The sequence below is a fragment of the Misgurnus anguillicaudatus genome, chromosome 1, assembly GCF_027580225.2.
Source record: "Misgurnus anguillicaudatus chromosome 1, ASM2758022v2, whole genome shotgun sequence".
NCBI classification, from domain to species: Eukaryota; Metazoa; Chordata; class Actinopteri; order Cypriniformes; family Cobitidae; genus Misgurnus; species Misgurnus anguillicaudatus.
Window position 1 is genome coordinate 25042589 of NC_073337.2, and position 144179 is coordinate 25186767.

Sequence of the window (144179 nt, forward strand, 5' to 3'; positions counted from 1 at the left end):
GTGTCCATGCCTGATGTACTCATCCTCCGCAACACTTTTTGAGAACAGTTTAAGCACACATACAGAATTTTAATAAAGTTTGATTTTGAGTGACCAAGCACATGGACCAGTTACTTCAAGATGGCTACCAGGTAAGATCATTTTTTTACAGTTAATTTGAAATATTGTCTTGTCAGAATGCTTACACGACATTTTGATTATCATTACCGCAACAGATGCTTATTAAATGTTAATTTAATTAATAGAAGCATAATACTTTGATTTTAAATGCATGTGCAGAATCTCCAAATTATGTTCTGTCATTTTGAAAATATGTCAGTGTTGAGGTTTTCTGACTGTTGTGGTAATGAGATTTTTTAGGACTCATTTTTTAATTTATGTTACAAAAAGTGTTAAATGATAAGTAAAAGTTTTTAAATTAATGTTCCCATTTACTCCAGACTTTGTTTTTCAATGTCTGGTGGGAAAAAAAGTAAATTTTAGCAATTTTTACATTTTCATGCTTGACATTTTTAAAACCAAGTTTTCGTGAGAATCACCCGCATATGCGTCTGTGTACACGTACAAGTCAAATAAACCATACTTTGCAAGGCGTTCGACCGTTCACGTACACGTAAAAAACTATACTATGAAAAAAACTATTTCTTGGCAAAAAAATGGTCCCAAGCTACTTAAAAAAGTCCTAATATGTACCATTTGGGTAGCGATATGTATAGATTTGGTACCGATATGTATTTCTGAGATACTAATATGACCTCTTTTGGTGCTAAAGTGTACTTTTTTGTAAGAGTACCACCCCAGTGACTGCTGGGGAGAATTCTTCGACTATTTTTCCTGACAGTGTATGTCACTTATTAAAACAAAACATTTGTAATGACCTTGTTGACTCCATTGTAGAAATGGCTTCAGTTGAAGCACACAGGATGTTCATTGGACTACTGGACCCCGCTGTATATATTTTACTTGTGTGTTTGTGTGTCTGCACATTCCTGAGATTTGACTCACGACGTTGGACATCATTTATCTGAGGCCTGGGATTCCTCTGAGCTGAAATTAGATTCACGTTATGTAAAATCTAATTAGCCTGCAGCTTTTATTACTTTCGTAAGTTTTAAGGTCGCCACATGTGAACTACTGTTGACTTCATTCAAGACTTTTCTGGCCTGACCCACTTTAGTGAATCACAACAAACTTTACTCTCACGTTTTGCTGTCCCCACACACACATTGGCCGCTGGAGATGTTGGTTTGACCTCAAATATGATCAGATCAGCTGTTATCTTTTTTGATGTGTCTCTATACGGTGACTTGAAACTCAGTGACACGAAAACCCTCATTGTCAGGTCTCTCGCTGTACTTTTGAACTGTGTGTGCCTTGTGTAATAAATGGGTCGAAGACAAAGTTTTATAGTTTTGGGGGATGAGAGAGTCTTGCAGAAGTGTTGCCATTATTTAACCTTGTTCCTTTGATCGATCTGTCCGTCTGTAATACTGTCGTTGAATCATTCCTGTCTGTCTTTGTTGTCGTTGAATTATTCCTGTCTGTCTGTCTATCTGTCTATTTTTATGTTGTGCTGCTGGTGAATCTGTCCGTCTCTGTCCTTTTATCTGTATGTTATACAGTTGTTGAATCATTCCTGTCTGTCTATCTTTGTTGTCGTTGAATTATTCCTATCTGTCTGTCTATCTGTCTATTTTTATGTTGTACAGCTGTTGAATCATTCTTGTCAGTCTGTCTCAGTCTATTTTCTGTCTGTCTATTTCCTGTCTGTCTGTTAGTCTCAGTATATTTCCTGTCTGTTTGTCTGTCTCCGTCTTTTCCTGTCTGTCTGTCTGTCTGTCTATCTATCTGTCTTAGTCTATTTCCTGTCTGTCTATCTGTCTCAGTCTATTTCCTGTCTGTCTCTCTGTCTGTCTGTCTTAATGTTGTACTGTCAGTGAATCTGTCTGTCTGTCTATCTCAGTCTATTTCCTGTCTGTCTGTCTGTCTGTATGTTTGTCTGTTTGTCTGTCTGTCTGTCTCAGTCTTTTCCTGTCTTTATGTTATACTGTCGGTGAATCTGTCTGTCTCTTTCCTGTCTGTCTATCTTTATGTTATAACGTCTGTTACTCTGCCTGCCTGTCTGTCTGTCTGTTTATCTCAGTCTTTTTCCTGTCTGTCTGTCTGTCTGTCTGTCTGTCTGTTTCGCCTGTCTGTCTGTCTGTCTGTCTGTCTGTCTGTCTGTCTGTCTGTCTGTCTGTCTGTCTGTCTCAGTCTTTATGTCTATCTGTCTTTATGTTTTAATGCTGTACTCTCTGTGAATCTGTCTGTCTGTCTGCCTGCCTGCCTGTCTTTATGTTATAATGTCTGTAAATCTGCCTGCCTGTCTGTTTATCTCAGTCTATTTCCTGTCTGTCTGTCTGTCTGTCTGTCTGTTTCCTGTCTGTCTGTCTGTTTATCTCAGTCTATTTTCTGTCTGTCTATCTGTCTGTTTCCTGTCTGTCTATCTTTATGTTGTACTTTCAGTGAACCTGCCTGCGGTTTCATTCTATTCTATTTCTAGTTCTTGTCTTTCTGTCTATCTCAGTCTTTGTCTGACTGTCTGTCTTTATGTTTTAATTTTGTAATTGTCAGTGAATCTGTCTGTCTGCCTGTCAGTCTATCTAATTCCATCTCAGTCTTTCCCTGTCTGTCTGTCTTTAAATTGTACTGTCAGTGCCTGTCCGCCTGTCTGTCTGTCTGTCTGTCTGTCTATCTATCTCAGTCTTTCTGTCTGTCTTTATGTTGTACTGTCAATAAATCTGTCTGTCTGTCTTTATATCCATCTATATCAGCCTATTTCCTGTCTGTCTGTCTGTCTATCTATCTATCTATCTATCTATCTATCTATCTATCTATCTATCTATCTATCTATCTATCTATGTATCTATCTATCTATCTATCTATCTATCTATCTATCTATCTATCTATCTATCTATCTATCTATCTATCTATCTATCTATCTATCTATCTATCTATCTATCTATCTATCTATCTCAATCTATCTCAATCTATCTCAGTCTTTCCCTGTATGCATGTCTGTCTGTCTTTATGTTGTACTGTCTGTTTATCTGTCTGTCTGTCTTTCTGCCTGCCTGTCTGTCTTTATATCCATCTATATCAGTCTATTTCCCATCTGTCTGTCTGTCTGTCTGTCTATATATCTAAATCTGTGATGCAATGTTATACATTTTTATGTGTAAGCAAACTGCTTTTCGACAGATCTTTTTACACAAACATTAACAAATGGCCAGTTTTACTACTTCCCACTGCTGTCTGACCAGCACTCCTAATAGCTTTCTTGTGTAATTGATGATCATTAATGAGTATGTTCCTGGAGCACCCATGAGTTATGATATCTCCATCCAGCGCTTTTAAAAGTCTTAGTCGATCAGTCACTCCTTTACGCCACCTGAACAAACTCCACTCGGTGCAATCAGGGTGTTTGCGATGTCTTTGTGATCACAAGATGTTTATCTTCGTACAGTAAATGTGCGTGGCTGTTGTATGAGTCTCTGTCCAGACTCTGTCTGAGAAAGTGAGTTTGCGATTCAAGTGGATGCTTAAAGGCATTGCTCATCTTTGAACTAAAATCACTCCACATAGGACTTTCCATCACTCTCCACCCCTTTCTCTGGTTGTAACCTTTTCACCGCAAGCCACCCAAAGAGAGACGCTCACCTTTGAAGAAAAGATCAGACCGTCTCTCTCAAACAAACAGACGGACACTCACACTATCACAGAGAGTTCAGACAGTCTGAAAGCACTTCTGACACGCAAATCAGTCATAGTACTATAGGCACATGTATGCGTCACAGTTTCTGTTGTTGACTTGCTATATTTTGACTTAACTTCTTTTTTCAGACCTCAAATAATTGCTTGCTGTTGTGCGCGTTGCATTTACTGTGCATAAAATTCAGGTTAAAGATTGTTAGACAGTTTAATGGATCCTGATGGGAATAGGGGCTAGCATTTTTCTGATGCTCACTGCAGCTTGGAGATGATGAAATCTAACCATTAGCATTAAAATAAACAGCTCACCATTAGCGCATTATAATTTGCTTCATTACATCGGTTACATTTATTTTTAATTTATAGCCTCTTACTCTTTGCTTAGTCCTGTGTTTAGCTCTGAACCGAGGCATTGACTTTCATGATCGATGGTGGCAGTAACATTACCTTCTTCGTATCCGGTCAGCAGGTGGAAGTCCAGAGGAGCACTTCGGTACGGTCTCAGTTTTCCTTTTGCTTTCTTTCACACGCATTAGCCACTTTTCTCTGTAACACATACACACGTTTTCTTTCATGGATATGCATGCTATCCATTTCATTCAGCTGTTACCTAAGCACCTACTGCCAGTCCTGAAACCAGCTTCCAACTTCCCCTATTATTGCACCCGTGGGAATTTTCCCAGTCCGGTCGGACAGGAAGCTGGCCAGCAGATGCGACATGTCGGGTGGGGTTGAAAGCGAGAAGCAGGCCTCTCGGTAGGAGATAAAGCTTCACCTGCTTGCCCTGGCTTGTGTCTTTCTCTTTTCTTTGGGTGTGGTGGGCGTGCCAGACAGATACATGCCTGACATACCAATGAGGTGTTAAAAAAAATTGAGGTCAAGGGGGGGGGGATCTTTAGTGATTCCAGAATGGTTGACTTGGTCTTCTGCAATGATGATGTGATTATAATAGATCTCAGTGAGGTTTACTTACATTGCAACTTTTAATAAATGCAACATTTTTAAGAAAAAATACAGATGATATCAAAATCACTCAAAATTTTGAGTTAATTAAACTTAAAGGAAAACACCACATTTTTTCAAAATTTTACTATGTTCTTACCTCAACTTAGATGAATTAATACATACCTATTTTTTTCAATACGTGCACTTAATCTTTGTACAGAGCGTCGTGAATTTGTTAGCATTTAGCCTAGCCCCATTCATTCCTTAGGATCCAAACAGGGATGAATTAAGAGGCCACCAAACACTTCCATGTTTTCTTTATTTAAAGACTGTTACATGAGTAGTTACAAGAGTAAGTATGGTTGCACAAAATAAAATGTGATGATTTTTAAGCAGATAAAAATGAGAACTATATTGTATGGCGGAAGAGCACTTCGTTTACAGCACTTCGACCTCAGGCGCAGTTTCATTGACAGATGTTTGAGCGAGAGATGAAGTAGTTATCATTATTAAAATCACCCCAGACAGGAAACAGACAGATAGGAAGTGTTTGGTTGCTTCTAAATTCATCTCTGTTTGGATCCTAAGGAATGAATGGGGCTAGGCTAAATGCTAACACATTTATGACATGCTGTACAAAGATTAAGTGCACTCATTTAATAAAGATAGGTATGTATTAATTTGTCTTAGACAAGGTAAGAACATAATAAAATATTGAAAAGGGTAGTGTTTTCCTTTAAAAATAAGAACTTTTTTTACAAAAGCTGAATAAGCTTTCCACTGGTGTATGGTTTGTTTGGAAAGGACAATATTATCCTAAGTTAAAACTATTTGAAAATCTGGAATCTGAGGGTGCAAAAAAGGAAATATTGAGAAAATGCCCCTTTAAAGTTGTCCCAAATGAAGGCTTTAGCAACTGCATCCACTCACAAAAATATAGTTTTGTTATATTTACAGTAGGAAATATACAAAATATCTTCATGTAAAATAATCTTAATATCCTGATTTTGGGCATAAAATAAAATTGATAATTTTGACACATACAATGATTTGTTGGCTATTGCTACAAATATACCCGTGTGACTTGGTTATAACTGGTTGGTCCAAGGTCACATTTTACGTCAAACATGATTGATTTTATAGCCATAATGGCCAGATCATTCCCAGTAGTATTAGTTCCACATCTCACCAAAATTAGCTAGACTTTCCCCCGAACATACATTCCTATCAAAGGGTCTCACTTTTGATCTAACCTGCCCTTTTGACGTCATTCTGACCGTGTATTGGGCATATGGGAGGGCCCGAATCTCATAGTTCATTAAACCTAAACACAGACCCAATTAAAGCTCAGTCGTGCTCGAATTCTCCATGACATGGTTGCTTTGAATGAAGCCCTTCATTGCCTCTAATGAGGGGAACACCCTGAATGTGACCTTGAATTCTCCTCTGAGACATGAATATAGATGCTATCAGTCCTTCACGTGAGGCTTTGGGATAAAGAAAAACCTGCACAGCTCAAAATATTCTCAGGTATTTTGAGAAATGTGTTCCTAAAGCTCAGTTGGTGAGCATTGCATTGGCAGAGCAAAAGGTCACGGGTTCGATCCCCAGGGACGCACACACTGACAAAACATGTTTAAATCAAATGCACCGTAGGTCACTTTGGATATAAGTGTGTGCCAAATGCTTAAATTTAAATCTAAAAATATTTCAAGTGTCCTTGAATATTTAAACAGTTTTAGGGTTGCCAAGTCTGTGGTTTTCCCAAAGAACTGGGTTACTTTAATACTTTTGCTATGGACTGATTTTCATGTCCACGCGTTGAAGCAACTCCAATAATGTTATACTGTATTTAGCCCCAGGAATGCAAATTTTAGCTGATGAATCCTGCCAAAAACACAGATTATACCCCATTTTTACTGGAGAACATCCGCCCTCAAACGCAATCTGGCTAGTTTGGAGTAGCAACTGGGAGGGTTTTGCTGTGAAACCTGGCAAACCTGTTTATTATCCTTTCTATATTTAGTTAAGCCAGACTTCCTTTTTACTTCCTGTAGTGAAGATCCTGACGTAACTCCTTTAAAATTCAGAAAATGGTATTTATAGGGCAATTACAAGAACTCTGACCTCAGTGCATAGCTGGAAAATTAAAAATGCATTGAGCCGAAATGGAGAACTTTGGTGTGTGTGTGTGTGTGTGTGTGTGTTTGCATTGGAAGTGATTACAGCTTTTTAAAATACCATGTGGTATTAGTTGCTTTTGTTTTGGTTATGATGCACTGTATGGTAACTTTACTATATGGGGAATCAAATAATTATGCCCTACAGAACAACTGCATGAATGGTTAACAAATGCATGCACTGATCTGGATCTATTGAAGCACTATCATTAACTAAAACTAACTAAACTGTACCTTTCTGTCGCTGGGGTAATACCCTAAAGCAATGTTTTGTACCTTTACAGGTACACTAAACATAATACAATTTTGTACTTTTTGGGGTACATTACTGTACCTTAAATGGACAGTCCACTTTTTTTTGAAAATATGCTCATTTTCCAGCTTCCATAGAGTTAAACATTTAATTTTTACCGCTTTGGAATCCATTCAGCCGATCTCTGGGTCTGGTGGTACCACTTTTAGCATAGCTTAGCATAATCTATTGAATCTGATTAGACCATTAGCATTGCGCAAAAAATAACTAAAGAGTTTTGATATTTTTCCTATTTAAAACTTGCCTCTTCTGTAATTACATCGTGTATTAAGACTGACAGAAAATTAAAAGTTTTCTAGGCAGATATAGCTAAGAACTATTCTTTCATTCCGGCGTAATAATCCAGGACTTTGCTGCCGTAACATGGCTGCAGGAGGTGTACTGTAATGATATTACGCAGTGGCCAAAAATAGTCCCCTGCTATTGAAAGTAACCAAGGGGGCGTTTTAGGGCAGGGCAATGTCATTTTTTCAACATTTTCTTTTGACAGTGAACTGTAGGTCAACATTTTTTATGTCTACAGTTGGCACATTAATTAGCCGTTATGCAAAAATGTGTAAATGCCTAAACTTTATGCCAGCTCATACAGTACACATACCAACAAAGAGGCAAAGTCCAAACTTTCGTTGTCACGCCACACGTTTCTCAGAAAACACTTTCAAGCACCACAAGGTTTTGTAGATATTAAAGGGCACCTATTTCATTGCTAAAAAACAACGTTATTTTGTGTATTTGGTGTAATACAATGTGTTTGTGTGGTTTATGGTTAAAAACACATTATTTTCCACATACCGTACATTTTTGTAGCTCCAGATATCCCTGTCTTCCTAAAACCACTGATTTTGTACAAAACTTGAAAAGCGCTGTCCCTGATTGGCCAGCTAATCTGTACCTTGTGATTGGCCTGACATCGCTGGAAATGTGACACTCCTTACCATGTTTGAAAGATTCGCTCGCAATGCAATGCTAACAGGAGTTAACTTACAGGCTATGAGTTATGATAATGTCGGTCTCGTCCACGTCAACAGGCCCAGGAAGTAATCTGTTGCCTACAATCCGTGTGTTTGTTGTAGTCCAAGAAAAGAGATTTACGTCGGAGACGATAACTCACGTCATCATTTAATTTGGGGTTTGAACCTTTTGCATATAGTTAACATGTACTAATACACACCTACACACCAAAGGAAATTGTGTATAGGACCATAGGTGCTCTTTAAGCATCACAGAAAATGCACATGGACGAAAGAAGGAAGTTTCTTGGCCGTTCGCACGCAAACACACACACACGATTCACCTTCTTTCTCTCTCTCCACGCCACACAATTAATCTTTATTACACAAGACCAGGTGGCAAACTGCTCACGTTCCAAAAACATTTCACTTCATTACTAACCAAAACAAACAGTTCGTTCTCTGCGCTTTTCGCCTCAAACTCCTGTTTTCATAATCATTTATTTTGCTAGAAATGGGACCTCATGGGTTCTGCGTTTCATCGAAGGTCCCCTGACTCGTCCTGCATAAACATCAACCTGCCAATAGAGGGCACCTGTGTATATTTGATGACCTAATTGTGCAAACTTTCCCATGCACATGCCTGGTTTGTAGAAGACCTGTGTATTACTATAAGAATAGACACGATGTTTAATAGTGTCTTACAAATGAAAACACATTCTTGTTTGTCTCTGGTTGAGACAAACTTTTGCATTTTTCTTTCCAAAACCTCTCACTACGTCTATCTTCTAATGACAAATCACATGAGATCATAGGTAAACTACAAGACATACTTGGTCATGGCTTGTTTTGCCTTAAAGAGCAATAACTCATTATCAATGATGGAACGGCCTAAATGGACCATTTACATGCGAACATACGCCATAATGCTTATCCAAATGTTAACCCAGACTGACGCTCATAACTCATAAGTCTAATCGTATTCTTGCTGAAACATTTAGCACTTTCTGTCCCCCATTTCCTGACACTTATGCATTCGGGGTAAAAGCCTAAAGTTTAATGCTTAGGGGCTTACTATGGTGAGTCTAACCTAAGCAAAGTCTGCCAATACTACTAGATTGGAGTTCGAAATGAGTCAATGAAATTTGTCAGGCTATCATAGCTTAAATATTCATTGTGTCGTACAGCTAAAACCTAATTCATACGGTGCAATAATAACATATTAGCTGATGAATGGTCGTACTGTTATATTCCGACAATATTTGTATTCAGTGCTGCTTTTGTTATATAATTGCCGAATACTTCAAACAAACAGAGCGCTTTGATAGTGAAAGAACTCATTATTTTCTTTTAAACTGTTGAAGTATTTATATTAACGTGACACGGTATGCATCCATTTGGCCAAGTTCTCGGTGATGGTCTGACAGCGTTGGCAGGCATTGCTGGACTCGGGGCGTTTGTGTGCAAAACAGTTATTTAGCTTTTCCTTTAATGGCTAAGTCAGTGGGCACACAGACTGTGGAAGTGTTAGCATAATAGGGGAATAAAAATAGCACAACCGCATACCAAAGCTTTGACTTTCGCCCTGTCAGTGGAATTGTGGTTATGCAGGCACGATGGTCAGAAGATAAAGCCGGTGATAAAAAGAAACGGGAGACGAATGTGCAGTCGAGAAGACGTCTGGATCGTTTGTTTTCCATTTTAATCTAGGCAGGTTCCCATGATTGCACCCGTATCCTTCCTGATTTCTGGAAAATTTTGGATCTGTTTGGGAAGTGTGAACTTATATAGAGCTGATTAGGAAATCACATGATGTTACTGGATAACATTTGACTAGCACTGTGTTTTCACAACATTCATGGCCTAATGGTTATGAGAGTTGGTAACCCGAATGTCACCGGTTTGACATGAGATGCCCTTGAACACGGCACGTTTCTCCAATTGCTCTCCAGGCGCTGCAGTGATAACTGCCCACATTTCCGTGTGTATTCACAACTTGTAGTGCACGTGATCAAATGTGGGTTATATGCAGAGGTCAAGTATGGGCTACTATACTGCCCCACAAAGGCTAAGTGCAGTAACTACACAAACACTAAAACTGAGAAAAATGCCCTTAAAGTTTTTTTACACCAGCCATTCAGACATGTAACTGCAATTTTGGCACACACGTTTCTCTGAAATGGGACAAAATTGAAATTGTCACAAGACACAACAGATCTCACAAAGCCCATTTCTCAAATTTGCCCAAATGCGTAGTTACTGTGTTTTGGCTTTGTAGGGCAGTATACTTGACAATCATTTCATTTTACTTGTGCAAACCATCAGATAAGTAATGCTTAAAAAGGCCCCACGGACAGCAGACGACTCCAGGCCGGAACTGCACCGGATCCGGCCCGGAGCTGCTGACTTCGGCACGGATCCGGCCCAGAGTCATAGATACTAATATGCACCTTTAGGCACAGATATGTACACATTTTGTACCGGTATGTACTTTTGGGGTACAAATATGGACTCTTTAGGTACAAATGTGTATTTCTACCTGTCAACACCATATTTAAATTTTTTAGGTGTTGTATGCATTCTGTGCACACTATGTAAGATATATGCATTTTTTACAACCCAAATGAATTTATAATTCAAAATAAGCAATTTTGTTTGCATTTACGTTATCAAAACGGAATAAAAGTTGTAGACACGGAAACACAAAATATAAATAACACTACAGTTTGTATAGTTCTGTCTGAATTCGAAAACGAGCAGATACACTTCAAAAAATGTTTTTCTAGAAAAAAATCTTAGTATTTTTGTCTTTTCAGTAAAAATATCTAAAAATTCTTAAATTAAGATGCTTTTTCTTTATGAGCAAAACGACAAAAGAATAAAAGTCTAGTTTTTAGACCAAAAATATCAAATTTAAGGGATTTTGTGCATAAAACAATCAAAAAAAAAAATATCTGCCAATGGGGTAAGCAAAAAGTCTTGAAAATTTTTCTTAAACACTAAATTTGAGGAAAATTCAAGAAAAATTTGCTTAACCCATTGGCTGATTTTTTTAGCTTGTTTTATGCACAAAATCACTTACATTTTTTGGTCTAAATACTAGACTTACTTTCTCAAGTTGTTTTGCTCATTCAGAAAAAGCATCTTAATTTAAGAATTTTTAGATATTTCTACTGAAAACAAGACAAAAATACGAAAAAGATTTTTTCTTGAAAATCATTTTTTGCAGTGTATGTATGGCTGCCCAGTAGAGAGATGTCTTCCTGTAGATGTAGACGCTCCTTTCATCCTGACCGATCGTCCGGAAGCAAACAGCTTTTTAATAGAGCCAGATTAAGAACTGAAGAGACAAGAATAGATTCCTTAGGAGCAATTTTCTTTATCCTCCGATGCGTCTTGCTGGGTTCAGGCACTAGACTGACCTGCTGATTGCTCACAGAGGAATGCCAGGAATGTGCCTTCTGTCTGATCGCCGCAGGGCAATATATTGGCTTGGGAATCTTAAGTCAACTCCCATACATCCTGAGCTATCTTTGAGCATCTCGGAATTTAACCCCCTCCTCAAACCTGCTCGGAATTCTAAGCTTTTCTTTCCTGTTCGGGATCCGTGCCCATACGGAGACGTGTGCGCTTTATAACTGTCGACCCACTGTTGCTTTTGGCTGACATTTGAGCAAATATTCATCAGTACACATTAGGCATGGCACAAATCGGAGCACACCAACAAAGTGTTGGTGAACATGAGACAAAACAGGGGAGAAAGGGTGTAGTAATATTTAACATTTTGGGTAGGGTCATTGAGTGAGATTTTCCTTTCACGATTGCTTGTTTTGGCAAACACAGTGCTATGAAAGAAAGCGGTGTGCTGGTGACCAAAAGATTGAAGACAGTTAATTTCCTTAATAGTGCATACTTGATGTACATTCATTGCTTCAGGCTTATTATGCACCTAGATTAGAAATATACAGAGGAAACAAAAGGGAAGGTAAAATTAATTAAAAATGCTGTATGTACCAAGAGATATGTATACATTTGTAACCATATGTTATAATAACTTTAGGTGCAAATGTGAACTTTTTTAAAGGGTACCGCCCCAGTGACAGCTGGGGTACATATTTTAACCATTTTTCTGTCATTTTATGGATGACATCATTGATTTGCCACTGTAATTATGCAATAGATGTAAACATATCTTGTTTGTTTACCATTACTAAACATTACATATAGATATTTAGCAAACACTTTTATCTAAAGTGACTTAAAAACGTGAGGGGAAAGTATTAAATAATTGGTTGTTATCCAAAGTCTCTTTTTGAATTTTTAAGTTTTGGAAAACTTCACATACCCATAATACCATTTGTTTGTATTTTATTTATTTATTTTATTTGCTTTAAATAAAAATAAAATTATTCTGGCTCTAATCAATGATTTAATCTATTATAACGTTTTTGGTTTTAATGAAAAATATTAAGTGGTTTTAGGCATATCACGTTTTAAATCAACGTATGTGAAAATGACTCATTTAAGTTGGGACTACATGCATAATTTGTGTTGTATTAAAGGGACACTCCACTTTTTTTGTAAATATGCTCATTTTCCAGCTCCCCTGGAGTTGAACATTTGATTCTTGCTGGTTGAAGTCCATTTAGCTGATCTCCGGGTCTGGGGGTACCGCTTTTGGCATGGCTTAGCGTAGTCCATTGAATCTGAGTGGACCATTGGCATCGCGCTAAAAAATAACCAAAGAGTTGCGATATTTTTCCTATTTAAAACTTTAATCTTCTGTAGTAACACTTCATTTTCTGTCAGTCTTAGTACACGATGTAACTACAGAAAAGTTTTAAATAGGAAAAATATTGTAACTCTTTGGTTAATTTTTAGCGTGATGCTAATGGTCTAATCAGATTCAATGGATTATGCTAAGCTATGCTAAAAGTGGTAACCCCAGACCCGGAGATCAGCTGAATGGATTCCAAAACGGTAAAAAACAAATGTTTAACTCTAGCGGAGCTATTTTCAAAAAAGACCATTTGCTTAGGATGAGAACAGTCTCATTGACCGATTTGAGGTGCAATATGTACCACACAGCTTTGGTAAAATTAACCCAATTAGTAATCCCATAGCTTTCTTGGTAGAGCATCGAAAAGTTCAAAAAAGCCATGGGCTCAATCCAGATGAACTGTTATTAATCTTAATTTTTTCAAATATGTTTAGATATAAAGAGCTTAGATGCAAAAGCCGCTAAACGCTACCTCAGACAAAAATGAGATAATGAAATAGACCAAATGCTTTCTCGGCATGTATACGTTCATCAAATTATTTTTGGAAGAATTGAATCAGCGAGTTTTTACCCTGTTAAAGGAGGTTTAATGAATATATTATGATATTGAATGAATTTTAGAGCCTTTACCTTTATTCAGAAAGGACAGTGAAGAGTGACTAGATATTGATGCACTTAGAGGGTTTTGCAGTGAAAGTCAAATTTGTGTGAATGAAGTGACATTTGTTGTTATTTCACTTCTCTCTAAAAAGTGTATTTTACCTAGCATGCACATACAGTATATTACACAAACATCCTGTCTCACTTTGTGTTATGGATTGACCATGCCACACGGGGTGATTGTATGTTTGTGTATGCGCTTTGAGATAAGATTGTGAGAGAGTACAATGTGTACAACCTACACCTACCATATAGGAAGATTTGCAGCAGCCAAAACAACTAAACAGCAAAGATTAGGACCTTAGATATCAGTACTACTGATAATACTTCCCAGTTCTCGGAAATGAATGTTCAGGGAATTTGCCAGTGTCTGTCATCCCTGCTTTACGTATTTAAGATGAGTGTAGCTGAGGTGAATTGACACCAGATTTTCTTTCCTTTCACCAGGGAAAACATCTACAGAATGTTAGGAGAAAGACAAAACAGCAGTAACTCAAGAATGAGAGGAACTTGAAGAAAAATATTTGGAGTGCTTTGAAATTAGTGCGGGAGCAGACACGGGAGAGGGGGATTATGGGATAGCAGAGAGGATGGGAGCACTTATTCGGTCTCCCGCGGTTCATCTCACCTAAGAGGGCATGCTTCATGAATTTCAAGATAAAAGGCCGGGTGTCTGTAAATGTCAGCTGACCTGAGAACAGTTGGAACAGTCTTGCTGTTCCACGATTTAGGTTTATGTTAGAAGAGTAAGCTGATCCTAATTCAGCATCTATCTTTGATCTTGTTGCTTTTCCTTGAGAACAAAAGGGGGTTGTTTTCAATGAAGACCAGATGGGTTGAGCACTCTTTGGAGTTTTTTTTCTCGTTTTGTTGTTTTTCGATCCTCTGAGTTCATTCTGGAAGAGAAAGCTATCCCCTTACACATCCTATTCGGATTTAGACGTTCTGTTTGGTCGGACCACACGCAAACTTAAACATCAACAAAGTTTCACAAAAGGGAAAGAAAAAGCACAGCAGTGAAAGCGTGAATCAATTTCTCTTCTCCCCCTGGCCTTTTTTTTGGTAGCCGTGGTTTTGGTGAGGTCAGGATTCAAAATGAGGTTTTGACATCGGCTGTCTGACTAAAAGCGCTCTCACCTATTATGTCCCTCCAGCTCTCTTTTTCATTCCTTTTTACTTATTTCTGTGGCTTTGTAGTGGTCGATGCGCGGAGGCCAGACATTCCTACGGGTCGAGTCGCCCTAGACTTCCAGTGGAGTTCATGCATACATGCAAACTGTGGGCAGACGTTGAGCTAAAATTAGTTGAGATTTATGGGACGGGCGTTTGTGTGTAGAGGCGGCGCAGACACGGAAGATTTTTCACACATTCTTGCACATGTCCATAAACATAAACATCACCACACCGACTTAGTCACATGCAGAATGCGTGAAGATGTAAATAATGAGTTTCACACTATGCATTAGGCTAAGTGACAACTAAAACAAGCATACTGGACATGCACATAAACACACAAACTCTGCTCTGCTTTGGACGATGTGATTATTTTTCCTGCCATATGAAAAGACAGCCCTGTGTTTCTTCTGCCTGGCTGTGCTTTTACCAAACCGTGTGCTTGTAAAAACTCTTTACAAACTATTAGATAAACCCATTTGAAATACTTTTATTAAGAGGCGTATATTTAATCCATGGAATTAGGATAAGATATTTTGTTAATGATGGAAATCTGAGGTTAGAGCTTGACGTCAGTCTGATGTTGCGTTTTGGCGTCAATCTGAAGTTAGAGCTTGACGTCTAACGTAGCGTTTTGACATCAATCTGAAGTTAGAGCTTGACATCAGTCTGATGTTGCGTTTTGACGTCAGTCTGACTTTGCGTTTTGACATCAGTCTGACGTTACGTTTTGACGTCAGTCTGACTTTGCGTTTTGACATCAGTCTGACGTTGCGTTTTGACAGCAATCCGACGTTAGAGCTTGACTTCAGTTTGACATTGCGTTTTGACGTCAGTCTGACATCGCGTTTTGACAGCAATCCGACGTTAGAGCTTGACTTCAGTCTGACATTGCGTTTTGACGTCAGTCTGACATCGCATTTTGACGTCAGTCTGACATCAGTTTGATGTTTGGTTTTGATGTCAATTCAACGTTAGAACTTGACATCAATCTTAAGTTGCGTTTTGGCGTCAAACCGAAGTTAGAGCTTGACGTCAGTCTGACGTTACGTTTAGACGTCAGTCTGACTTTGCGTTTTGACATCAGTCTGACATTGCGTATTGACGTCAGTCTGACATCGCATTTGACAGCAATCCAACGTTAGAGCTTGACTTCAGTCTGACATTGCGTTTTGATGTCAGTCTGACGTTGCGTTTTGACATCAGTCTGACGTTGCGTTTTGACGTCAGTCTGACGTTGTGTTTTGACATCAATTTGACATCGCATTTTGACGTCAGTCTGACATCAGTTTGATGTTTGGTTTTGATGTCAATTCAGTGTTAGAACTTGACATCAATCTTAAGTTCTGTTTGGCGTCAATTCGAAGTTAGAGCTTAACCTCAGTCTGACATTGCGTTTTGGCGTCCATGCAACGTTAGACCTTGACGTCAGTCTGACATTGCATTTTGTCAGTCTGATGTTGCGTTTTGGCGTCAATCCTAAGTTAGAGCTTGACGTCAGTCTGACGTTGCGTTTTGGCGTCAATCCGAAGTTAGAGCTTGATGTCAGTCTGACGTTACTTTTTGACGTCAGTCTGACTTTGCGTTTTGACATCAGTCTGACATTGCGTATTGACATCAGTCTGACATCGCATTTGACAGCAATCTGACGTTAGAGCTTGACTTCAGTCTGACATTGCGTTTTGATGTCAGTCTGACGTTGCGTTTCGACATCAGTCTGACGTTGCGTTTTGACGTCAGTTTGACATCGCATTTTGACGTCAGTCTGACATCAGTTTGATGTTTGGTTTTGATGTCAATTCAATGTTAGAACTTGACATCAATCTTAAGTTCTGTTTGGCGTCAATCCGAAGTTAGAGCTTAACCTCAGTCTGACGTTGCATTTTGGCGTCCATGCAACGTTAGAGCTTGACGTCAGTCTGACGTTGCATTTTGAAATCAATCTGAAGTTAGAGCTTAACATCAGTTTGATGTTGGGTTTTGACATCAATCCAATGTTAGAGTTTGACGTCTGATGTGCGTTTTGACGTCAATTCGAAGTTAGAGTTTGACGTCAATCTGACGATGTGTTTTGGCGTCAATCTGAAGTTAGAGCTTAACGTCAGTCCATTCTTAGACCTTCATATCAGTCTGACATTATTGGGTTTAGGCTTTAATCTGTCGTTAAACCTTCGAATCAAGCCAACATTATTGGGGTTTGATGTCAATCTGGCGTTAGAGTTTGACGTCAGTCCATCATTAGACCTTTATATCAGTCTGACATTATTAGGTTTTGTTTTCAATCTGACGTTAGTGCTTGACGTCAGTCCATTGTTAGACCTTCATATCAGTCTGACATTATTGGGTTTAGGCTTTAATCTGTCGTTAGACCTTCGAATCAAGCCGACATTATTGGGGTTTGATGTCAATCTGGCGTTAGAGTTTGACGTCAGTCCATCATTAGACCTTTATATCATTCTGACATTATTAGGTTTTGTTTTCAATCTGACGTTAGTGCTTGACGTCAGTCCATTGTTAGACCTTCATGTCAGTCCGACATTATTGGGTTTTGGTGTCAATCTTACGTCAAGCTCTAACATCAGATTGACGTCAAAACACGAAATCAAAACTATACCTGTATTTAAAACTGCTGTTTTTTGTCTTTAAGTATCCTGCTGTTTTGGAAAAACTTACATGAGAAATACCCTTGTGTTGTGATCATGCGGGCCGAGCAACATGGAACCACAGACGTGCGTAGCTAGGTCAGCCCACACCAATGTGCATGGTCTCAACATTACAGCCTCCAGTCATAATAGATCCTAAAACTGATCTTAAATCAGGATTCTTCTGGAGAAAGTCACTCAGATATGGCTTTTACACTATACTTGTACACTCTCAGAAAGAAAGGTACAAAAGCTGTTACTGGGACAGTACCCTTTTTTAAAAAGTACCCTTTTGTACAAAAATTGTGCATATTAGTACCTTAAAGGTACCTGCTGATACCAATGTATACATATATGTACCTTAATGGTACATATTAGGACCTTTTAAATGGGACTGTCCCAGTGACGGCTTCTGTAGCCTACTATTTGTTCTGAGAGTGTACTGATCCAGGAACAGCTGGTTTGTTAAAGCTGTGACTTTTATTTTGATACTTTTATGTTGATACTTTTATGAGCACTTTGTGTTCTGCATTTAATGGATTGAGTGGAGATACAAACATGTGGTATTTAGATCAAGACATTTATTGGATCGCTGCATATTGTACTGAGCAGAGACAATGGAGGGCTTCATACACCACCTAACAATGCTCTTAACAAATGATACAGAAAAACAATTCTGATACCTATTGAGATTCTTACACAATACTGAAAATCATTTACACAGATAATAACATTATTAGACAATCTCACATTAATAAAGGCACAAAGCAAGACAATCATTAAGTCAAAGTTTAAAAAATAACATACAGAATAACAAATAGCCATATTGTACAGTATATTATACAAGACATATTAAATAACAACATTTAAATATGCAGTAATATCCAGTCAAGTTTTCTCAATGGCCTATAACGGAAATCCTATAGGACAAACACACTCTTTTTCCAGTTAATTTATATATACTGTATATATTAATGGGTACATACTGTAGCACTGAACTGCAATATTGATGCTAAATCTGACAGAAACTTACTTATCATTACAGATTTAAAGCACATTTAGGCTACACTATTAATGCTTAACCTTCTGTCTTGAAATTAATCTGTTAATAATTACCGAAATTTAAACAAACACAATGCAACAGAAAACAAACTCATGGTGTATTCAGTTTATCGCATCATGCCAATTTGCATAAAAAAGTGTACACGAATATTTGATTCACTTCGATGACAACCCAGCCTGATCTCACGAGAATTCGTACGTATTTTACGAGTTGAAATTATTTGTACACTGTAAAAATTCCTTTTTGCACTTCAATTTATAAGTTTAAATCAGTTTTTTCAAATAACTTAAGGTGATTCAACTTTATTTTTCACTAGTCAAGAAAGTTGTAAATTCAAGTTGATTAAACTTAAAAATGTAAGTGCAACAAGGAATTTTTTAGAGTTTATGAATTTGTACAAAAACAATCAACATAAACCTTATCCCGAAACGTCATAGGGTGAAGGCAAATCACTCAGTCGTACAAATGTACGAATTAGCCAGCTCGTAAAATACGTACGAATTGCCATGAGATGTTTTTCCCCCCAATTATTTATTAAACCTAAATACACGTTTTATTCATTTTTGTTTTAATAATCTATTGTCTTCAGAACATGTGACTTTTAACACCCAACCTATTAAAAAGAATAATTTGGCATCTAATATGGTATGTTGTTGAAACATGGGTCATTTCTGGAGCAGAATAACACCGTAGGTTAAAGCTCGTCTTTCCACACTTTTATGCTTCAGTGAGCTCATATAATTGCCCGTCTGCACGTTGCATTGTGTGGGTTTATGCATGCTTGTGAGAGATGAAAATTTACGGTGTCATAACACTGATTCAGTCTTTTCACTTTTTATTTGCTATGAGGGCCTCTGGTTACCTAGCGCGTAATAGAGACAACATGGATTAGCATTTGCATTGTTTTTGGTCTCTGTAACATTCACTCTTGGTATCTCTAGGAGATATTTTTACTTTTCTCAATATTATAAAAAAGAAAATAGTAGGAAAACTACCCTTAAAAATGCTGGGTTATGTTCAAAAGGAACAAACCCAACCTGCTGCATTGTAATTAACCTATGCTTGGTTGTTTCAGCCCAAAATTCTGGGTTGTTTCAGCCCAAAATGCTGGGTTGTTTCAGCCCAAAATGCTGGGTTGTTTCAGCCCAAAATGCTGGGTTGTTTCAGCCCAAAATGCTGGGTTGTTTCAGCCCAAAATGCTGGGTTGTTTTAACCCATTGTTGGATCAGATATAAACATTGTCTGGGTTAATTTAACCCAGTGACTGGGTTTGTCCCTTTTTAATTTTTTTTTAAAAAGCAATGCTGTTTTTTATCCTGAACTTAAATACTTCAATTTTTTAGATCTTAAAGGAAAATTTTACCCACACAAAGTTTCGTTGTAAGGAAAAGAGCATTCAATTTATCCTTTGTCCCTCAATGGACAAAATGTATTTTTTTTAACCCAGCGTTTGGTCAAAAACGGACAAACCCAACCTACTGGGTTGTAATTTAACCTATGCTGGGTTGTTTCAGCCCAAAATGCTGGGTTGTTTTAACCCATTGTTGGATCAGATATAAACATTGTCTGGGTTTATTTAAACCAGTGACTGGGTTTGTCCCTTTTTTTGATATTTTTTAAATAACCCAGCATTTTTTAGAGCAATGCTGTTTTTTTATCCTGAACTTAAATACTTCAATTTTTTTAGATCTTAAAGGAAAATTTTACCCACACAAAGTTTCGTTGTAGGGAAAATAGGAGCATTACATTTATACTTTGTCGCTCTATGGACAAAATGTAAAAAAAATGTAACCCAGCGTTGGGCCAAAAAGGGACGAACGCAACCCATTGGGTAGTAATTTAACCTATGCTGGGTTGTTTTAACCCATTGTTAATATGATCAAATATAAACATTTTCTGTGTTTAATCTAACCCATCAGATGGGTTTATCTCTTTTTGACCCAATATTGGGTTGAAAATGACCCAGCACTTTTAAAAGTGTGGGATTGGATCGATATAATGACCTTTATTTTTTGGTTTGAACCGTTGCTGTTGGACTATTGTGGATGCACGTCACTGAAAGCACTGGTGTTATACAGCAATGGCTGTTTACTATTGTATTGCCTTTATCTGACTATCCCAAGAAAGATTACAAAATGGCCTTGATACTGATCAATCAGTCAAAGTGTAAATGAACAATAAATAACTTAAATAACACATTCCCAGCTGTCATTTACATCTGGTGCTGGATTACGGAGAACAGACGCTTTAAAGTGCTTCCGTTGTTCCCCATTATTGTCGAGTTAAAAACAAATCATTTTGTTCACCAAGCAAGTTGATGAATAGAGATTTGAAATGTCCCGCCTCTCGACCTGTAAACATTACCCAGCAGCACTGCAGCAGTGATGGGAGATCATGCTGAGATCAATCACACTTCCAGTCTTTCTCCAAAGTGAAACAATGCCTTCCATGTGTGTTTCTAGAAATCAAATAATTGTCTATTCATCGTTTCAGCCTTCAGACCAAGTCTAGCTCAGCTTGCTGCTGATGTCCAGGGCTTTCTGGTACACCTGGGTGACATCATCCATATCACCCAGCAAGGAGAAACTGCCGTTGTCTCCTGGTGAACCGGGAGGACTGCGAGTGCCTTTTCCGCCATGAAGGGGCACGACGGTCTGAAGCCCCCTGAATCCGGACATCTGCAGTAAGTCTTCGGCTGACAGAGAGCCCCGAATGTTGGGTTTTGGAGAGGTGGGTGGCCAGTCCAATCCCATGCTGGAGAGACCCGTCTCTTCATAAACAATGCTGGAGGGTCGGCTTTGGCTCCGTGGGAGATTTGAGTCTACCGTCACCTCCCCTTGGACTCCGGCATTGTGAGCAGAATACTTTCCGTTTCGCTTCAATATACCTTTTCTTCCTACAGACCGTTTTGTTGGCGAGCTGTTCGGGGGTTGCACAGTGGCGCCCCCTAAGAGTTCAGAGGACTCGCTGCGTTCCGGAGAGGAGTAATATCCAGATTCTCGCTCTTGACTGTTTTTCAAAATGCCTTTTTTGGGTAACATTGAGACAATTTTTGCTGGCGAGCCACCGAGAGTGTCTTCTCGCTCCGGGCTTGAGTCAGCGCTAGAGTTAGCGTCCTGGTAACAAATGGACCTCCTAAGCTCTACCTCGCACAGGCTCTGGGACCGCTGGTCTCCACTGGTGGCACGAGTCTTCAGGATGCCCTTAGGTCTCTTGAGACCCGGTTTCTCTTCCGCAACACCCCACATGCCACCATCGTTCTCCTTCATGCATTTTCTTAGTCGTCGGGCTGGAGTCAAGCTCGTATTCGTAACATTAGTGACATTAGCAGGCTCCGGGTGCTGAGCCTTGCCTGGTCGGACGTCAGTGCGGTTTTGCCAGTCAATAAAGCGGGCTAGCATGGGTGAGCTGTTTTCCCTTTTGGTTTGGCAGTCACAGACACTGGTCTTCCATCCCCAGTTCACCCACCAGTGATTCGCGATGTCCTCTATTGTAGCCCGCCGTTCTGGATTAACCATCAACATCCAACGTATCAAACCTCGAGCATCTAAGTGGGATGAAGCCATATAAGGCAGTCAGACATATGAACCTATGTATTTTTATTTTAGTGAAGGGGTATTTAAGCATATGTGTTTGCTTTGTCCAAAACACATACCTGATGACTGGGGAGGCTCCCTGTAATCGCCACTGCTGATTTGTCGAATGAGTCTGTGGTGATCACCTCCATCGAATGGCATTGTTCCATACACAAGTGTGTAGAGCAATACACCCAGCGCCCAACTGTCAACCTGTAAAAACAACACCACATTGTAAAATCGCTTCATATTGGGCATCTCATACCAATATAAAATGGTTTATAGGAAGATTACTAGTTATAGGATGGATTGTCAAATATTTAATATGTAATACAGTACATCAGTGGTTCTCAAACTTTTTCGGCATGCACCCCCCTTGTGTATGGTGCATCCCTTCATGCTCACCCCCAAAGAAAATGTATGACATAAAACAATCTAAAACTAAATTTTTTTTTAGGTTAAATTACACAGCATTTTTTTTATAAATTAATGTATTTTATAAAATGTCATCAAACTGGGGCCCCTTGGAACTATCTCAGGGCCCATAGTTTGAGAACCACTGTCTTATATTATAGCTATAATAGAGACATTAATTTGCTAACTGTAAAAAATGTTTACTAACAACTTTATTTTCTGACATAAATATGCATTTCTGTAAAGCAGCTTTGAGGAAATATGCACCGTGGGAAGCCCTATACAAATAAATTTGAATTGAAAAGTTTTAGGGAAAATAAAACGTTGCATGTCAGGACCAGTTACAATATATTTTCACATCAACAGTGTACTATAGACGGTTTCAGCAGTAACAACATAAACAAGCGGCTTTCGTGGTCGACACGTAACTTCCGGTAAACTCCACTAAGAATGAATAATAACAAAGTACTTTAAACGTAGTTTATTTATATAACCAGCATAATAAACAACACGTAGAATACATAGGAAACCAAAACATTTGTTATTTTCAATTAGGTATGTGTCGAGTTCAGTTTAGCAACTAGTCAGACCATTAAAAACAAACTGAAACCGGAAGTAAAGTTCAGACCAGACCACCGCATGTGCGTCCAATGAAACGTTTATACTAGTCAACATTTAAGTGGATAAAAACCATTCATTTTTATACAATACCCCTTCTTGTCTTCGAACTTTGATGACTTTTTTTGGAATGTTAACTTTTGTAAAACATAACAGTTTTTATCCTTTTTATTTTTGCGTACAGATGACGATCAGTTTTTAAAACGATCCACGTTCACACAAATCAGCGAAAACAACAAAATATGCTGCATTTTGCATTCCAGGTCAGTAGTTCGCAATTTCACAAAATGTTTGAACATGTAATACATGTGCACGTGACCTCACCGTTTTCACAATTTGCGATTTTGTAGTTTATAGCTACCGGTATTTTTTAAAATCTGTTTTCAAAAGTCAGCATTTTCAAGCCCCCAAAACGCTGTCATTGTGTAAATAAAGGTCCAAAAACACGTAAAAAGTTTTTAGTTTTTGTGTCGCATAAAACGTTAATTTTTAAACGTTAGTCCTAAATACCTCAAATATAACTTTTACACAAAATAAATACATACTCAAGTAAATAATAATAATTTAATTTATAATTAAAATAAAATTCTTTGGCTTTCCAGAAAGTTTGAATATCAATGCAGTGCTGCCTTCATACTCTACTTGCCAAACACGTGCCGGCTAGACCAGTGGTCAACATTCGCCAATGGATTTAAAGGTTGTGTTGTTTTATTTTCCTATCTGAGCCATAAAATGAACATCGCCTATTTTATCAACTCTTTTTTACACATAAAATGTATGAGAACAATAGTTAACCTAAACATATCTGCTTGTTATCTACAATCGTAAATCCTGCATGTTATTGTATCATTTCTCATGCTTGACCTTGTCTGATCCCCGTTGCACCTCCAATGCACAGGAATGAGGAGGTATCAAGGGAAACAATGGCTGATTAGAGAACAGGAAGTGTCCACTCCCCTAACACCAGACCTGCTTGACCCTAATGAGATGTGAGGAGCTCTGTGATTGTTGGCCCCGGTCCACTGATCTCTGACCAGTGAGAAGGAGGCCGCTGCCTTTCCCATGGACCGGTGGGGTTTGCAGTTATGTAAGTATGATTGAGAGACCAGAGAGATCATGATTGAATGTCCAGAGGCTTTCAGAGACCGGAAAATATATGGGAATTTAAATATATTCCTGCGGTCCAGACAGGCTAAATGTTTGGCTAACCATTGACAGAATATAAGGAATTGTATGCTTAATATTCCGGAAATAGCTCGGAAAGCATTCCTCATTCCAATCTTTGTTTCTCATTGAATTATAGAGGATGTTGGGTACTGTAAAAAAATTCTTGGGTAGGAAGTGACTGAGTTTGGAGTCACTTTTGGGATATGAAATAAAGGGCGGTCTCCCGTAAATGTGAGATAAAATTGCTTTCTCTTTCGTTATCTGTTGTTGGCTTGTTTTGTTGTTTGTTATCTTCTCTAGGACACAGGATGTCTGTGATTGTGTTTGCAGGCTTTTATTTTTTCAAAGGTGAAAAATGCAGATATTTTGAGAGCTCTTTAAATGGCTAAATATTGAGTGAGGTTGCATAACTGCTGAATATTAGCTATTTACCTCTGGACCTCGATATGGTCTTCCATTTACGATCTCCGGGGAAGCGTACAGTGGGCTGCCACAAAACGTCTGAAGAAGTTTGTCTTTGTGATAGAGGTTAGACAAACCAAAATCTGCAATCTGGAAGAAAGACACAATGAGAGTTTGCCAGAAAAGCCAAGGGTACCGCCTAAAGTCACGAAAGGAAAGTACTTACTTTAATGTTGCCGTTTTCGTCCAGGAGAATGTTTTCCAGCTTTAGATCTCGGTGTACAACTCCGTTCTGTAAGACATTATATCAGGATCATTGGTTAGATCTTTCTATGTTAGCCACTAAAGAACCACCCATTTTTTGATTTACTGAAATGATGCATGTATAACTTGGGTAAAACATTGTAGCTGGTTTCTTGCTAGTTCATTATAAAATATGGACAAACCCAACCTTTGGTTTAAATTAACCTAGAAAATGTCCATATTTGACCCAACCATAGGTTGAAACAACCCAGCAGAACAAGCAGTTGGCTTTATCCATATTTTACCCAACCATGGGTTGATAACCAGCCATCATGTTACAAAAACCCATTTCACCACTGTAAGGTACCTTTCAGAATAACAGAAAATGAAAGTGACTAACATAATGGGCTTCCATTAACACCATTTCCCTTCATCCTATTTCAAACCCAGTTGTTATATGGCCTGATCCATGTATTCCCGCCCTTGTTTCCGTAACGACCTCCTGGCCTGCCCTGATCCAACAGGCCGGGTTGGAATCCCCCAGCTGAGATGATGACATCATCCGCCCAGCTGTATAGAAACAAAGGCCAAGCCCACCCTAAATTCCCCCGGCACTTCTGCTTTACAGCTGACGCAGCTCTGGGTACAAGCTGACCTTTTGTACTGATCTAGGAATGGCGTCTCCTGCTCTATTTTATCTTGCATTCAATCGCTATACAGTAAAAAACATTCGAATGGCCAGAAATGATCTAAAACGTGAAATTAAAGAGAAAGTTATGACAGGAATGTGGGTTGGATCAGTGTATTGTGTTCGGAAAGTGAAAAAATGATGAGGAGTGGTTTGGCACCAACCGAGAAGAACACAGCTGTTTAAAAACTTTCATATCAAGACATTTTTGGAAGTTTATCATGTCAAGTCCTTGGTTCACAAATCATTTTATTTAATAATATACATTTCCAAAGATTTGATATTTGTTGGCTCCTCCCCTCACCTTATGGCAGTAATGCACAGCAGAGACGATCTGTCTGAAGAAGTGTCTCGTCTCTCTCTCTGTGAGCTTGCGACGTTCGCTAATGTAATCGTACAGCTCGCCCTTGCTGGCGTATTCCATCACGATCACGATCTTATCCTTGTTCTCAAACACTGTAAATAGGAGAAAGATACATAAATGAGAGAGAGGCACGATTCGATTTCTCAAAATTATTGCATTCTTTGCTGTCAGGTCTCTTGTGCACAATATGCTGTACGTGTACGTGAAAGAGAAAACAGCCCGGCTTGGCTAGCTAAATCTCTCTGACTCTTAACTGTTTCATTTAGGTTTTTATTGGGTGGTTGCCAACATGTCAGAGACAGAATCGAGTCTGGCTTCAGTCAGGGTCATGCCGATTAAGAGCTGTCTTTGCTAGCGGGACCCACAACTTTTAACAGGTGTTAAGTGGAGGGAGGCCGAGAGGGTTTGTGTGTGTTTGTGTGAGAGTGTAGAGATGGTGGCATAAACAATCCTGTTCCAAGAAAAGGTAAGTGTTTTAGGAAACAAACAACACGGTCTGGTATTCCTAGTAACAACACTAGTAGCTATCATTTCAGCCAATCAGTGAAGTGTTTATCTGGTGAATATCTGAAACTGGGACATCAGCAACTTCTTGTTTTGTTTTCAGCACTGTTGCTCCATTTAGTTGTCCTCGGATGCCAGTATGATCTCATGGCATGTTGTATGTATTTTACGAGGTGCCCAGGTGGCCAGTGTACTTGGGCCGATTCTGAGACGTCATTCATCCCAGATTTGGCCGTTGTCTGGCAGCCGGGACTGGGACGTGTTTTTTCCTGGCCTGCCGGATTTGGGCCATTATTTGGCCAAACTGTTTTGGCTACCTGGGTGGTTATTTAGTATGAATTTGTTTGATCAATTCCGTTTTTGTACGATCTGCTTTTGCCCCAGTGATGTTGGGTATAGGGGATGGGTTTGGGGTGAGGATTCACAAAGTCTTTTTCCTCATAATCAACCGTTTGTGTATGATCTGCTTTCGCCCCAGTGATGTTGGTTATAGGGGAGGGGTTTGGGGTGAGGATTCACAAAGTCTTTTTCTCATAATCAACCATTTTTGTATGATCTGCTTTTGCCCCAGTGATGTTGGGTTAAGGGCGGGGTTTGGGGTGAGGATTCACTAACGTCTTTTTCTGGCAATCCACTGTTTTTGTACGGTCTGCTTTCGCCCCAGTGATGTTGGGTTAAGGGGCGGGGTTTAGGGTGAGGATTCAATATCGTCTTATTCTCATAATCAACTGTTTGTGTACGATCTGCTTTCACACCAGTAATGTTGGGTTAAGAGGCGGGGTTTGGGGTGAGGATTCACTAACGTCTTTTTCTGGCAATCCACTGTTTTTGTACGGTCTGCTTTCGCCACAGTGATGTTGAGTATAGGGGCTTTGGGGTGAGGATTCACTAACATCTTTTTCTGATTCACTTTGAACGAGTTCATACAAAACATTGTGAATTTTTGTATGAATTCCCGTGAAATCAGGTTGCCAATCTTCCACCTTTGCTGGCACTATTGTGATCCTTCTGGTTTACCACCCTTAGGCTGGTTGTCATGGTGACAATCTCTGAAGCAAGCAGACAATGAAGGCGGGTTTCCTACAACTCCCTTGGTGTCACGTTCAACAACATGTCTGTTCAAACACCTTTAGGATCTCTTGTTGACTGTCTAGGTCTTAACTAACCAAGCTGTTGATTTTTCCCATCTCTTAAAATGGCCCTCGAAAACGGGTGAAGTTCACATTCAAGACATTGAACCTGCTTCCAGACCTGCTGCTCTGAGTAATTACCTCTCTCGGCTAATCCGTATTAGACACGGGAGACCAAGCGTACTTTGTTTTGGCACCGGCACTCAGGCTGATCCAGGGTCAGTAATAATGACCCCTGGCTGAGAGCACGATGTGAGTCCACAGCCATGGTGTCTCCCGCCGCCAGTATGGAGATAAAGCAGCTTGTCAGAGATTTGTTTTGAGTATCTGGCTCATGCTAGCAGCGCTCTGGGCCTAATTTGATGCGTTCTTGATTTATGTTCCAACAAGCTCAGCAACATGCATGGGATATTTTAAACATGCTGATTGCTGCACGATGCTAATGGCTTTTATTTTAGCGTACGCTTTATCTCCATTAGAGAGTTTATGTACCCAACAAGATTGTTTGCCTGATCAACATCCTGTAGAGATTGCATAAATAAAGCGTGAGGTTAACCGATCTGTGGGCGGGGCCCCACACAGATGATTGACAGTTGGGGTAAACAACCCAGTTTTTACAATCCGAGAATCAAAATGAAGAGGTTCAGTCAACCTACAGTCTAAAAAGTGGTGGGTTATTTTCAACCCAGCGTTGGGTCAGAAAGGGACAAACACAGCCGTTGGGTTAAATTAACCCAGAAAATGTTTAGATTTCACCCAACAATGAGTTAAAACATCCCCACGTAGGTTAAATTATACCCCAACAAGTTGGGTCTGTCCCTTTTTGACCCAATTCTGGGTTGAAAATGACTGCACTTGGGTTTCTAAACATTGGATAGTGATTCTGATAAACTCAACCCAGTACATACTGGCCTACCTTCGTATATAGAGATGATATGCGGATGACGAAGAGCAGACATAATCTCGATCTCTCTTCGGATGTGCACCATGTCCTGCTCGTCTTTAATCTTCTCCTTTCGGATGGATTTAATCGCCACCTGAGAACCGACATGCAAAAATGCACTTAGTTTGTATCCCATTTGTACCATGCATGATGCAAACAAGGTATAGCATGATAACGCTTACTGCAGAGTAAACCTAATGGGTGCTTTATTAATGTTTATTGGAATGACCCCAAAATATTGATGGATGCCTGGTTCAGTGGCTCAGTTTGTCAAGATGATTGAGCGGTATTGAAGAAGACATGGGTCAAAGGTTAAAAAGCTCTGATTAATGATATTTGTTTTTCAATGGTGTCCGGTCTCTGGGGTCATAGGTCAGGGAAACAGATCAACCTACACCCTGTCATGGTGTCATGAACAACTCACGGATTAAGTAATTCCTGTCGGAAGGGGTCAGGTGGCCCACAGGTTTGCTTAAGTACTGTAGTCATAAATTATGAAATAACTATGTAGTCACATCCTGTCCATCATATAACATTTTCATTTCTTTGAAAGCATCAATATATTTTTTAGAAATATGTGGAAGCTGTAGAGAGCCAAAAAGGATGATGGTCTAGATTTTCAGCAGTTGCCTATAACTTTAAGCAAAAATGGGTTTCTGTGAAGGTGAATGCTTTCTCAAGAGAAGGGACAGGAGTTATTTTTAAACGTCCCATTTTTAAAGTCTGAAAAGGGCTTCATCACATAGCTGTAGTTGCACTGATAAGCTTTTCTATTTTCAAAAATATTCAGTGTTACCTAGTTTGGTACTGAGAAAAAGGTCAAAATATGTACTTCAGCAGTCACTTGGGCTGTACCCAGTTGATTCAACTTAAATGTAACGGCAATAAGGATTTTTTACAGTGTACGTATTTTACGAGTTAGCTAATTCATATGAATTCGTACAAAGTGAATCGTACAATACGTACGATAATTATAAAAAAATCCAATAATGAAACCCCGCCCCTAACCCCATCATCACAGGGATAAGAGCAAATTGTACAAAAACGTATAAATGTGGTCGTATGAATTTATACGAATTGACCATCTTATAAAATATGTACGAAATTCTGTGAGATTGTGTTGGGTGAACCCTTTCAAAAGTTACATATTGGTATCTTATGTGTACCTCAAAGATACATATTGGTACCTAGGGTTGGGTATCGTAAGAAATTTTACCCGTTTTAATTCCAAGTGTTACACTTTGCTTCATCGTTCTACCTTTGAAAATGATTTCACACTTTTTGACTTTATTTTACACATGTTTAACACTAAGTATACAAAGCGTACCTCAATAGCGCAAGTGTTTTCTGTGGTTAGATGCGTTAATTTGGCTGTGTAAATGTAAACAGTGGCTCAACGTAATTAATATGCATGAGGTAAGACATGGCTATTTAAAATGGCTTTCACATTAAAACTGCTTTTAGAACCGAAACTTAAGAATTCCGTTTGGTTCCGGTTCCTGCTCTCGGTTCCCAACCCTATTGGTACTAAATGTGACAAATCTGTACTTTATGGTACATATAAGGACGTTTTTAAAGGGTACTGCTGCCCCATTGACATCTGCGGTACACATTTCTCTAACAGTGTACTTAGTCTTAAGTCAACTTATCGTGTATAGTATGCTATGTTTTTAAGTCTTTGCCCAGTAGGGGGTTTGCTGGATCCAGTTATGAGGAGTGATCAGGGTTACAGGAAGTGTTGCGGTTGTTCCTTCACCGACTCATAAAGCACTCAGTAGGGGAAGTGGTGCTGACAGCTTGACTTCCTGTCCACCCAGTGTTGTTCCAGACTCCGGTTTGCCACCCCAAGCCATTTAAGGCCAAAATGACCACATCTAACCGGGTTGCATACAATGTATTGTTTAGGGACGATGTCTGAACATTCTGTAACGTTCAAGCTTCATGCAGTGCGTGCATGTGTTAGTCATTACAACCATTATCGGTGACTTACGTAACCCTCTCGATACCACCGTACTTAGAGACAGCAGAAGTGTTTCATTCACCACGTGGATGTGATAACTGTACAATCTGGATTTTGTCACTAGCGTGATATGGTTTTAAAGAGATTGTAAAGACAGAGCCAGAAAGAGTTTGAGAGAGAATGGATTGAATTTACTAAACAGTTCCACTTATGTTTGTTATTTCACCACAATATCCAGCGTCTTATTAACTATTTGCAATCCAGTTCAATATGGTGCTAAATGTGCTAAAATAGCTCAGATGTAAAATCATCTAAGTGCCTCTCTATGAGGCTCTTATGTTTAGATTCAGTAATTTACTTTAATGGCAATGAAAATGTTATTAATCTGTAATTTAAATGTCCCTTTAGTCATCACATTGATATAAAGCAAATTTAGCTCTCTTTCGCTGCAAAACCCCCTAAGTGCATGCAAATAGGCTCAAAAATTCAGTCAATATCCTAATATATTCAGTAAAAAAGCTGTTCCAATTCTCCAAGAAGTATTTGATAAACGTATAATACGTGCCGAGAGCATTCGGTTTATATCATTATCTCCTTTTTTGTCGGAGTTAGCGTTTAGCGGCTTTTGCAACTGATCTCTTTATGTCAACATATTTAGAAATATTTAGATTAAATATATTCAATCGGGATTGAACCCTTGACCTTTTTGACCTTTTTAATTTGGCCAATATACTAATATTTATTATGTAAACCTCTGTTAAGTGAGTAAAAAAACTCTTGCACCGTGACATACGCACGCCGCCGTTCATCCAGTTTTTCTTTCGTGCACTTAGAGGACTTTGTGAAAAAACGTTGTGGCGTTTAACGGATTCTGCCAACAAAGCTAAAACTAAATGGCCTAAGGACGGGATTAAGCAGATTTAATGCAAAACGTGCCGGGAGCATACGGTTAATATCATTATCTAATTTTTGATGTGGCGTATAGAGGCTTTTGCATCTGAGCAATTCATATAATAATTTCTAAGACATTTTAGTGACCTCAGCAGCAGACATTCATCAAATAATGTATAAAACTCTCAAAATCTAACTTCAGGTGTCCAGATTGTAATGATGGAGTGATGCTCTACAGTCCTAAAGTTATCCCAAAAGACAAAGGCTGCATCCGAAAAATCGTGTATTGTGACAGTAGGTAGTGAATGATGGAATGGCCTACTATATAGTATGGAAGTAGGTGATTTTGGACACAGCCAAAGTAGCTGCGTAGTAGTTGCATTATAAAATAAGTGTGCTAAAACAATGAAAACGAATAAAAATGCACAAGTCAGTGGGTATAAGGTTGGTAAATTGATCCTGTATGCATTTGTATGTGTTCCCATTGTGGTTAAGAGACACTTTAGGACATCAGTGCGGGACCATCCCTAATTACAGTGAAAGCATAAACTCATTAAAATTGTATTGCAGCAGAGTGGCACACATGTGATCCTTTGACCCCCGCCAAGGAGCCACATGGTACCCACAGTTCAGCTGTATTGTTACCCGAACGATAGCTACAGATCATTAAGCCAACCTGTGTTTGATGCCTGTGCCAGCTGGCTGCAGTCTTTGCTCTTCTCTAACCCCTGGCTAAACCGAAGCCGTCTCATTGTTTCACAGACATAGACCAGCTCATTGTCTGCGCCTCACACAACAGGTGTGCTGTTTTACCTCTATACCATTTGAGTGGAAAGAGAACACCTTTACCCAATAAGAAATCATGTGGAATAAACGCCTTAACATGCCATAGTACTAACATGGTTCTTACTGTAAGGGATTTTTGGAACCACATGTACTGTATTTGCATTTGTTGTCTCTTTTAGGGTTAGGGTTAGCATTTCCGTCTCACCGAACACAAGATTTAACCTTTATCCTAGCATTGAATGCATATGTTTCCTAGATTTTTCCCCAGGATGTATATAGTGTTTGTTTATATAACAACTATAATCTGTGCTGACAATGTGCTATGCTTTAGCAAAAGCAGTAAGCATTAGAAATAAGCTGTGTCTTAAAGAGGTAGCTTACCCAAAAATCAAAATGTCATAATTTTTTTTACCCTCAAACTTGTATACATTTCTTTGTTCTGCTGAACACAAAGGAACCCAGCCGGCATATGACTGACATTCAATGTTGAAATATGGTTGAAATAATGTCAGTTCTTGTTTCAATGTTAAAAAACATTGATACAACAGTTAATGCTAAACGGTTGCAAAAGGTTAAATCAATGTTGAAAGATGGTTGACATAATGTAAGTTCTTGTTTAAACGTTAAATCAACATTAATACGACAGTTAACGCTAAATGGTTGCAAAAGGTTAATAAAATGCTTAAAAATCAACGTTGAAATATGGTTGAAATAATGTCAGTTCTTGTTTCAACGTTAAAACAACGCTAATAAAACAGTTAATGCTAAACGATTGCAAAATGTTAATAAAATGCTTAAAAATCAAAGTTGAAATATGGTTGAAATAATGTCAGTTCTTGTTTCAATGTTAAAACAACATTGATACAACAGTTAATGCTAAACGGTTCCAAAAGGTTAAATCAATGTTGAAATATGGTTGAAATAATCTAAGTTCTTGTTTCAACGTTAAAGCAACATTAATACGACAGTTAATGCTAAATGGTTGCAAAAGGTTAATAAAATGCTTAAAAATCAACGTTGAAATATGGTTGAAATATGGTTGAAATAATGTCAGTTCTTGTTTCAACGTTAAAACAACGCTAATAAAACAGTTAATGCTAAACGATTGCAAAATGTTAATAAAATGCTTAAAAATCAACGTTGAAATTTGGTTGAAATAATGTCAGTTCTTGTTTCAACGTTAAAACAACATTAATACGACAGTTGACACTAAATGGTTGCAAAAGGTTAATAAAATGCTTAAAAATCAACGTTGAAATTAGGTTGAAATAATGTCAGTTGTTTGTTCAACGTTAATTCAATTTGCAAAATCAAAAGGTAATTTAACGTTGATTCAACATTTTCCTTGACTTTGATTCAACGGTTGTGAAGATATTTTAAGCAATTGTAACCAAACCGTTTTTGAGCACCATTGACTATCATAGTATTTTTCTTTGCTACTATGGAAGTCAATAATGCACCTTTTTCCTTTCCTTCCTTTGTGTTCGGCAAAACAAAAAAATTAATACAGGTTTGTAACAACTTGAGGGTGAGTAAATAATGACATCATGTTTATTTTTGGTGAACTATCCCGTTTAAATATTAAACTCAATCATGTGTTGCATTACATCTCTGTTTGTTGGTGTCCTGCCAAGAGTGTTGCATATTAAAGATGGCATGTCATGTTAAAAATAGTTTGTTTCATTTTACGCTGATCTGTTTAGCTGTTTCTGAACATACTGTAAGAGTTCATGTTGTGTAAACAACCCAAAGCAAACATGTCCAATGGAGGTCATAACCATCCTAAATATCCAGTGCTTCCTTAAAGGTATAGTTTACTCAAAAATGAAAATTCTGGCATGATTTACTCACTCTCATGCGGTTGCACACCTGAATAAATGTCTTTGATCCAACGAACACGAAGGAAGATATTTTGAGGAATGTTTGTAATCATGAGCCCCATTCACTTCTATAGTAGGAAAAAGAATACTATGGATGTGAATGGGGTTCACGAACATTCCTCAAAATATCTTCCTTTGGGTTCATCAAAATAAAGAAATGTATACAGGTTTTGAACCACATGAGAGTGAGTAAATGATAGCAAAATTTTCATTTTTGGGTGAACTATCCCTTTAAGACAGATTAGTCAACCAGGAATTCGAACTCACAAACTACTTGCATTTAAAAATAAGTTGTATGTGACCTGACCAAGCATAAGACCGCACAGCATTATTGTGAACCAGTTTAAGCCGTACTACTCCAGTTTAATCCCATCCACAATGTTGTGATTTCTTCCCCATTTCTACTAGTGTGAGTCATGCATTCTGAATTCAACCATTAGTCCATTGAGACAATGCAGTGTTTACTGAGAGAGTTACTGAGGCTCCTGTATTAGCCAGCTCTGCTTTATCATCTGTCCACAACGTCTACCAGTTTGTTTCTTCCCAGATTGTTTGGAGTATGCATAAGCGTGCCAAACAGCTGGCATATCTCAACGCCGCCACTTGAGTTTATCTGTACCCTACAGATTTAGCGTCGGCTATCGACACAGAAAACGCAGCCCAGTTAATTGTACATTGGTCTTTCCACACAACCACGCCGTCTAATGTGTCCGTGTGGATTCCTGCTGTTTGTTTACGTGCTAACAGTTCATTTCCCGGTTTATCAAGTTTTGGACAGACGTGAGTGCACATCCGAGCAGCTGTTGACATCAGGGCACAGATCTGACCCAACCGGCCCATTTAGGATGCAGGTCGTCTTGGGATTAGTGCACTGACCTAGTTTGGTGAAGGTCTATAGTTTCCCACTTATCTACAGATGTCATCATTTTAACAGGTAGTGCAGGGTCCATACAGATTGCACTTGCAACATAAACATACCGTTCGTGCTTTGAAACCTTTGACCTGCTTTGTACTACGTATAGATGACCTGAATTATCTGACCCCTGTTACGGGGGACGGAAGGCACCACTTGTCCTGTGAAATTGTCTGTGTAATGATGGTTATTATAAGCGCAGGTCCATGCTTCAAAGGAATGTTTAATATGGTAACTGATAGGGTGAAACCCACACATGAGATCTTTTTAACTCTTTAAACGCTTTAATTCTTCCTATATAAGAGAGTAATTAGATTGTAAAAGATTTTGTGCAAAAAAATTGCCAATATAATACAAATGTACAGTATGCAATAATGCACTATAAATCGTTTTCATGCTGGCTTAAACTCACCACTCGTCCAGTGTGTCTCTCTATGGCTTTCTTCACTTTCCCGTATGTCCCTTTCCCGAGTGTCTCCAGCAGCTCGTATCGGTGCTTCAGGTTGTGTTTGTGGTGATGCTTCTTTACGCTCGATCCTCTTCGCACCCCGAGAGAGGCCGGCATCTCTCCTCCGGGATAGTCCACCGGCAGAGGCTCACTTTGATCCTCTCCGTTACTCCCGGATAGTTCCGCGTGTGCGGAGGTCATCTCCATTCTTCGCGCGTCTCAGATGCTCAATAAACCTTACGATATATGTCGAATCGCTATACAAAGTCACAGATGTCGCTAGCTCGAGTCGTTATTTAGGATTATGAAGAGTATGAAAGTTTTAGGGGAATTACGCGCACTCGCCCCGCCGCATCAGTGGTCTCGTGTCGGGATGCGCGCTCGCTTCTGGCAGCTCAGAAATGCGCGCAGTGACTCCATGCTTTACACCGTCCGTCCCACCTCCGGCGTGCTGCTCACCCCTCCCTTTCCTTTTCTCCAAAAATGACACGAAAAAAAAGAATGCAGTCTGGATGAAGTTATGGGAGGAATCTCTCTCTCTCTCTCTCTCTCTCTCTCTCTCTCTCTCTCTCTCTCTCTCTCTCTCTCTCTCTCTCTGTGTATCCTAATGGAATAATGGAGTAATGGAGAACATTAAGTTTTAAGTTGCCAGTGTTTGTTTCCTTTAGTCTAGTGTGTTTAGTTATTCTTCAATAATTTATATAGCACATTTTAATGCAATTTCAATTGCCCAAAGTGCTTCACAGTATTACAAAGACATAACAAGCAATTTATATCAAACAGATTAATACAAAGAAAAATTAAAACACATAAGAAATCAAAATGAAATAATATACACAACAGCATCCATATATTATCTCTAGACATTGTCTATTCTTAACAAACGCTAAATTAAAATTATTGTAAAAAATTATTGTGCTTTATTGAATATTGACTCGCAAATAACTAAATGGGCGTTTTTGTATATATTCAGCTATTAAAAGTGTGGTGAACAAAATGTAAATATCTGTTTATTGTGTATAATAGTTTGTTCAGAGCAGTAATCTATAAAACAGTTAATTTTTTATAATTCCTTAAAGTAATAGTTCACCCCAAAAATCTAAAATATTGGGGGCACATTTTCATAATATCCTTTTTAAGCTTTTAATTCCAAAAGACTATCCGTCCTTTCAAAACTAATCCAGTTTAAAGGTGCAGTGTGTAAATTTTAGCGGCATCTAGTGGTGAGGTTGCGAATTGCAACCAACGGTTCAGTCCACTGCTCACCCCTTGCTATTGAAACACATAGAGAAGCTACGGTAGCCACCACCGAACAAACATCGTCGGAGACAACTTAGTAAAAAAACTTTGTCCGATAAGAGCTTCTGTAGAAACATGGCGGCACAAAATGGCGACTTCCATGTAAGGGGGTAGATAAAAACGTCTCATTGTAAGGTAATAAACACATCGGTTCATTATGAAAGGTCTTTATACACACCTGCTAATATAGTTTTGTATATGATTTTGCATTTCTGTCACAAGATCCTTCAAAAAATTACACACTGCACCTTTAATGTCTCAATGGGCTTTTAAAGGAAACATATATTTCAAACTTTATAAACCAGCCGGATGCGTTTTTACGAAAAAGTTGGATTTATGTAACAAAAATCACTGCTTCACCTTTGAATAGAGCCAGGATATTATTTAATACCCCAACTGTGAGTAATAATGGGTTAATTTTTTATTTGGGTTTAACTTTATCAATAGGCTGTTTTTTTTAGATTCTGCAAGGCTTCGTAGTATAGGCCTCAAGTATATAAATATTGAGTTAGACTAGTATATTTAGTTTAATTATTTCATATTAAGCCTGTAAAACATATCTTTATAACATAAATCTTTCTTATTATTTAATAAATAATTATTTCCTGTTTGGAATGATTGGTTTGTGCTTTCTATGAGTAAACGCCATGTTAATGGTTCAGGGTTTTTAGTAAAGAATCTGTGGTTTGTATCCGGTTTCATAACTCACGTCTGGTTTGTTTTTTTCAGCAGTTCTCTGTTTATTATTGCTTGTGTTGTGAACCTTTACTCTGGTTGTGTTCTCTGTACAAAAGCAAACATTATCCACAGTAAGCTGAATGTGGCTCAACAGCGCCCTCCAGCAATCCCTCATTATTACTGCATCAAACATACCTTTACACAGTGAGATCATTGAGATGCACTGCCATCCTGTGGAGGATTTTATGAAGTGCTGTACTCAACTGTATTCTATATACCCGGATCACATACTACATTTGCCATCCTACTGTATATTAGAAAAAATGTGGTCAACTTGATTTTAACATCCACAATTTTTAGTCAATATTTCATTAGACTATTCCAAGACATATTTTGCACTAAAGTGGATTAACAATGCAAAATTTGAGATTATACCACAACAATGTTACAAGCTACTGTTTGTGAGTTTATCAGTGCACAGTACAACGCATACACTTTTTGTGGTATAAAACATTAACTAGTGATGGGATTTATGGCTCTTTGAGGGGTCCGGATCTTTGCGATCCGTTCCTTTTAAAGAGCCGTTCAAAAGAACGGATCTTTTGCGCTTTTTAAATATTTAGTCAGTTTTAAGAAGCAAGCTTGGGGGCATCTCAGTTTATCCTGAAAATAATCACTGGGAGTAATGATGAGGTGAGATTTGTAGTCAAATAATTAAAACTCAGACATCACACACCAATATCTGATTTTGAATTATTCTGAAATATTGATTATTACCTCATTTGTCATGTGTAGACTATATTCCATATATATTCAAGTCTTAAATGAACAATAACATCTGTGCATCTGTGTGAAACACGCATAGGAAAAAAAGAACGACAGAAAGAACGGCTCCCCAACAACCGCGACTCGGCTCCCATCGTTCATGTTTATGAGCCGTTCAAAAGAATCGGTTCGTTCGCGAACGTCACAACTCTAAAATTAACGCATGGGGCAGTTTCCTGGACATGGCTTAAAACTAGTCCCAGACTAAAATGGATTTTTTAACTGTTTAACTAAAAACAACTTGCACTCACATATCTTAAAATATATCAGTGGAAATGTTGTGTCAAGATGCACACGAGTAATGTTTTTCGTAAGGTATGTTTGTAAAAACTACTTCAATGTAAATAAGACCTAGTCCTGGCTTAATCTAATTCTCATTTGGGATACCCCATAGTGTATATAGTGCAGAGTATGTACTGTAGGGCACATAGATTTTTAGTGAACACTCAACAACTGATTTGTCATTAGAGGGATCTGTGTGCCAAAGACGAGATGCTTATTATGAGCAAATTTGATTTGTGTCATTACAAACAAAAAATCTAATAATGTCTATCAGATTTGGTTCTGGTTAGTCACACTCGCTTTTTGACCTATGACAGAGTCAAAGTGACAGGTCGAGGCTTGCGTTGTCTGTCATCGCTGGAGTTGTTATGCAATGCACACGCACAGGCCTACAACGGTACCAGTTACACGTGCAGACACCCTCCAGCTATTTCGGGACTTCAGACAGACTACAGTATCCAAAACTTTTACGATAGATGACACAAGCATTCGCTTGAATTTGATGCAAGTGCACAGTCACCGCTTTACGCATGTTCCTCCTGTGCCACAAGGACCTGATGTAGTAATAACACGCATCACATCATGCTTACATCATCCGTAACATACGTCAGCAATCTTACCATAACGTCACAGTGAGAATAGCTAGGAGGGTACAGTGCAGTTTTTAAAGACTGTTGTCTTGAATCAAAGCTTTCTTTTTAACCTGAAAATGACAGGGCACCTGATTCAGTGATGCATGTTTTTGGTAAAATGGTAAAGTTCAGATGAAAGCTTTGGCTTTAGGCTGTGTGAACTTTAACTGGATGTTTTTATGTCCGGCTCTGTTAAGAGTAACTTGTCGTATCATGAAAGAGGGCAAGGCACGAGTCGTACAAAACTCTCATTCAGAATAGTATACAATGTTAGATTCAGTTATGTCATTAAATTGTTATTTTCCAAGGATATGTAATATTCACTCTGTTCAGATTAATCATGCATACATTTTTGTCCAGGTTTTTTATTGATGTGAAATAAGACGACAACTGAAATATTTCTGATTATTGAATCAGGTCAGTGGCAACCAGATACTTCTCTTCCAAGGGGCACGAATTCAATGTGTTTGGAGTGTCGCGTGTGTTGCTCGTCATGTCAAAATAAGTGTTCGTTGCATCATGTGAACCCATGTGCAATGCATCATGCGTCATGTCAAAATACGCGCCTGCTACACATGATAAAAGAGACGCTCACATTCACAAAATACTCGCAAGACACTCACTTAACACTAAACTCTGATTACACATGAGATTAAGCGAGTATCTGGCCAACGTAAGCATCTCTTTTATCATAAACCCTTTTGTAGCGTCTGCAGCAGGCGTGTATTTTTTATTCATACATGTTGTGCGCCCTCGAAAATGAATTCATTGGCCACCACTGATTCATACAGTGATACAAAACAGTTTTTTAAAGAAACACAAGTTTAGTATATAGGATAATGTGTTTATTAAAATGTGTATAATATTTAAGACATTTAAAGATGTGTGATGTGTAGTTCGTGATGTGTTGTGAGAAATGTGCTTGCAACACTTGCAAATTAAAGGGATAGTTCACCCAAAAATGAAAATTATGCCATTGTTTACTCATCCTCATGTTGGTGCAAACCTGCACTGTAAAAAAAGATTTGTTGCTTCAACTTAACTGGTTGCCTTAAAATTTTTAGCTCATTCTGTATGCAGACTGTGTTGTTGATATGTTCAATATTTTTATTTTTATTTACATTAATAGATGTATGAAAAGCATAGAAAAACGAGCATAGTAATAATGTAACGTATACAGTAAAGTAGTAAGTTAAGCCAAAAGTGGCGGACTCTCCAGGGGATGAAAAAAACCCCTAGGAGAAAAACCCTCCTGGCTAGTCCAGGGGGAAAACTCCTAGGAGGGAAAAAACCCTTGAATATGTATGTTGATTGTTGTGTAAATAAAAAACGAGAAAAAATTATAATTTTGAGTTAATTCAACTTAAAAATATTTGTTGACTTAATAAAAAGTGTAAAATTGTTCTAAATTTTTTGAGTACATTCGACATAAAAACATTAGTTGAAATTTATAAAATCGCACTAAAAAAATTGGTTTCATTCAACTTAAAAATATTAGTTGACATTCTTTTTAAAAAGTGTGTAAAATTCTACTAAAATTTTAATTTCATTCAACTTAAAAAATATTAGTTGACTTGAATTGAAAATTGTGTAAATTGTACTAATATTGTTAAGTTGAATTAACTTACATTTTTTTTGTACAATTTTACACATTTACACAAGTCAACTAATATTTCTTTTGAAGGCAACCAAGTAACTTACATTTTTTATGTTTAAACTACTTGGTTCTTGACTAGGAGTTGGTATAAAAAATAAAGCTGAATTTATGTTATTATAACTTTAACTTTTAACTAGTCAAAAAGTTAAAATGACTTAAAATGATTCAAGTTGTTTAAACATGTAAGTGCAACAAATTTTTACAGTGTATGAGTTTCTTTCTTCTGTTGAATACCAAAGAAGATATTTTGATAAATGATGCTAACCACACAGTTGACGGCATCCACCGACTATCATAGTGGAAAAAACAAATACTATGGAAGTCAATGGGTACCGTTCACTGCGTGGTTACTGTACCACCTTTTATCAAAATATCTTATTTTGTTAATAAATACTGAATAAATAATAAATACAAACATCACTTCTCTGCTGATGAATGTACAGTTTTATTACTATTTTTTTTCTAGGTTTGCTTTGCAAATGATATTGATAAAATTTAAAAATATAAAGAAAATGAATGAAAATTTGGCAAAACAATTGGTACATAAAAAATGCAGAATATGAGTGATGAATTGACTTTTCTAATGGCGAAACACAACTTTGCCCTGCATATTATCTTTCTTTTGATAATTAATTGATAGATGGTAAAGCATTAAAAACTGTATCCTATTGGATATGGCTTTCAAGTTTAATTGTAAGGATCTGACAGAGTCTTAACTGGCACAGAGTCAAACATAAGCTTGATAAGTGGAAACCGACAGTTGCTGTCCACTGCGCTGTCTGGATGAAAATTCTGTGTTTTCTGCTAACAGTCATGCTCAGTTACGATCCTGCATTTAAGGATCTTTAGATAATTCTGGACTTTATTAGAGTCACGACGAAAGCAATAGAGGAGCTCGTAGTCGCTCATAGCTTCTCCGCTGTCAGACACAGCAACCAAGGCTTCCTGTGATGATAGAGCTGGGACTGCATTACCCAGCATTCCTAGCACTCTCATCTGGTAGATAGGAGAGACAAAACATACATAACTATACCGACTATAACCGTACAATTTCCAAATTTAAAAAGTAATCTTTTTTGTATTAATTAATTAATTATTTTTATTATACATTTCTCCATTGTATTTGGCAGAATGCTGGTGCTTCCTTAAAGGGTACCCCAACTAAAAAACATAAAATAATAAGACATAAAACCTAATAGCGGCCTCCACAGCTTAAAATCAGTTTTACATGATGGGATTAATGTACTGTAAATATTTAATGTGTTTCTATTAATGGATTTTAACTCATTCCTCGACAGCCTTTTTTTTTGAAAAGTTGCCCGCCAGCATTTTTGTGATTTTCACAAAAGTTTCTCAAAATGCCTTAATTTTCATTAAAAAAAAAATAAAAAAAATTATATATATATATATATAAACATACAAATGTATCAAATGAAAGTACAGACCCTTTGCTTTCAAATAAACAATAAACAAAACGGGAAAAAAATTTATAGAATTTCATCCTATACTCTGCTTATAACTCTTAAAGATGGGTATTTTTCTTAAAAAAATAAAAATGTTTTGCATAAAGCTGAAATAATTGCATTTTTGTGAAGGAATTTTGTTAGAAATCAGATTCAGAACGATTATCAAAACATAAACGGAGTGTAAAATGAATAAGTAATTTTTTGCTTTTTTATAAATTTGATAAGATTATCCATCTAGTGGACAATCGTGGTATTGCAGATTACCATAAAAACTCTTCAGGAACACGTTTTTTTCATGCAAATGTTTTCTCTTAATTGACGTAATAACTTGGCAATGGCGGGGAATGAGTTAATCGTACAAGGCAAATACAAAGTATTGAAGTATACAAGTCTTCATAGTCGAGGTACAATTTAATTATCTTGTGTCACTCATCTATCACTTACTATATCTTTTATATAGACGATTTCATCGGACGCACGTGATACACGCCTGGATCCGAACCTTACTTCCGGTGTCGTTTTTTTAATGGTCTGACTATTTGCTAAACTGATCTCTTGAACAAATGCCTCGTCGAAAATAATAAATGTTTTGGTTTTTACTATGTAATCTATTTGTTGTTTTTTTGCTTGTTATATAAGTAAACTACGTTTAACGAACTTTGTTGTTATTTATTCTTAGCGGAGTTTACCAGAAGTTCATGCGGACCGCGACAGCCGCTTGTTTATATTGTTACTGCTGAAACGGTCTATACTAACGGCAAACTGAATAACCACAGTAATTTTAAGACTCAAAATGTTATTGTTGTTACAACACTAGTAAAAATGGCATACATGTTCTGTATTAATATTAATATTGCATAACAGTGTAAAATGTTTGATAGATGTCTGGACGCTTGGAAGCACCCAAAGTGAATCAAAATATTACTGCTCTAATATCTAACAGCATTAGATTGTTGTAATAGATAAGGTAACTAAATCGTTTCAAGCACCTTCTCAGCAATTTTCTCCACGCCTTTCCTCAGCTCGTGAGCCATGTCACCCATCTCCAGGGCTTTGTTGCTGCTGAAGCTGTTGAAATCTTGTTGGTGAGCCATGCTTTGGTGTAACTGGAACAAAGGGTCCCTCCAGGCCATCAGCAATTTCAGAATCACCTCCGTCAACTCTTCACGCTAAGACACGAGAGGTACGTGGCTTAAAAGATCCATGCATAAACAGTATCTGGGTATTTCTAATATGTAATGTATTTACATTTATGCAGACACGTTTATTAAAGTAACTTAAAAGTAAGCTACAGTATACATATTTACTATGTGTGTTCTCTCATGTCTAATGCAACACAGCAAATAGGCTTTGGGGTGCTGCTGGTTGCTTGGTTATTAAATTTAGCGGATATGACTGCTGTAATTGGCAGTAAACTTCCTCAGGGAAGTGCCTGGCTCAAGGGCACAAGTGATAAGACAACAGGGGCATCAGCGAACACGGTACATTAATAACAATAATGACAGACAAGGTGTGCACCGTGCAGGTACCTCAGAGACAAAACCGACTGTATGAACAAAAAAAGGTTGATATGTGAAACTCACTGCAAGTTTTTGTGCGTTTTCTTTTCCGTTCGGCGTCAGTATGTTAGCTGTGTGACATTTACGGTAAATCTTTCCTATATGGTTTTTGCTGGGCAGGAAATACTGTTCCTTTAAGAAAATAAAGAATACAGAAGATGATGAGATGTTAGCAATTTTTTTTTCCAAAAATATATTAGAGAACTAAGTGAGAAATCAATATTTATTATGTATTTTAGTGTAATGATTTTAAAATGTATGGTGGCAGAAAAGCAGAAATAAATCAAAACAAAAATAAAAAAAACAAAGAGAGATAAAAGCCAAATCAAAAAACACAAAGATGAATCCAACAACAACATAACAAATCATGAAACATAATAAAAAGTCAGGGAACAAAATAAAAAGTCAGAAAACAAAATAACAAGCCAGAAAACAAAATAAAAAGTCAGGAAACAAAATAACAAGTCAAAAAACAAAATAACAAGCCAGAAAACAAAATAACAAGCCAGAAAACAAAATAAAAAGTCAGGAAACAAAATAACAAGTCAAAAAACAAAATAACAAGCCAGAAAACAAAATAACAAGCCAGAAAACAAAATAAAAAGTCAGGAAACAAAATAACAAGTCAAAAAACAAAATAACAAGCCAGAAAACAAAATAATAAGTCAGAAAACACAATGACAAAACCAGAATAATGTCTAATAATTTAGTACAAACTTAAAATAGTAAAAAAAAAACAGGGGTTAAAATGTTCAGTGAGTCAAAACAAGAAGTTATTATAGTTATTATAATATCACTGTTGACTTAATTTGAGATATATTTATTATTATTTAATATATTTTATTGCAATATGTGACCCTGGTTGTGAAAACCCAGTTTATGTCATTTTTGTGATTTATTATTTTATTAAAAAAAATCATCCTGCATAATGTAAATAACAGTTTATAACAGTGGTCTCCAACATGGTGCCCGTGGGCACAAGTTTGCCCGCACGGAGTCTGTGAGTTGCCCGCCAAAGCACATTCTATATTAATAGCCTCAATTTTAATATTTATTTATGACATATTTTTATATTAACATTTTAAACAATGACGCAACACATCAACAAGTACAGTAAAAAAAAAAAACAAGTAAAGGAAAAAAGTTTTGAGTAAAACTATCAAATAAGTAGCCTTCCAGATTATTTTATCTGTTGTGGTAGCCCTCCATCACAAAAAGGTTAAAGATCCTTGGTCTATAGATATAACTTTGCTATGTCTAACTAAGATTAAAATAAGTCAAACTTTGATTTCATACCTAGACTATGAGATTTTAACCTGGATTTCACAGACAGGGTCACATGAATTATTTTAAGCAGAATGATTAAAAATGCACACTTGCATCTCAAGGTTTAGACATAATTCAGCCCCCCAGCATCTGCAACTCCCCAAACACATCCCAGCAACATCACTTTCAACTACATGTTACATTTACAATAGCATCACGCAGATGTGACTTACAAACTCTGAGTGCAGATCATTGGAGAGGCTGTGCATTCTGGCCGAGTGCTGAATGACCCTGTCGAAGAGATCTGCCAGAGACGGGACGTGACATCCTGTTGGCCCATGCATGCAGATGGGTGCGGAGAACCCCCCGTGCCCGTGAGGATCCAGGCATAGCAGTGCCACAAGTAGTGCGGCCACTGCCGTGAATCACAAACCCGGAGAGAAAAAGATGGAAGAGAAGAAGGTTAGAGAAATCTTGAGTTGTCCAAGCAAGCATAGAGATGAGTTTAACCGTCACATGAGCTGCTAGTCATCTTTAATCAGAAATACCTTGCTTCAGGCTCCTGGTCATTCTGAGAGGAAAAGAGAGGTTATGGTAAAAGCAGGGGGTCGGTTTGCTATTTAAAGTGTCCTGAGTTTAAGGCAAGAGGGGGTCGAGAGGTGCTGTTGGATGAATCTGCCCATTAAAGTGAAAGATGGCAAGAAAGGGGCGGGCTTGAAAGGTATGCGTGCACGATGGCGTTATTGTCAGAAGCCATTGCGTTTCTTCTTTCATTCAGATTGTGACTAATGCCTCTTCTATCCCAACTCCCTGCAGGCTTCCCGCTTCGGTTTTGCGTTATACATCCAACCCTCAGCATCTCTGTCATTTTGCCCATCAGAAAACGTGGGTGGCAGGCACTCTTGCCCTTCTGGCGTCCAGTGTCACCTGAACTATATGAGTTATTCTTAAAACAGATGATATGAGAAATAAACGGTTTTGATAAAAGATACACGATACACATTTTTTTGTGCCGACACCAATACTCAGTTACTTAGAATGGCCGATACCGATAGTTTTGTGACCCAATTCAAATAATCACATTGCATGAGTTCCCGTGCGTTTCTCTGCCCCTTTTGACTGCCAAAATATAATCACCAGCTGTTTTTGGTTTGTTGTTATCACTGCTGGTGTTTGTTAGGTTGACATCCATTGGTTATGGACGTATACTTTAACAATATGGCTGCTTAGGCTGCTAGTTTCAGAAATTTAGTCATAACTATTTTTTATATGTTAGCATTTCAATTGAGCTTGAATTCTTGCTGCATGTGCTGAGCTTTAGAGGTCACGTAACAAACCTCTTGACCTCAGACGTTTGCCATGTGCACACGTGTGCGTCTGAGTGCAATTGGACGTTCAGTATCGACCGCTGTGACGAGGACTGCACGCCAACCCGCCGTCAGGGCACGATATGTACGGCTAGATGACAGGCTGATGTTGGACTGGATGCAACCGTGACGTCAGCCGGCTGGATATATGGGTCAAACACAGACCAGAGGAGATTATTATTAGACCCAAAGTCTTGCAAACTGTCACAAAACTGCATGTTTTCCTCTCAAATGCTCAATGTTGAAAAAATGTGACAAGATGCCACCTTACATGATAAACTGGATGAAAGAAGATGACAGAGGTGACAGAGATCAAGTAACTGAAAGAAACCCTGAGGAACCATCTATCCGTCTGTCTGTCTGTCTGTCTGTCTGTCCGTCCGTCTGTCTATAAACTCTATCTATCGACTCTGTCTGTCTGTCTGTCTGTCTATCTATCTTCTTACCTGTCTATCTATTTGGCAATGTACTCTATCTATTGACTCTATCTATCTAGTTGTCTGTCTGTCTGTCTGTCTGTCTATAGACTGTATCTATTGACTCTCTCTGTTGTCTGTCTGTCTGTCTGTCTGTCTGTCTGTCTATTGACTCTATCTATCCATCTGTCTGGCTGTCTACCTACCTGTCTATCTAGCTGTCTGTCTATCGATCTATCTATCTATCTATCTATCTATCTATCTATCTATCTATCTATCTATCTATCTATCTATCTATCTATCTATCTATCTATCTATCTATCTATCTATCTATCTATCTTTCTATCTTTCTATCTATCTATCTATCTATCGATCTATCGATCTATCGATCTGTCTACCTACCTGTCTACCTACCTGTCTACCTACCTGTCTACCTACCTGTCTACCTACCTACCTGTCTACCTACCTGTCTACCTACTCTGTCTGTCTGTCTGTTTGTCTGTCTATAGACTCTATCTATCAACTCTCTCTGTTGTCTGTCTGTCTGTCTGTCTGTCTGTCTGTCTGTCTGTCTGTCTATTGACTATCTATCCATCTGTCTGGCTGTCTGGCTGTCTACCTACCTGTCCATCTAGCTGTCTATATACTCTGTCCGTCTATCTATCTATCTATCTATCTATCTATCTATCTATCTATCTATCTATCTATCTGTCTGTCTGTCTGTCTGTCTGTCTGTCTGTCTGTCTGTCTGTCTGTCTGTCTGTCTGTCTGTCTGTCTGTCTGTCTGTCTGTCTGTCTGTCTGTCTGTCTGTCTGTCGATAGATCTATCGATCTATTCTCCCCGTTTGTCTGTCTATCGACTCTATCTATTGATTCTGTCTATCGACTCTGTCGTCTGTCTGTCGTCTGTCTGTCGTCTGTCTGTCTGTCTGTCTACCTACCTATCTATCTGTCTGTCTGTCTGTCTGTCTGTCTGTCTGTCTGTCCTGTCTGTCTGTCCTGTCTGTCTGTCCTGTCTGTCTGTCCTGTCTGTCTTGTCTGTCTGTCCTGTCTGTCTGTCCTGTCTGTCTATCCTGTCTGTCTATCCTGTCTGTCTATCCTGCCTGTCTATCCTGCCTGTCTATCCTGCCTGTCTATCCTGTCTATCTATCCTGTCTGTCTGTCTGTCTATAGACTCTATCTATCGACTCTGTCTGTCTGTCTGTCTCTCTGTCTATCTATCTGTCTATCTTGGTCTGTTTGTCTATCTATTGACTCTGTCTGTTGTCTGTCTGTCTGTCTGTCTGTCTGTCTGTCTGTCTGCCTACCTACCTACCTACCTACCTGTCTATGTAGCTGTCTATATCTACTTTGTCCGTCCGTCCATCCATCCATCCATCCATCCATCCATCCATCCATCCATCCATCCATATTCTTATCTGTCTATCTATCTGTCTCTCTAGCTGTCTATCTACTGTCTGTCCGTCTGTCCATTCATCCATCCATCCATCCATCCATCCATCCATCTTCTTACCTGTCTATCTACTCTGTCTGTCTATCGACTCTATCTGCCTGTCTATCTGTTCCCTATGGCTTGATCTCATATTTGTGCAAAATTAGATTGTAGATTTAAAAGTATTTAATGGATTGCCATAAATTCCCTGCTTTCTGGACCATGACAGAGAGCTAAAACTCAAAGCAAATGACCTGTTTGTGGTGAGTAATGTTAAGTGCTATACCTGTTCCACATGGGTCTAACAACAAGGCAAACTTTACTTCTCAGCAAGTGTGAAGGTAATCTAATGCATTTAAGAGTTCACCTGAACACAACATTATGAATCATATCCTTTAACTTTTGAGTAAGCACTAAATGTACCAAAGCGGTGATTTCGATCATAAATAAACACGAAGATGCCCAAATGCATGTTCAAGTATACTTCATGTGCAGTCAATTTGTGTACAAATGTGAGCAACTATGGCTTTTTAAATTGGAGCACTTTCACATTTTTGGTATTCCCTGGTTGGTTTCTGAATCTTACACGCTTGCTGAAAGTCGTGGTACTTTTCGTTTTCAGACTTTATAATCGTGACAAACTTTGATTCATTTGTTTACTGAAAAGATGATGATCATCTTCTTCTAAATCTTCCATTTCTCAATAGACTGAAGATTGAGTTGAAATGCCTTCAAAGAATATATGCAATAATTGATCATAAATTGTGTAAAAAATATCATCATGCTAATTGCATCACCAAAAATATCTTCATAAATATATTTCACAACTATATTTGTGGAAACAGTGCCTTTTGGATACTCCAAGGTGAGGCCACTGTTGGTGGTCTGGATGTTCAGCTGTGAGTGGCCTGTGAAAGCTGATGGTGTTGAGATGGTATGTGTTTTTGGGTAGGGGCTAGCAAAAAAATGGGCTGTATTGATGAATGTGGTAAACAGGGTATAAGTTAGCAGGGTATTTATGCAGTGAATTATGCAGTTTAGCAATAATCGTCATGTTTGGCTGCATGCTCGTGTTTTACACCAACCTTCTGTCATTTATTTCTTTAATGTTTTTTAAAAAAGCAGTTCTTTAGGCTAATTCAGTATTTTATTTTATTTATTCTTTACTGTTTTCATGAGGCAATTCAGTATATAGTCAACACAAAAACAAACATACATTGCAATTAAAATTATTTTCAATTGAGGGGTCTTGGCTTAACAAAGTTAAGAACCATGCAGTGCATTTGTGAACCTGCTGTACCACCAAACCATAAGTAGAATGGGTATATTTGTAGCAATATCCAACAATACATTGTATGGGTCAAAATTATACATTTTTAATGCCAAAAATCTAGGATATTATGTAAAGATTATGATCATGTAGATATTTTGGAAATTCTGTATCGTAAATATATCAAACATTTATTTATCATTTGTATAACTTTAAAGGCGATTTTCTCAATATTTTGATGTTTTTGCACCCCTCAGATTCTAGATTTTCAAATAGTTGTATTTTGGCCAAAATTTGTCCTATAACAAACCATATATCAATGAAAAGGCTCCTTATTTAGCTTTCAGATAATATAAAAATCTAAATTTCAAATAAACCCCTTATGACTGGTTTATGGTCCAGGGTCACATTTTGCTATGCTATTATTACGTGTACATAATCTTCCCATGGCAACCTGAGGGTCTGAGTCTGTTTTGCCACTAGATGGCAGCATTGTATGCTGATTTAATCTCAAATGGTACAGTATATAAGACCCACATGAGCACATATACGTACCACACTAAGATACAGATTTAGAGGAATAGTTCACCCAAAAATGAAAATTCATAATTTGCTCGCCTTCACACCATCCCAGATGTGACATTCTCGCTTAAAGGAATAGTCCATTTTCTTAAAAGAAAAATCCAGATAATTTACTCACCACCATATCATCCAAAATGTTGATGTCTTTCTTTGTTCAGTCAAGAAGAAATTATGTTTTTTGAGGAAAACATTGCAGGATTTTTCTCATTTTAATGGACTTTAATAGACACCAACAATTAATGCTTAACTCAACACTTAACATTTTTTTTCAACGGAGTTTCAAAGGACCACAAACAATCCCAAACAAGGCATAAGGGTCTTATCTAGCGAAACAATTGTCATTTTTGACAATAAAAATAACAAATATACACTTTTAAAGCACAACTTCTCGTCTAGATCTCACAGCCTGTTAGTTGCATTTTATTTTGATTTTAAATTTTAAAAAATTCCTGCCGTATCAAAAGAGACCAGCAACCCATTTTTGGGTTGTGATTTGTTAGTCTGCACACACAGGTTTGGACTGAAACATCTCTATAACGTGTATAGACCACCCTGTGATATCAGCAATGTGCCTGAAATCCACCCTTTCCCATTATTACACTTGAGCTGAAGTGTTTTCGTGATGCACTTAAATCTGGAGTGTGTATTCTCTGGTGAAGTAGAGACTGCAAGGTGATTGTTTGGTTGAAAAGTGGGCTTAAAGAAACCTACAGTGGTCTACGGCGTATTGTGCAGATTTATATTAAAAAAAAAACATGACGATGAACCCGTGGAGCTCTCCACAGCTGGTATTTATAGTGTGCAAAAAAGAGAAACAAAAGTCTGGCTTTCACAGTTTATTTGGTTTACAATTTGTTTAATTTTTTTCCTTTCATATATTGTAATAGAGTGATTGTTTCGCATTTTAACTGGTTGTGAAACATGCTTGTCCCATCCTGTACTTGATGACAAGAATAATACTGATACATTGATTATTTGTGACCCTGGACCACAAAACCAGTCATAGGTCGCAATAGCAATAACCAACAATACATTATATGGGTCAATAAAGGAAAACACCACCGTTTTCAAAATTTTACTATGTTTTTACCTTAACTTAGATGAATGAATACATTCCTATCTTTATTCAATGCGTGCACTTAATCTTTGTACAGCGCGTCGTGAATGTGTTAGCATTTAGCCTAGCCCCATTCATTCCTTAGGATCCAAACAGGGATGAATTTAGATGCCATATTTTATTTTGTGTCACCATACTTATGTAACAGTCTTTAAATAGGGAAAACATGGAAGTGTTTGGTGGCTTCTAAATTCATCCCATTTCCTTCAAGCAAATATCTTTATTTAAACGAGATATTTAGTAAATTTCCTACCGTAAATATAAAAATGTATTTATCATTAGTAATACGTGTTATAGGCAATTTTCTCAATATGTTGATTTTTTTGCACCCTCAGATTCCAGATTTCATTCTCGATCTTATTTTTGTGGTTATTTGTATGTATGTGCATTATGTTAAGTGCAAATTATATAAATAGTCTCCTAAAAGTATTTGGGCACTTAAAGGTGCAGTGTGTAACTTTTTTAACAATCTCTTGACAGAAATGCAATATTAAATACATAACTATATTATCAGGGGTGTATAAAGACCTTTCATAACGAATTGTTATGTTTTATTACCTTAGAATGAGACATTTTTATCTACATACACAGAGGGTCCCCTTACATGGAAGTCGCCATTTTGTAAGTTTTAGTAGATCTAGTGGTAAGGTTGCAAATTGCAACCAACGTTTCAGTCCACCATTCACCGAAACGCATAGAGAAGCTACGGTAGCCGCCACCGGACAAACATGTCATCATTGGAGACAACTTAGTAAAAAAAGTTTGTCCGTTAAGGGCTTCTTTAGAAACAAAATGGCGACTTCCATGTAAGGGGACCCTCTGTCTATGTAGATAAAAATGTCTCATTCTAAGGTAATAAAAACATAACAGTTCATTATGAAAGGTCTTTATACACCACTGATACTATAGTTATGTATTTAATATTGCATTTCTGTCAAGAGATCGTTAAAAAAGTTACACACTGCACCTTTAAAATGCAAATGGGCTGATCTCTGCACTTAATGGCAGTGCCGTGGTTGGATAGTGCAGGTTAAGGGGCGGTATTATCCCCTTCTGACATCACAAGAGGAGCCAAATTTCAATGACCTATTTTTTCATATGCTTGCAAGTTGATCTTTTTCACATTTTCTAGGTTGAAAGAAGCACTGGGGACCCAATTATAGCACTTAAACATGGAAAAGTCCGCTTGTAAAGACAAAGCCTTATTGGTTTGACTTGGATTTTGTATCTAAATCAAAGAAATGCATATTTAAGGCTTAAGTGCATGCAACTCCTTCAAGGCCACTGCATTTTTCTCTTACAGTTAACACAGTGTGCACAGCAACTTATATCGCTTATGTAATCTCCTAACAACTTCATGTGCTGAAGGTGATAAAAATCATACAGACATGCTGTTGACTAAAACAATTGTTATGTGGTGCCTAAGCTGATATCGGCCACAGCTATCTATCTGTCTATCTCTCTTTAAAGCTGCTTCTCTCTGACTGATGCCTCGAGCTGTCATTGTGAAACCTGAAAAATGCACACTAATAATATCCAGTATCTCTTCTCTCTCTCTCTCTCTCTCTCTCTCTTTCCCACTTCTCCCACCACACTATTTTCTGATGTATGTGTGTTTACATAAATAGCATGCAAATTGCACTAGTGTTTTAATCAATCATTTATATGAGATTATTTAATCAGATTTATCAGTTTGCTATCCAAATAATTCATTAATTACACATTAGTTATCACTGCTGAGTGACAGAAAAAACACACGTGCACGCCATGAAATGGTTATTTTGCATGTGTTGTACATCACGGACGTCAACCCTTTTAACAGAAGTGCTGCATTTATCAATGTAGCAATGTAGTTATTGGGATAAAGATCAGACACACTGGTTATTTTATAGTAATTGCTGAACGCATGACCTGTTTGATTGGATCTGCAATTATTTAATTCTAGCTCAGGTGACCTTCTTCTCTGACCCCTCTACATATGCAAATGTGCCACAGATGCCATGGCAACGTATCTTACCTTTTAAGGGTTGTAACTCTGGATCTCTTAGCAACTAAATTTAGTTGGACGAATATTTAATCAGGTAATCTCTATTGATTTACGTGAGTTATTTTAGGTTGCTAACATCATGCAGTGACATTAGATCAAAATAGCGCGTGCATTAGACTGAAACACATTTATGATAAAATAATTATAAAGTGATGTCAGATATTCAAATGATTTAAGAGACATTTTGATTTACACTTTGTAATGGGTTTTATATAAAAAAAAATCTACATTAAGCCTTTATAAAAGATATCAAATGGTCCCCACTGTAATTAAATGGTGTAAAATCAACATATTTTATATTGTAAACAATTAAGTTAAACGATTTCAACTTGTTTTTAAAAGTTATGTCAACATATCACAAGTCAAAACTTAAAAAAGTAGGTTGAACTGACTTGCATAATATAGCTGCATGTTTAAACTGAATGCTTTCAAAAAGTACTCTTTTGCACCTAAAGACTTCATATTAGTACCTCTCAGGTACATATTACCAAGCTAGCAAAAAGTTGTCTGTTAGACGTTGAATAGACGTAAACCTTCAACGTCTAATTTTGGTCCACTGAAGGTTGAAAATGAAAATTGAAAAGACGTCAAATTTGTCCAACTTTTCAATGTTGAAAACAGGTCGATCTTCAACGTCTAATTTTGGTCCACTGAAGGTTGAAAATGAACATTGAAAAGATGTCAAATTGGTCCAACTTTTCAACGTTGAAAACAGGTCGATCTTCAACGTCTAATTTTGGTCCACTGAAGGTTGAAAATGAACATTGAAAAGATGTCAAATTGGTCCAACTTTTCAACGTTGAAACAGGTCGATCTTCAACGTCTAATTTTGATCCACTGAAGGTTGAAAATGAACATTGAAAAGACGTCAAATTTGTCCAACTTTTCAACGTTGAAAACAGGTCGATCTTCAACGTCTAATTTTGGTCCACTGAAGGTTGAAAATGAACATTGAAAAGACTTCAAATTTGTGCCAACTTTTCAACGTTGAAAGACGGTAATTGTTTACTTGGTAGTACCAAAGAGTGGATTTAAGTTTCTCAAAAATAGATATTGGTACCTCATGTATACATATCTCTATCTAAATGGTACATATTTGGACGTTTATAAAGGAGACTGTCCCATTAACAAATTGGGACCATTTTTTATGTTTCCTTTTCAGATTTAAGGGCGTACATGTTTTACTCAAGTAAACTTGTCTTTCAGTATATGAACATATTACGAAGTTACTTCTAAACCTAAATAAAGAAATAAAACAAGTTCATATATATCTGATCACCAGCAGGTGGCAGGATTCACATGCAGGTGCGCGCGCGCGCTCACACTCGTTCCCTGGCCGGATCGGAGAACGGACGCACCTGCGTCTCTCCCGCTGACCGCTCATTCAGAAGGGCACACCGCGTTCTCCATCAGCTGAATTTCTGTGCCATATGGAGTTTTCAGTCTTGTTTTATTCGTCTGTCTCCGTGTGCTGAAGTTTTGCGCAAGTGTAAGTAAAGATTAGACGATGCGTGTGTTGGAGGTGTATCACTGATGCGCATCTCGCTCAGTCTCCGGCAGTAACAATGATGGAATAGGCGTTTCTCTCTCTTCTCCTCAACAACAATGGGATTATTGCAACTTTATGTGGCGTTTTGCACTTTCGGAGTTTTGTATGGTAAGTTTTGCATTTGTCAGGTGTCCATAAATGTAGGCTAATACTATCAACATCCTCATTGGAATGGGTACTTGACGTTTTCGTAAATTGTGACACTTAATATGCGCACTGTTCATCTTACTTTATATTTACACAAGTGAATACCGTGTAATATTATTGAACTACATATTTACATGAATATAAACTTGTATTTAAAAGATTATGTACTATGTGTAGGTGTTTGGTGGTATTATAAGGTATAGTAACAGGTTTTTGTATGTTTACAGTATATACATTATTAGTTATACTGGCATTTAATAATATAAAACGTACAGTATATTGTATTGCAAAGTGCAATTCATATATTTGTATTTCTGAATGCTCTGTTATCAGAATCTGACCCACTCCTTGTCAATGCATTTTTTTGGACAATCTAAAACTGCTGGGTTGTTTTAACCCACGGTTGGGACAATTATTCTAGACATTTTCCAGATTAGTTTAGCCCAACTGTTACCCAACCATGGGTTGAAACATCCCATCATGTTTTTAAATGCTTTATAGAAACTATGTTTATGTTCTTTAGTTTCAGGTTTCGGGGTTGACCCAGCATTACATGTGGACATCTTCCATGAGTTTGATCTTTTGAGGTCAAGTGCTGGAGTTTCCCAAGTCCAGGGGTTCCACCACGAGAGCCGTGCTTATTTGTTTGAAGGTACGACTGACTGAAATTAATCAGTGTGGTTCTTTGCTTTGAGTCTAACTGATACGAGAGCAGTTTTTCAGAGCGTAGCGTTCACCGTAAGCCTCATCAATTTAGAGAAATTGGAACCTATTGTAAACATCTGGCGAGAGGAAACAGCCAGGCAGACAGCTGGTTTAGAACGGCATAATTCCAGATCCCACTTAATCTCTCATGAAAAATGGATCAACCCAACAGTGAAGCATCAATCCCAGGAGTAAAAAGGCCCCTGTGTTGAGCGGCAAGTTCCTCCCCATCAAAGAATTGTCATCTCATTCAGAAGATGCAGTTAATGAAGACAGTGAACAGACGAGGGAATAACATCTGGCTGAATGTCAGGAAGACGGTCTTATGACTTAAGTGATGATAAATAGAACGCCTACCAAAGAGCCTTTAGATGAAATCACATTTTATAAGAATTTTGAAAATAAGAAGTTTGTTTTATATGTTTGTCTATGGTTTCTGTTCTATTTTAGTGTAATTTATGCTAGCAGGTTCTATTCTATTCTATTCTATTCTATTCTATTCTATTCTATTCTATTCTATTCTATTCTATTCTATTCTATAATACTCTTCTATATTCCAGTCTATTCTATATTACTATTCTATACTATATTACTGTTCTATATTCTATTCTATTCTATTCTATATTACTGTTCTGCTCTTTTCTATATTACAATTCTATATTCTATTCTATTCTATTCCAGACTATATTACTGTTCTATATTCTATTCTATTCCAGACTATATTACTGTTCTATATTCTATTCTATTCTGTTCTGTTCTGTTCTGTCCTGTCCTGTCCTGTCCTGTCCTGTCCTGTCCTGTCCTGTCCTGTCCTGTCCTATTCTATTCTATTCTTTTCTATTATATTATATTATATATTACTGTTCTATACTATATTACTGTTCTATATTCTATTCTATATCACTGTTCTATATTCTATTCTATTTTATTCTATTCTATATCACTGTTCTCTATTCTATTCTATTCTATATTACTATTCTATACTATATTACTGTTCTATATTCTATTCTATATCACTGTTCTATATTCTATTCTATTTTATTCTATTCTATATCACTGCTCTATATTCTATTCTATCCTATTCTATTCTTTATTACTGTTCTGTTCTATTCTATATTACTGTTTTATATTCTATTCTATTCTATACTATATTACTGTTCTATATTCTATTCTATTCTATATTACTGTTCTATATTCTATTCTATTCTATTCTATTCTATTCTATTCTATTCTATTCTATTTTTCATATTTCATATTTCATATTATATATTCTATTCTACACTATTTTATATTCTATTTTATATTACTATTCTGTATGCTATTCTATTCTATTCTATACTATACTATTTTCTATTCTATTCTATTCTATTCTATTCTATTCTATTCTATTCTCTATTATATTCTATTCTGTCCCATTTCATTCCATTCCATTGCACCCCATCCCGTTCCATTCTATTCTGTGTTTTCTTGTCTTAACATTTGGAGGGCAGGTTTAGCAGGGCTGTCCATAACTCGGGCCGCCTCATTGTTGATTCGTGGGTTGTTTATCATCCAGATTGACAGTCCCTCTTTGAGCTTAAGTGCCTCGCGCAAGGGCACAACCGTGATGGTCATTCTCAGTTACTGCATTCTGCACCTTTGGTTTAAACCACCAACCTTTTGTTTTCTGCTTTTGAGTGCTGTAACTAATCCCATGACTTATAACGAAGCTTGTATGTGTGCAGTCACGGTCAGGGTTTACAGTGAGCCGGCATCTTAGTGTCATCATTTAAGCTCTGCAGTCTGAACGCTACATGAGATATTGCAGTTCTGCACGGGCGAATGCAATCATACCATATATATTCTATAGTGTGAGTGCACCTGTATAGATCTACAAAACAAGTACAGTAGATGTATGGGTAGACTTAAATTACGATATGCATGTACTGTAAAAACTAAATTTGGCACTCTGGTGTTTAAGAAGCATTTGATTATCAGTGGATGCAACAATCTTGCTAATTAGGGCGGGAGGCACCTCGACGACATTGATTGACGCTTCAGTTAATGCCAGTGGGACTGCAGAATTGGAATCTAACAGACAGGTTTCAATGCAAGGTCATAAATGCATGTGCAGAATGCAGATGAGATACCTCTCTGTCCGACGATGACATCCACACAGTTCTGTTTATAAAGGAGAGGGGGAAGGAGAAAGAAGGAGAGAGAATTCAAGGCCAAACACGCTACAGCATCATTTTAACTTGGCTGTGGAATTCGAACAAGGCAAATGTGTGCATGTTTCAAAACAAAATGGAATTAAAGGGACAGTTCACCTAGAAATGTTTTTAGTATCATTATGTCGTTCCAAATCTGCTTGCTGAAGTTTTGAAGAATTTTGAAAGAACTGTTAAATGGATTTAAAGGATTTTTGGGGGGGTTGAGCTTCTCCTTTGGGCAAATGGAGCAAAGCAAAGGCAATATACAATATAAAGAGAAGTTTGGCCCGATTGTTCCTCCTCCATCAGATCTGGTGCTGACTGAGTCTTTTAAAGCGCCTGGATCAGTTCCCTGCTCATTCATCAGCTATCCGAGCATGCACTTGCCAGAGGGACACCTCCTAAGTGTTTCTCCTGTGCGCTGAGGCTGTCTAGACCGGGCATCTACGTCACTCATCCCACATTTCCCAGCTGAGCTTCCAAGTCTCAAGCCTGTCTGCAGTATGATGACTGTACAGTCATTTTTACATCACCGCTAGTCTCAGGCTCATATGTCGCGCCCACCGCTCAATAATCGTCTGATGCATACTGCAAACAAGACTTGTTCTAGTAAGAGCTGATCTGATTGGCTACACAAATTTTGCAAGGACACAGATTTTTTTACTTACAGTTTTACAGGGTGTTTTCTGTACCGAGTGCCAAAACATTAAAACGTTTCAAAAGGCATTTCTGATTTAAATTTAAGTTGCAAAATGGCATTGGTTCGATCATAATTCTTCCCTGTGTTTTGCAAAACTGCAACACTGATGCTTCCTCCTCTAATCCATTTCAGGGCAAATGCATAAATATTGATATCGAACACTGTCAAAAAGATGTAAAATAATTTTTTTTAGCTCTATCACCCAGCCCTATAACCCAAGCTCTGAGTCAGGCAATAGTAGACCAGAATCTCCTGATTAATGTAATGTTAATTCGAGGAGAGACATTTGTCATTATAGTGAATAATTCATTAGATGTTAATTAGTTTTTAAATTTTCATTAAGGTATGTTGCTATGATGTTTGGACACATTTTTAGTGCTTGTTTCATGAGTAGCCTGGCTTAAAAACAATAAGTGTTTTTGGTTCATGTAACCGCTCGTATGGTCGGTGCAATGAAAGCACCGTTTAGAAAAACTCATCTGTGACCTCCTTTAAAGGTTTTAATTGAAATTCTTTCAGAATTATGTTGTGAGTGTTATGTCATTAACACGCTCCCACGAGCCCACTTCTCATTTATTGGTTATTGGAGTTATTGGCTCTCATGGGGAGAAGCTGGACTGTTGTGTTGATAACTTAAAGGTGTGGTGCATGATTTCTGAAAGCCAATGTTGACATTTAAAATCACCTAAACAAACACGCCACTTCCCCAATAGAATCTGGACCATTTTTTGATAGACCTGCCCTGCACATACACATCTCCAGATTTTAGTAGACACGCCCCTTACTGCTGATTGGCTACAAGTGTGTTTTGGTACTCGGCCCGACTCCCTTTTCCAAAGTGTTTTTCAAAAATCATGCACCCCGCCTTTAAGGGGATTGATTACAGATTAATAAAATATAAACGATAGACTGTAAAAAATATGGAGGTAGGGTCCGTGATGTCACCCATGGGTTTGTGAAGAAGTTTTTGAAGTCAATAGTTGGCAGGGCCTGCCGTGGCCATCTTGGCATCGCGTTAACGCGCATCATTTGTGGATGAACGAAAATGGGTAAAGAGGCAGAACGTGCAGAAGCCACACCCGCCTAGTTTGATGGTAGTGACAGCAGTGGCTCTTCACCCGTCACTCAAGTGGCCACGCCCTTAATTATTACATATATTAAAATACATCAGTGCACTTTGTTTTCCCTCAAAATGCACACAAGTATTGTTTTTAGTAGGGATGCTCCGATCAATGGCGATCTCCACTAATAATACGTTGCAGATCACTATTCTTATTCACAGCTATTTCATGTACTACGGCTTTTGAGTCGTTTATAACATGCATTTGAAAAAGCAACACTCGTCAAACATAATTATTAAACATATTCTTTATTATCATGAAAATACCTGAAAAGGTTTGAAGAACAGAAATATAAATATATCCTTCAGCCATTTTATGGAGCTGCGTGTCATCACAGCTGCGTGTGTATTGTTCTTCATCTACAGCGCATTTTGAGTTTCTGCACGAGAGCGCCCCCTGGCTTTTGGATGTAGCGGCATTTCACCGTAATTCATTGAGAAACATAGCAAGCATTATCGGCCGATCGATCGGAGCATCCCTAGTTTTTAGTACGGCATGTTTGTTAAAACTAGTTATATTTTATAATTAAGTTAAGGCCTAGTCCTGGCTTAAGATAATCTCTGTCTGGGAAACCACCCCAATATAATTTAAGCAGATCAGCTACAAAAAATTCTCCCCCCCCCCCCTCAAAGTTGTCATAAATGGCAAATTAGGCTAAAGGTTCCTTGTTTTTTTCAGTCTGATCTCACAAACTTCCGTGTTATAGTCACAGAATATTTTGCTCATTTATCCGTGTCATTGTTCAATTCAATTCAATTCAATTTTATTTATATAGCACTTTTCACAATAGTTAATTGTTTCAAAGCAGCTTTACATTAATAGGAGCAGTGAAAAGCACAGAAAAACGACAGATAGCACAACATAATACACGATAACATAAGCAGCTAAATTTGCTGCGGCTATGAATCAACATTATAAGCAAGCGTATTACTAATGTAACGTATAGAAGATGGTGCTAAGTTAAGCCCAAAAAGGCTGCCTCCCCGGGTTGAAAAACCCCCTAGGAGAAAAAAACCCGGGCTTTTTAGCCGGGGAAATAAAAAAAGTCCTAGGAGGAAAAAACCCTTGGGAGATATATTGTCATGGATCTCCACATTTTTCCAGGTCTGTAACACAGACTTTCTTTTCCATGTCAGTTTCACGTATTGGTTACTCAATTAATTTTCCTATTTTCTTACCATTGTCGCTTGGGTTTGGGGTTAAACGACTTTCTTTTACATAAAATGACATCCTAATCCTAACGCCAGGAGACAATTGTTTAAAAATCTGAAAAAATGGTATAAACTAATAGTTAACGTGACATCTTAACCCAAACCCTAAATCTAACCACAAATCCAAGCGACAATGGTTTAAAAATAGGAAAAACAATTGAGTAACCAATCCGTGAAACTGAGACGGAAAAGAAAGTCTGTGGTACGGACACAGAAAAATGTGGAGATCCGTGACAATGACTGGAGAGGGAAGTTTGTGAGATCAGGTTGGAAATTTTTTACCTTTTTAGGTACAATATTATACCCTAAGATATACCTTTAAGGACCTATAGTGTACCAGTTAGATGTTAGGGGTACGAAACATATATAGGTACACAATAGGTCCTTAAGGTACAGTAAAAAGGTACAACATTGCAACAGAATAGGTACAGTTTGGTAAAACCAAAATGTTTCTTCTATGGCATCGTGTAACACCTTTAATTTTTTATGAATAGAGCGTTTTGGAAACCTATTAAAAACAGAAACATTATTTTTCCAATACCATTTGGTACCACCACTAATTGTGCAGAAATTAATGACACACTGCACCTGTAATTGCTTTTGGTAAAAACATTACTAAAGCGAGTAATTCATCTTTAAACGTTTTACATTAATCTTGCAAATTCTTTATAGAGGCACCTAACCAAAAACAATTTACTCGTAATCAATGTAATTTCCGACTGGACAGCCATCATCCGTTCCTAACTTATCTTTGACCTTTAAATGTTGCCGTTGAACAGCTAGCCTTTGATATAGAGTGTATTATCACATCCTTTAATGATGTGTGGGATAGAGGGGAAGACGCATCGGAGAGGAGATGTCAGTTCAGCGGGAATTAACCGGAGAGGTTTTCCTGCTGATTTCCCAAAGGAGTTTTAATGCTGATATTTATGTGCGTCCTGGAATGTCTCAGATCAGCGGGGTTGTGTGGTGTTTTCTCTGTGGATGGCAGAGGTTACGTGGGTTATATTCAGCTCACTGTCGTACAGTGCGTTTGATTAATGAAGGCGGTGAAACTCCGCCTCCTTCCTGGCGTACAATAGGTTGGTTGCTACAGCTAACAACTCCCCTGTGGTTTACCTGACAATAGCTTAAGAACATTATCGTTCAATGGCTGTCCCAAATGTATGTGTAATGTATGTGTGACCATAAGAGTACCAGACCCAGTCATGTTTTAATAGTACTGATTTTTAAATATTCAAGCCTTAACGAGACTGCAAACGTCCTGCACAGCGGGATCATCGTCTCTCCTACTTTCTTCACTAATTCCTTTGTGCATTCTAACTCAATTTAAACCACTAAAACTTAATGACAGTGTGCACAAACTGTGATTGACATATTCATGTTTTGCTCTACCTTCCATCAGGCTCATTAAGGAACGCAAAAGCACCCCCCAAGGCAGCCGAGAGGATTCTTCAAAAGTTGAGAGGAAAAACTGAGTTTACTCTTCTACTGACCATCAAACAGGAGAAATTCAGCTCTGGAGTGCTGCTGTCCATCCACTTTGGAGAACGAAGGTATTGCTTAAACTAAAGCAGTGGGACAGAGCTTCTTTGCAATTTTGTACAATAGCGCCAACGAATGCAAAATAGTTTGTGTCTATAGAGAGATAAAGTACAGACTAGAGGTGTGAATAATAACAGAATAGTATCATAATACCACAATAGATTTGAGCAATTCTAGTGTTATGGATGTGACATTTTTCAGTGAAAAAATTTAAATGTAGTTTATCAGAGAATGTTTTTATTACCAATACATTGAATCATCTGTTTAAACGCTATCTCAATTCCTACGTATTTCACGAGGTGACCACATTCGTTGACCACATTCGTAAATTTTTGTATGATTTGCCTTTGCCTCTTGTGACGGTCGGGGTTAGGGGTGGGGTTTCGTTATAGTTTTTTATGATTACTGTAGATTTTTGCACGATTAACTTTGTACGAAATTCATACGATTTAGCCAACTCATAAAATATTTACGAATTCTCGCGAGATCAGGCTGTTGGCTTATGTTTTCATAATGTGGCATACACAAAATGTGAATTCAGCGATTTGCGCGTGTAGATTACATACAAAGTCAATGAAAAGACGCGAATAGAGGCAAACTCACGCGGAACGATGCATATTGCGCGATTTGGGGGGCGTGTTTGCCACGAATATATGTATCTTACGAGGTGACCACTTTAGTATATTTTTTTATTATTTGCCTTTGCTCCTGTGACGTTGGGGTTAGGGGTGGGGTTTCGTTATTGTTTTTTATGATTAACGTAAGTTTTTGCACCATTAACTTTGTACGAAATCATACGATTTAGCCAAATGGTAAAAAATATTTACAAATTCTCGCGAGATCAGGCTGGTTGCTTATGTTTTCATAATGGGGGATACACACAAAATGCGAATTCAGCGATTTGCGCGAGTAGATTACATACAAAGTCAATGAAAAGACGCGAATAGATGCAAACTTGCGTGGGGCGATGCGTATCGCACGATTTGGGTGACGTGTTTGCCTCGAATACACGTATTTCACGAGGTGACCACATTCGTACGACCACATTCGTTCATTTTTGTATTATTTGCCTTTGCCCCTGTGACGTTGGGGTTAGGGGTGGGGTTTCGTTATTGTTTTTTTATGATTACCGTACGTTTTGGCACCGTTAACTTTGTACGAATTCATACGATTTAGCCAAATTGTAAAAAAATATTTAAGAGTTCTTGCGAGATCAGGCTGTTTGCTTATGTTTTCATAATGGGGCATACACACAAAATGTGAATTCAGCGATTTGCGCGAGTAGATGACATACAAAGTCAATGAAAAGACGCGAATAGAGGCAAACTCGCGCGGGGCGATGCATATCGCGCGATTTGGGTGGCGCGTTTGCCACGAATACACGGATTTCACGAGGTGACCACATTTGTATATTTTTGTATTATTTGCCTTTGCCCCTGTGACGTTGGGGTTAGGGGTGGGGTTTTGTTATTGTTTTTTATGATTACTGTACGTTTTTGCACGTTAACTTTGTACGAATTCATACGATTTAGCCAAATCGTAAAAAATATGTACAAATTCTCGTGAGATCAGTCTGTCTGTTTTCATGATGGGGCATACACACGAAATGCGTATTCAGCGATTTGCGCGAGTAGATTACATACAAAGTCAATGAAAAGCCGTGAATAGACGCAAACTCACGTTGGCGATGCGAATGACGCGAATTGGGCGGCGCGTTCGCCACAAAAACACATATTTCACGAGGTGACCACATTTGTACATTTTTGTATGATTTGCCTTTGCCCCTGTGACGTTGGGTTTAGGGGTGGGGTTTCGTTATTGTTTTTTATGATTACCATATGTTTTTGCACCGTTAACTTTGTACGTTTCATACGATTTAGCCAAATCGTAAAAAATATGTACAAATTCTCGTGAGATCAGTCTGTTTATGTTTTCATAATGGGGCATACACACCAAATCCAAATTCAGCGTTTTGATTCTACTTGGCCATAACACAAAACTCTTCTTAGTACAGTTAAGAAAAAAGACAAAAACTAAAAATTGATCATAAATATTACCCATCCAATATCTGTACTGACCCATCCAAATAATCTCATATACAATATATTTGAAGAGTTTGGTTCCAAAACGCAATAAATCCATTTTGACAAATTTCGGTAAAAACGTGTTTTCTATACCAAGAAAGTGACAAGATGAAAACCAGTATTTTCTGTTACAAACTTTCACATATCATCTTTAGGTTATAAAAACATAAAAAATTCAAATCCATCAGTTGATTTTCAAAGATTTATTATAAAAACTAATTCTTTTTTCCACAAAATGCAATAAATCCATGACAGTTTTTTATTTCAAAATGCTATAAATCTATTAAATCAATGTATAAATGTGCATTCATGTTTACCATTTTATATTTATTTAGTTGACTAGTGGTATACAATGATTAAAAAATAAACATTAATGGCATTAACCAAAACACTTACTTTGTTATATTAAGAACACAATGTGTTAGCATGAGAAGCTTGACGCTGTCTGGAGAACAAGCAACCGAGTGCCTCTCGCGGAAATTATTAGATGTTGATGGCTTACGTTTCTTTCCCGTCACAGAAAACCATCACAGGTTTGGCAATGCTATTAAAGTATTATTTTGTTTTGTTTGTTGATCACGAAGTACAAAGTAGATGAGGAAAACTAGGACTCCGTGTACTCAGCGCGCCGCCATGTTTGTTTACATTGCGTGAATGGTCCACTCGCTGTAATATCAGAAATGGATTTATTGCATTCTGTAAAAAAGGAGCTGTGGCGTTTGTCGCATTTTGGGAAAAAAGGGAGAAAAGATGACAGAATATCACGGCGGGTATTGGATTTTGTGTAAAATTAATTATTTACTTTTAACTACTGACCTGATATAATACTGATTTTGGCAGTAACTCATTTTTTTCAAAAATGGCGTTTATTGCGTTTTGGAACCAAACTCTTCATTTATATATAGCAAGTATCTATGCATATAGGCTACAGTTTCTCTGTATATTATATCCATACAATACAATTATTTGAAAATCTGATGTTGCAAGAAAACCAACATTTGGAGAAAATTGCATTCAAAGTTGTCCAAATGCTACCCAATCTCGTGTAGTATAAATAGCAAAAAGTGTGAAAACCATTTTCGTTTGGGTTTGGGGTTAGATTTGCTTTAGGGTGTTATTTAAAGGAACAGTATGTAAGAAATGTATATCAATTAATCATAAAATGGCCCTGATATGTCACTAGACATTAAGAAATCATTTTCATTTCAAATACTTTTATCACTGACAACAGTGATCCAGCCAGGATATTGTCATTTACAAAGTGGAGTTGCAGCCCTCAACTGATGTTTATGTTGTCATGTTGTGTACTGGCCACCAGTTGTGTGATTGCAGTACTAGTTTTGTCCACAATCCTACATACTGTTCCTTTAACATATAGGTTTCTCCATGTTTTTGTCTATTTTTAAGCCCTGGTCGCTTGAAGTTGGGGTTAGAATTGGAGTTTGGGTTAGGATGTCATTTTATGTAAAAAAAAGTTATTCTAAACCCAAATCCAAGCAACAATGGTACCAAAAATTGAGAAACCAATACAAAAAAGATGCGCCGTTTTAAGTTAACAGGGAGGACTCGTGTATCATATGCACGCCCAATTGGAATTTGGCGTATGTATTGCACGAGTTTTCACACTCTGTGCTATTTATATGCATCTCCATGAGACTGGGTTCCCAAATTAAGTCCTTAGCAACACATATTACTAACATTTATGATATATTTACCGTAGGAAATGTACAAAATATCTTCATGGAACATGATTTTATCTTAATATCCTAATGATTTTTGGCATAAAGAAATATGATAATTTTCCCCATACAATATTGTTGGCTATTGCTACAAATATACCCATGTGACTTGTGATCTAGTATTGAATCCCTTTGAAAGAATCCATAATCTGTTGTCCTGGTTGAATGTCTATAACATTTTTGATTGGGGGTGTCTACTGACATTTCCTTAACATGCTGTATTGATTCTTGCACCTCTTTAAGGTCAGGACACAGCATCTGGGCCAACAGATTCATGGATCACTGCTCTTCTTTACGTTCATTCAGAACTCACACATTCCCCCGAGCTTTTTTATTCCCCGCTGCTTTAGCACATTGCAAAATGTAATAACAACTCTTTGGCAGCTTAACCTAATGTCTTAGCCGTGGGAACGTGTGAACTCCCAAAATACATTATGGTAGTGGTTGTTTCATAGAGTTCTTCAGGTTACAAGAACTTATCCGATCTAAAGCAACTGATTATTTTCTTAATTTACTATATGTAGCTTTTTCTACGGATACAAACTAGGGCCCTTGTGACACTGGACCACAAAACCAGTCATAAGGGGCAATTTTTGGAAATTGAGATGTATACAGCATCTTAGTGTGCAAGACCACCTAAGCCGAGCCCAAGTCATGACCAAAACCAAGACAGGGTGAGACCGAGACAAGACCAAGACTTTAAAGGGTCAAGACCAAGACCAAGACAGGCCGAGGCCAAGTCAAGACTAAGACCAGTGCAAGTCACTGCATTAAAACACTTATGATAAAATGTGGAATATGCATATGATTAGGCACTTCTTGGCTGTGTGTGTGCGTGAGCATGCGTGCGTGTGCATGCGTGCGTGTGTGTGTGTGTGTGTGTGTGTATGCCATCAGAGTTGATAAAATAATCAAAGGCATTGCAGATGCAGATTGCAGGGAATTTATCTTTGTCTATACGCAAATAAAAGTGAACCAACACTGAACTGTCTTTCTATGGCTTGCCATCCACTTAACACAATGCAGATGTTTTTAGTAATAAAATTAGAAAAATTGTCATTGAGAGAAACTTAAACAATGCTTAAACAATGCCAACATCATGTACCAAACCTGAATAAACTGCATTAAATTAATGATAAAAAATAAATTTGTGATGTGCCATCAGTTGTGGTCTTGACCGGTCTTGAAACAAAATTCTGAGTCCTCTTTGTCTGAGACCGAGACGAGACCGAGTAAAAATGCGGTCGATTCCAAGACGAGACCAAGATTTTTAAAAAGTGGTCTCGAGAACTACAACACTATCATCTGAAAGCTGAATTCATAAGATTCCCATTCATGTTTAGTTTGTCAGGATAGAAAAATATTTGGTAAATATTTGAAAATCTTTAATCTGAGGGTGCAAAAAAATATAAATATTTAGAAATCACCTTTAAAGTTGACTGTATGAAGTCCTTAGCAACACATATTACTACTAATAAATATATTATTAAATATTTTTAAATATTATGGCAGAGAAAAAATGATTCATTCAATTTACTCAGTTTTTTGAAGGTAAAGGGTCACAATCAATTTATTTAAGCTACATTTAAACAAAACAAAAAAAAAAATAAAAAAATTGAGTAAATTGAATTCATCTTTTTTCAGTGTAATATCCTCATGATTTTGGCATAAAAAGATAATTTTGACCTATACAGTGTATTTTTGACTATTGGTGCAAAATATACCCGTGCGACTTATGACTGGTTTTGTGGTCCATGGGTCACATATGAATATTTTCTATTTAAATGTAAACAAACTGTTTGGTTTGTCTATATTTTACTCAACCATGGGTTAAAGTCCACCCAGTATGTTTTAGGATGTTGTAAAAATCAAAAACATTTTTGCTAAAATATATTTTAAAATTATGAATCCACGTTTTCTGTTTTTCTCCACAGGTTTTTAGAGCTGGAGAGCAGCGCTTTGCGCAATGAGATCCGTATCTTCTTCCAAAGCTCAGACCAGCGGCAGCAGAGAGAGGTCTTCCCCTACAGTTTAGCAGATGGACACTGGCACAAAGTCTCTCTGGCATTCAGTGCCACCCAATTGGTGCTCCACATCGACTGCAACAGGTGAATAGCTTGAGAAAAATCCCCTCCACAGATGGATTTCATGCTTTGTAGCATATTGCTTCGCTGTTAGAAAAACACTGTCTAAATATGTACCCTAACCAGTCACTGGGGCAGCAGTACCATTTAAAGGAAAACACCACAGTTTTTCAATATTTTACTATGTTCTTACTTCAACTTAGAGGAATTAATACATCATGATCTTTTTTCAAGCGTGCACTTAATCTTTGTACAGTGCCTCATGAATGTGTTAGCATTTAGCCTAGCCCCATTCATTCCTTAGGATCCAAACAGGGATGAATTTAGAAGCCACCAAACACTTCCATGTTTTCCATATTTAAAGACTGTTACATGAGTAGTTACACGAGTAAGCATGGTGGCCCAAAATAAAACGTGGCGACTGTGCCCGAGGTCGAAGTGCTGCAACCGAAGTGCTCTTCCGCCATAAATATAGTTCTCATTTATTATCCACTTAAAAAATCACAACTTTTTATTTTTTGCCACCATACTTGTGTAACTACTCATGTCTTTAAATAAAGAAAACATGGAAGTGTTTGGTGACTTCTAAATTCATCCCTGTTTGGATCCTAAGGAATGAATGGGGCTAGGCTAAATGCTAACACATTCACGACGCGCTGCACAAAGATTAAGTGCACACATTGAATAAAGATAGGCATGTATTTATTCATCTAAGTTGAGGTAAGAACATAGTAAAATATTGAAAAAAGGTGGTGTTTTCCTTTAAAAATGTCCTAATATGTACCATAGGTGCAGATATGTATACATTTACTACCAATATGTACCTCTGAGGTGCCATATTAATGTCTAATCAAGTTTTATTTGTACTTGTTTCGTGTTCTGTTATCAGAATTTATGAAAGGATTGTGGAGATGCCATCTATGGACTTTCCCAAAGGAACAAACGTCTGGCTTGGTCAAAGAAATGATGCCCACGGGTTCTTTAGGGTAAGATAAAATCCACTCTTCAAATTGAAACAGGGCCATTTCCATCACTCTCTTTTGGAAAGCTCCCGTATAACTTTCCATCAGTTACCGTGATGAATTCTGGCAGCCAAAAGCAAAGTGTCAGCTATGATAAAGCTAATTTAGACCGGCTGTGGGTATTTATTACTTTATATCTGCGTTCCCGTACATCTTTTTCTGACATTTCCGCCTCCTCTGTCTCTCAGGGTGTGATGCAAGATGTTCAATTGGTGGTCGTGCCTCACGGGTACATCATCCAATGTCCAGATCTCAACCGCAGTAAGTGCACGCAAACAACAGCTTAACTATGCATACTTGTCTAGAAATGCCATGTATTGATGTCTGAACTTTTTGCAGCCTGTCCCACATGTAATGATTTCCACGGGTTGGTTCAGAAGATTATGGAGCTTCAGGATATTTTGGCTAAAACATCAAACAAGGTAGGTTTGTAAATATTAAACGTTAATGTTAATGGGCGGTCACACTACACTTTTTGTTCCATTGACTTACATTCATATGCATGCGAATGCGTCAGACCGAAATGCAAGCTTGTGCGAAGAAATTACGCATTTCGTTGCATACCACTGTTCAAATCTGGTGAACTCTGACCTGTGAATTCGTATTACGTGGAGATATGTGACCAGTAGAAAACCAGTACGTCACTACCAGTGCGTGACTGAAAAGCATAGATGGATGAAGCCAAAGAACTTATATTGACGTAGTGCTTTGGATCTATAGTGTATTAAGTGCACTTTATGGGCTTTTACATATTTATAATGGTTATCCAAATGTCACATTTATTATAAATCTTTTATTCTTGTCCTTCTGACATTTCCCTTGCTCTTGATGTTTTGTAATGCCTCTATACATTTATTCATCATTCATTCTAATCTCTCTTCTTTCTCACCGTAGCTGGCACTTGCAGAAGAGAAGATGAAGTATCTGGATGGCTGTTACTGCGAGAGGACCTGCAACCTGAATGGAGAGATATACAGGGAAGATGACGCTTGGATAGATGGATGCAGGAACTGCACATGCTCTGTAAGTGCATATCTCGACTGAAGTGATAACTATTGGTACTTTACTGCAGTGGTTCTCAAACTGGGGTCTGGGGACCCCAGGGGGGCCGCGAGATGGTGCCAGGGGGGCCCCAGTTTTATGACATTTTATAAAATACATTCATTTATCATGAATTCTGTGTAATTAAACCTAAAAAAAATAAGGCTACTAACCAACAGCACTACTTTGTATAACTTAATATGTTTTGTTTAATTAAAATGTTAAATTTTAGAACAGTTTTTGTCATAAATTTTCTTTGGGGGGGCCGCGAAGGAATGCACCGTACACAAGGGGGCCGCATGCAGAAAAAGTTTGAGAACCACTGATGTACTGTATAGTGAGGGTGAGAGATGAACACTCAAGAGGGGCAAATCCAATCCCAAACAGTCTTCAACAGTGCGTCGTGGGCCCCGTGGGGGTCCGTAGTGGCATTACAGGGATTTTTTAATTCAAAATAATTTTTTGAAAAATGTTAAATTAGGCATCAAACAAAAAATGCATTAATAGGCCAATAATAAAAATCAAAACTTGATAAAAATGAAAAGCATTACATTTCCGCAATAAAATCTCTTCAGTAAAATTAAAAATGTTATGTGGTGTGTTAACAGTATGTGTCACTGTATACCAAAAATGGTTATTTTAATATTTTTGTAACAAACCATCATATAGTACTGCGCCTCCTCTCCATTAAGGGGTCCTTGGCCTGAAAAAGGTTGAAGACATCTGGTTTGATTTAACGACAAAGCGACTGATTCATTTATTTTCAATAATAGTTGAGGCCATTTAAGGTGTCATAAGGAAAAGAAACCATTGATGATGCCAGAACATGGACTCTGCAAAAAATGTATTTTTACTTAGTTTTTTGTCTTGTTTTCAGTACAAATATCTTAAAATTCTTAAATCAAGATGCTTTTTCTTGATGAGCAAAATGACCTAAGAAAATAAGTCTAGATGTTAGACAAAAATATACAATTTAAGTGAAGGTATGCTTAAAACAAGCAAAAATATGCCAATGGGTTGAAATAAGTTTACTTTTTTCTTAAACCCTCAATTCAAGAAAAACATTTCTCATGCCATTGGCAGATATTTTTGCTTGTTTTAAGCACACATTCTCTTAAATTGTATATTTTTTGTCTAAAAGCTTGACTTATTAGGTCCTTTTGCTCATCAAGAAAATACATCTTGATTTAAGAATTTATTGATATTTCTGCTGAAACAAGATATGCGAATTTCATATGCGAATCAAGGCTAAGGTATTTACTCACAAGACAAGCACGAACCAATAAGATTTGACGTTATCGGCGTGCCGCCATATTTGAACTTATTTGCTGATCCGTATGTTTCGATGGATACTTGACGTGTTGACAACTAAAATAAGCTCTGAATATTCAATGTTTTCTCTCAAAATCGTATACTGTAGTTTAATTTCAGAAGACACATGTGACCCTCCACCACAAAACCAGTCATAAGTAGCACTGGTATATTTATAACAATAGCCAAAAATATATTGTATGGGTCAAAGTTAACGATTATTTTATGCAAAAAATTATTAGGATTTTAAAGGGACACTCCACTTTTTAAAAAAAAATATGCTCATTTTCCAGCTCCCCTAGAGTTAAAGGATTAGTCAATTTTCTTAAAAGAAAAATCCAGATAATTTACTCACCACCATGTCATCCAAAATGTTGATGTCTTTCTTTGTTCAGTCCAGAAGAAATTTCAACGGAGTTTCAAAGGACTATAAACGATCCCAAAGAGGCATTAGGTTCTTATCTAGCGAAACAATTGTCATTTTTGACAATAAAAATAACAAATATACACTTTTAAACCACAATTTCTCGTCACAATTAAGTCACAATTTCTAAATTATTATTAATATGTGTTGCTAAGGAATTGATTTGGACAATATTTATTTTTATTTTTTTTGTAGCCTCAAATTCCAGATTTTCAAATAGTTTTATCTCTGCCAAATATTATCCTATCCTAACAAACCTACATCAATGGAAATTGTATTTATTCATCTTTAAGATTATGTATAAATCTGACTTTGTATAAAAGTGACCCTTATGGTTTTGTGGCCAAGGGTCACATATATGAATCCACTGGAGTCCATTTGTATTTGTTTAATGATGATGTAGTGCTCAGTGGTAGAGAATTGCATTAACTGTGGATTCGACCCCAGGGAACACATAGTGATGAAAATATGTATACCTTGTAATACATTGGATGAAGCGTCTTGTCAACGCACCTTTGAAACTTTACAGGGATTATTATATAGCCCATAAACGTCTCAATCAAACTGATGGATATTTTGCAGAATCGTGACTGTATCTGCCGGTATGATAGTAATGGTGTATGTTTTTTACTTACAGAATGGCACGGTGGAGTGTGAGAATATTTTCTGCCCACCACCTCAATGCCCCCCTGATACAGCTCCCATCTACATGCCTGGAGCATGCTGTAAAGAGTGCCAGCGTGAGTATACACACGTACCCAAATGCAAAACGAGACTAGACATGCATATCTTTAATAACTTGTGTATTATTTCGTAAACTCCCTTATCATTCTCCCTTATTGTCTCGATTCTGCACCCACTATCATTTCTTCCGCCGAATCTTTCGTATAATCATACTGCGGTCCTGATGACAAACTGACCACATCCCTGTGTTGCTAGGTAACCGCTGCCACAAATGCGAATGTCAACACACACACACCAACAAACAGTTGCACACTTTCCCTACCCTGGTATCATAAATAATTCAAGGCCAGCGCGCGGCATGTTGTGTTTGAGCGAACATGGCTAATGTGCAGGAGCTAATAGCAGTTTGACTGATGACCGGGGCTTTATTTAACACTCGGCTCTGCTGGGCTTTATCTAACATGCTGATTTGATCTGATTTCTATTTGAATCTCTGCCCCCCCACAAAACAATGTTTCTGGATCTCGATTATCTCATGCTTTGCTTATTTGTGGTGCTTTTTCTTATTGTATCTCTCCTGCGAATCTGTCTGCAGCCGTATGTCTGTTCAGGGGAAGAGTCTACGTGGAGGGCGATCGTAAAAGCATACACGACTCGGAGGGAAACTGTTTGCTGTTTGAATGCAGGGTAAGTGACTGTTGGAAGGTCAGGGGTTCGAATCTCCTGCTGTTCGATTTGCAGATTGAATCGAGTTAACACACGTTTGTTCGAATGCAGGGATCGAAGCATGCGTAGGGTCGAGATCACGTCATGTCCGGAGCTGAACTGCCCCGAGTCTGAGCAGATCACACTTACAGACCGATGTTGCAAAGTGTGCAGAGGTGCGACACACACACAACAAACAAAACAACAAATGCTTTTTGATGTCAGTGATTAGTCGTATTAAGAGTGTCCAGTTTTGACATACGCCAACATATCTGCTTAAAGGTCAAACTATAGTAAATTTTTTAGGTGTACGTGAAGGTCCGAATACAGTGCGCGCGACGCAATTTGCATTATCAGAAGACTGCGTGCGTAGGGTACGCGCACCGCTGGATTTTTTAAACCACACGTTGGTTACACATGCGTCTACATGACAATATAGTATGTAGCCCCCAGGAGATGCATTGGATTTTGTCACGTCTGTGTACACGTACGTGTAAAATGAACTATACTCTGCAAGGCTGTGCATTCGACCGTGCGCGTACACGTAAAAAACAGACTATACTCTGTATATGCCTGCACAAAACATCACATATCACTTTAAAGGCACAATAGGTAATTTTCGCCACTAGAGGTCGCCATACAAAAAACTAAATTAAAGGAGCGTCGAATGATGTTGTAGTTTTTTCCTCTACTGCCGATTGGAAATCTCTCCGATGGGAATCGCAAATCATGTTCGTGGATGATGTAATGAATAAAATTTTTTTATAACCATTATGATATAATGTAAGCCAACAGCATGGCTTGATAGAAACAACAAAATAGTGCTAGACTTTTCAATCAGTCCTTCCAGAAAAACGATTTTTTTTGTGATTGTTGCGGGCAAAAATCCTTACCATGGGGTTTACACCAGCCGCGTTTGAGGCGTCAAAATCGCATCTACCGCGCCTTGTTTGCCACTTGAACAGTTTGAGTGTACTCGCTTCATTAGCGCGTGAAAGCCGCGCGTGAAATTCTAGTCATCGAGACATTCACATGGAAATTTGCGTCATGGGAGGGGCTTCTGCAACTCCGCTGGCTTTCTGTAATCACGTCACTACTAAAGCAACGGTTAATGCGGCGCGTTTTTCCGCCAAAGTTCACATTTTTCAACTCGCGCGTTTGCCGCAGCAACGCTCAATTCGCGCCAAATGCCTCATTTGCGCGGTGAGACCTCCAGACGCGCGTCAACGCGTCTTCACATTGACTTAACATTGAAATCACTCGTGCTTGACGCCTCTACTGCGGCTGGTGTAAACGCAGCATTACTCTTGTGGCACGTTTTCTTAAAAAATGCAATGGTATATGCGCATATTTATGCAATTTTATGCGATGAAATTGCGGGAACTTACAAAAATTGCAGGAACTTGCAAAACCTGTTTGCAGCTTTTTAATGATGTTCATGTCACATAATCATGTCACTTCATAACGTTCCCATAGCAACAGGGGACATGGCTGCGCTTGTGCGAAGTAAATGCAACATTTTTCAAGATATATGTGATTTTTGCTACGAAAATGCAGGGATTATGAAATCATGCAAGCCGTGAATATTTTGCACACGGAAATCTGCAATTTATGCTGCGAAAGTGTGGCGTATTTGGAAAAAAATGCGGCCCCTGCATAAATATGCGGACTTTGGCTGATTACGCGTTGAATCATGCGATCTCATCGCGTTTTTCTGGAGGGAATGATCAATCCCACTTCTGCATGTGGTGCTGCGCAAATTGACCGGCGTATGACATCTCGTGACTCAATAGTACAGCTTTTGGACCGGTCTCGCTTTACTACGATGTCATACAGTGATCAGTCTGCGCAGAGCTACACGAAATCGAACACGTCTATGATTGCTACCGCAGTAAAAGCGGACACTAAAAATGACAGACGACCCTATGGATTTTGCACACACATTTGGTACTAGAATGATTATCTGCACCGTCATTACATTTACGTTAAGGCATTTTGGAGACGCTTTTATCCAAAGCGATGAAAACATGAAAGCGTCTTAGGGAACGAATCATTACTTCACTTATGGCTCTCTTCACTGCAATTTGCACTTCACTATACAGTATTTGTATTTATATGCTATATTAATCTTTCTATCTCTTTTTCTCTCTTTCTCTCTCAGGGCACGATTTTTGCACTGAGGGTCACAGCCGCAATTGCATCGAGAACTCGGACTGCATTAATCTGGAAGCCGGAGCTTGTTGTAGTTGCCGGGAAGGTTACCATCCACTCCGAGACGACAACGCCTACTGCCAAGGTACTGCTGTGCTCAGACAAACCTGCCGACCTACACAACCATCACCGGCGCACATCTATCACAGTATGCAAACAAACAAAAGAAAATCTTAATCCGCCAAACCTCTTTTCCATAGCACCTGTTATCTGACCCCCAACAGATTTACTCTGCGATGAGATGCTTGCAATTTTCTGTTTTGTATAAGCAAATAACAGGGTTTTCGCAAATCTATAGCGCGGTTCCACCCGTAAATTGGCTGCAATCACAGATGGAGGGGTTTGCCGCGCTGAAAGCTGCCGACTGGTGATTACTTAGCGTTTCGCAGAATGAATATTTCAGCACGGTTATTTTCCTGAGGTGTGTAATTAATGCATTGTAAACCCCGTAGTTCACGCTGGGCGAGTTTGGGTGCGCGTGTACAGATGTGAAGGAGGTTTCCTGTGGCTAGATGGCTTTTAATAGGCTGTGTCCATGTATAAACACACGCAGGGGACTGTGTGATAGATTGGCGTTTACCACACAGAACTAATAACTATTTTTAGTTTTGTGTGCAAATGTGCTACTGTCAAACAAGACCTTTTCTTTCGGCTTTTTTTCCTGGTAGTTGGTGTAATGGTCGGGCCATACACACATACATCCCTTACAAATAAGTACAGTGGTGGCTTATTTCTTTGACATATACCATGGTATTGCATTACATACTTAAAGGGGACATTTCACAAGACTTTTTTAAGATGCCAAATAACACTTTGGTGTCCCCAGAGTACGTATGTGAAGATAAAATGCAAATGACTCTGCACTAAATGACATTGCTGTGGTTGGATAGTGCAGATTAAGGGTGGTATTATACCCTTCTGACATCACAAGGGGAGCCAAATCTCAATGACCTCTTTTTTCACATGCTTGCAGAGAATGGTTTACCAAAACTAAGTTACTGGGTTGATCTTTTTCACATTTTCTAGGTTGATACAAGCACTGGGGACCCAATTATAGCGCTTAAACATGGAAAAAGTCAGATTTTTTTATTCATGTGCATCTCATATAGGATTTAATAGCATGCCATAACAAAATTGCAACTTTATCCAAATTGTTTTTTTTAATCCTCCTGTATTCTGCTTTTGATCGTGAATATGTGGTTACTGCCCTGGACAGGACCATCTCCAGCAATCTGAGGCTTAATGTGGGTTTAAAACACAGTGAAATGAATTGTGAGGACGATTATATAAAGTGTTCTTGAAGAAGAGAGAGTAGGAGGACCGAAGGACAAGTATGTAACTCTGAAAAGTGCAAAAAAAGATGCGAAGGCTGAGAAGAAGGATGGAGAAAGAAACATAGGAATGAAAAGTCAAAAAGGTCTAAAGATGTTCGGTGTTTTGTGAGTTTGTTAATGTACTTTTACTAAACAGAGAACTCGCACAGTAAAGTACAGTAAATTTTCATTAAAAGGTTTTGAGCATCTTATTTTTCCAAGGTTGCTTAAGCTTAAAAAGACACTCCACTTTTTTTAATTAAAAGGCTTATTTTCCAGCTCCCCAAGAGTTGAACATTTGAGTTTTACCGTTTTGGAATCCAATCAGTGGATCTCCAGGTCTGGTGGTACCACTTTTAGCATAGCTTAGCATCCATTGAACCCTATTAGACCATTAGCATCGCGCTAAAGAATAACACCAAAGAGTTTCGATATTTTAAAACTTGACTCTTCTGTAGTTACATCGTGTACTTAGACCGTCCGAAAATTAAAAGTTGAGATTTTCTAAGCCGATATGACTAGGAACTATACTCTGATTCTGGCGTTATAATCAAGGACTTTGCTGTCGTAACATGCTGCAGCAGGCGTAGTGATATTACGCAGCACCCGAAAATAGTCCCCTTGGTAACTTTCAATAGCTGGGGACTATTTTCGGACATTGCGTAATATCATTGTGCCATGTTACAGCAGCAAAGTCCTTGATTATTACGCCAGAATGAGATTATAGTTCCTAGACATATCGGCCTAAAAAATAGCAGCTTTAATTTTCCTTCAGTCTTAGTACACGATGGAACTATAAAAGAGTCAAGTTTTAAATAGGAAAAATATCGAAACTCTTTGGTTATTTTTTAGCGTGATGCTAATGGTCCAATCAGATTCAATGGATTACGCCAAGCCATGCTAAAAGTGCTAGCGCCAAACCCGGAGATCGGCTGAATGGATTCCTCTGTTGCAGAGTTGTAGGCAGAGATGTTAAACATTCATCAAAATGTTCAAAGATGGTGTCTGTGTTCCTGTTAGTTTACAGTCTCGACAGTGTCAACCGTAATGTTCCTCAAATCACGAAGCGTTAATGACTGTGTCTTCCAACACTCTTGACAAATGTTGTTAATGGACTGCAGCTGCAGTGCGAATGATGGATCTGCCGAAGTTTCTTCCCAAAAGTCGTAATACAGGCCGTATTTTGTTTTGCAGATATCGATGAATGTGCAGAGGGGAAACACTACTGCAGGGAAAACACAGTGTGTATGAACACGCCCGGCTCCTTCATGTGCGTGTGTCACACCGGCTACGTTCGTATTGATGATTACTCCTGTACGGGTGAGTACAATAACCCTCTTGTGGGCTTTTATCTCTTTTGAGAGGGAAAGAACATATTTGGCCAAATTCATAGTTGGTTCTTGGATGTGCTTACTATCAACCAATCAGAATTTGGGAAAGGGAAAAATAGGGGTAGGGACCCCAAGTCTACTTGGCACAATGTAATAAAGCATCAAAAGCTATGTAAATCTTTATATTTGGACTAAAGAGACACAGTTGGTTGGTTTCATCGGTCTAAAATTTTCAATTAAAAAACAGTTTTGCGCCTTGTCAGTTTTTTCACAAAGTAATTAAATTCGTAAAAAGGAAGGTAATTGTTTTGCTTTGGGACTACATGAACTATATTTTTTTCGGCCCGTTTAAATTAGCAGTGGATCTGTAATTCCCAGAATGCTTTGCATGCACTGCATTAGGAAAGTATATTTTGACATTATGTGTTTTCTGTAAAAAGAAAAACTTTTTTAATGTTTATTTCCATTGGAGGTTGTGTTTTATTTATGAGTTTTTGAGTACAGTCCTAAACTAATAACATAACACAACATTTTGCTTTCAGTGTGACAGGGAAATTTCTTGTTCCTGGAAAATTGGTGCATTCAATTTCAATTACTTACAAAGAAAACAAATCACATTTTCAGTTTTAAAGAGCACCAATGGTCCGATTCATGACTTTTTCCTTTGGTGTGTAAGTGTGTATTAGTACATGTTAACGATATGCAAAAGATAGCAGGAATGAAGCGAGTAATCGTCTCCAACCTAAATTTCTTTTCTTGGACTACAACAAACACACGGACTGTAGGCAACAGTTTACTTACTAGGATTTGTGATGTAGACAAGACCGACATTATCATAATTCCTACCGCTTTAGACTCACAGCCTGTAAGTTAACTCCTGTTAGCATTGCATTGTGAGTGAATCTTTCAAACATGATAAGGAGCGCCACATTTCCTGCTGACATCAGAGGTATTTAGACCAATCACAACGTACAGATTAGCTGGCCAATCAGGGACAGAGCGCTTTTCAAATCCGTGCGTATCTTCATTTGTTCTCTTTTTATCACCGCTCAAATATGGGTAGGTTTCTTAAAAAATACAAATTTTGAGCAAAAAGCTAAAATAATTGCATTTTTGTCACTTTTTGGACTTTTGTTAGAGATCCCGAGCAATGATCAAAACATGCACACACTATTTACTGTTTTGGATCAGTGAATCCTTCAGTATTTCATAAATTGGGCAAGAGCGCCACCTAGTGGATAATAGTGGAAATATGGATTATCGTAAAAACCTGTCTTTGGCAGGGAAGCGTTTTCTCTTAATCGACGAGATAACTTGTCAATAGTGGGGAAAGAGTTAATAGATATACAGAGGAAGCACATAGGGGTTTAACAATACATCGATATGGATCGATAAATTGGTTTTATTTCTAACGATCCGATGCATCGATACCACAAGTAAAAAATCAATTTGAAGTACCTTTATTTTGACACGCTCCACGTCCTCATTCCTTAACGTAATGTCCATCTACGCATTTCCACCAAAGCGCAAATTTTCGTTTATGTTCATCTGCTAGCATCAGCAAGTGAATGCGATGCAGCAACAAAGCAGTTGTAGCAGGGAAAACACAGCAAAAGTGACACAAGACGAGCGTGTGTTTAGCAGCACTGCATGTAAAGTTGTCCATGCAAAAATATTTTTTTGAAGGAAATCTCTCAAAAAAGGCATTTCATGCTCAAGGCAGCTCAGCTGTGTTACTATTGTTTCTCAGGCAGTTTCTTACCTAGTGGTTGTGGATAGACAATGACGTGAGTTCGCTTTAGTGCTGTGTTGTTGTTCTGTAATGGAATGGGTTGGATTGTTGTATAAAGGCATTATGAAATAAACGTCCTGTAAAAGCATCATTGCTTTCTATCTGTTGCTTTTATTTGGGAAAACCTTGAATTGCCTGGTAATACGGTTAAACTCGCTGGTTAATGGAAAAATTCACATCAGTTGTTTAGCATTGTTTGTTCTACTAAATGCAAATTTACTTTAAACTCATTAAAGCTTCAAAGATTGTTTGTAGTTGTTTAACTTTCTCCCTCAAAATCTAAAAGTGAGAGATGTCTTTTTCTATAAAGTAGAAGTGGCACAAGCGTGACCAAACAGAAGTACAACATTTTCTACAGCTTCATTGTCTTCATGGGTTGGACATACATGTAGTTCAAATTTAGCAATTTCAGTCTAGTCTGGATGTCTAATTTAATTTTTGCAAGATGTAATATGTCTCAGGTGTGCCTAGAATGTGTCTTTGAAGTTTCAGCTCAAAATACCTCACAGATCATTTATTATTTTTTCCAAAATGCCCCTATATGGGTGGGAGCAAAAAATCTCAGTTTATTAATGTGTGTCCCTTTAAATACAAATGAGCTATTCCTGTGAATACAGTCTGAGACAATATCATCTTTAGCAAACAGATTTAGAAAAGCTTTTGGGTAAAATTAACCAGTCATGGGCGGGGCTTTGTTTTTGTGATGTCACATTAACAAGAGAATCAAAATCGCATGTCTAATGAGACTGCTTTGGTTTAATGGGAATAAAAAAAGGAAATTGTGTGTTTTATTTTTTATTGTAGGGTTGTTGTGTTCACACTCTGCCAACATACTTTTTTCTCTAAACACCTTGTAAAAGTGGATTTTGGATAATAGGTGCCATTTAACTTAATATTAACGTTTTTCAAAATACAGTAACTTTTTAAAGTTGTGTTAGCTAACACTTTTATCTTGGTATATTGTGTAAGCAGTTATAATGTTTGGGTCAATATTCCAATGACCCTTTCCAGAATATAACAGACTTGCATATAGCATCCCATAGAAACTAAGGAGACATCTGTGTATATACAGTATATTTATATTAATGAGCTAAAAGCTGTGTATCGGTTGCTGATTGGCTGGAATTCTGTATTTGTTGGTAATTGCCTGAGAGCTCTGTATCTGTTCCTGTAATTACTGGGAGTGTCTTGAGTATGGCTGCCGAATCCCAGTACCAGCAAAACATTATTATTTTCAATTATTCATGCAGTCACACGCAGAAAAAATAACAGCATATTTTGCCCGCAGGATTATTACGAGATAATCTGCAGGCTGCGGTCACATCTGTTGGAAATTGGAATTGATTTGAATGTTTAACTTGAATAAACCTCACCTGACATACATGAGAAAGCTTTTAATCAGTCGATCTTATTGTAATTTATAACATCAGAAGTTATTGGAATTACTATAATTATTGGAATTGCTCTCCATGGTTCCCATATCTGTTCATTAAAGCTTTGGCATGCTTTCATGATAATTAAATCCTTAGCAATGAGCAACGTTGTAGGCATAATAAGATGTTTTGTCATTTACATGAAAGCTACCAGTCATTAGTTGTCGAAACCCCCAAAATTGTAATGGAGGTAATAAGTCTCTCTCTCTCTTTCTCTCTCTTTGTATCTCACCCATGTGACACCTCATTAGTTCTTCATGATCAGTCGGTAGATGTTAATCTTTAAAAGGATGTTAGTCTCCAATCAGCTCTTTAATGTGCTGTTCTGGACAGAGTTGTCGGTGTAAATGTGTCTTCAAAAGGCTGGTCTGCGAAATATCACCTTCGTTGTCATGGGTAGCTCATGCAGCATACTGTCATCTTTATTTAATCCATTATCATGCCAAACCTGTCTATTCAGGGATCATAAAAGTGATCTATGTGATCCTAATGCAATCCTTGACCTTGTGTGAGGAACATACTGAGAATTAGGAGATTATTCTGGGGAAAATTTTACCCGACGGACATGTTCACCATTCACTTTTGCAAGAAGCAGCTTGGACGTTCTGTCATAAATGTTTAATTTGTGTTCTCTATAGGAGAAAGAAAGTTATACAGTTTTCAAAATGAATAATAAATGATTCTAAGAATGATTTCTTCGGCTTGCACTACCTTAAAGTTTTGAAATCAGCTCAATGACTATTTGAATCCCAAAGACGGATCAGATACGATACTATTTTCTGCCTTTAGTTCAATCTGAATGGAAGCTCAGAGTAATTATGTGATATTTGTTAGTGAAGGATCTTTGGCTGGTTTGGCTGGTAATGCATCATGAGGGGTTCATAGATGAGGAATCCCGGCATAAAAGACCCAGCCAATCAGCATCATTCATCAGTTAAAGAGCATTTTAATGAGATGATTTAATGACATTTCCAATGAGATTTTAATGAGACTCCGAGATCCATTTCAGGCAATTCCTAGATCTGTGTTGTAAGATTTATGACTGAAGTTGATTAGACAGTTTTGGTTCACTGAAGGATGAGTTTGTGAAGATGGAGCGTAGGTACACCACACCAGACAGACCTGATGATCGAAAGAGAAATGAAAGATCTTGTTTAAACATCTAAAACCCCTTAATCTGGAAATTAAGATAAATATACTTATTTCAAAATATCATAACAAATAATATAACTATATACTGTAAATATTATAAATAGTAACATGACAAAAATAGCAAATGACAAAATTTATTTTAGTAACCCACTGGGCTATTGACACAAGAGGCATCTAGAAGCTGTAATCACCAACAAAGGATTTTCTACAAAGTGTGTTCAATACTTATTCCCTGTGTCATTTCACTTTATTTATTATGACTCAACTTGTATACTTAAATTTTCTTAAATGAATTCAATATTTGGCTTGATGGCTACATCTGGTGGAAATATTGTGTCAATAGCCCACTTAGAAATCCCCTTACTGATAAAAATGCTGATGTGTCAAATACTTATTTTCCCCGCTGTACCCTTTTCATCTCTGTGCGTGCCGTAACTCTGTCTGACACACCCACCGCTAGCCTAGCTTAGCACAAAGACTGTAGTAATTGCTCCAGTTAGCAAACTGCTCCCAATAAGTGACAAAATAACAGCAACATCTTCCTATTTATATGTTGTGATTTGTATAGTCACAGCCTGTACAAACAACAAGGTCATATGAGAGACAGCCATCTTTTTACCGTATACATACTGAGAACTATATTTTCAGAAGGCGAAGCACTGCTACTTGGGCGGAGTGATTAGCGCAACTCTGAGTAAAATCTCTGCTCCTCACCACGGGGCTTCTTACGTGCTGCAAGCAAATTATTCGTACACGCTGTGACTATACAAATCACAACATATAAATAGTAAAATGTTGCCGCGTTATTTAGTCAATTATTAATATTTAAATTATATCTAAGTATAAATATGAATGATATTTAACTGTGAGGGAGGAAGATAGAGTCACTTTGTGTTTTTCACCTGGTGGTGGCTGATGATGGATCCTCCGTGGCCAGATCTGAGTCACAGCGAGTGAATATGTGTGAAAAAGAAGGAGAAAACAGCTTTAGTGTGTTAATGTGAGTATTTAGAAAGATAATTGATGTCACTTTAGCTGTTACAGACAGATGAGCTTACACCCAGAGCACATGAGAAATCACACAAACACAAACCTCTTCTCTTGGCATGAGTGTAATTTCACTGATTGAGGTAAACAGAGCCGGCAACAGGGGAATGATGAAGATGAATACTGGACCGAATTGTTTATTGGCCTAAACTTCTATTCCTGATGGGTCTTTACTTTTTTCATATATAGGTAAACAAAAATAAATTTTGCTTAATGGTATTTATCCATTAGTCGTTTATTACATAGACAAATACAGTAATAATACATTTATGGAGATCACCGATTTTTTTACCTGTTTGCATGGTCTTGCATAAGTGCCAGCTTTAGGAACATTTTCCCCCAGGGTGAAATACACCTGAGGAACTTTTACCAGCTATGTTTCCATCCCTTTGCTTTTATGCACATTATGCATCAGACAAGTGAGGGAAATGCCAAATTTCGTTGCCAAAACGTTTTTTTTTCACTGGCTTTAGGTGCTTTTTGTTTTGTTTTTGGCTCGAAGTGATCAAATACGCTAAAATGATACAGCCTATAGTCACAGGAATTCATACGTACAGTTTTTTACGTTTTGTATGAATTCATACAAATTAAATCGTACAAAATAAAAGAAACCCCTCCCCTAACAACAACGTCGTAGGGGCGAACGCAAATTGCACAAAAACATACGAATGTGGTCATACGAATTTATTAAAAATAGCCACCACATAAAATGTGTACGAATTGTCAAGAAGTTGCGTTTAATGATATGGTATATATAGTTTTATATACCGTAAAACAGAATATTTACCAACTCGTAGTCTTACGTTTTCTTACACCTGAGGAACTTTTATCAGCTATGTTTCCACCCCCTTGCTTTTTCTGCGCATTTTGAAGTATCGCATCAGAAACGAGTGATGGAAACGCCAAATTTAGGAAAAATCCCTTAATTTGCAAAAACGTTTTTACACTCGCTTGAGTTCTTTTTGTTTTGTTTATTGCTTAAAAAGATGAAATACACTAAAATGATACAGCCTGAACTCATGGAATTCGTACGTACAGTATTTTACGTTTTGCATGAATTCGTACAAAGTAAATCGTACAAAAACATGATTATTAGAAAAAAATTAAGAAACCCCTCCCCTAACACCAACGTCGTAGGGGCGAAAGCAATTTGCACAAAAATATACAAATGTGGTCGTACGAATTTAATAAAAATAGCCACCTCGTAAAATGCGTACGAACTGTCATGAGATTGCGTTTAATGATATAGTATATATAGTTTTATATACCGTAAAACAGAATATTTACCAGGTCATCGTAGTCTAAAGTTTTCTCCCAAGGTGAAATATACCTGAGGAACTTTTATTAGCTATGTTTCCATCCTCTTGCTTTTCATGCGCATTTTGAAGGATCGCATCAGAAACAAGTGATGGAAACGGCAAATTAAGGAAAAAATTTCTTAATTCGCAAAACCGTTTTTACACTTGCTTGAGGTTCTTTTTGTTTTGTTTATGACTCGAAGTGAACACATGCGCTAAAATGATACAGCCTGAACTCCCAGCAATTTGTACGTATTTTACAATTCGTATAAAAAGTGAATCGTACAAAAAATTATGATTATTAGAAAAAAACAATAATCCCCTAACCCTGACCCTAACACCAACATCGCAGGGACGAAAGCAAATCGCACAAAAACATACAAATGTAGTTGTACAAATTTATTAAAAATAGCCACCTGGTAAAATGCGTACGAATTGTCAAGAGATTTCGTTGAATGATATGGTATATATAGTTTTATATATCGTAAAACATAATATTTACCAACTCATTCTAGTCTAAAGTTTTCTTCCAAGGTGACCGATATACACCCATGGAACTTTTACCAGCTAAGTTTCCACCCCCTTGCTTTTTATGCGCATTTTGAAGTATAGCAGCAGAAACAAGTGATGGAAATTCGCAAAAAAAAGTTTTTACACTCGCTTGAGGTGCTTTTTGTTTTGTTTATGGCTCGAAGTGATCAAATACGCTAAAATGATACAGCCTGAACTCTCGGGAATTTGTACGTATTTTACGATTCGTATAAATTCGTAGAAGTGACTCGTACAAAAACGTATTATTATTAGAAAAAACAATAATCCCCTAACCATGACACTAACACCAACATCAACATCGCACCAACAGCAGGGGGGAGAAAGCAAATTGCGCAAAAACATACAAATGTGGTCGTGCGAATTTATTAAAAATAGCCACCTGGTAAAATGCGTACGAATTGTCAAGAGATTTCGTTGAATAATATGGTATATATAGTTTTTATATACCATAAACGTGAATATTTACCAACTCATTGTAGTCTAATACAATAAAATAACCCAATATATAAAACTTTCATTTATAGTAAGGGTACAATATACTGTAAGTGCAAAAAGTCTGACAGCACCTCAGATGTGCAGACAACCTTCCACAAAGACTGCCATATTGTTTCAGTACGACAGCGTCAGTTATTCCCTAAGCTCTGTGTTCATACACATCTGACACAAATCACTTTCATTTTTTTTCTCTCTTTTCTTCTACCTGTTTGCGTGACAGAAATGTATTCCCACAGAAATGAGCCGCGAGCTAGAAGGAACAAGAGTGCAGATCTGTAAAATGTATAAAAAGTGTGCAAACCACACTCACTTACTCCCATTCCTTATTTCTTGTTTGTTTGTTTGTTTTTAAGAGAGAGACGAGTGTGTGCATGGAATAAACACCTGTGATGAAAACGCCCTTTGCTTCAATACGGTTGGTGGACACAGCTGCTCCTGTAAGCCGGGTTACGTGGGTAACGGCACGGTCTGCAAAGGTGAGGTCAAACATAAAAAACAAACCAACTTTTTAGTACTCCATACCAACACTAGTGAAATGTTATGATTCACAATACCAATTTTCATATTGTAGCTATATGCAAAATGCTACTTTAGTTAGTTAGCCAGCACTATTAGGAATTTTGAAGTCTATATTATGGTCAATACTGAAATTGTATTTTATCCAAGCACGTTTACACATTTATTAATTCAGCATCAGAAACCTTAAGTTTGCAGAATTTCATGTTATACTTAGAAAAGCCTTTTGGTTATGAATTGTTGTCTTGTGATTGGTTCCCAGCTCTTTGTGAGGGCCAGTGTCTCAATGGTGGCTCCTGCGTCTCTCCTGATACCTGTGTATGCCAGCAAGGCTTCACCGGAAAAAGATGCGAGACAGGTAAGATCCATTAAGGTACAAGATATTTGTGATACCGGTCCATGTTTTTTTTAGCTGTGTGTTAACAAGGTAGAAGGTTGTAATGTGTAAAGCTACAATGTCCAATCAAAAATTTAAGTCAGTATGATCCTTTTAAATGTGCATTGTGTAGATTTTTAGCGGCATCTTAGTACACGATGTAACTACAGAAGAGTCGAGTTTTAAATAGGAAAAATATCAAAACTCTTTGGTTATGTTTTAGCGCAATGCTAATGATCTAATCAGATTCAATGGATTATGCTAAGCTATGCTAAAAGTGGTACCGCCAGACGCGTAGATCAGCTGAATGGATTCCAAAACGGTAAAAATAAAATATTAAACTATATGGGAGCTGGAAAATGAGCATATTTTCAAAATAAGTGGAGTGTCCCTTTAAGTGATAAAACTCATCTCTTCTAGCCCCGCCCACATTGAAATCCCATTGCCCCAAAATCATGCTCCACATATGTGTGAGCATATGTGATTTTGACCAGTTTTTCACTATCAGCAATGTCCAAACCCACCATAAGTGCACAGATCTTTGGTTTTATGGCTCTCGAGATCGATGTGTGTGTGTCTGACTGTGTGATAGAGACTTCAGGGCATTTTTGCACATTATTAGCCAATAGGGCATCTGCACACCACCCACTTGTTCCTGTGTGAATGACAGAGGGATGGTGAACGGATGGAGAGGAAGTGAGGAGGTATGGGACTAAAGGAGACAGCTGGTGAAGAGAGAGAGAGAGAGAGAGAGAGAGAGAGAGAGAGAGAGAAGAAAAAAAATTGTAGTTTGCTCACTGTTTTTGGAGAGAATACAGGTTGACACACACATATTCATGGCTATGTTATATTTGTGAACGAGTGTTTGTAATTTACGGTAATGCAGAAAAAGTTTGTGTGTGTTGTGGTACGTTTTAGTGTGAAGTGCTGGGATGCATCATCTCCTTTGTTGGTGTCAGATTGTGCGCTGCTATCTCATTTGTTTACATGATGTGAGTTTATGCAATGGCAAACACAGACAAAATATAGTCGATAATAACCTTTTATCAGGCTTTTTCAAGGGCGATTTATATTTTGTGTGTTTTGTTGGAAAAGTATCAGCAGTGATGGAGGTAAAACGACAGTAACCTAAGTTGTTACATATCACTCCTTAATCCATTTTTGTTTTTACTGTTGAAAGCAGAAATGCGTTTGAGGAAATGCGACATGGATTTTTTTTACATGACGGGAGAGGTTCTAGCAGACCAATCACAGCGTCTATGTTCTGTGTAGTACGGATGCGTTGTTACATTTTTGGCAGTGTTGCCAACTTGGCGTCCTTGTCGCTAGATTTAGCGACTTTTTAGACCCCTTTAGTGACTTATTTTCAAAAAAGCAACTGGCGAATCTACATATTTTGTTTTATGAGAACAGAAGCAGATAAACGAACGAGAAAACATTTTTACGCATTCATGTGTACTAAAATTACATTTGTGACATTTCAGAGAGAAAGGGAACATGATAAAGCCAATGTAGTAAGAATGCAAATACGACGTGATGATGTCACTGTTATGCTAATTACGCAATGATGTAATCTAGTGACATTTGGCGACTTTTCAAGCAATTCCATTGAAAATGGTTTGCAACACTGGTTTTCAGAGAGGTAAGCGTCATGCTACACAGAGCTACGCACAGCTTATGGCGAAGGTACGGCGTAGGTCTTACGCAGAAGTATAAGTCACACTTTAGGGTTATATCGCTGCCTGTTGGTTTGGCTATTCTCCACATTGCTACATAGCGTGGTTTTGCTTGAAATTTGTGTGGATAAGATTTTTTTTAATTAAAGACTCATGTGAACTACACCTTAATTTGCAAAGTAACATAACATCCCTCCCCATCTCCCAACCATGACATTTTAAGTGTGTCGTAAAACTGTGTGGATGTTATATATGAAATTATACGAGAACCTGCTGATTCAGATGATATCAGTTCTGTCGTTTAACATCCATTAACATGATTGCCAATCCAATTATAACCGTTTTTACTTTCTTATCTCTCCTAATATTAACTTTAAATTGTTTTTGAGTCTTACAGATTCCCTTAGGAGGGTTTTAGGCACGCACAACAGTGATTTTACCCCTAAGCTGATTTCGACTTAGTCAAACGGATGGTTTTACGGCTCTTATATATGTTTAAGAGAGATTTATATTGTGTACGCCTCACAGTTGTTTTGTACACGGCTGTAATCCCTCACTGTTTCTCCCTTGTGAGTCTGTCTTTCTCTGAGGGCAAATGTAATGTTATGACAAAAGCACAGCGAGGATAAATGTTACACAAACAAACATTAGAAGAAAAAGAAAAGACTTTGAAACCCAGTATGCCTCACCAGAGGAATTTTCGTTATTAAACTCTTCGTCTTTGTCAGTAAGTCTCTCTCTCTCTTTCTCTTTCACTATGTACCTGCTTAACGTTGGAGCATGCGGGCAACTTTTCTATAATGTTCCCTACCAATTAAGTATATACAAAGTAATCCATTAGTTCAGGGGATATTATACTCCTGGTAAAAAATAAAAATGATTTGATAACAGCAGTGTGTTTTTATTGGTATTCTGTGCTTTAATGAGAGTAATCGAGTGAACCACGGAGAGCACGAATTATCTTCTCTATCAAATATCCTGCTGTAGAGACTTTCTGAATAGAAATGCTGCAAAGCTCTGTTCTGTCTTTCTCGTTTTATCTTCCCTTGAAAAGAAGCTGTAGGGAGTCGCTTACTTTTTATATTTTAGCATTTACTTCTTAGAAGATGGGCATCCATCGGATTGGCTCGGATCCTTCATACGCTCTGTGTTCACAAAGGAAAACCCAATTACAGCAGGTCCTCGGGGGTTAAACGCCCCAGGCTCGGGGGTCCTTCCTCTTAAACAAGACTTTTCTGCAGGCTACTTGTTAATACTTTATGTGATGGGTGAATATCAAGGGCATGCAAGCACCTTCAACTTGCAGTCTCTTGCAGAAATAAAGTGGGTGCAATCTCCGAACACCTTAAAGGAACAGTTCTCTCAAAAATGAAAAATCATTTATTCACACTCATGTTTGTGCATATTTGTATGATTTTCTTTGAGATTCTGATTGCTCTTGTTTTTATGCATGAAAGGACCGGAAGCTTCAAAATGGATGCACAAGCACAAAATCATAAAAGTGGTCCATATGACAGGCACTCTGTTCAGTGTCATGGGATATTTATGGTTATGACTTCACAGTACCCAATATATGAGGCTATATAAATGATGAGAGCATTTTTATTTTTGGATGAGCTGTTTTTTTAAGATGTCATTCTCCAGTAGTATTTATTCATATATTATAAGGCGAGATTGGGTCTCTAGCCATATCAATTTTGAATGAGAATTTCTTGTCATGCTTTGTGGTGAGGAGAGGGGGAGCATACAGTAAAAGTGTGTATACAACGAGATTTCAAACTGCTAGTGCTTTTACTCTCGGATAAAATGTTTATTTAGACGGGCTGATTATATCTGCTTTGTTGGGTTTTGTGTATTCCGAAGTCGTTTCTCATCATGTTTAATGAGGTAAAGCTAATTAGCATTTAGCTGTTAAACGTCTACCCTTATTGTGAAACACAAGACCTCTATTTTATCCTGATTAAGATGCCAAAGCAATTTATCTAAAGCTTTCCTCTCATTAAGATTGTTTTCGGCTGAATTTGCACTCTCAGTCAAATAAAAATCTTAAAGAAAGTTTTCAAATTGATTTAAAAAGCAATCATAAATACTTGATAGAATTAAATGATAAATTATAGCTTTATAGATTTAACAGCACTTTTATCTGTTTTATACAAACAATACCTTATTCAAAATTGGAATTGGGATATTGAAAAAATATTTACAAACTATTGAATTTTGTTTAATAATATAAAAATGAGGGCTGTCAAAAGATTAATCGCGATTAATCGCATGCAAAATAAAAGTTTTTTATGTGTTTAAGAAACTTTTGCATATATATATATATATATATATAGACGGTTTCAGCAGTAACAACATAAACAAGCCGCTGTCGCTGTCCGCACATAACTTCCGGTAAACTCCTCTAAAAATAAATATCAACAAAGTTCTTTAAACGTAGTTTATTTATATAACAAGCAAAAAAAACAACAACACATAGATTACCTAGGAAACCAAAATATTTGTTATTTTCGATGAGGTATTTGTTCAAGAGATCCGTTTAGCAACTAGTCAGATCACTAAAAAAACGAAACCGGAAGTAAGGTTCGGATCCAGACGTGTTTCACGTGCGTCCGATGAAACCGTCTCTCTCTCTCTCTCTCTCTCTCTATATATAAAATATATATATATATATATATATATATATATATATATAAAATATATGCATACATAAAAATACAAACTTTTATGCGATTAATCTTTTGACAGCCGTAATAAAAATATATATGAAAGCCATTCACTAATACTAAAAATTGTATGTTGTTATCAATAATAAAAAATAAAGGCCAGCAACAGGCATGTTTTGTCCACACTGAGCGCCAGCATTTTTCCATGCCCAGTGCTGAGCGCCCAGAGTTAAAAAAATTCTACTTTGGATGAAACACTCGGCTAGATCCAATGATTTCTCAATATGCTTCTTGTCTGTACTTGTGTTCTTGTGGACTTGTGAAACGTCATCAGTCGCCGCCTAAGTACCGTGGGCAGTGTTCTTGGTCTGCCCATTTTATCGAGGATGCATCAGGAGGTGACTTGTGTGGACTTATGACGGCCAAGTTTCGCAGAATGCATTTCGCGTCAACAGCAATGAAGCTTAAAACTTGCACAATATTCAAAATATTACTCTTTCTCTGTGAAAAAAATGTAGTTTTAAGAGCTGTTTAGTCAAGAATATAGATGAATAAACTTTAAAAAAGGGTTCACTGAGTAAAGCGCCGTATACAATTAATCATACATGTCAATCATACATTTCCACATGTCTCCTATTGAAAATTAACTAGACACTAGCGACTGCCATGTACAGTCTGAAATGCCCTTTAGTCAGCTTATTTTATTTCTTTCAGTGTTCGTGTGCACAGGGTCTAAGACTGATTAGACCTAACTTATTGCTAGTTGGTCATAAGAGTACTTAAGACACAGTCTTAAATTAGCGTCTATGCAACCGACCACAGGGCACAAAATTACCCAGGACCATTCATGTCCACTCCACACAATAAGCTATGAAAGACCATCAATGGTATGCTTAACAAACCCTAATAATTTTAAAGACCACAGGCACCTACTGTTCTATTGTTTTAGTACACTAGTAAATGCTGATCCACCTCATTATATTCAAGGCAATCTCAAAATGTGCAGTGCTTTCTCAATACAGAAAAGTGTGTTTCCTATTTAAAGCATTAGATTCGTGTACGACAAGGTTTACGAGTACACAAACATGCTCAGAGTCCCTCTTTTGAATCTTAAGTCCGTGCTGAGCTCCCCGGTGAGACACAGCAGCGGGTGTGAATCTGTTCATTAGCGTTAGCATGAAGGGTGGGAAGGGGGGTAACAAAAGTAAAAAGCAAAAGCAGGGCAGATGAAGGAGATACCAGGGGTGTCTAGGTGTTTAGGGACTGAGTAGATTGATGACTTGCCAGTTGAAAATTCGTCCCTGTTGAAATAGACTGTCGGATTCCACCGAGGACTCGTAACTATTCTAGTCTACACACACAGGATTGCATAATCGCTCATACTTATCACTTTCCTGCTGTTCTGTTGTGTCATTTTAAGCTTTCTGGGTCTTTTTCTGGGTTCTAGGTTGAACCTTTTCGTCGCTTGAAAATATGAAGAGCTTAGATGCAACCCTTACAAAAATTAACCATTGTTTTTTTGTGGTAAAAGTGTAGTAACCGTGTTTTTTTTTTGGTGTATTGATTACTATTAGCAAAAAATATGGTTTTACTACAGTAACCATGGTTTTTGGTTTTAACTGTAGTAAAACCATGGTTCGTTTACGTCACAGGTGGGGAACCCTGGTCCTGGAGGGCCACTGTCCTGCAGAGTTTAGTTTCAACCCTAATTAAACCCACCTGAAAAAACAAATCCTGATTTATGTAAAGGAAAAGCCATTAAACGCCACCACTGTCAAAACTGAAGTAATAATACGGTACTAGTAGTACGAATACTCCTGGCACATATTATACGGTCGTTCATCAAATACTTTCACTTCAAATCCGCTTAATCCCAGCCTCAGATCATTCAGAAATATCGTTTTGTTGGCAAAATCTGTTAAACGTCACAAAGAATTTACGGCAAAGTCCTCTAATGCTACGTACACACCAAACGCGGGTGTTTCATTTTCAACTTGGGTGAAGACGCGTTTGAGGTGAATAGCGAGTGTTTTCGCTGCAACCCCCCATATCGCGTCATTCGCATTACCCATGCGAGGACGTGTCTGATCGCGTCTTTGCATTGACTTTGTATGTAATCTACTCACGCAAATCGTTGAACTCGGGTCTGGTGTGAACCCACAGTAAGTGTACGGAAGAAGACATCAATGAACGTCGAGGTGCAAAATGTGCAAGAGACTTTTACTTTTTTCTGTGTTTATTTACTCAGTTGTATGTTCTGGTATAATCAGCGTCTAACAGATATTTTGCTACACCTGCTAATACCAGGTGATTTGAAAAAATGTACTGGCCTTGACCTGAAACATGTCTTACATTCTTTGAAAAGCAATTTTTATCTTTAAAAATGTGCGTTCACACAAAACGCAAAAGAGGCGGCAAAAACGCGTTATTTCGCGCGTAGTTGGACGCTTGAACATTTTAAGTTTTCTTGCTTCATTTGCGTGTGAAATTCTAGTCATTTCAGACATTTATGCGTAAATTCGCGTCATGGGAGGGGCTTATATAGCTCAATTTGAGTAAACTTACCAGATTGTTCGACCTCCTCACTCACTTTCTTCCAAACAAGATCCTTTCAATTCCCGCAACAGTACGAAGATGTCTCGTGTAGCGATGATGTTTGTTCTGCATTGTTGTTTTGTTTATCTGCCTCCACTCGCTTCCTGTAATCACGTCACTGCTAGCTCCTGATTGGTTAACACGGCGCGAATCTGTGCCTTCCGCGCCATTTGCGCTTACCGCGCCACAGTATGCTTATTCACGTCCTTGCATTGACTTAACATGTAAATCACTCACGCTTGCCGCCTCTTCTGCATCTGGTATGAACGCACCATAAGAAATGCTAGGTTATAATATTTTCAATCCAGAGTTGGGTCAAAAGGAAAGAACCAAATTTATTGGGTTGTAATTTAACCTGTGCTGGGTTGTTTTAACCGTGTCATGTGCACGTGCCCCCTCAGATTTTTGAGGCAAGTGGATTATGCATGCAACCTAAAAATATGCAAAATATGCCAAGTTATTCACTTCACTCTGAGATTTTTGCTGTTTTAGTCCCTTGCTTCATTCTGGACGCAATGAATTATTAATAAATTATACAAACCCAGACACAACAGAACAGCGGTGGTGCCATCATTGTGCACGGGTGCGGACCAAAACACATATCACAAACGCTCGCAACACTTTCAAATCACAGCAGCTACCGCAACGCTCAGTTTATCCTACTTTTTGTGTACAAAGATGATGGTTCAAAGTCCATTTCTTAATGTATAGTTCTAGATTCACCCCTAGAGGAGGCGTTGACATTAAATTGAACTGTACCTTTAAAAATTACAGCATTACATTAAGATCTACGTGCATCAAAGGTTTCTTTTTATTCCCTGTTTTTAAAGTGTTGATCATTAAAACCAATCACAGAAGTGACTGATGAGTGCATCAATGTAACATTTAAATGAGTTGTCGGTGTAAAAATTCATTAATGTGTAAAATAGCAGTTAAAAAAAATTTGTCTATGTAGTCCATGGGAATATGGCCTGTATAAAGGTTTTAAAGGGCACCTGTTATGAACTTTTTGCAAAATGTAATATAAGTCTCAAGTGTGCCCAGAATGTGCCTGTGAAGTTATAGCTCGAAATACCCCACAGATAATTTATTATAGCATGTCCAAAATGCCCCTATTTTAGAGGAGCAAAAAAGCGCTGTTTTAATGTCTGTACCTTTAAATGCAAATGAGCTACAGCTCCATTACAAACAGACAATGAGTGCATTTAGTTAAAATAGATCTGATTAATACAGTCTGAGACAATAGTATCTATTGGACAGAGTACAACTCGCTGAGGGTGGAAACTATGGTAAGGCAGGACTGTAAGTGGGCGGGGCTTTGTCAATGTGACCTCACATTGATAAGAGAATCAAATGGCATGTATAATGACACTGCTTTGGTTTAATGGGGATTAAAAAACAAGGAGCGGGGTGATTTTTTTCATCATAGAGTTGTTGTGTTGTTGTTGTGTATGCATGACGCCCCTGGTTTTAACCCATTGTAGGATGAAACCTAACAATGGCTAGTTTTGTCCCTTTGGTTCTTCTATGGCACTGTTGTACATTTGGGGTAAAATATTTCTTTTAAAAAGTTGAAACAGTGCCCTCAATCTGACTTTGACTTTTACTGGTGCAAACCCACCGCTTGAAGTATCAGAATCCCAAATATTGAGGAAAAGACATAAATGAGATGGAGACTATGCATTGTGCTGTCTGCTCATGACATTCGTGACAAATTAGTGGCAGGTCTGCAGGAGCGCGGGAGCTCGGGGGGTTTGCCCCTGAATATACGGTCAATCAATACTCACTCCTGCTTACTGACAGCACAAATGCCAGATTTCCCTCGGAGGGAGATGAGTGGGGTGGCTGTTTGTGCTTCGGGAGGAATATGAATAAATGTCATCAGTGCTGCATACGTCTATGTATTATTCAGCATCGTTCGTGTTGTTCTCATTGTTTGTGGCCTTCATCAATTTTCCTCCTTTAATTTTTAATGGATATGAAAGATACAGCGAATACTTACATGACACATTCCCTCATATCAGAGGTTAAAGTTTTTTTTTTTTAAAGGGACGGATAGAAAGATACCAAATGTGTTTGATCTTTGATGCCAATAAACGGCTTAACATTTGAATATACAGAATTATGCATGAGATTTGAGAGCTGAGAGAGGAGAATAACTCCTGAATAACTAAATTAATTTCTGTCTTTTCCTCACACAAAGCTATAGGGGTTTGACGCTTGGTGTTTTGCACAGTAGTTCTGCAGGAGTAAATAATGATAACATTTCTTTTTTATTTTTATTTTAAAAGCTGTTTTGAAGGTCTTTAAGGCAGTTTCTCATGTACTGCCAAGAGTCTCAAGGCTACACTGCAAAATTGACATTGAAGTGCAATGCAATACACAATTCTTCCTAAAACTTTTGGTTAACCTGTTAGTCACTAGACAATGCAGTCCCTCATGTCATGGTTTGCCAAGCAGTCATAGCCGGCTGGCTATTTAATTTACGTTCTGTACACATTTTTATAATTCAAGGACATAGATAGTTGAATAGATTTTGAAGAGGTTCTTTATCAACAGCTGTACGTTCGTTCCTTTGAGATATCATTAACCAAACGACCACGCTAAAGCACAATTTATCTCACTTCCTTTGTGTTTGGTGTGAGGACAGAAATCAAATTTGGTATGTAGGAAGATTTGTATTCATTTAGGAAATTGGAAAGATGAAAAGCTGTACAGTCTGCCGTAACACAACATTAGCATTTGTATAGTTTATGTACTGTATTCACACTGAACCATGATAGTGCATTTAAAGGTGTCATATGATGTGATTTCATGTTTTTCTTTGTCTTTGGAGTTTTGAAAAACTGTTTGTGCGTATAAACGATCTGTAAAGTTGCAAAGTCTCAAAGAGATATTCTTTCTAAAAGTGAAGGCTCATCCACGCCGTCTTAAAACACCTCTTTCTATTTTTGCAAAACACCGCCCAAATGTATATGCAAAAAAGAAGGCATAATTTTTATTTTCGCTGCTGCCGCCGTCGCTGTGTCATGGAGACGCTGTGCTTTGGGAGCTAATATTCCAAATAACATTTCCGTCACACCCTTGAAGTATTGCATTACACCAAATACACAAAATAATTTTTTTAGCAACTTCATACGACCAATTTAAATTAAATTAAAGCATATAGATTAATAAAAGGTACAGTATATTCATTTCTACTGATGCTTCCTGCTACCAAGTGGGGTAAATTATTTGTTATTGTAAAAACAATTCAACGTTTTTGTCAAATCAACATATGAAGAGTTTGGTTCCAAAATGCAATAAATCCATTTTGACTAATTTGGGTAAAAAGGTGTTTTCTATACCAAGAAAGTGAAAAGATATTTTCAAATTTATTTTTTACGTTAATAATTTATTGCTATAAATATTGCTATAAATCTATTGAATCAATATATAAAGGTGCTTTCATCTTTGCCATGTTATATTCATGTAGTTGAATAACGTTAGTGGTATACACTGATAAAAAATATAAACATTAATGGCATTAATCAAAACACTTACTTTGTCATATTAAGAACACTGTCATTGCTGCTGTTGTCCTTGGGATGTCGTCGCTGAACTTTTTTGACAGCGATCAGCTGTAAAATGTTTTGTTCCTTCTCGATTTCCGTTGACTTTGAGTAAAATAATGTAAAGTTTTTCATAAGATCCTTTGGGGTCAATGTGTTAGCATGACAGAAGCTTGATGCTGTTTTGTGAGAACAAACAACAGCCGGCATTTTCCCTTCACCCGAGTGCCTCTCACGTAAATCATTTAAATATGATGGCTTACGTTTCTTTCCCGTCACAGAAAACCACCACAGTTTATCAATGCCATCAAAAGTATTACTTTGTTTTTGTTTGTTTGTTGATCATGAAGTACAAAGTATGAGGAAAACTAGGATTCCGTGTGTATTCAACGCGCCACCACTGTTGTTTACAATGCGTGGAATGGTGCGCTGTGATTGGTTAAGTGGATTTATTGTATTCTGCAGAGAAGTAGGACTGGCGTTTGTCGCGGTTTGGAATAAAGGGAGAAAAGACAACAGAATAACACAGCGGATATCGGATCTGATTTTGCGTAATATTAAGAATTTACTTTTTAATACTGACCTGATACATGATTTTGGTGGTAACTTTTTTTTAAAATGTCGTTTATCGCGATTGGGAACCAAACTCTTCATATATTTTATGTTACTTCAACTTAAAACATTAAGTTAAACAATTTCAACTTAATTTTATAAGTTATGTCAACTTTTACAAGCCAAAACTTAAAAAAGTAGGTTAAATTTACTTGCAAAACCAAATTATTTTTAATAAATCACTGACTTCAAATAGGAGATTAATATTACCCCACAATCATTTTTTTTTGCACAAACTTATTTCTCAGGATTTTCACTCCAGTAGGATCAAAACTTTAGCACTCTCCCAGACGTATCTGTAAATACTGTAAAAATTAAATACAGTAAATTAAAGATATTGTAAAACACTTTGCTTCATGTATAACTCAGTGGTACAGCACAAAAGGTCATGGGCACACACACACACACTAATAAAAAATGTATACCTTGTAAGTCACTATAAGTCACTTTGGTTGAAAGCGTTTTTTTATTTATAGGTTTTCAATTGGTGGGTCAGGACCCACTGGGTCGCACAGTGGGATAAGTTGGGTCCCACAAAGACACTTTTGTCCTATGATTGACATTTGATAAAAATGGTTTAGACATCTGGTATTTTGCGATTGCAATTAAAATTAATTCATACAATGACAATAAAAATACACAAATTTCTGCATATTTTATTTATATTTTTATATTTATATTTCTGCATATTTTTATATTTCTGCATCTATTAAAAAATATTTTGGTGGGTCCTGAGATAGACTAAACCGACCTAAGTGGCTAGCAGAATAAAAAGTTTTGTAACCCCTGGTATAGAGAGTAGGTCATACTGTACTAAAAACTTTGTGTGAGTAACACTGCAAGTTTTTAGTGAGACAAGTTGTGTTGTGTCTTACCGCATCAAATTTATGTTAGTTGACAGGTGCGGTGCGCTCACCGGCATTTAGAAAACAGTTGGTCAGAGTAAATCTTGCTTTCTTAGCCATGTCTCCAAATTATTTCCTTAGACATCGACGAGTGCTTAGACGGATTCGTGGAATGTGACAGCCGAGCCACTTGCATCAACCTGCCGGGCTGGTACCACTGCGAGTGCCGCGATGGTTACCATGACAATGGGATGTTCTCCGCCAATGGAGAGTCATGTGAAGGTAACTTCTGTATAATGACTGCTTGTAAGAAAAGTATATCTATATGTACATTTTGATTTAATCATAGCACTAGTGGCTACAATGAACTGTAATGTTAAAACAGGTGCAAGGAAAAATATGCATTCATTTCCTTTAAAAATTTGTCATTTGTATAACATAAAAAGACTATAACACATTTCATCAGAATGCATTAAATGGCAGAAAGTTTGTTTCCCTAAAATGTACTTACAGCATTTACCAGCGGAAGCTAACTAAACCCTCAACCTGTTAGATTCAATCAGAGAGGATTGAACCGTAACTAAATCAAATTTAATTATGTAAATTTCATTCCTGAAGACATTGACGAATGCGAGTCGGGGAGGCACAGCTGTGCGAACGACACCGTGTGCTTCAACGTGGATGGAGGTTTCGACTGCCGGTGTCCTCACGGCAAGAACTGCACGGGCGACTGCGCCCACGACGGGAAAGTGAAACACAACGGGCAGATCTGGGTGTTGGATGACGACAGGTGCTCGGTCTGCTCCTGCCAGGTGAGCCAAGGAAGCCCGTATGAATTTGGGAAATGTAGTCAAATGTAATTCACGGGAACACCCTCTGTATACTCTCTCTCCTCTTTTAGTCGGGGTTGGTGATGTGTAGACGAATGGTATGCGACTGTGAGAATCCCACAGTGGATGTGATGTGCTGTCCTGAATGCGATCCCCGCCTGAGTTCCCAGTGCTTGCACCAGAACGGTCTGTTGGCTTACAGCAATGGAGAAACCTGGGTGGAGAACTGCCAGCAGTGTCAATGCATGGTGAGTGGAAACACGCTGTGTGTTGCGTAATGCAGTACTGCAGTAATGCACTATGGTTACCAGTTTAGCTAAGATAAATCGGAGTATCTCTGCCTGGTCTGTACTAAATGCTATGACGAATGGTCCTGCATAGTGAATAGTTATATGCATATCTAAAATCGTGCCAGGCAGCACCAGCATTTTTTATGATTTTCACAAAAGTTTAATGCCTTCCAGGAAATTTTCATCTATAAATATATATACATACAATATATTAAATGAAAGAAAAGACCCTTTGCTTTCAAACCAAAAAAAAAAGTTTCATCCTACCTTCAGTGGTTCTTTTGTAATCAGCTTTTGAATATTTGTAGGTTTCTGCAAAATAACCACATTTTGAGCAAAAAGCAGAGATAATTCCATTTTTGTGACGGACTTTTCATAGAGATCCCATTCAGAGCGATCTTTAAAACAGACACGGAGTTTTTATTGTTTAAGTGTTGGGTAAAAGCACCACCTGGTGGATAATAGCGGTATTGCGGAAAGACGGAAAATCTCGTCATTGGCGGGGAAGCGTTTTCTCTTAATTGACGAGATATCTCGTCAATGGCGGTGAAAGAGTTAAGTCAATGTGAAGACGCGTGGAGGTCTCGCAGCGAGAATGAGGCATTTGGTGTGGTGCAGAAGACACGTTTCCGCCTCATTCGCGCGTGTAGTGGCGCGAATTGAGCGCCTGGTGCGGTACACGCGAATGGTGCTTTTTGTGCATTTTGTGTTTTACGTTAATTGCCGGCTGACGCCCGAGTTGAAAAATTTGAACTTTGGCGGAATTTCGCGCCGCGTTAACCAATCAGGAGCCTGCTTGCTTCTGTGGCGGCAGCCCCGCCCGGAGTCATTCATTCAACATCAAGGAACGCTTGATATTGGCCGTGAGCAGCCACCCGGAGCTATACGACACAAGTTTTTATTTCTATAGAGACAGGAATAAAAAGGACCGCGCTTGGAAGAGTGTCAGTGAGGACATCAGGCAACCTGGTAAGTTGTAATACACATTTCACTTTTGAGTCACGTGACGTTTATCAACCCGCGCCGTTTATTTTCCCCCTATAGTAAGGTTACCAAATGCAAACTGGTAACTCTCTCGATAAATGCACAATCAAAATTAGTCATCTTGCAAACAGACAACCGCATAGCACTTGCCCCTTCCACAAGAAGCGGAGTTTGCTTCTGACGCGCGTCAAATGCTTGCTTTTTTCGAGCGTCTACTTCGCTGTACACGTGCGAATACATTCAAACTGTTCAAGAGGCAAACTAGGTGCTGTAGACACGATTTTGACGCCTGAAACGCGGTTGGTGTAAACACAGCATAAAGAGGACATATCATCAAAATCTGACTTTTTCCATGTTTAAGTGCTATAATTGGGTCCCCAGTACTTCTATTAACCTATAAAATGTGAAAAAGATCAACCCAGTAACTTAGTTTTGGTAAACCATTCTCTGCAAGCATGTGAAATAATAGGTTATTGAAATGTGGCTCCCCCTGTGATGTCAGAAGGGGATAATACTCCCCTTAATCTGCACTATCCAACCACAGCACTGCCATTTTAGTGCAGAGATCAGCTCATTTGCATTTAAAAGGACACACCCAAAACGGCACATTTTTGCTAACACCTACAAAGTGGTAATTTTAATATGCTATAATACATTATTGGTGGGCTATTTTGAGCTAAAACTTCACATATGTACTCTGGAGACACCAAAGATTTAATTGACATTTATAAAAAATCTTGTGAAATGTCTCCTTTAATTGACTAGATAACTCATCAATGGCGGGGAAAGTGTTAAATAGTGCACTATTTGAGGGATAAGTGTTGTCCGAAATTATAGTGGACATTATTGAGTGCACTCATTCAACCCCACAATGCACCGTAATAATGAGTGTACAACCGAAAAGTACACTAAAAGCTAGCTGCACCGTGGTTTGCGCCGAATGAATTCATGCGTCTTTGCGGAGGATAACGAATGCACTCATTTGTTTTGATTTGATTTATTTGAGTGAACTATATTAGTGAACTAATGTTGGAATAGTGAATGAGGGGATGGGGGCTATTTCGGACACAGCCCGTACATAAGCTCAGTATAAATATTTAAATACTTTATAGCTCAGTGGTTTGCAGCACATAAGGTCATGGGTTTGAACCCAGGGAACTCAAGTACTCATAAAAATGTAAGGCTTGTAATGCACTACAAGTCATTTGGATAAAAAAGTGGGCCAAATGCATAAATATATATATAAATATAAATGCTGTCGGTGTGTGCATTACATTCTGGTGCATTCTAGCGATCAGTTCTCCAAAATATCCAGTCAGGACATTTTGAGCTAAACCTTGAAAACTGCAGTATTTTACCCCTATGGTTTCTTATTTCCCACCTGCAACTTTCATCCAATACCAGTTTTTCTTTCCTCACGATTTTTGTTCAAGAACTGAATTATAAAGTCCACCAACTTTGTTTTGCTCTCTTCACTGAGATGACAGTGGCTCAGAAACCTGTCAGAGGTTCCCGGTGACCCGACGGGTGACCTCCAAGCTCAAATTTTTCTCTGCTTGAGAGGTTTTTACACTACAAACAGATCAAGCTTGCCCTGTTCTGCTGAAGATTTTCGAGCGGTTGTGAACGACGTGACGGACTTAAGGCTTTATTCGGTGGGGTGTTGCTAAAGCTAAGCTCTGGATTATTTGCTGGATAACTGACTTTTAATTGAAAGCCCTCTTTAATCCCAAACCAGGAATAATCTACATCCATTAAACCAGCTTTAAGACAAGAACATAATCAGAACAACAGGCCGTATTGAAACTTCTGCAGTCATTAGGTTTCAGCACATCCATTTTTCTTGCTCTCTTTCATGTTGTTTTTGAACGTGATGTTATCTCATACACTTTCAGTCAGGCTTTCTTTCATCACTTTGAAATCCCCTTCTCATCAATTTTTCCTCGTTCACTGTAAAGAAACCCAGAACTTGAAAGAGTAAAAGAGACGAGGAAAAATAAAGAACGAGGAAAGAGGCGTGCTTTGTGTTTTAAAAAAAAGTTTCAGGAGTGAGAGAACAAAAGAAGTTTTTGGAACCAACTGTTGTAGTCAAGGTCTATGTAACCTCCCAGCAAACAAAAACCATCATTTCACCATCTATAGGTTAACTACAGACCCGGATATGAGTAACCCACTTCTTGCCAAAATAACTTGTGAGACTAACTTGTGTTTTCCAATCATTTTCCTATGAGTGGTCCATTACACCATCCCTAGTAGATTAATTTCTTTTGTTCTGTACATTTTGCTTGGACTGACCTTCAAACGCTTTGATGTTCATCTGTGAAAAGCTTCCATCTGTGAAAGCAATCCACAAAAAAAATCAAAGCCTTGATATATTTTGACACATCACCTGCTGTCCAACTGATGTTCTTCGAGAACTCTTGAGAAGCAGGACAGAGAGAGTAAATTAAACCCTACACCGACCCTTTGTATTTCATATTGATCCTTCATTACACAGTTCACCGAGCACAGTACGCCATGCTACGTAACCTTGCAAGCTCATTTATGCATTTTAAGATGCATTTCTTCTGGACTGCACTTACCAACTGTGGAGGGTGGATCACATGAGCGTCACTCAGGGTCTGATTTATGGTCCCATGAGGTTCCCGGGACCACCCCCTTTTCAACTCTACCTCTAATAGCTCGTAGATAGGATAAGGTTAAATGGATAGTTCACCCAAAATGAAAATAATGTCATTAATGACTCACCCTCATGCCGTTCTAAACCTGTAAGACCTCCGTTCATCAGTTTAAGATGTTTTAGATTTAGTCTGAGAGCTCGCTGACCCTCTATTGAAAATCTATGTACGGTATACTGTCCATGTCCAGAAAGGTAATAAAAAGATCATCAAAGTAGTCCATGTGACATCAGTGGGTCAGTTAGAATGTGTTGAAGCATCAAAAATACATTTTGGTCCAAAAATAAAAAAATGCGAATGCGCATGCACAGCGACACTGCTGACGTACGGTGTTGCTGACGTGTTTTTCTCAGACATGTTTGCGAAGATTTTATTTTAATTTTTTTATACTTACAGCATGCGCAAAAGTGAGTGTGCACAAAAAAAAGCTGGGGCGCACCAGATAACATGTCAGCCGCGTCATATGTCGGCAGCATCACTGCAGTCTCGTGCACGCGGTTCACAACAGACCTGGAAGAGAAGACAATGCTGAATAAAGTCGTAATTTTTGTTTTTTATTTCAAAATGTATTTTTGATGCTTCAACACATTCTAACTGACCCACTGATGTCATATAGGCTACTTTGATGATGTTTTTATTACCTTTCTGGACATGGACAGTATACCGTACGTAGATTTTCAATGGGGGGTTAGCAAGCTCTCGAACTAAATCTAAAACATCTTAAACTGTGTTCTGAAGATGAACGGAGGTCTTATGAGTTTGGAACGACATGAGGGTGAGTCATTAATGACATTATTTTCATTTTGGGTAAACTATCCCTTTAAGCATAAATGGTGAATTGCTTAAATTCTGATAGGTTAACATTAGTTAATTAATAATAGGGGCTTGGGGGCCCTGGCCTTCATTGTGCACTGTATGCACCATAGGGCTCCAGTTATTAGGGCATATTTTTTCTATTATTCTAGCACTCTAAAAATATTACTGTACATATCGGCTTGTGCATCCTATATGCTCCATTGTCTGTGTATTACGGCTAAGTTGCATTGCCGATGGCCGCTCCTTTTAAAAAATCCCAGTCATCGCAAAGTCATTTGTAGCACTCATAAAGTCATATTTAATTACCATATTATTGTAATGATCTAGTTGTTCATAATAGGAACACATTTATTTGTTTTTATTACGTGTGTGTGTTTCTCAGCATGGAGAGGTGGACTGCTGGCCGGTGTCGTGTTCTCCGGTGCCGGACTGCGAGTTTACTGTGGTTCCAGAGGGCGAGTGCTGTCCGCGATGCGTCACGGACCCGTGCCTGGCCGACACTGTCCGAAATGACATGACCAAGACCTGCGTGGACGAGTTTGAAATCACTCGCTTCAGCGGCTCCGCTTGGACCAAACACGGCACCGAATGTTCCCTGTGCCAGTGCAAGGTACTGTAACCACCCACAGACACAGGCTTTATTTATTGTTGGCCACATACATGCTAAATATAGTTAAACTTAACTTATCGGAGTGCCTCATCCTGTTCTGTTTACAGAAAGGTTATTTACATGAGTGACAACTCAATTGAACACTCTAAGGCAGGTTTTTTGTTAGCCGAACCCCCTTTACCTAAATGACTTACCTGAATGAAAGTAATACTCCATTTACTTTAAAAAAAATCAGATAATTTACTTACCCCATGTCATCCAATATGTTTATCTCTTTCTTTGTTCAGTCGAGAAGAAATAAATTTTTCTAATTTTATTTATTGGACCCCAACAGTTTACAGTTTTAATGCAATTTAAAATGCCGTTTCAAAGGACTCTAAATGATCCCAAACGAGGCAAGGGGGTCTTATCTAGAGAAATTATTGTCATTTATGTCAAGAAAAAAATGCACTTTTAAACCACAACTTCTTGTCTTGCACCAGTTGTGTGACGCGCCAGCACGACCTCACGTAATTGCGTAAGCATGTTGAAAGGTAATGCGTTACATATGTGAAACGCATACTTGCGGACCATTTTAAACAATAAACTGACACAAAGACATTAATTAGTATTATTCCACATACAACAACGTCTGAGCGGTCCTCTGTCTCTACACTTGTAAACACTGGAGCGGAAGTTTCGCATACATCATGCATGACCTTTTGACGTGATGTCGCGTTACTTGAGGTTGCACTGGCGCATCACACAACCGGTGCAAGATGAGAAGTTATATTTTAAAATATTATTTTTGAAATAGATGACTTGCACTGAATATTAAAGAAAAAGAAGCCAATAAGAGCCCAGATTAAATATGAACTCCTTCTATACTCTTTAAAATTCATCCTAAATTTAACATTTAAGAAGCTTTTTGAAAAAATGACACGCATATGGTTCAGCAATTTCTAGACAAAGGGTGACTGCACTTCAAATAATAAAATATAACAGAGTTTTGGTTTATTTTGGATGCTTTTAGTCACCAACATAATATCCAAAGTTGCATTTGTGTTATGCCATAGTTTGGATGAGTTTATTATTATTATGTTATATGGAAAAATTTATAAATAAAGAACGAGTGAGTGTGTCCAAACTTTTGGCCTGATCAATTTTGTTAATTATATATAATATATAAAAAATAAAATAATTTAATACACATGTAAATGTTTCTTAAATACATACATGAATGTGTGTGTATTTATATATACATAATTACACACAGCACACCATCATATATTATTCAAAAACTCACTTTAATTTTGCATACGATTAATCGCGATTATATTTTAAACTTCATTGAAACTGTAAACTGTTGTGGTCCAATTAAGTCTATTAAAATTAGAAAAATGCTGGAATGTTTTCATTAAAAGACTTAATTTCTTCTCATATGAACAAAGAAAGACATCAACATTTTGGATGACATGGTGGTGAGAAAATTATCTGAATTTTTTTATGGAATATTCCTTTAAGTACCCCCTAAAATTTTAGGTAAATATTTTAATAATTTAATAGCACATTTGCATATTTAACTTAATTTTTTTTACTTTATTATTTATTTATTTATTTTTCATCCATTATAAAGTTTTTATCAGTAGTTATTGTTATTGTTACCTTCTTCTTGTAATATTTTGTAGTGTTGTGTAATGGTCACATGACATGCAGATTAAACAAATAAAAAGTAAGTAAGTGTTAGTAAGTGTTTTATTTAAATACATTTTTATAATTCATTTATTATTATTTTTAAATTATTAATTTAAATTTATTTCTAAAAAATCTTATTATTTAAATGTTTTTCATCAACTCACAAACACACTGCAATTCCCTCACGAACCACTTGGGGTTCCGTTTACACGACAACAATTTCAACCGTAAACTGAAATGTTTTATGTGGTTTGGCTGTTCGTCTACTACACAATGCCGGCACTTTGGGGTCTTGAACATGCAAAAATTTGCAGACAGGTTTCAAAGTGCACATTTTTGATAATGATGCCTTGTCTAGGGTGACCATACGTGCCATTCTTCCCGGATGCGTCCTGGCCAGGATTTCGCAAGCGTCTTCTGGAAGTTGTATTTGTCGACCGCACACGTCACCAAGGTTCTCACATTTTAGTTAAAAAACACAAATCAATAATCGTTTCATTCTTACCTTAAAATGTAATGGTTGCTTTTCCGAAATAGGAAAACCTCGATAACATATGCGGTCGACAAATACAACTTCCGGAAGACGGACCGAAATCCTGGCCAGGATGCATCCGGGAAGAATGGCACGTATGGTCACCCTAACTTTGTCGTCTCACTGTAAACGATGTAAACGCAAATCTGTGATATTGAGTTTATTAACGCTCCAACAAACTTTACAAAATGTTGTCACTTTATAGCTTGTAATAATCCTATTGTCCGACTGAAAAGCAGTTGTCACTCCCAAATATTTGCCGTGTGCATGTGGCCAATGAATATTTTGTCACATCTATCGTTGTTTCTGTGTATTAACTAAACCCTATCAATAAAACGTCTACAGATTTCACAGGGCCTCTGTGTTTCATGGACATCTGGCTTATTAGATTTAAATATTTAATACCAAATCAGTCAAGGACAATAGCTTTGGTTGTGTGCCCGTGCACAGCTTTGATTTTTATTGTTTCGGCGCACATAAATGGTGTCCATTAAACAAAACCTTGCACGCAATCATATCTCTGCATTTTTAGACAAAGACATTTAGAGATGGCTTAAAAACATGGACAGATTGCAGTGTGTCTAACTGGGTACAGAGTTGTTAAAGCCTCGATAAAAATATATATTCAGGGTCAGAAACGGATTCATCTGCTTGAAGCACACATCGTCTCGCTGACCAAGGTCTCAAAGCCATTTGAGCTGAAAGATGAATCGAGAGTATTGATGTTTATTTCATGCTATACACACACACACGTGTTCACAGAAATGCCTTGAATATGTAAGTGTCAGACTGGCTACTTTTCGTTTCGACTAACGTCTTTTTTCTGTCATCTTTATTCTGCTTACAGAACGGTCACATCTGTTGCTCGGTGGATCCTCTGTGCCTCTAATCTGATTCAAAGGCAAAATTTCTGACCTGCTATCTCTCTCTCTCTTTGTCTCTCTCTCTTCCTCTCTCTCTCTCTCTCCCAGTCTTGACTCTCTGTACAGTTTCAGCCCCATAAGACAAATGTTTTATACCAAATCTTCATGTGTATTATACCATTATCTCAGTATACAGACACTAAAGCACTCTCTTCAGTCTTTATAACATCACAGCATCACTTTAGCTTCGAACAGTGTTTCAAATTTGCTTGATGCATTTGCATTCATTTATTGATGTTTTATCAACAGTTTCACTGGAAATCATGAAATCATGGTATTCTGATATTAAGGCACACGTTTCGCAAATTTCCTTAAATTGTCATGTTTCAATGTTGAAACTGCATTGACAAAATAATGGTTAACTTATTGTTGATCGCAGTGTTTTTTGCTTGACGCGACAAACCGTGTCTTAACCAGATCGTGATAAAACGACAAGCGCAGTCACTTTTGTGCAAATCCTAACCAGCCACGACAAGCGTTTCGTCAAACGCTTCGTTTCTATTTCTGTGCTGTTTATGTTCTGCTTGTTAGCCCCGCCCACTGTGAGATGTCATTGGTCAAAAATAACATTAGCTACTTTTTTAATATGTATGTAATATGAGCATGAACAGAATAATTGCTTGTTGCTGAATCACATCTGGTTAAGACACGGTGTTAAAGCGTACTTTGTAAATGTCCTGCAGGCGTTAGCGACGTTTACGACTTTCAGTATTAATAATTGCTCCGCTTCCTTCGAGGACAGATATGATCTTGATGTTGTGAATAGTTTATTTAATGTGTTTGTTTTTCACGTCTTATGAAATCTGTCTTTGTTTTAACCCTTTACGTCGCACTTTTCGTCAAATTGATGTTTTGTTGTTTCATTTAGCGGCTTGGTACACTATTGTGTCATTATAGTGAAATAAAAGATTTCCATTAAAAAAACAGCCAGATGTGTCATTGTATTTTTTATTTGTATAAGGTAAATTGTAAGTTGATTTTTTATGTTGAGAAAGAGGTTTTCGGTGGACAGTAGCATTATTTTGGGTTTTAATATTGTAATTACAAATACAAAGTTAAAGAGACTTTCATTTTATTACTTGTAATCCTTTGTAATGTGTCTTAGTGGTTAAATTTTTGGCCTCACTGTAGCCATCTCTCATTATCTTTCTCTCTTTCATACCCACACTTTCACACATACACACACAGGGGATTACTGCAGTCTGATGGGTCTCATTTCTGCAGTTTTACAGATTAGACACCATACTGCACTTTAATGTCAATGTGCCAACCATATGTCAACCTTTATCTGACCTATGGTGGGTTTGTATGACCCTGGGCATGAGAAATGTGTGGGTACAAATTACAAACCTTAAAGCAATTTGAAAGTTTTATGATTGTACTGTAACTAAACACCGCAGGACCATTAAAGGTGCACTGTGCTCCTGTATACTGCCCTCCAAAGGCTAAGTGCAGTATCTACGCAAACACTGAAACTGAGAAAAATGGCTTTAAAGTTTTTTACACCAGCCAATCAAACATGTAACTGCAATTTTGGCACACACATTTCTCTGAAATGGGACAAAATTTAACCAGGAGACTTTGTCACAAGACACAACAGATCTCACAAAGCCCATTTTAACCCTTAACTCAATTTTGACCAAATGCGTAGTTACTGCGCTTTCGCTTTGTAGGGCAGTATAGCTCAGTGGTAGAGTGTCGGTTTTAGCGGCATCTAGTGGTGAGGTTGTGAATTGCAACCAACGGCTGAGTCCACAGCTCACCCCTCGCTTTCAAAACACAGAGAAGCTACGGTAGCCGCCACAGGACAAACACGTCATCGTCTGAGACAACGTAAAGACAAAACGCGATCTATAGGACAGTTTTTTCATTCAGGGCTACTGTAGAAACATGACGATGCAAAAGGGCGACATCCATGTAAGGGGACCAGTGGTGTATGGAAGGCAAAAGGTTTTTAAACACTTTCCCCGCCAGCCAGCGCCAGCATTTTTTATGATTTTTACAAAAGTTTAATGCCGTCCAGAAAATGTTTTTTTTTAAATGTATAAACATACAATATACCAAATGAAAGAACAGACCTTCTTTCAACAATTGATATAGTTAAATTGATATAGTATGTATAGAACTATTTTATACTTCATAGTTTTCTTTATTTTACTTAATAATAAAAGATAATGAATTTTAAACTGAAGTTACTGAACCAATCATATTTTTATTAATATAAGTACATACATTTATATAATACCTATAGAAGTATTTTTTTAACACAGTGAGTGCCTCGCCACCAACCTGACTCCTGCAGGCGACTGACTGTCACTGCCAGCACTTTTAACTGTCCTCGCGGTTGCTGCAACTTTCGATCTACTCTATAAAACAAAAAGGCGACAAAAAGGTCCTAGTGTCTTTATGATTAAGAGGGGCTGGACACACCAAAACTTTTAAACGCGGCTGAAAAAGCCTTGAGTACGCTGAATGGCAGCTGTTTTTCAGCCGAGCGCTTTGGTAGCTGTGATACTTCAGCTCTGAGCCGGTTGGTTGCTGTGGTAATGTCCCGCCCCTCCTCCACTGTAATTGGACGGCCCTGTGAGAACTGACATTGACGAGCGGACTCGGAGCGTTTCACTCAAAGTTTAATATTTTTAAACCCCGAGCGCTGGGTTTCAGCACGGAAAAACCCCGCTAGCTGCTTGCTTATTTGAAAAACCCTGAGTTTCCATTGGAATCAATTGAAAACATGCGCCGGCCGCAGGCATAAAAGCTTTGGTGTGTCATGCCCCAGCTTCAGGATAATTTTCGGGACAATTAGAGCAGGATTCGGGATTCGGGACAGCAGCTTAGATTTCGGGACTGTCCCGAATTTTTCGGGACTTCTGGTCACCCTACTTTTCTTTGAGATCAGATTCAGAATGATCACATACACAGAAAACATACACAGAGTATTTACTGTTTTGGAATCCATGGATGCTTTAGTTTTTTTTTTAAATTGGGTAAGAGCACCATCTGGTGGATAATATGGATTGTCGTAAAAACTCGTCATTGGCAGGGAAGCGTTTTCTCTTAATAGAAGAGATAACTTATCAATGGCGGGGAAAGAGTTAATTATGGAGAAAACTTAAAGGGACACTCCACACTCCACTCCCCTAGAGTTAAACATTTGATTTTTACCATTTTGGAATCCATTCAGCCGATCTCTAGGTGTGGCTGTACCACTTTTAGCATAGCTTAGCATAATTCATAGAATCTGATTACACCATCAGCGTCGCCCAAAAAAATAACCAAAGAGTTTCAATATTTTTGATATTCAAAACTGCTGTAACATGGCTGCAGGAGGCGCAATGATATTACGCAGCGCCCGAAAATAGTCCCCTGTCATTAAAAGTTACTATAGGGGACTATTTCCGGGCGCTGCGTAATATCATTGAGCCTCCTGCAGCCATGTTACGGCAGCAAAGTCCTTGATTATTACGCCAGAATGAGAGTTCCCAACCATATCTGCCTAGAAAATCGCAACTTTTAATTTTCCGTCGGTCTTAGTACACAATGTAACTACAGAAGAGTCAAGTTTTAAATAGGAAAACTATCAAAACTCTTTGCTTATTTTTTGCGTGATGCTAATGGTCTAATTAGATTCAATGGATCATGCTAAGCTATGCTAAAAGTGTTACCGCCAGACCCAGAGATCAGCTGAATAGATTCCAAAACTGTAAAAATCAAATGTTTAACTCTAGGAGAGCTGGAAAAGGAGTATATTTTCAGTGTGTAGTGTCCCTTTAAACCTGCAATCCGTAACTTTTGCCTCTCTATCGCCATCTCTGTTTGAAACATAAAATTGCAGTTAATTGAAAGTATTTTTATGTATGTGCATTGTGCTTCGCCCCGCTACTCTGTGTAGATCAATTTGATGCCTATGATCAGACCGGATCTGTCATTATACATTGCCATTGCAGTTTGAAGTGCATCCTAAAAGTCATATAACTGAAAAACTCACTTTTTCTGCGAAAACAGTCGATTAAATTACACAACATTATTTGTAGTTTTCCATTGTGAACCGGGCGAGGGTAAGGAGACACTTAACACTGTTCATTAAAGTACTTGCACAATAATAGATTTTCATAAAAAAATATATATATATATATAAAAAATATATATATATAATAGATTTTCATTCATTTTTACACAAAAAAAGTTATGGATTGCAGCTTAAAAAAAAGGTGACCATATACACTTTCCTTTATGTTGCTATATACGTAAATTGAAATAGTTTTTTCTGTTTACATTGGTCAATTAGCTGTGGGAATGCAGCATCATGCAGTTGCAGATGTTTTGCGTTACCGATGCAATCTAGAAAAACAGCCATAATTAATTTAATCTGTGAGCAAAAGTATCTAAAAATAGGGATGAGCAAACTATGGGACTATGGGTGTGACCTTCAGATGCCACGCCCCATAAAACAGCTTTTATAGGTTGCTGATATAATTGGATCTCCCGTGAGAATACGGTACATCAATTTTAAACATTTTTCAGAGGGCTATTAATTTCTGGATCTCTAAAAATTTTTTAATTAGACAAAAATATACAGCCGTAACCAAATATTTATACTGATTAAAAAAAGTCCAATATTGTGCATCAGCATCTCATTTATTTTATATATGTGTTTTTCTCACCGAGAGCTTGTTTCGCCCTTTTCAGCACAGTGTGTAATCTTGCTGAAGAGGTGAATGAGTTTCCTGCCAACACTTACTGGCAATATTTCGTTCCCTGTTGCTGTTGGATACTTTGGCTCTATATTTGTCTTCTTGTTGAGGCTAATGGAGAGTCTGAGCGGTGCTTCCTCATGCCTGTGAAGAAGAGAGAGTAAGAGAGGGCAGGGGAGGCAGAACGCTGCCCGGTTATCCAGCTGGCTCTGAAATACTCGGAGCAGAGACCAGCACCACCACGCTTCAGTGATAAATCAGCACCGTGGAGAGATCCTTTGAGATATCCACTTACGTCAGCGCTTTTGGGCAGATGTACTGCCAGGGAATTTGACTGTAGAAAAAGGAAAGATCTGATGCCTAATGAGAGTCTAGGTCGATCATAGCGCATTGGTTAGAATTTAAGGTATAGTTCACCCGAAAACTGGCATCATCCGATTTGAGAGTACATGAGCTGCTTGAATAGTGTGCTACTCTTATAGAAAATACTGCTGTTTAGCATCTATTAGTGAAATTCTTATACGATAGTGTTCGTTTTATATAGTATAGCTATTTTAACCTTACCATAGTAGCAGTTCTTAAAGGGATAGTTTACCCAAAAATGAAAATTTTGTTTACTGTTAGTAGTAACCTGTGTTCATTTCTTTGTTCTCGTTAATACAAAGGAAGATATTTTGAGGAATGTTTGTAATCAAATCGATCGGAAGCCTCATTGACTTTCATAGTGGGAAAAAAATGAATACAGTGGAAGTCAATGGGGCTTCTGATCGGTTTTATCACTCATCATTTGCATAAAGCTGAACGGTTGCGTGTAGTAATTGCTATAACATCATACAGTGTCCTACAATTTAATAAAGTTTACTATAGTAAATAGCATACTACAGTATTTTTTATGTGTATACTACATTGTTAGTATCAAGTGAATAAACAATACTATAGTATAAATACTGTAGTATACTTCATGAAAAATACTGTAGCATGCAATTTACTATAGTTAACTTTTGTAAATTGTAGTATACTGTCGGATGTTATAGCAGTACTACAATTTTTTAATGTATAAAATACTATCACGTAGTATTCATATAAGTAAATTAATAAACTGTAGTGAATGCTGTTTTATACTACATGAAACAAATTGTAGCATGCTATTTACTATAGTAAACCTTTGAAAATAGTAGTATACTGTACACTGTATGATGTTAAAGCAGTTACTACAATTTATTAATGTATACTATACAATTTCGTAGTATAGTATTCACTTTCGTGAATTGATAAACTGTGGTAAATATTGTAGTATACTTCATGAAAAATACTGTAGTATACTATTTACTATAGTAAACTTTTGTAAATTGTAGTATACTGTGGGATGTTATAGTAGTTACTACACTTTATTAATTTATACTATAAAGTATTACGAAGTATTCACTTAATGCACTTAATAAACTGTAGAAAATACTGTTGTATACTACATGAAACAAACTGTAGCCTGCTATTTACTATAGTAAACCTTTGAAAATTGTAGTATACTGTACACTGTATGATGTTAAAGCAGTTACTACAATTTATTAATGTATACTATACAATTTCGTAGTATAGTATTCACTTTAGTGAATTGATAAACTGTGGTAAATATTGTAGTATACTTCATGAAAAGTACTGTAGTATACTATTTACTATAGTAAACTTTTGTAAATTGTAGTATACTGTGGGATGTTATAGTAGTTACTACACTTTATTAATTTATACTATAAAGTATTACGTAGTATTCACTTAATGCACTTAATAAACTGTAGAAAATAATGTTGTATACTACATGAAACAAACTGTAGCATGCTATTTACTATAGTAAACCTTTGAAAATTGTAGTATACTGTACACTGTATGATGTTAAAGCAGTTACTACAATTTATTAATGTATACTATACAATTTCGTAGTATAGTATTCACTTTAGTGAATTGATAAACTGTGGTAAATATTGTAGTATACTTCATGAAAAATACTGTAGTATACTATTTACTATAGTAAACTTTAGTAAATTGTAGGATACTGTGGGATGTTATAGCACTTACTACACTTTATTAATGTATACTATATAGTATTACGTAGTATTCACTTTAGTGAATTAATAAACTGTAGTAAATGTTGTTGTAACTGTAGCATGCTATTTACTATAGTAAACTTTTGTAAATTGTAGTATACTGTCGGATGTTATAGCAGTACTACAATTTTTTAATGTATACTATACTATCACGTAGTATTCATTTAAGTAAATTAAAAAACTGTAGTGAATACTGTAGTATACTACATAAAAAAACTGTAGCATGCTATTTACTATAGTAAACTTTGAAAATTGTAGTATATTGTACACTGTATGATGTTAAAGCAGTTACTACAATTTATTAATGTATACTATACAATTTGTTAGTGTAGTATTCACTTTAGTGAATTAATAAACTGTGGTAAATATTGCAGTATACTTCATGAAAAATACTGTAGTATACTATTTACTATAGTAAACTTTTGTAAATTGTAGTATACTGTGGGATGTTATAGCAGTTACTACACTTTATTAATGTATTCTATAGTATTACGTAGTATTCACTTTAGTGAATTAATAAACTGTGGTAAATACTGTTGTAACTGTAGTATACTATTTACTATAGTAAACTTTTGTAAATTGTAGTATACTGTCGGATGTTATAGCAGTACTACAATTTTTTAATGTATACTTTACTATCACGTAGTATTCATTTAAGTAAATTAATAAACTGTAGTGCATACTGTAGTATACAACATGAAACAAACTGTAGCATGCTTTTTACTATAGTAAACCTTTGAAAATTGTAGTATACTGTACACTGTATGATGTTAAAGCAGTTACTACAATTTATTAATGTATACTATACAATTTCGTAGTATAGTATTCACTTTAGTGAATTGATAAACTGTGGTAAATATTGTAGTATACTCCATGAAAAATACTGTAGTATACTATTTACTATATTAAACTTTTGTAAATTGTAGTATACTGTAGGATGTTATAGCAGTTACTACACTTTATTAATGTATTCTATAGTATTACGTAGTATTCACTTTAGTGAATTAATAAACTGTGGTAAATACTGTTGTAACTGTAGTATACTATTTACTATAGTAAACTTTTGTAAATTGATGTATACTGTGGGATATTATAGCAGTTACTACACTTTATTAATGTATACTATAATATTATGTAGTATTCACTTTAGTGAATTAATAAACTGTGGTAAATATTGTTGTAACTGTAGTATTCTATTTACTATAGTAAACTTTTGTAAATTGATGTATACTGTGGGATATTATAGCAGTTACTACACTTTATTAATGTATACTATAATATTATGTAGTATTCACTTTAGTGAATTAATAAACTGTGGTAAATACTGTTGTAACTGTAGGATGCTATTTACTATAGTAAACTTTTGTAAATTGATGTATACTGTGGAATGTTATAGCAGTTACTACACTTTATTAATGTATACTATAATATTATGTAGTATTCACTTTAGTAAATTAATAAACTGTGGTAAATACTGTTGTAAATGTAGTATACCATTTACTAGAGTAAACTTTTGTATATTGTAGTATACTGTAGGATGTTATAGCAGTACTTTAATGTGTACTATAGTATTACGTAGTATTCACTTTAGTGAATTAATAAACTGTGGTAAATTCTGTAGTATACTTAATGAAAAATACTGTAGTATACTATTTACTATAGTAAACTTTTGTAAATTGTAGCATACTTTAGGATTTTAAAGTTTACTATCGTAAATAGCAGTATATACACAATTTTTTGTGTACATTTGAAACTTTTCACAGAAAAAAAATTGGAGCACTTTATTGTATAGTCCTGTTCTATGTACTTACTATGTAACTGGCCCTGGACCTTACCCTAAACCTAACCCATATCAAGTACATGTCACCTTATATTTAGTGTACTGTAAGGATACAAGCTGCATAGTTTATTTTACATTTTGTGTCATCATCATAACATGTAAAAAGGCTTGGAAATGAAGTGTCATTGTGTGTTTTATAATGTAGTGATTGTTTAGGACAGAAGGAAGTGTTCACTGAGGTTAGAAAAGGGTGAGATGTTATAACCAGCCGCATTCAGGGCACCATGACGGTGCTTTATAGAGAAAAGCATTATAAACCTCTGATCCGGGAGAAGAAAAGGAATCACGTTGCCTTTGATCTTCACTGAATGAAGAAAGTCACTGTGTGAAATTTCTGTCCATGACTTCAAAGCCGAATGAAATAAAGAGCGGCAGGCAGTTTCGTTCTCTCTAGCACTGATATAGCATATAGGATCTAAAGGAACTGGTTGTCTTTTACCTGAACATTAACACTTCAATTGTTACATTAACACTCCCCAAATAGTTTATAATGATTTGCAAATGAATCATTTCAACAGCAGAGAACCTTACTTTGAATTTATTTAATGACTTTAAACCACCCAAGCACTCGACGTGTGAAATCATTACTGCGTTCACTGTTTTGAAACGTCTGCGGTTCTCAACCAGGCCTTTCCCTTAATGTGCGCGCCATCCAGCATATTCATGCACTAATGAACTTCTTTATTGCGTGAATAGTTCGGGCTGGCGCTTTTATTTTATTATTTATTGTCAATTAATAGCTCTTCGCCATACACTAGGGTCCTAATGCAGAAATAAATCCTGCGAAAAGCCGATTTCGGTAAAGATTTATTTTCAATTTACGGCTTGAATAAATTAGGCCTAATAGACTTCATCATTCATTCATTGTTCTGTATTCGGTGGAAAAAAATGGATTCCAATTATAGGACCGTAATGAGAGATGGTCCGGCGGCGAGATTCAAACAAACCCCTAATAGATGTACACCTGAACGTTTATGGTTATTAATAAGACTTAATAATCGTTATGAACTCTCACAATGGGTGTCAACGTGAGGTGGGTGTGATGGAGTGGGGTCTGGGGTTGCCAGCTCGGGTGTCTCGTGGTTCACTTTTGTTAGTGGATTGCTAAGCTATGCACACTGATATACATATTTCGTGCACATGCATACATAGACAGAGATTATGCTGATCTATCACATAATACTGTAATTCTGGGGAAAGAAGCTTGAAAAAGTGAAGACGTGAGAGAATGGTGCTTATAGTTGAATCATTGCAGTAAGATTATTTATAAAAATATCAGTGGCAGCTCTTCTGAGGGGAGCGAATTCAAAATATGTCTTCGTAGTGATGCATGAGATTATGAGAGTATCTGGCAACCGCGAGCATCTCTTATCATAAACCCTTTAGACGCGTCTGCAGCAGGCAGTTATTTTGGCAAGACATGTGATGCACACATAGGTTCACTTGACGCGCAGAACACATATTTTGAAATGACGAACCACACACATGACAGCTACGAACTTCGCATCGTGCGCCCTCGAAAAAGAAGTCACCGGCCGCCACTGAAAAATACATAACATAAAAAACCCCTGTGATGTTTCTGAAAAAAAGTTGCATGATGTATGCTGTTACTATTTTCAATTGTACTGAAGCACTTCTTATATTAACTCTTTACCCGCCATTGACGAGTTAACTCGTCAATAAAGAGAAAACGACAATGACGATTTTTTTTCTGGCAATCCCTATTTCTGCTATTATCCACCAGGTGGCGCTCTTACCCAATTTTTAAACCCGGAAGCAAACAGTAAGAACTCAGAGTATGTTTTTATAATCGCTCTGAATCGAATCTCTACTAAAAGTCCTTCACAAAAATGCAATTATCTCAGCTTTGTTTAAAATTTGGTATTTTTGAAGAAACCTACCCATATTTGAGAAGTGATAAAAGAGAACAAAAAAAAATTGGATGTTTTTTTTTTTTAAGCAGAGGGTCTGTTCTCTCATTTGATATATTTTATGTTTATATGTTTAAAAAGGAAAATTTTCTGGAAGGAATTTAACTTTAATTAATAAAAATTAACTTTAAAAAAAACTCTGGCGGGGAAAGAGTTAATTACTTAACACTAATGCCGTATTTTTGCTTTGTTACTATAAATGTAAAACAAATTCGTTATGCAAGTCAATTCAACCTACTATTTTAAGTTTTGACTTGTGTCAAGTTGACATAACTTATAAAAACAAGTTAAAATTGTTAAACTTAATTTGTTGAGTTAACGTAACTTATATTAAGTTAAAGTCAAATATATGTTGATTTGATATCATTTCACAGTGTAGGAAAGTTCTGGGAAACTTTTGCCTTGTTTGACTACATAATGTTAACTTGCTGTCAGTGGAGGCCGGTGACTTCTTTTTTCGAGGGCGCGTGATGCTGCAGACGCGTCTAAAGGGTTCATGAAAAAAGAGATCCTCGCGTTTGCCAGATACTCAGAGTTTACTCTTAAGGGAGTTTCTTGCGTGTATTTTGTGAACGTGAGTGCCTCTTTTACCATAAACGGTTTTGACGCGTGTGCAGCAGGCACTTATTTTGACAAAACACGTGATGCACATGGTTCACATGACGCAACAAACACATATTTTGAATTTGCGCCCCTTGGAAGAGCAGTCACCAGCCGCCACTGCTTTCTGTATGTACTAATGTTATTATAAATGTGCATCCATTATGAAATTTAATTTACTTGGAATAATTGCTGTTTTCTCATTGGTGGAAAACAATGTGTTGTATCGCAAATACAGATGGATTCTCTAAAGATGTTTCTCAATTCTAAGAACACAAAGAACGGACTTGCGTTCTCGTGGCCAGGCGACCTTGGAAGAACGAACTCAGAAGGTCGCGAGAACACAGGACGCACTTGTGAGAATTGAGATGTGTACGAGCTTCCTGTTGGTCACCTGACCTCCGGCATTGTTTTGCTGCAATGACTTCTGGGACATAAAGCGATTTCAGCGCGCAAGTCTGCACTTGATGCATCCTCAATATTAAGAACACATCCGGGTATTTTCATGCGTCCTTTGTACTTGCGTTCTTGAGAATTGGAATTGAACTTTGACGGTTAATGATGACGTAGAGCGAGGATGCAAGATCGCCGAAGAACGCATTTTGAGAAACAGCCTAGGTTTTGTCTGATCCTTTGAAAAACTAGAGGACATTAACTTTATCTGACAGTTTGAAGAAGACGACTGTCAAACTATTGATAATAATGTCTGTGAGGACTGTCTGGACTGATATGAATTATCTGTACAGTCCAGGACTCCCGAGACGGGACTCTTACGAAGACTAAATGAATTCCCAGTAATAATGTTTTAAACCTTATCAATCTCGCATAGGATTAAGTTCAATTTAATCAGTTTGACAGCTGTAACATCAGTGCATAGTTTGCTGTTTTCAACCCAAGGGGCTCTGTAAAATAAATCAGTAAATCGGTTCATTTATTCAGTCATTAATGAATATGTCGTGTTTATCTTTACAGTCGAGATTCTGTGCAATGCATCATGCTATAGTGCATGCTGTTCTTTCAGGAAAACTGTATTTGTAAGTAACCAGCTTTATCTAGTTTTCATATAAATAAACCATTCCTCAAAATCTGTTTTAACTGTGAGGAAACCAAGCGCTGTGAAAACTACCCGGCAATTTTTATCTATTGAAATGCCAATAAACCCCGAGAACAAAGACTCAGCACCAAATGTTTATTTTCCCCCGAGGACAAAATGTGTGTGCGTATGCGGCGAGTCGAGTGAATTTTCTCACAGAAAGACCACTTTTGAATAATTTGTGCTTAAAAAGCCTTCTTGTAATATCAGCAGGATTCAGCAGTCTCTTCTGCCCCTACATGCATTCTCTATCTGCCCAGTGAATACTAATGCAAGAGCTGTCAGGCACACTTTCTCCAGCCTGCTATCAGATAGCTGGAAGACTGCAGTGGAAGGTCTTGACAGATGGCTGCTCTCTCTCTCTCTCTCTCTCTCTCTCTCTCTCTCTCTCTCTCTTTCTGTTGAAGAAAGCAGAAAGGGTCTTTTAAAAGGACATTGTCAAAGCCCTTTCAAAATCAACACAAGTCGGACTCATCATTATCCCTCTAGCCCATCCCTCCGAATGTCACCCCTCGCTCTTCTTTCCTTTATCTCGCACCCATTTGTCACTCCACCCCTTCTACTTCTCTCCAACTTCTCCTTGACCTTAAGGCATCTAATATTCTTCTTTTTTTCCTGTCGCTCTTCTCTGATTGGCCTGTTGCTTCCTATTGTGGAGCTAAATGTTGCACCTGCCGACCGCACTGTTTATTTCATCACACTGTCACATGTCTTGCCAAAGGGATATAATCTTATTTCTTTATATAGAAAAAGCATTTTGTAACACTTAGAATCTATTTACAGAAATGTAATATAATGTATGCATAACTTTTATTAGTGGTGTAAAACGACTGTATTATTTTTATTAACTTAGAATAAGCCATTTTTGTGATATAGTCACGTAAATTTTTTATTCTTTTTTCCTGATATTATCACGAATTTCATGATCGTATAGACCGTTTCAGCAGTAACAACATAAACAAGCGGCTGTCACGGTCCGCACAAACTTCTGGTAAACTCTGCTAAGAATAAATAACAACAAAGTACTTTAAACGTAGTTTATTTATATAACAAGCAAAAAAACAACAACACATAGATTACCTAGGAAACCAAAACATTTGTTATTTTCGACGAGGCATTTGTTCAAGAGATCAGTTTAGCAACTAGTCAGACCATTAAAAAAACAAAACCGGAAGTAAGGTTCGGATCCAGACGTGTATCACGTGCGTCCAATGAAACCGTCTGTAACAAATTCCTGTTTTCGTGTGATGATCATGTATTGGTTACTCAACTGCTTTGGTGCTTGCATTAGAATGTCACTTTATGTATTGGTTTATACTATTTTTTCTGATTAATTTTTTTATATGTGCCTGGCATTAGGGTTAGTGTTGGGTTTGGATAAGGATGTCATTTTATGTAAATCTAACCCTTTACCAAAGCGACAATGGTAAGAAAATAGGACAAAACAGTTGAGTATACGTGATAATCACACGAAAACAGGAATTCGTTATACGATCACTAAAAAACGCAGAAATTCGTGATGATATCACGAAAAAAGAATAAAAAATTTACGTGACTATATCACGAAATTTTGTGAGACTGGGCTGCATTTTTATCTACATACACCATGGGTCTCCTTACTTGGAAGTCGGCATTTATTTTTATTTCAAAAAAATGAAATCACGTCGCCGAGTTGCACCGCACTGTGGAGCTGCGCTCGGATAAAGTAAGTTTGTATTATTATGTTCATCATATATTTACAGTTTTTGTTTCATGTTAGCTGTTTTTGATTATAAAAATAACAGTGGAGACGTCCAACTGTGAGTTCACACCAGACGCGGGTTCAACAATTTGCGCAAGTAGATTACATACAAAAAAATGCAAAGACGCGATCAGACGCGTCCTCGCGTGGGGTGATGCGAATGATGTGATATGGGTGACGCGTTTGCTGCGAAAAAACACACGATATTTGCCTCAAACTATAAAATATTCAACTCGAGCGAAAAATTTGCATGACACGAACGTAAATCCCGCGAGTAATCTAGAGCGAGTAATGCAATGCCCCGAGTTTGGTATGTACGTAGCATAAGACACAAGTTTTACATGGGCTAATTTTTCATGATATGTAAATGCATAATATTTATGGCTATATCAATCTAATGCATAGAATATACAAACTAAAAACAAGAAAATAAGATATGTGGGAGAAAATATGTTGTAAATCGTAGCAAGCTACCTATAGACAGTACTCGGTAGGTACTCAAGATGGCGGCAGTCAACTGGAAAAAGAGCGGATGATGTATGAGGTCACGTGACTGATAATCATGAGCGTGTTTTGTCACTATGTTGTCTCAGATGATGATATGTTTGTCCTGTGGTGGCTATTGTAGCTTCTCTATGTGTTTCGAAAAGGAGGGCTGAGCCCTTTGGTTGCAATTCACAATTTCACTGCTAGATGTCACTTAAATCTACATAGTGCGCCTTTAAAAGTTGCAATCTGTAACTTTTGCCTCTTTATTGCCATCTCTGTTGGAAACATAAAATTGCAGGTTACTTTAAGTATTTAAATTTACTTGTTTTGAAAAACAACTGACATTTCCTGCAAAAATCTAAAATGCGACCTAACAGCTCAACTTGGGATGCTTGGGTATCGAAAGATAAAAGCAATTTTCCCACTATCGAAAATGGTAAAAAGCCGAAGATCAGTGCAGATAGTCAAAAAGGGTGGAAAGATGCATCAAAAGTCATACTGTGTGATTATTTTCAATTGGATCACTATGACAACAGAATTGCAGTTTGTATGCTCTGAACTTGATTTCACATCATAATAATTCAAAACAAGAAGTACATCTGTATCTATCGGTCATTCTAAGTAAGTGAATATCAGTATCGGCAGAGAAATTTTGTAATGTTTGTATGAAGGGCCATACAAGACAAATTTCATTCTGGCACTCTCACACACATTCATTCTCCTATCACATACATGTATTTTTACTCTGACACACTTACATTCTACTTTCACATACATGTATTTTTTCCTCTCACATACATGCATTCTCCTTTTACATACATGCATTTTTACTCTCACGCACTTACATTCTCCTTTCACATACATACATTTCTACTCTCACACACTTACATTCTCCTTTCACATACATATATTTTTTCCTCTCACATACATGCATTCTCCTTTTACATACATGCATTTTTACTCTCACGCACTTACATTCTCCTTTCACATACATATATTTTTTTCCCCTCACATACATGCATTCCTACGGAGCCCGTAAGGGGACACTTTGGTGAATATTTTTAGACCACACTATTGCGTTCCCACGCAATACTTTTGCGTTCCCACGCAATACTTTTGCGTTCCCTCGCAATACTTTTTGCGTTCCCTCGCAATACTTTTGCGTTCCCTCGCAATACTTTTTGCGTTCCCTCGCAAAACTTTTGCGTTCCCCCGAGAAACCTTTTGCGTTCGCTCGCAAAAAGAGACTACTGTTTTCGCGATAAAGCACAGCGCTTCACAGCGTCACCTGAGGAAGTTCATTAGGCATTGGCATCATTGATGCCCACTGTTTGAAGATATGATATATAACTACTGTTATTAAAGGATTATACAGTATTTCTTTGTATTTAAGTCCAAGTTCAAATGAACAGTGGCTTGTAAGACTAGTCTTGCATATTTAGTTCACTCCAAAATGGTCTAGTATTGTAATTTAACTTATGCTGCTTGACTTCTCAGCATAAAGATCATTATTAAATTCATATTAAATATTTCAAATTTAGAAATAGGCTACCCCATGCCATCTAATAAAGAAGTGGGTGCGTGCCGTGTACCCAGCACTACACCATATGGCATCATTGATGTCCGCTGTTAGTAGATATAACTACTGTTATTAAATAATTATATTGTATTTCTTTGTATTTAAGTCCAAGTTCAAAATAAAACTCTATAAACCTCTCCATTGTGAAATGGTTTATATACATTCACAATGGAGCGGTTTATAGAGTTTTATTTTGAACTTGGACATAAATACAAAAAATACAATGTAATTATTTAATAACAAAGTTATATATCTACTAACAGCGGACATCAATGATGCCATATGGCCCGGCGTTGAATTGCCCCCTCAGATCTGATTTGTACCCCCTCTGTTTCATTTTTGTATTCATGGTTTAAATGTTCAACCTCTTGATTTAAATAATAATTTAACCTTATGCCCATATGGGATTTAAAATGTTCAGTGACATTACTGTCAGATTCAAACGTCTTTCGCGCAGAGCCAGACGGACGAGCTCAGCGCTGTCATATAGCAACACTATGCAGAGTTTTCAACCTCATAATGTTTATTTTAGATTTCAGACATTTAAATACACATAAGAACTGGTAAAACAATAGCCTACATTTAGTTTGTAAAATACACACTGATGTCTGTGGAAGCAGCAATACAAATCTATTCAAATAAGATAGTTATTTCCAAATAATAAATAAATATTATTTTCAAATAATAATAATTTGACGACGTATGTTATTCATATCAGACAAACACAGTGGAAGTATAAAGTTTACTTTATTGTTATAAAGGTTATAATGATACATGTTTGAAAGACGGGGTTGCGCACCTCCCTTGCGAAAAATAAGTGTGCTTAAATGTACTTTTATAAAGTGTACTTATTACATAAATATAATAAACTTTAATACACTTAAGTGTGAATTAAATACAATATTTTCGGCGCACTGAATGCACATTAAGTGTAATTAATTTCAAATATATAATATATTAAGTTGAAATAAAATGTAATAAATTGCCTATAGGCCCGGCTGCAGGATGAAATGACTGAGGGGCAATTTGAAATTGTTGGGGGCTTAACTTATACCATCAATGAATAATACACATTGAGATCTCGCTTTGGAACGACAGATTTTTTAATCTGTCAATATGTTAATTTTTTCAATATGCAACTGCACAGGTAACCAATAACTCACTAGCAACATTTAAATAGCGTAATAATCCATATTGTAGACGAGAGTATTAACGGCAATGGCAATATCCTCACAACATTATTATTGATCACAACTTTGACAAAAATTATTTTCAAAGGAACTGCATTCTTACAGTTATTCAAAGATGCACACATTATTCCGCATATGATTTGAATAATAGATGAGAGTATTCATATAACAGCAATGAACGTCTCATATGGCAATAAATATCCACATATTACTTAACACAACAGCATGATGAAATTAATAAACGGATAAGGAAGCAGGATTGACATGTAAATTGTATTATTATTACCGTAAAAACAGCAATATTACTGAAATAAACTCTGAGGTAAATGCGCAAAATACGTTAACCGCATTAACAAGTCTAAGCAATAAAAGTGGAAAAGACATTATTATCTCTTAAAACTTTATATGACAAAAAATATATTTAAAAGAAATGAAGAGTTTCGTTGCAAAACGAGATAACCACCGTTTTTTTAATTGTTCAGAAATCTCGTTTTTTGGTTGTACATTCCAATTAATTTCAATGCAACTGCAGTTGGTTTGTTTTGATTTAAACCTTCATAACTTAAAAAATACAGCTATGTAGCACCATAAAACAAAATAATAACATGATAACATAATAATAAACATGTTTTCACAAAAATGTAAAAAAATTGATTTTTCTCGTTTTGCAACGAAACTCTTCAAATGTATTCTTACAGTTATTTAAAGATGCACAAATAAATCCATATATTATTTCCTGTTTAAGAGCAGGTTCGTCGGCCTCGCTCTGTTATGTAATAGCTGCTTGCAGCCCTTGTGAAAAATTAGCGTGCTTAAGTGTATTGAAAGCGTACTTTTTGTGTGCTTAAAACAATAAGAGTATACTTTTTGAGAAGTGCACTTGCTGATAATATAATATAATTAAAATTAAAGACCACTTAATGTACTTAAATGGAATACACTTTAATGAGACTATTTATTAACACACTTAAGTGCACTTTTTACAACTGTAATAATATGTATTAAGTTTAACTTAAAGAAAGTACACTTTCATGACAATATTTCTAAACACATTTAATAAATGATCATTAGACTGAAGTGACCTACCAAAGGATTTGTTAATTTAAAGTTCATGCAGTTCTTTTTTGTTGTCTGTTAAAATGTAAAAAAAAAATAACTTTGAGTTTGTTTGTTTATTCTAAGGGATGCAATTATTCAATATTGACACTTGTTTGATTCTAATTTTACAATATTAAACTAAGAGGTTTTTTATATTTTTTTATTTGTTTGGACATATACAACTCATTATTCATTTATTAAATGTACTTTTGCAAAACAAAAAAATCGATTCATAATTATTTGACTACCAAACTGTTTTATTGTCAGTGTAAGCATTGTGGTTTTTGTTTGTTTGTAATGCATTAAACTGAAATGAATACATATTTAATTAACTAGATTTGTTTTTCAGTATTTTGAGAAGTGCATACAAGTAGTTAAAGTACATACTGTAGAAAGATGCATTGAAATCGCTTTACTGCACTGAAATCACAGTTCAACTGATTGAATTTAATTTTATATTTTTGAATTTATTTGGCAAATTTGTATTTGAAACATTACATTTAATTAATAATTAAATGTACTGTTATATACTTTAACTTATTTTTAATTTCACATTAATTGCTTGACAGCAGATTGAACAGTGCACTTTAACTATATTTTAAAAACACTAGAAGCAATTATGAAAGTAAATATAAAGTTGTATTAAAGACCCACATAAGTTGTTGCAAAAAAGCACTCTTAATGGCAACTTATTGGTTTTAATTTCAACTTAATATGTGATACATTTGAAATTAATTACACTTAATTTGTATTCATTTCGCTGAAAACATTTGATTTAATCCACACTTAAGTTTATTGTTAACCGACATTAAAGTGTATTTTAAGTCACATTAATTTCATGTCATTATATTGTGTAGTGCACTTTAAGTAGCCTATATTGTAAAAACACTAGAAGCAATTATGAAAGTAGATATAAAGTTGTAATAAAGTAACAATTAAGTTAACTCTTAATGGCACCTTATTGCAGTTTATTTCAACTTAATATATGATATATTTTAAATTAATTACATTTAATGTGCATTTAGTGCGCCGAAAAGATTGCATTTAATTCACACTTAACTGTATTAAAGTATATTATATTTATGTAATAAGTACACTTTGTAAAATTACATTTAAGCACGCTTGTTTTTCGCAAGGGACGAGCGCATCCCCGTCCTTTCATTATAACCTTTATAACAACAAAGCAAACCCCACACTTCCACTGTGTTTGTCTGATACGTCCGCAAATTATTATTATTATTTGAAAATAATATTCACCTATCATTTGCAAATTACTATCTTATTTGAATAGATTTGTATTGCTGCTTCCACAGACATCAGTGTGTATTTTACAAACTAAATGTAGGCTATTGTTTTACCAGTTCTTATGTGTATTTAAATGTCTGAAATCCAAAACAAACACTATGAGGCTGAAAACACTGCATGTTGCTATATGACAGCGCTTAGCTCGTCCGTCTGGCTCAGCGCGAAAGACGTTTGAATCTGACAGTAATGTCACTGAACATTTTAAATCCCATATGGGGATAAGGTTAAATTATTATTTAAATCAAAAGGTTGAACATTTTAACCATGAATACAAAAATGAAGCAGAGGGGGTACAAATCAGATCTGAGGGGGCAATGCAACGCCGGGCCATATGGCATCATTGATGTCCGCTGTTAGTAGATATATAACTTTGTTATTAAATAATTATATTGTATTTTTTGTATTTATGTCCAAGTTCAAAATAAAACTCTATAAACCGCTCCATTGTGAATGTATATAAACCATTTCACAATGGAGAGGTTTATAGAGTTTTATTTTGAACTTGGACTTAAGTACAAAGAAATACAACATAATTATTTAATAACAGTAGTTATATATCTACTAACAGCGGACATCAATGATGCCATATGGTGTAGTGCTGGGTACACGGCACGCACCCACTTCTTTATTAGATGGCATGGGGTAGCCTATTTCTAAATTTGAAATATTTAATATTAATTTAATAATGATCTTTATGCTGAGAAGTCAAGCAGCATAAGTTAAGTGACAATACTAGACCATTTTGGAGTGAACTAAATATGCAAGACTAGTCTTACATGCCACTGTTCATTTGAACTTGGACTTAAATACAAAGAAATACTGTATAATTCTTTAATAACAGTAGTTATATATCATATCTTCAAACAGTGGGCATCAATGATGCCATTGCCTAATGAACTGCCTCAGGTGACGCCGTGCAGCGCTGTGCTTTCTCAAGAAAACAGTAGTCTCTTTTTGCGAGCGAACGCAAAAGGTTTCTCGGGGGCAGGCGCGGAGCTATGGGCGGGCCTGGGCCCGCCCAGATTGACAGCTGGCCCGCCCAATCAGAAATGTAAAAAATACTACTCTGTATAGTTAGACATGCATACTTCTTTATGTGGTGTATTTTATCTATTGCATGTTATGTTAAAAACGGTAAAATTATAAGTAAGCCTGATAACTAAAAACTATTATAAAGCAGTTGAATGTTGCGTTACATTATGGTTAATGAGAAAAATATTCCCGAGCAGCTTTCAGCCATGATCACTTTGCGACCTTTTTTGCAAGCAAGTGGAAAACGTATTTTGAATAACAACACGTTATAAATATGTTCTGCGCGCTTTCCTCTCAATAACATATACACACAACAAATATGACAGCGGGGTAAAAAATAGAAAGAAAACATCTGATCACACTGATGTTGTTTGATAGCCTATACCGAGAGCCATACCAGCTCTCTAACTCAGCACTATAAGTCACGCCACGTTTTTTGCTACACTTTATACAATATAGCCTATTGCTTTTAAGCAACAAATAGCCTATCATAACAACATATAAGCCTACTGTGTAATTGAGACATTAATTTAAGAAATGCATTAAAAGCAGAAAGACGTGTAGGCTGCGGAATTATAGTGGGTTCACTTCAATCCACACCACAGACGTTCTTGGTTTGCTTCTTATTTATTAAATCGAGGCAATTGTTTGATTAAACATTGATTAATATTAAGATACAATTTATACAAAACGAAATTCACTTTAAAGAAAGTCTTTCAACAAAACAAACCTATGCAGGACTCGCAAAATTGCTACCCCGAAGTCCCGGGGCTATGGCGAATCTACCCGTTCTGTCGGGCTAAAAAAAATATGCGCCCTGCCCGTCGGGCGGAGGAAAAAATATTGTAATGTGTTTGCATTCTCTCAGATTTAGTTAGGTAATTATATTGTATGTAATTCGGCGTTATCTTGTTAGTCATTAATATCCTCACTAACAAGTGAAACTGTCAGGAAATGAACGCATAATTAAATCCATTATACCTTTCGTTCACGTCTGATATGCGCGCTCCTCGGCTCCGCTCTTCACGAGTAGGCTTGCTCTTGTGCTCGTCAAATCTTTTTTTATTTATTTGTCATTTCGTTTAACCTCCGAGTCTAACATTTTTCTATCTATTACCTTTTTCTTTCTTATTTAGTAAGTTAACTTAAATATGTGAGAACGAAAATATATTTTTAGTGATTTGCATGAAGAGAATATGATGTTAGAAGCTTAATTTTAAGCATTTAGTAGCCTAATTTATTTAAACACTTTAATAGGCTATTTAAAAAAGTATAAGGTTTTTTGGGGTTCATTTATATTTCTTGTCACTGTGTGCAGATTCTTTTTTGTAGGCTTTTTACCAAAAAGGCTTAATTAATGTCATGTTGCATTACAATTTAAAATATCAATAATGTCAAAAATGCAGTTCGGGTCTGTGTGTATGCTGTTTAAATTAGTGTTCTTAAGTCTTGACGAGTTTTATAGACTTGTTATAGTTTCTTATTCAAAAGTGACACCCATAGATTCAGGCCCACCCGGACTTAATCCATGCCCACCCATATGTCACGTTCTGCATCCGCCACTGCTCGGGGGAACGCAAAAGTTTTGCGAGGGAACGCAAAAAGTATTGCGAGGGAACGCAAAAGTATTGCGAGGGAACGCAAAAAGTATTGCGAGGGAACGCAAAAGTCTTGCGTGGGAACGCAAAAGTATTGCGTGGGAACGCAAAAGTATTGCGTGGGAACGCAAAAGTATTGCGTGGGAACGCAAAAGTATTGCGTGGGAACGCAATAGTGTGGTCTAAAAAAATACACCAAACTGACCCCTTAAGGGCTCCGTACATTCCCCTTTTACATACATGTATTTCTACTCTCACACACTCACATTCTCCTTTCACATACATATATTTTCTACTCCTACACACTTACATTCTCCTTTCACATACATCTATAGAATGTATGTATGTCTGAAAAAAATGTGCGTATGTAAGAGAAGTATGTACATGTATGTATGTGTGAGAGAGAGTATAGTGGAAACGGAAGGCGTATGGTGGAAAAGGAAGCCCTCTGACGAGCGGCTTTTATTTTGAAAGGACTTTTATTTAAAAACTAATAAAGGCTTGCACTTTATTAATGGTCATGCACTGGGTACATACATCTCCGTTTGCACAATTATTCCATCAGCAGGGCTGACACCCATCCTTTAAAATACAGAATCATCCAGTATTTGAGAATTAAATAGCTCATCCGGTTTTAAATCATTGCGGAGGCTGGAGACAGCTCGCGGATGACGAAGCTGGAAGCAGCTCGCGGAGGCCGAAGCTGGAAGCAGCTCGCGGAGGCCGAAGCTGGAGGCAGCTCGCGTCCACGTCCGAAAGTTTCAGAGCTGGGAGAAGTCAAATGCAGGCTGGAAATTGTCCGTGGAAAATAGTACAGTATAAAGCCAACTGCACTATTTGTCAGCGAGTCTGCTGGTGCTGGAGATGCATAAGGAGAGCAATTCCCGCAATGTTAGAGCTTACAGCAATCAATTTATCGTTTCACGATTCTTCACGCCTCAGGCATCTTCAGAGTTAATAATGTTAATGTAAACGAATCTCATCCCCACGTTATAATATTTATTTTCTAAGGCTGAGTCATACACATAAGCATTTATTTAATGAGAGTTAGAGAGATAATTCAATGATAATTTTTAAAAATAGTGTGTTTTAATACTGATTTAATCAAATACAAATGTAAAAAGTTTAAAATTATTAGTCTTGTATGTCATTGATAATTCATTTTTTAAATATTAATTCGTTTTCTTTTTATGTCAGTCTGCCCCTTATCTCTGTTTGTTAGTCACGTTTTGCGTTTGTACATTTTGAGTGTTTACTAGCGTTGTTTTCAGGTTAGAGGGTTTAAACTTTAGTTAGTTGTTTTGTTTTGTTTATTTCTTTGAATTGGCACTGCCCTCTCCTTTTTGTGTCCTTGTTATTTGTTTACTTGTAAATATTGTACATAGGATGAACACATTTTCACTTGTCACCATCACCCTTTACTTTAATATAAATAAATTAATTAATTAAATAAATACAGTTTTTGCCACTATATAGGCTATGTATGTTGTCTTTCGTCCCTGACACACACACGCAAGCACGCACACACCAAATAATTAAAAAAATAACTAATATACTTCAACTAAACAACTAAAACAAAATAAATAACTATTAAAATTAAACATATTTTATGTAAAATGTACATATATTATTTAGGTGTATAAAATAAGTATTTAACTAACAGATTATTTCTAATGGATATCCTTAATATTTCTTGTAAATTTTAATGAATAATTTGAGAATGTCACACTTATATATTTAAGTTTTTAAAACTGTGATAACTATTCAGTTCAAATTAATATTTTATGTATTTAATATCAGCTAAAAAAAATTATTTTAAGATTATAAGATTATTAAGAGTTGCACAAATATATAAATATAACTAAGCTTAAAAAAATTAAGCTTATTGCAGGAAGACAAACACCTCCAAAGCTCCTCAAATATCCGGGTTTATGACTACATACACATGTTTTTTTATTGAAATATTGACTGCGGTCATGTTTAAACAACTTAACCCCCTAAAACCCGAGCTTTGATTTGTCTTTTCCCCCCTTAGATTTCTTACAGCTATTTTGGGGTATAAGGAAGAACCAATTAAAATAATAACCAAATATTTGTCTTTGATAATGAAGCCGTGTAATTGTCCACGTTTGTGTACAACAGGTTCCAGTTACCAGGGGCGTCATGCACCATTTTTTTTAAGGGGGCACAGTGTGCACAGCTCACAGAAATGTGTGCATACACAGACATCAAACGAAATATTATAGAGCTTTCAGTCTTTTCCATGGCACTTACATTTCTAACAATCTGAAAACCCTGCTTTAATGCAAAAACCTCCAAAATAAAAGTGATGACTAACTTTAATATCAAATACTATTCAATCGGAATAATGACACATTTGCATCATATTTACATCTGAAACGGCATGTTTTATTTATTTACGTTTTGTTTAATGACTTGTTTAATTGTGTCATTTATGCATTTTACACAACAACTGCATTATATGAAATGAATGTCATTTTAAATCCATAAAGTATATAAACAACGAAAATTACATAAGCTATAGCCACGTGATAGAGTTTAATGCTCAATAATGATTAAAAAAATGTTTAGATAAAATTATTAGAGGGAACGGATTATTGCATTACATTTTACTTGCATATGTGAGCATGTGTGATTCTGCGCTCCCGTGAACTCTGGCAAGCTTTGGCATTGTACCAAGATGAATCTAGAAATCTCTAACTTTGAGACAAACCATACATTTTCTACACATAGGAGGTTAACTGTACATTACCGTACTGGGATTTGGAAATGTTGTGAGCGTTTCTTACACGTTTTAATTCCTCAGATAGCAAAATGCAGCAACAACAAAGAGATTGTGAGCGCGCTCAGACGCTGAAGACGTCTGCGACTGCGCTGACTGCAGCACCGCCAGAATAATGTAACATAATCAAAACACTATCAAAATGGCAAAAATCTCTAAACAGTGACAAGGATGTAGCACAGACTTAATAATATTTTGCATATTAAACAGATTAAAAGACAAGTAACAGATTAATGGACGCTCCTTTGATTTTGAGGTTGCATGCAACAGTTTGAATGGGCATGACGCCTCTGCCTGCAGTGTTGGGGTAGTTACTCAAAAAATGTAATTAGTTACTAGTTACTAGTTACTTCTTTAAATTGTAATGAGATTACTTTACTAGTTACTGCATTTGAAAAGTAACTTCACTACTTATTACTTTACTTTCCTTTTTCTTAATTTACCACATAGATACATGGACATGGTTTAGGCGGGGTCGGCTGATGATGAGTGACTACTTTAAATGACCGGCCAGGGCTCTACAATAACTTTTTGCACTGGTGCGCCTAACATCTTAGGTGCACCAGCACAAGGTGCACCCTAATTTTTGACCCCATCGGATTTATAGTTCGCCCAAAAATTAAAATTCTGTATAATTTACTCCCTCTCATGTTGTTACAAACCTGTATAAATGTCTTTGTTCTGGTGAACATGAATGAAAATATTTTGAGGAATGTTTGTAACCAAAACATTCATGAGCCCCATTCACTTCCATAGTATTATTTTTTCCTACTATAGAAGTGAATGGGGCTCATGCTTGGTTTGGTTATTAACATTTCTCAAAATATGTTGCTTCGTGTTTATCAGAACAAAGAAATTTATACAGGTTTGTAACAAAAACGAGGGAGAGCCAATGATGACAGAATTTTTTATTTTTGGGTGAACTGTCCCTTTAACACCGCAAGTTTAGCGCCCATGGTGGTTTAATACAGAATATAAACATATAGGATATTTTATAAGTTTCATGTTGTCATTCCATTTTCCTTATACGAGTCATGCACAGTCCTGTTTGATAACCGGCATCCGCGCGATTAAAATAACAGTTGACCCGTTATCCGACATCAGCATCAATTTATTTCATACCCGTTTTACATAAAGACTGCGACCGGCCGCACCGCAAATCGTGATGTAAGTAGAAACCTTTAAAGATGCAGAACATTGACAGAAATAAGCACAGGACCATTACTGTTCAAATATATTATCATTTAATTTGAAACTTTTTGAGGGTCGGCTGATTGACAGCTGAGCGGACAGCAGTGTTTGTTGCATAAGCGCTGCGCTTATATTTATTATTACCTTATAAATTGATGATATGATTGCAGTGATTGCAAAGGGATGTCCAAAAAACCTCAAGTAGAATTTTAAATGTTTAAAGTTTAATGTCTCTTTCTCGCTGCCCTGTGTAAACCCACGCGGGTGATGGCATGAAACGCGTGAGGAGCTTACATTTTGCATTACCTTAAATTACCTTAAATTATGGTCATACAAATAAAAGTAAAACAACATTCAAAACTGTAATGTGTACATTTATTTATGTAAAGTTACACTTGCAATAATAACAAAACATTGTGCTTTTTTAAATAGGTAAAAAGTGTTTTGTGCTGCATCGGTTTGGGAGCGCGTCACACAAAAATAAACTCATATAGGCTATAGGCTACTTTTGAATTCGTTTTGTTAATTTGCTAATTATTTAAGTGAAACACATTTCATATAGGCCTATTTATTTTATTAATTTTTCACCAAAGAAAGACGTAATCATCACGTTCTATTCATTTTAATGCTTTTTGCGCATAAACTAAACCCTTGGGGGAATTATTTATAAATGAATCAACAACGCAAATCAAGGAATTAACTTATTTCTCTATTTAAGACAGTCTGGCAGGGCGGTAACAGCGATACAGCAAACACCGAAAAGTTTATAGGATTAGATTTGGAAGTAAATTATGAAGAAAACAGCGGTCCTGACTCATGGCTTTACATTGGGCGCACGCGACATTGCTGTTCGGGTTACGTTCAAATAATTTTCTTTAAAAGAATTATGCTCTGGCTCTGACTCGATTGAGGTTCATTACCTAATTCCGTCTTCGGGTTCGGACCTCTCGAGCCCTGACCGGTAAGTTAAGCAGGATCTTTCGCCACAAGTGTTGTATTTCCATGATGGGCTTACAAATGCTCAGACAGGTTGCTCATCGCGTTGTCAGCAGTTGAAAGACACTTGTCGTGTGGGCATAGTGTGCATTTCACACGAATATTTTTGTACTTTCAAGCAATACGCTGAAAGTAATGTGAATATCGCCCCAGTGGCTGAAACCCTCCGTCTTCATTTCCCGCTCCCCTTTGCACCAGCAGCTACGTCAAATCAATCTCTATGGCAACGGCACACGTACAGGGACACGCATGCACGCACCACTTAAACAGACAGAACTTTACACCCAGGCAAACACTGCTTGGGTAACGCAGGAAAGCGCGGTCCTATAGTCTAGTAAAGTAGTGTAGTTACCAATATTATTAGTGTAATGCGTTACTTTACTTCGTTACCCAAAAAAGTAATATAGTTACTGTAATCCGTTACTTTGTAACTCGTTACCCCCAACACTGTCTGCCTGTTACACAGAATTAAGTATTATGGTGCAAACAACAAAAAAAGTGATGTCCACGTATGGTCTTAAAAGGTCTTAAAAGGTTAAGGTGTATTTATCTGAATAATTTCGGAGCCATATTAACTGGGTACAGTGACAGCTTTCTGTGCACATACTGCATCACTTGCGCGTGCTTGTACTGCGCGAACAGCATGCACAAAATGGCAGTGATAGTGCATGTCTCGTGGTCAATATTATCACATACAGATTGACATTAAATCATAGTAATTTCATTAGAAATGTAGGGCTTTATAATTAAAATATAAAGTTTATGACTAAAATCCCGAAATAAAGCAAATTATTTATGGCTTAATTATATAATAAAACAAAGTTTTATTGGAAAAATCTTATATATTTAAAATGTATTTAAAAATTCTGTATACATGTTTATATTAGTATTTGTTCATACGTCAACTTTGTAGCATTGTATGTGGTTCAACAGTAAAAGGTACTATTTCAACAGGTTTCAACAGTCAAGGCATGATTCTTCTGACTATATGTCTACTTTCATAATTTAATAAAATAAAAGTGCCAGTTTTCATCAAAAATTATTTGAGCTATTCTGATTCTGTTTCAGACACTTTATGAATTGGTAAGTTTGGCTTTATTAAAGAATTCGCTAGATAAATATACAAATCTATCTTGCAGGAGCACGACCTCGCGTTAACAATGAAATGGGCAGTTGTGTTACTAGTTACATTGCTTTGCAAAATATTTACTATGGATATGGGTTGCGATATTGGACACTGGACTTTTCACTTGGAAAAATGATAAAAGTTACTTTTATTCGACCAAAAACCAATGTTGCCACAACTTAAAAAGGTGAGACCCCATCCGTTTTTCGCATTGGATTGTTTTATCTTTATTAAGAATCAAATATGCCGTGGCAAGTTTATATTAATTGTACAATGCTTATCTAGGAACTTTATTAACTGCATTCAAATAAAATACAGGTCTTAGTATTTTTGATAAACTAAACTAACGAAAATTAGAAATGTGAAATGCTTTTGCAATAAGCTTGTTTGGTAAAGTGGAACTGAAAAGTTGAAATATAAAATTAATAACTCGACATAAAAACCGAATTAACACAAAATTAAATTATTAAATTAAAACTAAATTAAAAACTAAACTAAACAATAAAGTACAAATAAAATAAAAAGTCGATAACAATGTAGATACATTTAAAAATATATATATCAAATTATAATAAAATATCAATTAAGGCAAAAAATATAAAAACTGTGTACTGTGTAATGCTGACACATTGTCTCCTGAGGATGCGTATAAATAGCACGAAGTGTAAAACTCGTGCAATACATACGCCAAATTCCACTTTGGCGTGCATATGATAAGTCCTTCCCATTCACTTAAACGGGGCATCTTTTTTTGTCGTTTTATTTATTGGTTTCTCAATTTTTTTCTGTTTTTTAAACCATTATCGCTTGGGTTTAGGGTTAGATTTTAGATTTGCTTAATGAGGTAATTAAATATACAGGTTTCTCAATGTTTTTGTCCATATTTAAGCCATGGTCGCTTGGAGTTGGGGTTAGAGTTAGGGTTTGGGTTAGGATGTCATTTTTGAAAATTAGCTCATTCTAATTTTGCCAGCATGGGTCACATATCTTCTGTTGGCTTTATGTTGGATTATTTATTATTTATTTTGTAAATGTTTATATAATAGTATTATATTATATAACATTATATGGGACTGTTAAATGCTTATTTGGTTGAGAAACATTTTACGGGTGTGCATTAGAGTAGTTCCAGGTCTGTGGGCAGCATTACATTCCATATCACTATACACCAAGTTTAACTGTAATAAGATTTAATAAGATTACAGGTATGTGTGATAGCAAAATAAATTAATTGGAAAGAATGAATAAAGCAGTAAATTAACAATGATTGCCTGCTTGCTCAGTTTTGTTTTTGCTTAACTTCTGATAATATAAAACTAGAACAAATTATACATAAATACTGGAAAAAAAAGTATAGAAATATTAATAGGCCAACTTGTTCCCATTGTTCCCATTACTCCAAACTCAAGTGTAAACAATTTGCAAGTCAATTCATCATACTATTTTAAGTTTTGGCTTTAAGAAGTTAACATAACTTAAAAATTAGTTAAACAATTTCAACCTGAATTTATTAGTTAATGTAACATAAAAATATGTTTTGGTTTGATAAACATACTGTGTATTTTTTTACAGTGTACTCACCATTGGAAATAATGCACCTCTCATGGTGTATCGGCCACGTAGCGCAAAGCAATACCAACTCGAGTGTGCATTATTTTTAAATAGCCCATCATCAATATTCATTAGTTACCTTTTCTGTTGCTATTATATTTGTATTTGACAATTATTTTCCCAAATTACCTTTTCTTTATTTTTACGATTTAGTCCCAACAGTCTGCATGATCACAAAGTTCTCTATGCCAGCCTATCATGCCCTAAATAATAATCATCTGCTATCCTTTCCATTTGTTCAGTACATTCCAGCACATTATATAAAAATTGTCTGATGTCATGATTATTGCAAATTTTTACCAAAAGTGTACTTTAAAAGAAAACAGGATGACTTTGAATATCATCATGGTTAAGTTGTGAGGAAGAGCTGATCAAGTCTTGCACATGTATTTCCTGGTCTAAGAGTGACTTCCTGCTAAAAGAGGAAATAATGGATACCAACAGAAAAACCATGTGTAAGAGAATGTATGTGTGTGAGAGTAATATATATATGTATGTAAAAGAAGAATTTGTGTATGTGAGAGAGAGTAAAAATATATGTACATGAACAGAGAATGTATGTGTGTGAAAAAGTAGATATGTATGTATGTATGTAAATGGAGAATGTATGTGTGTAAGAGTAGAAATGTATGTATGTGAAAGGAGAATGTATATATGTGACAGAGAGTAAAATATATGTATGTGAAAGGAGAATGTATGTATGTAAGAGAGTAGAAATGTGTGTATGTGAAAGGAGAATGTATGTGTGTGAGAGAGTAGAAATATATGCATGCGAAAGAAGAATGTATGTGTGTGAGAGTAAAAATATATGTATGTGAAAGGAGAATGTATGTGTGTGAGAGAAAGAGAAATGTATGTATGTATGTGAAAGGAGAATGTTTGTGTGTGAAAGGAGAATGTATGTGTATGAAAGCAGAATGTATGTGTGTGAGAGTGTAGAAATGTATGTATGTGAAAGGAGAATGTATGTGTGTGAAAGAAGAATGTATGTGTGTAAAAGGAGAATACATGTGTGTGAGAGGGTAGAAATGTATGTACGTGAAAGGAGAATGTATGTAAGTGAAAGGAGAATGTATGTAAGTGAAAGAAGGATGTATGTGTGTGAAAGGAGGATGTATGTGTGTGAAAGGAGAATGTATGTGAGTGAGAGTGCCAGAATGAATTTTGGCTTGTACGGCCCCTCATATGTTTGTACCAAACCTGTGCATGTATCCTCTATCCTAGCAACCAATGTGCATTAACTGTATTTTATTTTACTGACAATTGTCTGCAAAACAAAACTGGTGCACTCAGAGCTCTCTGTATGGTCCAAAACAGCTCCATTTACCCTGCATTTCCTCATGAACACAAGGTCAGTCTTTTATCTGCATTCTTCACATGACTGACAGTAGAAACAGCTTCTTGAGCAAAAAGAAAAACGCATATTAGAAGAAATAAAGACAACGAGTGGGTGAAAGTGTTGTGGAGTGGACGTGCAAATGAGTGAGCGAGTGCCAATCAACACGGTTGAGTGTGATCATGACGGCCGTGTGTGTGTGTGTGTGTGTGTGTGTGTGTGTGTGTGTGTGTGTGTGTGTGTGTTACAGAACCAGACATTTAGTCCCACTCATGCAGTCTGTTTGATCAGCATCCGACTCCATTATATAATGACTGTCTGTTCAAACAAAAAAAAAATGATACATCATCCTTGCAGCCATTATATGGTACAGTAGTAAACGTTGGATCAATTAAAAAATTACTTCAATGGGTAACTTATAAGTGAAAAACACTTTAAAGGTGCAGTGTGTAATTTTTAAAAGGATCTCTTGACAGAAATGCAAAATAATATACAAAACTATATTTTCAGGGGTGTATAAAGACCTTTTATAATGAACCGTTATGTTTTTATTACCTTAGAATGAGACGTTTTTATCTACATACACAGAGGGTCCCCTTACGCGGAAGTCGCCATTTTATTCCGCCATGTTTCTACAGAAGCCCTTAACGGACAAACTTTTTTTTACTAAGTTGTCTCTGACAATGACATTTTGCTGGTAACGGCTATCGTAGCTTCTCTATGTGTTTCAAAAGCGATGGGTAAGCAGTGGATTGCAATTCGCAACCTCACCACTAGATGCCGCTAAAATTTACACACTGCACCTTTAAGTGAAAAATTTAAGTTGAACTTTTTTTTTTTTTTTAGGTGTAACCAATTTAAGTTGATCCAACTTTTCACATTTTACGGTGAAGAGCACCTATTGTCTGATTCACTTTTTTATATTTCCTGTGGTGTGTAAGTGTGTAAGTACGTTAATGATATGCAAAAGGTACAAACCCCAAAATAAATGATGACGCGAGTTATCGTCTCCAACGTAAATCTCTTTTCTCGGACTACAACAAACACACGGATTGTAGGCAACAGTTTACTTCCTGGGATTGGTGATGTGGTAAAGACCGACATTATCATAATTCCTCCCGCTTCGGACTCACGGCCAGTAAGTTAACTTTTCAAACATGGTAAGGAGCGTCATATTTCCAGCTGAAGTTGTGATTCAAGCCAATCACAATGTATAGATTAACTGGCCAATCAGGGGCACAACGCTTTCAGATCGATGAGTTTTGTACAAAATCAGAGCGTTTGAGGAAAGCAGGATATCTGGAGCTATAAAAATGTACGGTATGTGAAAAATAATGCTTTTTTACCATAACCACGCAAACACATTTTATTATAACAAATACACAAAGAAACGCTGTTTTTAGCAATGAAATAGGTGCACTTTAAGACTATTTCTTAAAGGGGACAGAAAATGAAAAAACATTTTTACCTTGTCTTTGTTGAATAATGGTAATCTACCCACATTCACAAACATACAAAAAGTGCTAAACATGCTAAACATCTCAGTCTCATAGAAATTCCTCTTTAGAAATGTCAGCCAGAAAACAGCCCAATCTGAAAAACTGATGCTTATGACATCACAGGCATCTAACTGCCCCTCCACTTTAAAATAATTGGCTACATTTTTTGAGTGGCAGCAAAGTCACCCAATCAGTAATGAGATTGCAAGTTAAGCCAGTAGGGGGAGCCAAATAGGTGCAAAACCACTTGTTTAAAATCCCCCACCCTAATACAGCTATCTGAGAGAGGTTTTTAGGAAGCTTCTAAGGCATTACAGACCCAAACTAAAAAAATGTGTCTACATGTCACATCACAGAACAAAGATAAATACTCCGTTCAATCATTCTATGTCACCTTTAAGATTATTTATTGTTCACATAAAACATTATGGAGAAAGGGCCAGATTTACCAAATGCAAGATTTATGGCAGGAAGTATTCAAATGAATGCAATGGGATTTACTAAGGTATGCGCTCACCAGTTTACTGGTATTTGCGCCATTATTTAACATCCCAAAAAAGCACGTCTTAATTGCATTGGTGATTATAGAAATGGGTTTTTATGCCTTTGTTCTTAAAGTGTGCCTAGTCAGTAAATTAATTGCAATAATTTTCTACTCCCATCTGCGCTTTTTTGAATTTCCGCTATCATGCTAATTTACCATGTTTAGTAAATTTGGCCCTTAATGTCATATTTAAATTACATTTGTATCTATGTTCTGTATTAATCAAATCATGTTTACTATTTGTAAAATTTATATTGAAGTTATGTTTTATTCATATTTTATGTTCTATTATAACTGTGTTCATTTGTTGTTTATTGTGTTAAATCATTCTTTATGTAATATTTACATTTAATTTTTTTATATTGTGTTTATTATAATAATTAAAACAGAATTAGCACCTTTTTAATTGTGAATTGGAATATTAACATCACAGCTGGAAAGGACTGCCTTATTTAAGGGATATTAAAGTGTACTTTGCACTCCTGCTCTGTAGGTGGTGCTAGGCTGGTTTGCCAACAACCACCAAACACCACAAGAAGAAAACCATGAAGTGTTGATGATGTTTGACAGAGGTTCTGCATTATTGCTAATAATGTTGTAAATAACATTCAATTTCTTTCAAAAACCAATCAATTGGCTTTACAAGACATCAGTGTGTTACCAGGAGTCGCAGGGATAACTTTGTATTGTATTTATCTGCTTTTTGAACTCTCAAAGTGTCTGTAACTATTCACTTGCATTATATGAATCACAGAGTTTCTGCAACATATCTTCTTTACTGTTCTCCTGAAGAAAATATGTCACCAACATATCAGATGGCATGATGGTGAGTAAATAAATAGCTCATTTTCATTTTTGGGTGAACTATCCCTTTAAGTCTCGGTTTGGGAAATTTTGCACTTCATTTTGTCTCTGATATCCCCAGTAAGATGTACTGAGATCATAAATGGTTACTAAACTTTACTCTGACCCTGATCATATGGAAAGTTGCATTTCATAATGTTTCCCATCTATAATTACTTTTTCCAGCTATGTGTGTAAAGATAAAACCTCTTTTATTAAAACATCATTTAGTTTTTTTTTTAATTTAAAACTGACTGCTGCTATTATAATTATATGTGACCCACTTTGTGACAACCCAAGTCATTTTCTTTGTGATTTACTGTTTATTTTTTTATAAATTCATCCTACATAATGCAAAGAACATTCAGTGAAGCTATAACCTTGATGTCTTTTATATTGACTGCAAGGTCACATCAAAGATTGAAATGAATGATTAAAATCAAACATTTATTCTCTTGATCTCATCATTACATTGAGACTTTATCCTGTATTTCAGAGGCATGATCACATATCAGTGCTCAGCTCTGGTGGGTTTGTGTTTTTTATTTACATTGAGAAAATCTGCTCTTTAGTCCAAGTGGTAACGCCCCGTGAATCTGGGTCACTTTCCCTCCCCTGAGTGGATCTCAACTATAGCATCTTGTGATTAGATGGATGAAGAGCAGAAGCTCCAGAGACCGTCATTCAGTTTATGTGCATATGCATGTGTGTATAGTGTGTATCTTAATTTGAGGTTATAGGTCAAAATATGCATATTAGCATCATATATTGCTGTCTTTTTGGGGCGCATTTCTTCACAAGAATTTTTTAAGATGTAAAATAAATCTTTAGTGTCCCCAGAGTACATATGTGAAGTAGCATGTAAAAATAGCATGTTAAAATTGGCACTTTGTAGGTGTGAGCAAAAATGTGCCATTTTGGGGGTGTGTCCTTTTAAATGCGAATGAGCTGATGAAATACAAACACTGATGATCACAATAATGGTGGTTTTGTTGAAACTGAAACTCAATTTTGCTGTCAATTTTCTTTTCAATTATTTTTCCTTTGCACTAAATGGTAGTGCCGTGGTTGGATAGTGCAGATTAAGGGGCGATATTATCCCCATCTGACATCACAAGGAGAGCCAAGTTTCAATTAGCTATTTTTTCCACATGCTTGCAGAGAATGGTTTACCAAAACTAAGTTACTGGGTTGATCTTTTTCACATTTTCTATGTTGATACAAGCACTGGGAACCCAATTACAGCACTTAAAATTTTCATGATATGTCCCCTTTAAAGAGTTAGTTCACCCCAAAATGACAATTTGATCATAAATTACTTACCCCTGTGTCGATCTAAAACACTGCGATCAGTGTTTGCATTTCATCCGCTCATTTGCATTTTAAACGACACACCCAAAACGGTACATTTTTGATCTACAAAATGAGAATTTTAACATATTTTAATAAATTACCTGTGAGGTATTTTGAGCTAAAACTTCACATAAGCACTCTGGGGACCCCAAAGATTTATTTTACATCTTTAAAAAAATCTTATCATATGACCCCTTTAAAATAGTAGGTTGGATTGACTTGCATACTAAGTTGCATTTCTTACAGGCC

General features: G+C 36.9%; 3 protein-coding genes and 1 long non-coding RNA gene across 6 annotated transcripts; 2 read left to right on the forward strand and 2 right to left on the reverse strand.

The window, feature by feature from the left end:
- Window positions 1-17954: 17954 nt before the first annotated feature.
- Window positions 17955-35826, reverse strand: nuak1a (NUAK family, SNF1-like kinase, 1a). The gene is made up of 7 exons (XM_055190862.2): window positions 35347-35826; window positions 28478-28598; window positions 25868-26019; window positions 24859-24924; window positions 24663-24782; window positions 22112-22244; window positions 17955-22003 (listed from the first exon to the last, which is right to left on the reverse strand). The coding sequence occupies exons 1-7, from the start codon at window positions 35587-35589 to the stop codon at window positions 20964-20966; spliced, it is 1875 nt and encodes a 624-aa protein (XP_055046837.2). The 5' UTR covers window positions 35590-35826; the 3' UTR covers window positions 17955-20963.
- A 5350-nt stretch (window positions 35827-41176) lies between these two features.
- On the reverse strand, window positions 41177-45867 carry prl2 (prolactin 2). Its single transcript, XM_055190833.2, has 5 exons — window positions 45595-45867; window positions 45280-45461; window positions 43805-43912; window positions 43211-43390; window positions 41177-41751 (listed from the first exon to the last, which is right to left on the reverse strand). Exons 1-5 carry the CDS (start codon window positions 45614-45616, stop codon window positions 41560-41562), a joined length of 684 nt encoding a protein of 227 aa, XP_055046808.1. The 5' UTR covers window positions 45617-45867; the 3' UTR covers window positions 41177-41559.
- LOC129432419 (uncharacterized) lies at window positions 43265-46037 on the forward strand. The gene is made up of 4 exons (XR_008640101.2): window positions 43265-43404; window positions 45295-45508; window positions 45605-45767; window positions 45863-46037. It is a non-coding gene; the product is annotated as an uncharacterized lncRNA (long non-coding RNA).
- An 8555-nt stretch (window positions 46038-54592) lies between these two features.
- On the forward strand, window positions 54593-109265 carry nell2b (neural EGFL like 2b). Of its 3 annotated transcripts, none has more exons than XM_073868650.1 (20): window positions 54593-54934; window positions 55497-55625; window positions 62308-62458; window positions 68205-68378; window positions 69244-69340; window positions 69565-69637; window positions 69716-69798; window positions 70271-70399; window positions 72790-72892; window positions 73432-73514; window positions 73606-73717; window positions 75703-75837; window positions 78260-78385; window positions 86519-86641; window positions 86944-87039; window positions 99144-99284; window positions 99621-99814; window positions 99904-100080; window positions 104983-105210; window positions 108264-109265. In XM_073868650.1, the coding sequence occupies exons 1-20, from the start codon at window positions 54883-54885 to the stop codon at window positions 108303-108305; spliced, it is 2448 nt and encodes an 815-aa protein (XP_073724751.1). In that variant the 5' UTR covers window positions 54593-54882; the 3' UTR covers window positions 108306-109265. The 3 variants fall into 3 exon arrangements, with proteins under 3 accessions (XP_073724751.1, XP_073724759.1, XP_073724762.1); XM_073868658.1 differs by having other exon boundaries at window positions 73432-73509; window positions 73601-73717; XM_073868661.1 differs by having other exon boundaries at window positions 55503-55625.
- The last annotated feature ends 34914 nt before the right edge of the window (window positions 109266-144179 follow it).

Coding starts and splice junctions, on each gene's coding strand:
- prl2 (XM_055190833.2), bottom strand. CDS start 45,616: ATGACCAGGAGCCTGAAGCAAG. Junction 43,913..45,279: donor ATGATCTGCACTCAGAGTTT/GTAAGTCACATC, acceptor ATTTTCTTAAAG/GAACAGTATTTCCTGCCCAG. Junction 41,752..43,210: donor TGGAGAAAATTGCTGAGAAG/GTGCTTGAAACG, acceptor CCTATCTACCAG/ATGAGAGTGCTAGGAATGCT.
- nell2b (XM_073868650.1), top strand. CDS start 54,883: ATGGGATTATTGCAACTTTATGTGGCGTTTTGCACTTTCGGAGTTTTG. Junction 70,400..72,789: donor GCAGGAACTGCACATGCTCT/GTAAGTGCATAT, acceptor TTTTACTTACAG/AATGGCACGGTGGAGTGTGA. Junction 73,718..75,702: donor ATGTTGCAAAGTGTGCAGAG/GTGCGACACACA, acceptor TTTCTCTCTCAG/GGCACGATTTTTGCACTGAG.
- nuak1a (XM_055190862.2), bottom strand. CDS start 35,589: ATGGAGATGACCTCCGCACACGCGGAACTATCCGGGAGTAACGGAGAG. Junction 22,245..24,662: donor GACCATATCGAGGTCCAGAG/GTAAATAGCTAA, acceptor TTGTTTTTACAG/GTTGACAGTTGGGCGCTGGG. Junction 22,004..22,111: donor GGAGCCTCCCCAGTCATCAG/GTATGTGTTTTG, acceptor CATCCCACTTAG/ATGCTCGAGGTTTGATACGT.